The sequence below is a fragment of the Gopherus flavomarginatus genome, chromosome 8 (assembly GCF_025201925.1).
Source record: "Gopherus flavomarginatus isolate rGopFla2 chromosome 8, rGopFla2.mat.asm, whole genome shotgun sequence".
Classification (NCBI taxonomy): Eukaryota; Metazoa; Chordata; order Testudines; family Testudinidae; genus Gopherus; species Gopherus flavomarginatus.
The window spans coordinates 74,740,360-74,884,538 of NC_066624.1; the positions used below are offsets into that span (position 1 = coordinate 74,740,360).

The window sequence follows — 144,179 nt, forward strand, 5'->3', positions numbered from 1 at the left end:
CATTCATGACTTTCATGACTAGGGTTTAACAGTTTTGCATCATTTATTGTCCAATTGACAGTTGAGAATGGATTTATATTTGGTACACGACCATAATTTTGCTACCTGGATGACTAGATTAGATTAGATATACAAGCCGGGAAAGCTTGACTGAATGGCTACGGGTTTAATCAAACGGACAGCATAGAAATAAAAACAGCTGACATTTTACAACGAAGCTTAAAAAAAAAAATCTTGCTATCCTGAAATCATTCTGTTGGTTTAAATAAAACTTAGGTCCTGGTTCAGGGGTGCTGAGTTCACCTACCATTCCCATTGACTACAGCTGGGGTTCTGAGTGTTGAGTGATTCTCAAACTCATACTCTTCTTGCATTTTCATGGCAGAAACAGGGCGGGTTATTTCCCATTCTTCCCTTTTATTTGTGAAATTACTATGGATACTGGAATGGATGAACTTCCTTTCCTATATTTTAAACCCACTTGGACACTGGAGTGCTCAAATGGATTGGCTTGAACTCTAGCATAATTGACTTTGCATTCAGGAGAGCATGAGGCAAAACCTAATGATGAAATGTGAGGATGAGAAATGAGGCAGCAGGCAGAGGGAATCTGCACTGTGCAAATACAGAGAAGTAAGCCTGTGAAAATGGGCACAGATATGGGAAGGTGAGAAATCCTAACAGAAAAATAAATACTATATGTTTGTATATGTACAGATAGGGCACCCCTTTGTGTTGGCTTCCTGTTGTACAAAACTAATTTTTGCGTGATTTGATGTGAAAAACAGCCCATGGAAATTTTAATTTTTCCATGTGAAATTGCATAACTTACATATCTAACTTACATATCTTTTGCATAATGGCTTGGGGGAAAAAAAGTCCTTCCTTTTGCACAGCTCTAGCGTTAGTCCCTATGACTAGGAGATATTGCTCAAAATACATTGGGATGTGTAGGGCAGACACCGAATGGCAGATTCATGATGGTGTCCAATCTTCTGCATCTATTTCTCAGCTATTGCTTTGTGGTGATGGATTAAATGCAGAGGTTGTGTTAGCAGGAGATATGGTGGCAGTGTAATAAATGGAAAGGGATGGTTATTTGCCTGTCTTGCAAACCAACTTATTTTTTAGCACACTGTTTGTCTCTCAAACTGAACTACTAATTAACAAACTGGCAGTAACGTACCAATTTCTGTACCGTCAAGAGGATTACAGAACACGAGTAATTGAATTTCACACAAGACATGTTCTATCAATACACTCTGTGAAAGAACTGCTGAGGCTGGTGACATCACCAAAGGGGGCAGAGCTTCAGCAGAGGATTGACCAAGGTGATAGCAGGAGAGTGACTCTCGAGAGAGGGAGATCTGGGAATGGTAAGGGAGTTGGAGGGCAGCCAGAAGACCTGGATAGACTTGCCTGGAGTGGGGGGCTAACTGAAAATGGGTTAGTAGAGCTCTGAGGAGGGAACTAGAGGAGGCTGAAGAGAGCTCAGCTTGATGTCTCTAGCCGCAGCTGCTTGCCCACATAGGTCATGGTGGACTCTGTAGGAGGAAGAGTTCTCAGGAAAAGTGAGGGACTGCCAAGGCTGTTCCAGTAACCCAGCATCAAGGGCTGGTGCTACATAATAACTACTACAGGCAGCAAAGGTACCAGTTAAAGAATCACCAAGTGTGTATATGTGTCAGCTGTTTGGGGCGGGGAAGAAAGCAGATTGTCACACTATACTATTAAAAACTAAGACACAGAGTAGGAAGTGAAGGGCTCAAGGCATTGGTAACAGGAAGTAGTGCATTTAGTTTCCATACTGAACCAAGCCCAGGTTGTTGGTATCATACGGCAGTTACCAGCTGGTGGCTCTTGGTAGCTATGTGAGGTGAATCAGCAGTATCAACAGAGCAGCCAAGAACTGAATGAAGTGAGTGTGTGAACCCTCTCTCAGCCAAAAAAGTTGTTCTTTCAGAACAAGATTAAAGCTGCCAGGGCGGTGTGAGGAAGCTTGGATTGCCATATTGTCTGTGGGCTGTGAGTAAAGAGAGGGCTTTGTTTTTCCATGTGCTCAATCCCACTCTTTAACAAGTAGTAAATTACAAAATAATTTAAGTTTTGTGGTATGTGCTAGAACACAAACACTGTCACTCTTGGGGTGGGGGTGTGCTATTTTTCAGTTGTGATTTGATCTCTTCTCCTTTTCCCCTTCATGCCCATAAAAGGAGCCATCCCACTTTGTGTTTGCTGGGATCACTTTTAAAGTGGCTAAGATATGACACACTGTTGTGTGTTGCATAGCCTGTGTCGGGACACTTCAGCCATTGCCTTGGAAATGGGCCCTTGCCTTGACACTGCTTGGCCTCTCCTATAGTTAACATCCAGAGCTGCACACTCAAAGGTTGTGAGCAATTGCTTAGACTGTCTTTTAAGGCAATGGAAACCTAATAATACTTTATCCTTAGGGGTCATTCATGTGTTGCTTCTGAGTGCCTTCAACCCCCATTAAAGACAATGAAGATAGAAGGTAACTTAGTATCATGCTTGACTGGAACCTGCCAAAGCAATTCATGATCCCCCCCTCCCTGACCCTGAGGTAGGTGTGCAGTATTGTACCTATTTGACAGTGAGTAAATTGAGACACAGATGTTAAGAGACTTTCCCAATGTAAATGACGTGGCCAGATGTTGAACCAAGAATCCAGCTCCTGGTGACCTGCTCTAACCATTGCATCACTCATTGAAATGCCACCTGGACCTTTTAGATTTTATAGCTTCTAGAACACTTCCAACAAATCAAAAAGAAATGGCCACCTCTTCTCTATAGTCAGCCTTGACAATAGATTTTGGAGTAGTGCAATTAAATACAATCTGTTAGGCACGTCCACAGTGAATTAATGCTGTCATTTTAGGGATTGTCTGTTCTGTTAGTGCAGATGCTGTCAGTTTTCTGCAGTTAATTCCAGTCACTACATTAATATCTCCAGTACATCATTCTTCTGAATCAATGATTATTTCATGTGGTGTTAATAAGCATGTGTAGCGCCGGCAGCATCCTGCAAACTTCTGCTGAGCATTTTCAGTTTTGTTTACATTTCATAGAGATGATAATTAGAAATTATGGATAAATAGCATCTTTCATCCTGATGGATCCCTCTAGGCTTTTACACTCTACGGTGTCCTGTCTTAAGGGACCAACCAAGGAGCTAGCAAAAATCAGTTGTCAAGTAGAAAGCTGGTCTGGATGAAATTATACAGTACTGGAAACCCCAGGGATATTTTGAAGTGCAAGGCAGGGGCTTGCATCTTAAAAGTGGCCCTTATTGTAGGTTTTGAAGGTATATACAGGGAGCATTTTACTTGCCACTCATATTCATCTATGCTGGAAATTATTGTTCACTTTATAATTACATAAGAACTAGCTATTTACATCCTGAAGACCAACTGCCACTGACAATTACTAGAGCTTCACCCAGAAACCCAAACACTGTATGTTGTTCATAGATGTCTGTGCAGTAAGTTTCACTTTATTTGGAGACGAATATAGAGACATAGGGTAACATTTTCAAAAGGGCCTGTAAGACCCATTTTCAGAAGTGACTTAGAATCCTATGTCATTTAGACAATTTGAAAAGTCTACCCATAATAACTATCCTATCTCCCTGGCCCTAGACATTCACATGGTCATAGTTTTTGAAATTAGAAAGAGCCTCTAAGCATTTAGTAGTATCTGCGCAGCTTTTCTCAGCGAGCAGAATACACCCATGGCTATTTGTGCTTTTAAAATGAAGTTCTACTGCTAATTTTTGTTATTGGTTTCCATTTCATTTTCTTATTTCCCACTCTTGCATGGAGAGTTATGGTAGTGTGAGGTGGGGGACTCTGCTGATTGAACACCAGTTTGCCTCTGTGTCTGACTTAGGGGTCTTCTGCTACCTGAGCAGGGATAACTTGTCAAAGGGGTCAGATGCTCTGCCACATGGTACTTCTCTGTAATGGAAATGGGGCGGACATAATACTATTGGCAACTACCCTGCAAATTGGGTTAGAGTATAAAAGCTTAATTCAAGCAACAAATTGGTTACCAAATCCAATTTTTGCTTCTCAAGCTTCTGTCGTGGAGATGGGAAAGAGTGTGTGTGCCAGATTGGCAATCAATCCAGTGTCCAGAATCTGCAGATTTCTTGAGGTTGTCTAGAGCTCAGGGTCATCCATGCCAAGGTCTGCCTATTGCACTACTCTGCATTTGACTTCTACAGTGTCCCCTCTCCCTCTCCCCCAGCTACTAGCAGACAGTCCTGACTGCTGCTACCCCTTCAGGCCTTTTCAAGGAGCGGAACAGATAGTGCAGCAGGGGAAACTGCACAATTCAGTGCTGAATTGGAGATCTCCTCGAAGAGCATCCAAGGACTGAGGAAAAAGAGGGTATGTTGTGCCCATTGGGCCTCAATATCTACAGAGGCAGGTTTCACTGTGTGCAGGAGGGGTGTGACGGAGCATTTAGCTTGACTTTTCATGTCAGAAAAGACAATTATCTTCTGTCTCTTGGTGGTGGAAGTAATTATTACATCAGATACAGTTGCATGTATAAAATTCATACTCTCACTGCATTTATGTTTCTAGTATTATTAGACCCATCATGTAACGCTCAGGTGTGTGAGTTCAGCTCTCATTTTTAAATGTCCTTCTCCCCTTTTATACATGCAGGTCTCATAGAAGCAAAATGGCCAGGGCAGGTTCCATACTGCACTAACTGCACTTTGCACCACGAAAGCAGCAGTGCAAGGTGGATTTATAGCTGCTGGAGATGGCCAGTTCAGTAATAACCCTGTCCTGGGGAGTTCTCAGTTGGCAAAAAGCTGGCAGAGATGGTTGCACTACCTCTGGCACCAACTGCCCCTACCTCCACTCTGAGTGACATGGTGGGAAAAGAGCTCTACTCCACTGGTCTAAGTTAGAGCTATAGAGAAGTAGCTAACTTGCACCTGGGTGGGGCAGCTCAGGATCAGGGAGTACAACTAGATTCCTACGCAACCCCCTCCACTTTGCCCCAGCTCCAGTCGGGCAGGCTGGAGAATCTCAGTGTACATGTGTATGCACACATCATACGGCTGTACTTTGTGCAACCTGAAAAAATTGCTGTCTGCAGTACAGGATGTTTTATGTCATTTTGTCAACTTGGGGAAAGATTCCTTTTTTTAAAGAAGAAGGAGTTAATATATTACATGCTTCCTCCTCAGACTTCCAAACCTACTTTCTTGTGGAGTGGAGAAAGGTGTAGAGCTCCCTCTTGTGGTCAAGACCAACCACAGTGACTGTAAAATAGCCACTGCTAACGCAACATAAGTCAAGTTGCACAAGGTACACCAGAAAACAAAGAAATCATGAAGCTTTAATGCCTCATGGTAGAGAATTGCAAAAGTTACACACTCATCAGTACCTGAGATTAAAAATATTTTGTCCACTGCCAGCAAAGATGTCTATTTCGTGGTCAGAATGTCAGCCTCTGTCATCAGAGTGAGAGGAAGCAAGAATTTCAATCTAAACAGACAAGGTATTCTCAAACATCTTCTGACAACTACACTGTGTATCCATCCTTATGAGAGCATATAACAAGATCCCTTGTCCTGAGCTATAGTGAATTGGTCTAATTTGGGGATATATATGTGGGGAGGGAATGTACCCTTGTAGGAAACATGGAAGGGTTATAAAAGGTGTGCTTTGCTACATGGAGTACTGGGTACAAAGTCCAGGTTGGGGCAGGATTTGGAAGGTTCACCGGAGGTAGACAGATCCTGGGGAAGTTTGAAGTAAACCTTGAAACATGGGAAACATCTTCCAGTATAATGTAATTTAAGAGAACTGAATGATTGTTTGTATGATTTTTTTTCCAAAGATAATATAGGTCAGAGTCAGAGCAGGATTGAGTCTATCCAAAATGGGAAGCAGCAAGGGTAGCTGTAAACAAAGCCCTGCTGTGTCAGAGGGCCCAGAGCTGGCAAGTTCAACCCCAAACCTGAGTAGTGCTTGCTGGGAGATGGATGAGATAGCCAAGCCACCTGAGTCATGTACCTGATTCAGTGCACTCCCCTGGTAGGCTCCACCAGTGGGATTCTAAACTGAATATTAAAGCTGGTTTACCTTGGCAAAACCCTCAAAGAAGTGCAATAGTGTGAATATCACCTGCTCTTCCCTCTTGGTCCAAAGATGACTCCACTGAGATGACTCTCAGTGCATGAGTTCTGTTGAGTAGAGATTTGTGAGCAGGTCATCATTGGAAAATATCTGTCTTAACCTTAAGATCAGACTAGCCATGATTATTATTAGGTATGAACATATTAGTACAGGGGTGGCCAACCTGAGCCTGAGGAGGAGCCAGAATTTACCAATGTACATTGCCGAAGAGCCACAGTAATACGTTAGCAGCCCCCCGTCAGCTCCGCCCCCTCCAGTCCCCAGCGCCTCCCTCTCCCCTCCCCCATACCTCCCACTTGCCGTGATCAGCTATTTTGCATGCATAGGAGGCTCGGGGGGCAGGGAGGGAGAGGGAGGGCACATCACTTTTGGGGGAAGAGGCGGGGGCTTTGGAGGAAGAGGTGGAGTGGGGGCAGGGCCTGAGGCAGAGCAGGGGGTTGAGCAGTGAGCACCCCCGAGCGCGTTGGAAAGTTGGTGTCTGTACCTCCAGCCCTGGAGACAGCACCTATGCAAGGAGCAGCATATTAACCTCTGAAGAGCCACGTGTGGCTCTGGAGCCACAGGTTGGACTCCCCTGTGTTAGTAAAACATTTTAGAGTTCAATTAAAAGATTCTGTCAACATTGAACATTGAACAGATGCCTCTAGTGAAAACTGCAAAAACTATTTGTGACTATTTGTTTGATTAAAAACTGCAAATTTGGGACATCTAAGGGTGGTGCAGATGAGGTGGATTCAGGTTTCTTGAGTCCTAAAGCATCCTATGGAGAATCCCCAAACATCATCCAACGCTAAGAAATATTCCACCCAACTACTGAAGCTCCCAAGGTGACTTGTAGCTCTGCAACTTCCTCTCTAAGTCAGATAGCACCAAAAACCAAAGGAGATCTGCCTTCCTCTCTTCTACAAACAGAATGGTGCCTGAGCCTGATAGAATGCAGCTGATGTCTGTGCTGAAACAGGTGGCTGCAGCTACTGTTGAAATTATACCTATGGTTTCCAGCTTTACATGCCACCACGACAGAGCTTGTAGTGCCCTCTGACTCCCCGTGCAGATGGATGGGTGAAGCAGAACATAGAATTTCTGAAGTGGAAGAGGCTTTCAAAGAGAACAACTTACAGTTTGTGAAGAACTATAATAATATCAAGACTATTAAGACCAAGCTAATAGATCTGAAAGCCTCTCAAGACAATGTAACATTCTGAGGGAAAAGAAGAAAGATAAACCCTCTGAATTTGTTTTGAAACTGAGAACTAAGTTGTCTGATATGACAATAGGTTTTTGGTTTGATACTAAACAGGTGCACACTGTGTCCATAACTCCATGCCCATTGGCCTAGAGCATTGATTGTGAAGTTCCTGAAGTTTACCGCTAAGGATCTTATATTGCAGAAATCCCAAGGAAACAAGCTATTATGGGGAGAATGAGTCATTAAAATACTGCTCTTCAAGATTATGTCTGTGGTGTGGTTTCAATGAGCTCAGCTTTTGACAAAGCGAAACAATTTGCCAGGAAGAGGAATTTGAAGTATTTTTTAATAAATACCCGGCAACACTCCATATTAAGAATAGTGAGACAATAATATCATTCAGTTGCCCTCAGGAAGCAGAAAAATACCTCAAAAATCTGCAAACTCCTCCCAGGCAAGAGGAGATAGCTATGGAATGATCTGCCTGTATGGAATTTATAGATGGTCGCTCTAAACAAGTTGATGGGTGCTGATTGATACTGATATATTAATTCCCTTTTTTCTCTCTCATTGGGATTGGAGGGTTATAACCAATTTACTTCCTATTGCCTTAACTCAGTGGTTCTCAAACTTTCCAGAGTACTTTACCTCTTGCAGGAGTCTGATTTGTCTTGTGTAGCACCTCACTTTAAAATTACTTTCTTACAAAATCAGACATAAAAATACAGATGTCACAACACATTATTACTGAAAAATTGCTTATGTTCTCATTTTTACCATATAATTATAAAATAAATCAATTGGAATATAAATATTGTACTTACATGTCTGTGTATAGTATATAGAGCAGTATAAACAAGTCATTGTCTGTGTGAAATTTTGGTTTGCACTGACTTTGGTAGTGCTTTTTATGTAGCCTGTTGTAAAACTAGGCAAATATCTAGAGTTGATGTAACCCCTGGAAGATCACCAAGTACCCCCAGGGTACTCCTGGTTGAGAACCACTGCCTTAACTCATGGGGAAGAAGCATCAGTGTAAAATCTATCATTTGATTAGTAATTATATGTTATCATTGCTGTATTAGGTGGTGCTTTCTTATGAACTAATATATGAAGGTTCTGTTGGTAAAAGGTGATTACTGTAATTGTATTGTTTGGGGCCTCAGATGCTATGAAGATATTTAAGTTTCACTTGATTCGGCTGCCCCCTCTAGGTGTCAAATGTGTGTTTTGGACTGTTTTAAACAGGTTCTTCCTTTAGATAATATGGTACTAATAAGTATTTCTCTCTTTTCTGTTTTGTATTTTCAGTTATTTAATTCCTCTTTCTCCCCTCCTCCTGTTACCCTCCCATGCTGGGAATTTCCTTCCCATTCCTGCCGCATATGTACTGGGAAGCATGGATTATATAACTTTGCTGCATAGTTATGCACGAACTGTATGCTGCTCTGGAAAATTTGCAACTTCTCATTTATTCACAAATTGACTTTATATTTTATCCAGTATATTTTAACAATGATGGCTCTGAAATTAAATGTGTCTCCTGGAATATAAAGGGTTTTAATAACCCTATTTAAAGAAAAAAATATTCAATGCTTAAAAAAAAAAAAGGGTGTGGATATTGCCATATCCCGGAAGATATCTCTGACAGAACTTGAAGCTTGTAAACTGAATAGGCGTTGGGTAGGCCTCTTAGTTTCTAGTTGCTTTAATTCTAAAGTGAGGGTCATTGCTATACTAATATATAAAAAGTTAAATACTAATATTCTGAGCACAAGGTCTGACAGTGAGAGTGGATTTACTGTCCTCAAGGCTGTAATTGGCAGTTCTATAATCATCTTTTCCAATTGCACTGGGCAAACTAGGATGATCCCATGATTTATGACATGGGCAATCATCCTGTTGTTATCACTGGAGACTTGAATGAAACTCCAGACCCAGTCCTTGATAAATCATCTCCATCTCAAAACATGAATACTCATCAGGTACTTCATACATACATGGGTGATTTAGGTTTATGAAATGTGTGGTAACTACAAAATATGTGGTGACTACAGCCAGAGACTATAGATTATATATTTTTTTTCTGCAGTTCATTCAACATATTCAGGATCGGACTATTTTTTTGTGTCACAAGGATTGATCAGTTCTATCACTGATTGTGACATTAGTACTATTGCTGTATTTGACCATGCTCCTATACAGATGTCTTTTAGACCCCCAAAGCATGCACCCGCCCACTAAAATGTAGAGATTAAATACCTCTCTGATGTTTGAAACATAATTGGTTAACTCTGTCCAGCAGGAGTTAGAACTTTTATTAAAGAACAAAAGACCTCACTACTTCACCAGCTGCCACACTTCGGGAAGCTTTTAAAGCCTTTCCCATAGGCCATATCATCTCTTATGGCACCTTTAAAAAAGAAATGGAGAGACCATAGAATTGATACTTTTATGAAGGAAATTAAGGCCTTGAATGTAGACTATGGGTATGGCTACACTTGGAGGTGTGCAGTGCTGGGAGTTACAGCTGTGTTCGTACAGCTGTGTAGGGACAGCGCTGCAGTGTGGCCACACTGCCAGCTGCCAGCGCTGCAATGTAGCCACATTTGCAGCATTTGCAGCGCTGTTGGGAGTGGTGCATTGTGGGCAGCTATCCCACAGAGCACCTCGTCCCATTTTGGCGCCGTGGGTTGTGGGAAGGGGACTGAAGGATGCGAGTCATTCTGCTTCCTGTCCCAATGCCCTGTGGTGCATCGCTTCACATTCCAGCAGTTTGGCGCCATTGTGAGTCTCTGTGCAGCGCGATTTATGTGGGAAATGGAACCTGAGCTGCTGAGGACTTTGCTGATGAATGTCGCCAGCACATCACGTTTGGCAGTTGAGCTATTCCTTCAGCTCCAAAGTGACAGTGAGGATTCCAACGATGATATCGAGTCGCCTGACACGTGTGAGACTAAATTGCTTGTGGCAGTAACAGACATGCTCAGCACAGAGGAACGCCACCTTTGGGCTCGGGAAACAACCACTGAGTGGTGGGATCGCATCGTCCTGCAAGTCTGGGATGACAAGCAGTGGCTGCAGAACTTTCGGATGAGAAAAGCCTCTTTCATGGGACTGTGTGATGAGCTCGCCCCCACCCTGCGGCGCAAGGACACAAGATTGAGAGCTGCTCTGTCAGTGGAGAAGCGGGTGGCTATTGCAATCTGGAAGCTGGCAACTCCAGACAGCTACCGATCGGTGGCGAACCAGTTTGGAGTGCGAAAGTCGACCGTTGGACTAGTATTGATGCAAGTTTGCAGGGCCATTAATCGCATCCTGCTAAGAAGAACCGTGACTCTGGGGAACGTGCAGCACATTCTGGATGGCTTTGCACAAATGGGTTTCCCTAACTGTGGAGGGGCGATAGATGGGACGCATATTCCTATTCTGGCACCACACCACCTGGCATCCGAGTATATTAATCGGAAGGGGTATTTCTCTATGGTTCTCCAGGTGCTTGTGGATCACCGTGGGCGTTTCATTGACATTTACACAGGTTGGCCTGGAAAGGTGCATGATGCACGCATCTTTCGGAACAGTGGCCTGTTCAGGAAGCTGCAGGCTGGGACTTTTTTCCCAGACCGGAACATCACAGTAGGGGACATCGAAATGCCCATTGTGATCCTTGGAGACCCCGCTTACCCGTTAATGCCTTGGCTCATGAAACCGTATACAGAGAAGCTTGACAGGAGCAAGGACCGGTTCAACTACAGGCTGAGCAGGTGCAGAATGACTGTGGAGTGTGCTTTCGGCCGTTTAAAGGGACGCTGGAGATCTCTTTATGGGAAGCTAGACTTGGGGGAAAGCAGCATCCCTGCGGTTATATCCGCATGCTGTACCCTCCATAATATTTGTGAAGGGAAGGGTGAAACATTCAGTCAGGAATGGACCTCTGAGGTTCAACGCCTGGATGCTGAATTTGCACAGCCAGAGGGCAGGGCTACTAGAGAGGCCCAGCATAGGGCTACAAGGACTAGGGATGCCTTAAGGGAGCAATTTGAGGCTGAAAGGCAACAGTAATGTTTAGTGCCTTGCACGGGAGTGAAGTGCAGTGGTTACAATGATTTGCAGTGCCTGTTTTTTCTTTGGGGTATGGTATCTCACTTTCTGCAATAATAAAAACTGTTTTAAAAGCAAAGAAATCATTTATTGAAAAGAAAGTAAGTAAAAGAGCAGGGGGGTAGGGTGGTGAACTGTAGAGTCAGAGGTTTGAATATGTCCTGCCTGGAGTGCTGTGCAATGACTGCTGCACTTCAGGATGAAAATGCTGCATGGTGATGGGGGTTGAGTGCAGAGGGTAAGGGTCATAGTTCTCAGGGCTGGTAGGTGAACGTACAGGTGTTGGGGGCAGCTGGTGGTGGTAAGAACCTGGATGCCGGAGAAGGGGGTTTTGAGCTGACATTGGGGCACAAGGGAGAGAGCTTTGGGACAGGGATGGGGCTGGGGGGCAGCATGGTAGTGCTCTGCCTGCATGGCTACCAGTGACTGCATACAGTCTGTTTGGCGCACCAGGAGGCTTATCAGCTGCTTAGTGCTTTTCTTCTAGGCCAATTCCTTTCTCCTGCTTTGTATTTCCCTCCACTGCTGAATCTTTTCTCTCCAGTCCTGAAGCCTCTTGCTCTCTCTGGCAGACTGATTCATAACTGCTTTCACCAAATCTTCTTTGCTTTTCTTGGTTTCCTCCTCAGGTTTTGTAGCTTTTCAGCAGTCTGTAATAGGGCCGGTATGTTACTAGTACTAGTCAAGGACACTGTCATTAGAAAAAAAACAAAAATGGAAACATTTATTACAGAGGCTGCATGGTGTATAATCACAGTGAAGGAGTTTTTAGTCTCATTGTAGCATACTTTACACATAGCAAGCACAGCACAGAGAGGCCACAGCAGCGAAGTCATGGTGAGTAATGGAAAATGAGTGCAGGAGTTAAGTAATCGTGGAAGCCATCTCGCTGCCGCGGCTCACCTGGGAAGGGGGACTTCTTGGTTCAGGGCTGCATTGGGGTTTCTGTGCATTGGGGAAGGCAGAGAGCAGCATGGGGGGAACTGCACTGAACACTATCCCTACATTTTACACAGGAGTTAATCCTGCAAGATATCTGACTGCTGCGGGTTACCTGGGAAGAGCGGCAGGGTCTTCTACAGCAATGTGGATTCCGCCCTGGCCCCTATGCAGCTTGCCTGTGTGCAGCAATGGTCCCCCCACCCCTCGCTGCACAGTGACGCGGACGCGTTAACCTGACTGGGACAAGGACCACAGTGGCTCTCCCCATAAACTTGCGCAAGCACAGTGCCCACGCTCTGGCAGAAACTTTTGAAGAGATTACAGACGCCAATTACCGAGACGTGATACACCACATCAATGGGCTATTCCACATCTAGGCATGCAGCCATAACCCCCTCTCCTCTCCCAAAACATTTCCACCTTGAAAATAAAAGCTGCTTACCGGGAACCCGCTCCTCTGCTTCTTCTTCACCAACAAGTTCCAGCTGCTGAGACTGGCTAGCTTCCTCCTGGCTTGAGAAGAGCTCCTGGCTGCATGCCTCCTGGGACTCTGGGCTGTCTCCCCCGCCCTCAGTACCCTCACTCTCGGTTTCCTCCCCCCCCACCTCCCTCTCCTCTCCTCGCTCTGAACTGTCCATCTTGGTCCTTGGATTGGCAGTGGGGTCACCCTCAAGTATCGCGTCCAGCTCCTTGTAAAAACGGCAGGTCGTGGGGGCAGCTCCTGAGCGGCGGTTTCCTTCACGGGCTTTGCAATAGGCACTCCGCAGCTCCTTTACTTTAACCCTGCACTGCACCACGTCCCGCTCATGGCCTCTTTCCAGCATGGACTTTGATATCTGCCCATCGGTATCGTAATTCCTATGGCTGGAGCGCAGCTGTGACTGCACAGCTTCCTCCCCCTAAACACTGATGAGGTCCAGCAACTCGCCCGTGCTCCATGCTGGGGCTCGTTCGGGGCATGGAGCATGGTTACTGATTGATTGATTGATTGCACTCCACACCTGGCTGAGCAAACAGGAAGGGGATTTTTAAAATTCCCGGGGCATTTAAAGGGCGGGTCACCTGAGCCCAGGGCAGTAGAGTGCGAACTGATGAGCAGACTGGCTGAAAAGGTATTCTGGGATACCTCCTAATACCTTGGAGGCCAATAAAAGTGCTTTTGGTGGCCACACTTGACGAGCAGTGCTGCATCACCAGCGCTGCAATCGTTACACCCCAAGCAGACCAGGTGTACAGCCAGCGCTGCAGCCAGGGAGTTGCAGCGCTGGCTGTGCCTTGCAAGAGTGGACTGTGAGTAAGTTGCAGCACTGTAAACCCACCATCAGCGCTGTAACTCTCCAATGTAGCCATGGCCTATGCTTCTGGCCCCTTCCCCAGAGAAACTCTGAACCCTCATCAATATAAGGTCTGACATCAACAATCTTCTGTCCCAAAAGGCTGTTAGATATGACACCGCAGTCTCTACCTTGGATTCAGATTCAATGAGAATTGGTACAGCCTCTCCTCCTTTCAGGCACTGAAGGATCAAATTATTATAGAGTTGATAGCTCCAGAGCTCTTCTCCCACAATAATGGCTGTGAGGCAAGCTTGATCAAACTTGGCTAAAAAGTTCTGCTTCCCTCTATTCTTCCATGTGGAGGTGGTCTCGTGGAGCTATACTACCCTTAAAATCAGTGGCAAAAGTTGATGTTGAGGGATTGGATGGACAGAGGAATTGGGACTGTGTCGTAGCTTATTGACCATAATATATTTAAACTTCAGCAACAATTTGGCTAGCCCTGCTCCGGAGCATGGAAATAGCTCCAGTTTAAGCATTTACTTATGAATGCATTTGTACCCTATGCATTGGGAGCTCCAGAACCTCCAGAATTTTTATTATTTTGGAGGAAATATCCTGGATTTTCTTGGCCAGTGGTATCCTTTTATGGTTCTCTGGCCCAAAGAAATCTGCCAAAGATTGATAATTTGATAGTTGCTTGGAATCTCTGACCTAATGGAATACAACTGTGTCTAATGTTTAAAAAGCACCTACTGACCTGAGACTAAAGACACTTTTTCAAGTATACTGGTCCCCATATTGGCTAAGGCTAGTTGGCCTCATAAATGCTGACCACTGTTGGAAATGTAACACTCTTGGTGCTACATTAGCTCATATGTTTTGGGAGTATCCCTGTATCAAGCATTTCTGGTATGAAGTATGTCAAAGGACTAATTTGGTACTGAATCCTAAGGTGGACCCCTCCTCCTTAAGTTTCATTGTTGGATATATTCCTGATACTTGGATACTACCTGGTAACAAAGTGGCATGGCTCCAACATGCAGCTTTGGTTGCTAAAAAATTAATCCTGCAAAAATGGCAAAGTCGATCCCCACCAAATATTGATGTCTTGCTCGGTGATATGAGTGACCTAACAGCTAACGAATGCCTGGCATTCCACGGAAAGGGAAGGCCCAAAAAATGCAAAGAAATTTGGGATGACCTTTTTAGAGGTCTATGATTAACGTAGGCCCTGAAGATAGATATGTTGCTTCTCCTCCCCTCACTTTATCCTACCCCTATCTATTTACTTGTGTATTCTGATTAATCTTGCAGTTTGGTATATTGGTTGCATTTGGAAAAATTAATAACAAATTATAAATATCTCCCCTTCATACAAATTCACTTCAGCAGGATTTGTAATCCTGTTTATTTGCTTTGTCACAAATATTGGATGAGCAAACTTTGGTTGACTGAAATTGACAATTTCACAAGTACTTTTACAGTATATGTGTGTTTGTCTGCAAATGTTCATATGCATACACATTTGCACAACTTTGTCTACTGAAAGTATTCATGTGGCCTTTGGTTTTGAAAGTGTCACAAATCAGGGCCTGTGGCGGAGCTAGTCTCCAGGCTGCCTTATCAGTACAGCTGGCCTGCAGTACATGCTGGCTTCTCAATGCACCTGCCCACCACTGTGCCTGCTTCTGCGTTACTTGGTTCTTGCTGCTCCTGCCTTGCCTCTGTGCTCCTGCCTTAAACCCTTCCTTGCCTGATACCGTGCTTGCTCTGGTTCCTGACCTCTGGCTTGAGCCTTGGCCTGGTGTCAAGTTCCTGCCCTCCGGTCTAACCCTGGCTCCAGTTTCTGACTTACTGCCTCTGGTTTTGACCATAGTCCTTGGGTCTTGATGTCCATGCTGCCCACTAAGCTAGACTGACCTCATCCTGGTTGGCTAACAGGAAGTCATCCAGTCAGGGAGCAGAAAGAATGTCAGTACCGTGTAACTTAGGTGACCCGATACTAAGTTAGGGATAGGGAAGACTCTGAGCAAGAGGCACAAGGAGGGAATAGGCTGCATGGAACCCATAGGTAAAATATATCACACAATCTATTAATTGAATACTTTCAGATACTTCCTTTGTGAACAGGAAGGGAGCGCTAGATTCATTGGATAAATGGTTCATTGTGAATAGTTCACCCGGCTCTAAAAATGTTGATAAATGACTGCCCTAGGATATTTTTAAGGAAAATACAGTGTAGCTGTGGTGGCAGCAGCCCTTTAAAAATCACATTACTAATCCTACTCTATCAGCCTAGAATCCAAGTCATATTTTCTTAGCCCTGAATGCTTTTAACTAATATAGATATCTATAGAGAGAGAGAGAGAGATGGATCCTTTTCTTAAAATCTCTCATTCACTTTTATGCTTTTCATTTACCACTGAAACGCTCGCTGCTACTTCTTCACTCTTCAAACTCCTGAAGACATTTAAATATATTGTTTTAATAGTACAGCATTGTAAGAGGAAATCAATATAATTTATGGAGCCTTTGAGGCTTCCCTTCTCCTGCCTCTTTGTATTTAGTGAAATTAATTGTAAGGATAATATAAATGAGTTTAATGCAAATGAACCAATTAATGCAAAATGCCTTGATTTACGAAATAAATTTGCTTTCTGTTTACATCAGCATTAATTCAGAATAACTCCACTGAAGTCTGCGAGCCAGATCCTCAGCTGGTGCAAATAATCCTAGCTCCTTTTGCCAATATACATGCTGGCGATCCGGTCCAGTGAATTTATTCTAAATTTAAAATAAACCAGGGTAGCTGAGAGCAGAATGTGGCCCAATATCTTATTTTAAATCAACAGTTTAGTTCATTCTCTTCTTCCTGAAGTTGAGTAACTGCCAGAAATATAATTATTCCATGGATCCACTAGCACTGAATGATGAAGTTAGGAAAGACCTCTAGGGAGATCCAGTCCAACATGGCCATCAAACAAGGTTTTCCTCTACCAATGAAAAGTGTGCAAGAGTGTAACAATACTTGTCTTATAAAATGCAGACCAGATTTGCCAAAATGTTCTTCAAAGTTGACACAAGTCTGGGTAGAAGGGCAAGCAAGACTAGGCAAGCAAATTTGAGTTGATTTATTGGGCTAGATCATAGGGGCGGGGGAAGGGAAATTTTGTAGTTCCATTTATTTCAGATATTTTAAGGCCAGCAAGCAGCAATATGGTCATCTAGTCTAAGCTCTTGCATAGTAAAGACCAAAGGAATTAAATATCAGTGGAACTAGGTTGATTCATACCATCTGAGGAGTTGGCCTGTACCTTTGAGCAGCAAACATTGCTAGTTTTGTTTGTTTTACTTGGAATATTTGAATTTGTTTAAACCCAAAATCTTAAAGTGGAGCTCTGTTAACATAAACCCACACAAACCAGGAACTTGTTTGCATGAACGCCAACTGCTTCTTTCACACAGGGTTGATACAAATACCATGAACATGTAAGCAGAGGCTGGATGAGCTCTCCCCTGACATCAAGTGGTGAGCTGTGGAAAAAGACTTCAGAAGCTGATCTCGTTTGCATGAACATACCCACGGTGCTTGCCCAAGTGATCACTTGTGGCTGATGTTGGATCCCCAGTCACCTGGACAGGAGTAATAAAGGGTTGTTATCCTTGTTGTGTGAACCGAGGGAGGCGGAACTGTACCTGGCATACCTCAAATGGAGGGATTCATCCTCAACTGAACAGCACTCTCTAGACAGGGAACATGGGTTCCAAAGCCCAATAAGTTGAGAGAGGGTGGGCACGGGCACCTGTTCTTGTGGGTGTGGCCCATGTTTAAGGGTCCTAGACACCATTTGACCCTTCCTCTATCCATGGTATAATAAAAGAGGTAATTTAGACTCAATAGAGTGTCTTGTTACATGCTACAGAGCTGAAATCACTGATACCTCGGCCTAAAGATTAGATCTACTTTGGGACAGTGTATTTACTGCAAGAGACTGCCCAGTGTGCACCAGCACTGAGGCATCCCCACTAACACCTAAAATCACTGAGAGCTGTGTTAAGTGTGTGTGTGTGGGGGAGGCCCTGAAGACACCTTGGCAAGTGGGCAGCTGGTGGAGAGGCATGACAAGTGACCAAGAGGGTGGCTGATGGAGAGGCATGGCAAGCAGCCAGCAGGGTGACTGACAGAGAGGCGTGGCAAGCGGCCAGCAGAGCAGCTAGGCGGAAAGACACGGCAAGCGGCCAGCAGAGAACCTGGTGGAGAAGGCCAGAGCAGAGCCCCACAGAGACGTGGCAATTGGCCGTTGGGACGACAAGCGAGCGACCGAGCAGTACAGCATGTAAGGTACCTCCTTACGCCCCCGCCTTCCACACAGAGTGGAAGGTGAATTCTGCAGATGCACGGGCTTGGGGTGGCACCTCGGGACAGGGCAGCATTCGGGGTTTGTTTTTGTTTGTTTTTGGTTCGGCTGGGCGGCGCTGGGGGGGCGGGACTTGGGAGGCGGGGCGCCATGCTGGGGGGATGGGGACTTGGGCAGCGCGGCACTCGGCAGGGGCAGGCTTCAGCAGCACGGCACTCGGGGGGGCGGGGACTTGGGTGGCGCGACGCGACACTTGAGGGTCAGGGACTTGGGCGGTGTGACACTCGGGGGCGGGGACTTGGGCGGCACGACACGACACGGGGGGCGGGGACTTGGGAGGCGCAGTGCGGTTCTTGGGAGGGGCGGGGACTTGGGCGATGTGACATTCGGGGGCAGGGACTTGGGCGGTGCAACACTCAGAGGGGGCGGGGACTTGGGCGGCACGACGCTCTGCGGGGGGCAGCTCTCTTTGTTTTCGCTTGGGGAGGCAAAAATGTTAGAGCCGGCCCTGTCTTTTGCTCATGGTTTATCTTTATGAACCCTAGTTGTGGTGTTTTCCCAAATTAATGCTGTAATTCTATCAATGTACTGCTTGTGTCACTTGTGTTTTCATATGGAGCCAGAGGTGAAAGTAAGCTGGCACAGTCTGGTACAGCATACTGGCAAGAGCCAGTACACTGTGCTGGACTGCACCAGCTTCCGCGGCGGGGATTTAAAGGGCTCTGGGTTGCGGGCCCCAGCTCAGACGCGGCTCCGTCAGCCAAGCTGGGACTGGGATTTAAAGGGCTCAGGGCTCCCGCAGCTGCGGGCAGCCCAGAGCCCTTTGAGTCCCTCCCACGGCTGGGGCGGCTGGGCTGGGGCTGGGATTTAAAGGGCTCAGAGCTCCCTGCTGCTGCAGGCAGCCCAGAGCCCTTTAAATCCTGCCCGCGGCTCCAGTGGCCTGGCTGGGGCTGGGATTTAAAGGGCCCGGGGTTCCCCACAGCGGCAGGAGCTCCGGGTGCTTTAAATCCTGGCCCCAGCCAGGCAAAGCTCAGGTTTCCCCGCGGCGGCTGGAGTCCTGGGGCCTTTAATTTGCCCCTGAGCTCCGGGGGGCTCCCAGCCACCTCTGCAGCTGGGAGCCCTTGGATGATTTAAAGGCTCTGGGGCTCCCAGCCACAGCTGGAGCCCCAGGGCCTTTCAATCTTGAGGTGTCCCGCCTCTTCCGGATGAGGCCGCGCCCCCCTCAGGACTCCGGCAGTACCGGTAAGTCCTGTAAGTTACTTTCACCTCTGTATGGAGCTCTACATCTCCCTTCTGCAAGTCCCCTCCCAATGGAGCTATCCTCCAGACCTAGATTCCCTAGGGCTGGGTTCCTCCAGCCCCAGAACCAGATGAACACCCACCCACCCACACATACATTAACAGAGCAAATCTGAGCGGACCGGGTCAATCAGCACTGTCAAGCTGACCCCTTTTATGTCTTTGGACTCACTGGGCTGGAGGAAGCAGCACATTCAGCTGCCTCTCCTTATGTGCCTCTGAGCTCCATGGACTGAGTCAAGCAGCACATTCAAGCTGTTACCCTTATGTGTCCTAGATTCAGCATGTCCCCATCTCCACTCTCACATCACAATTGTACTGGCAGTAACCTACTTGATGACCCTATTTTGGGTGCTGCAGGGATCTTTAGCTTCGGTAAAAGAAGCGTTGCTGTAGAGCACATGGGGAAAGCTAAAAACACAAGAGTAAAGTTCAGCAAGAGAGAGAGAAGCAACCAAGTTAACCATAAAAGTTATTTATTCAATATAGCCCTCCTTGTGTAGTTATTGCTACACCAACATAACATACATTATTAAAGGTTAATACCTAAGATAGAAAGGAAAACAGAGAAAGAGAGAGACAGAAGGGGATCTCACCGCTTCCTGAAGCTTGAACTGGTCGGGGTTCCCAGGATTCTGAGGGCAGGAGACAGGCAGAGCCCCCAGCACGATCAGTCAGGAGAAGATGGAGTCCCAGCGGAACTGATGCATAGGTTGGATCTAAGCATCAGAACCCTGACTAGAGGGTGAGTAGGGATTTTTGTAGAGAAAATATAATGATTCAAGGGAGAACACTAGATTTGTTTATAGGTAAGCTGATGACTCAAGGGTTTTCTTTAGGCTAGACAATAGGAGCTGATCACTCTTGGCTATGGGTGGTGTTTTCTTCCAGGGGGCACACCATGCAACAAGGCTGCTTTCAGTATTTTGGATATCAATCAAGGATTCATTACTAGAATTGGACTGATAATTGCTGAGCTGGGTGTGTGCAGGCATAGGTTCATTAGCATCAGGAGCAGAAATTCCCATGATGCAGTACTTCCCTACTTTTTCTGGTCCCAGAGTTCAGCGCAGTTCTCTGTTCTCCATTCTGTATGCAAATTGAGATGTCTCCCTGTCCCATCTCTCATGCAGATGAGGCTAGGGGAGTTGTCTCTGCTTTCCATTTTGTATGCTAATGAGATGTCTTAATCTTGTCACCGTTGTCAGGAGGGGTCTAGGTGTGTCTCCCACCGCCCTTCATGGCTCTCTGCAAGTTTTTTCTCTGATGGGTTTTGGTTTAAGCAGAGGCTTGTGGGTGTGGTGGTGTCTTTCATGAGTCAGAGAGACTGGATCCTGTGCCCTGGTTCTCCAAGAACACAGAGCTGACTGGTATCAACATGCACACACGCACCCTCTCTCTCTCTCTCTCTCTTTCTCTCTCTCACTATCTCCAATTTTCTTTTGGAAATAGAATTTGGACCAAAAATTTTCAAGCAGCCCTCTTATCTATCCATAGCTAAGGGTAAAAAAATGTGTATGTAAATACGGATGGTTGTGGCAATTCTGCCAAATTCTTTTGGTTTTCATTCACTTAAAGGACATTCTAAACAAAGTTTCTAGATCTCAATGCTAGTTGTATGTCTATATCATGAGATACTGTGTGCAGTTTAATCTGACCTAAAATAAAGAGAAGGCTACATTTCCTGGTACTAGTTTTACAAACTGAGATATTTTTGCAGTGCAATAAGGGATTCAGGTCCTACATTTCTAATATCTGTTGTGTAAAACACTGCTGGATTATTTTCATAAAAGTCTCCTGGCAAAGCACTTAAGCATTTCAAAAGTGTACAGCTTCTTCTTCAAAGTTTCCGACATGGAGATGTGTGAGTCAGGTACAACTATATGATTACTTTTCATCTGTCAAAACTGAGCCACAGAACTTGGCAGGGCTGTGGTTTCTCTGCAACCTCAATACTCTGAGGAGTTTGCAAAGGTAGGTTTCTTTCCTGGGTTCCTGCCAAAAAATCTCCATAGGGAAAAATATATACTGTCTGGATCTGCTACTTTTCATTTCTTTCTTTCTTTCCCTCCAAAGAGATTGAAATATTTCCTGTTAAGTCAGTGACAGCTCAGGTTGCTTTAGTAAAATGCATACAAGAGGTGATCTCCAGACATAGAATGCAGGTGTGCTTGATGCATACTTGAGCAAACCTTACCCCTTTCATGACTGATCTATTTAAAAGTGCAGAATGTATACTAAGAACATAAATGTATGCTGAAGAGGTGAGGGTTTTTTTAGGAGGTGTAACCATTCCGAGGTCTGGCATTCTCACAAATCCAAACACTGTCTCTTGTCTTAGTGTGTGCTTGTGTGAATGCGCACACACAATCACATATTTTGTAACAGGATGCACATAGTTAGAGATGGAGAAACCAAACTATTAAATCATCAGCTCTGTTCAGTGGGTAAGCACTGAGAGAGTATCAAGAGAGTGCAACGCTCGGCTGTTAATCCTTCCTTTATATATGCTGTTCTGTCTCATCAAGCACCTTCTGCAAGCAGACTTTGTGAAGTTTCTACACATAATTCAACTGCAGTTGCCCCTATCAGGAAGCTATTTATTGTAACAAAGTCCATTTCTCTTGAAAGGTAGGCTATAGTCTCCCCCAAAAAGGATCCACAGATACTAGATAAGGTTTTGGGGTGCGGTCTTAAAAAAAGTTCAAGTTCAGGAAATACTGGTAGGCTTCAATTTATAAAAGTTTAAACTTTAGGGCCAGCATTTTCAAATTTGGCTGCTTAAAGTTATGCCCCTTAATCCATATTTAGGCACCTTAATAAGTGTCCTGAATTTCAGAACAAGTCAATAGGAACTTGTGGTATTCAGCATCTCTGGCAAACATGCCATTTATTTAGGTGCCTCATATGGATTTAAATGTCTAACTGTAGCCACTGATATTTTTAAAATGTTGGTCTAATTTTCCAAGGTTGCATGGGATTTATCAATACAGTTCACATAAAGATTAATGGTGGTCATGTGACAGTATTACATGCAAGTTTTTGAGAAGTTAAGGCTCTTTGTCTTCTTGTGTCTCAGATTTTGGCTTTTTTCAGGCTTTGCTATGATACTGAGTATGTCTACCCTGCAAAAATAAATAATCGCAGCAAGTCTCAGGGTACATTGTCTACACTGCAGTTAGACACCCATGGCTGGCCTGTGCCAGTTGACTCGGTCTCACGGGGCTCAGGTTAAGGGGCTCTTTTATTGCAGCATAGGGATTTGGGCTTGGGCTGCAACCTCATCCCTGGCATCCTCCCACCTCACAGGGTCCTAAAGCCCAGGCTACATCCCAAGCCTGAACGTCTACACCGCAATCAAACAGCCCTTTAGCCCAAGCCACGTAAACCCGAGTCAGCTGGCATGGACTAGCTGCGGGTTTTTAATTGCATCAAAGACACATCCTCAGAGCCCAGAACAACGGACTCAGGTTTGCACTACAGGGCTAAGAATAGCAGTTTAGACCTTCAGGTTCAGGCTGGATTCCAGGCTCTGAGATACACCTGCCTCATCAGGTTCCAGAACCTGGGGTCCAGCCTGAGCCCAAATGCCTACACTGCTATTTTTAGCCCTATAGCATGAGCCTGAGTCAGTTGACCTGGTCCTTGAGACTTGCTGCCATATGGCTTCTTTTGCAGTGTAGACATGCTGCCTGTCACTTACACCAACAGTCCCTGCTCCCCACGGATGATGTCATTGGGACTACGTGTGAAGTAAAGTGCTATTCAGTATAAGGGTATCAGAATCCGGCACACAGTTACCATTTTCAGTTCTTACCTTCTGCCATCACTGTGATTAACTTTGCCCAGGAATATGGTGCAGTTAAGTGTTTCCACAATTATACTCATTGCTATTCTAGTCAATGATTTAAAGGGAAGCAGACTGTTTAGTCCCAAGTCATTCCAACAACTGGGGCAATGCAACTTGAGGGAAGAATAGTACACATAAAGAATCAGCTCTAAAAGAGTCAGGATATTTTCTGGAAACTTTAGTACTGTATCTACACTAGCAAAAATGGGACCCACAATCCATCATTAGTGAGAGCACTGGTGGAAGTGTAGACAGAGCTCAGGCATCGTCACCAGTGTGTTGTGTAGCCCCGCTCAGTACAGGGTTAGATTCCATATAGATAGAAGCACCTGGACTCCGTCTACACTATAGTTCTTATCAGTGGAACCATACTGGTGGTGAATTATAGCTCCCATATTTGCCACTGCAGACACTACCTAGATGTCACTTCAAAATACAAGCCACCCAAGACAAAGTGGTATATTAACTAAAGTTTTTCAGATTTTAGACAAAGCAGTGAAAGGGATGGTAAGCCCAGTGTTCTGGCTACATTCCATACTGAATAATTACATTTGTTCTGTCTCAAGTCCCCCTGCAGTTTCAGTATAACAAGCTGTTCTCTACTTCCTGCCCTACTGCTGTGTAGTATTGCTGAGCACTGTTAAACAGATGTTAGGGTTCTCCTCAGACATAAATGATGACATAACATGTATAGTTTGTATAGCATTTTGGTGCCTTTGCAAAGCTCTTTTGAGATCCTTCAGAATGAAATGCACACCAAAAATCTAAGATGATCCTTCTCCCTGTACAGCCAGCATGGCAACATTAACTGATGTACTGATATATGAATTACTTTGGAATTTTTGTTTTTTGTATTCAATCATACTTACTTTATTTAATAATGAAACTTAGGTCACAAGTACACTGTTATATACTATACATTGATCCAGAGTTGATCGCAAAGATAGCCCAATTAATTGCTTGAATGCAAAACCCTAATGCTATTCATTTAGGGATAAAAGGTAAGCTCCAGTAGCTGGGACTGGCAAGATGCACAGGAATTGGGAAGGAATCGCCTCCCTTCATCATCATCTTTATGGTGAACTAAGAAACAAATCCTCTTTGCTGGAGCCCCAGTAAGAGGAAGTACTCGTCAGACTGTTGATCCTCCATTTTGAGAGAAAACACTCCTCTGTAGATGGCTTATATCAGAGGGGTGCAAAGTATTTCAGTGAAATTGGATATGATCAAAAATGCAATAAATTTCACATTTGAAAATCAGTCCCATTTTTGTGACCCCAAGCAGGTCAGGCACTAATCAATATCAGCAAGCTACAGAGTAGGAGAGCTGGCTGATGCAGGGCTGGAGTCTTACAAACTCTTCTGCTTTTGAAGAACTCCTCCTTTAAGGATTCATTTTGTAACTGATGGCACATCTGAACTAGGAGACATGAATTATTTGATTTTTAGGCACGTGTTCACCATAATATTTACAGCAATTTACAAATATTCTGCTCCTGCTGTGTTAATGTAATACAGCACAGAACTGTCAAGGCCTAGGCTATAGGTTTATGCTCTGTATTAGGCACATGGCATTACAGATTGCTTTAAAAATTCCCCCAAATGATTCTTATTTTCTTATCCAAGTATCCTAGACTGACTATTTCTTACATAGGTACAGCGAACATAATGGCAAAGTCCATGATTGTAGATACATTTCTTTTCATATTGTCTTTTTTTTTAAAATTTGATTGTTGTATTTCATTATCGCCTAGAGGCTTCAAGTGAAATGGGGCACATTTGTGCTTGACAGGGTACGTGTGCACAGTGGGAAGAATCCTTGCCCCATAGGCAAGACCGACAAGGGCAGGGTGGAAACAGGCATGGAATGACTTGCCCCAGGTCATGACCAGAGCCAAGACTAGACCCCCGGTCACCTGAATCCCAGTCCAACACCCTGTCCATGGAACACAGGAACAGCTTTAAAGTGATCAGCCAAAATTTGCATTCTGCTGGACTGAAAAGGTGAAAGATGTGAGATTTTTGGTGGGGAGGGATGTCGGTAATCTCCATCCTTAACACGATTGACCAAATGGCTCGTTAATTTACTAGATTAGCACTTAGGGAAATGGTCATAACCTCCCATTTACATCATTATAAAAATATACTGAAACTACAAAAAGTGTGGCACACTCCCCTGTTCATTCAATTTCTGTTGTCGTCTTCCTCCTCCCTCCATTTGTATGGTGTATCTACCTCCAGGGTAAGTTCCTCAGGGCAGGAACCACCTGACCCATTGCGGGATGCTATAACACATAACTATGCTGCTATAAAACTTGTATATTTTCACATAGAGCCTGATTCAAAGCTCTTTGAAGTCCATGGAAAGCCTCCCCTTGATTTCCATGGACATTGCATCAGCCCTTTAATGTATATGACACTCCATTGTAAATCTCATTCTGCTCTGAGGTCGTTCAACATTGTGTGTGTCACATCTCTGTAAGAAACCATCACCAAGCCAGGCTGATTGAATAAGAACGTGGAAATGTTGATTTCAGTGGAGCTACCGGCAGTGTAAGGTACTACTCAATGTGAGGTGGTGCTCTGTCCCAGGTGACTAGTTAATGAGCGAGTGATGTGGAGCTGGGAATGTGTTCCAATTTGCCTCAGGCAATGAACACCACTGTGTGACACAGCTGTTGAAATTCTCCCAGCAGACTTCCTTAGGGCTAGAATACCTGTCCGCACTATTTTCTTTCCTTCCCTGAAGGGAACAGTGACTGAATGCTCCTTAAATAGAGAGGAATAAAACCATTTTTGATCAAAGATAGGACTGATCTGTACACTGCTGCTCTAAACCTTTGCTGACTGTTTCTAAATTAAGTTGCATGCTGAGAGAGTCTCCTTAGGTTTAATCATTTGTATTGTATTAGAGACATGTCATAGAACATGAAGGCTGCGGTTAGAATAGAAGTTACCAAATAGCTGAAATATATTAGCCGTGTCAAATGAAATTTACATCAGTGAGCTGGGACTCTCCCCCACTTCTGCTGTAGCAGCATTAAATTAAAATATTGGTCAGCAATGTCCTAGTGAGAAATTCAGCAGTGAGATTCTCCTGTCATTCTTCATGTATGGAAGTAGCAGCCAATTACCTCAGGGTATAGGAAGAATTCCCCAGGTGTTTCCTCAAGACATAGTTGCCAATGGAAACAAAGCTTATTCTAGGTCATCCTATTCATCAGGGATCCCCGTGCTGGACAGTTCCTTCAGTTTCATATGCTATAACCTTTCAGGTATTTACTGTTCTGTCACAGACTGCCCTGGTCATTGACACCAGGTAATACATATGCCCTGCTCTTCTTTTCCCTTGAAGGTTTGTCCACTCACAATGTGATATTGATTTTTTCACATCACCTTTTATAGTCATCCCATAAAGAGTTTTCACCGCCGTGAACTGATGAATTTGCACAAATGCAAATGTGATTCATTCATTACAAATGGTCAGGAGACGATAGCCCAAGAAGATACAAAATTTAATTTGCTGAAAGCCCTGGGGAAGAAGCACCACAGGTTTTTAAACAAAGAAATCAGCTGTACATTGTAATCTGGGCTATTTTAATGTTTATTGATGACAAGTCCTGCCTAATAAACAGAGGGGTTGTGCAGACAAGCAAAAAACTCCTGTTTCACTCAGAAATGATTCAAAATAACATTTGTTTCCAAATTTAAGAGGGCATTCAAATAATGGGATCAGACACCCTCTTTTGTAAGATTTTATTTAGAACTGAGAAAATAATTCACAATTTATTTAATGAATTAAACCTCTTTTGCTCCTGGAATGTCTGTTAGCAAGGCATGATTCCCTTAATTTTTTGTTATTTATTTATTGAACAGCTCTTTGAATATTTTTGCATTAGAACCTGATCACGAATACTTGATATTTGAGCTGCGTTAATTGTGATGGGTCTGATAAATCACATGATTTTTTTCCTGTTCACTAATTGAGTGAGCATGGAAACACTTGTAGCGCAAATAAATTTAAAATTTCATTTCCATGAATACTTACACATAAGAGGCCTGATTTTTTTTCTCTCACGGTCACCCTCGTACAGCAGTTGTAACTCCACTGGCATCAATCGATATCAACAAAGTGACCCTAGATTTGTACTGGTGTAAGATCCAAATCAAGCAATCTTTAGAAATTTGCTATCTATCAATATTCTTGCCAGTAAAATTTGATTGATTAAAATATTTGAATGAAAATTCACAGGGGTTAGGAGTGAGGGGTATTTTGTTTAGTTGTTTTTTTGAAGTGGTTTTTCATGAAGTGGTTGCATGATTTGCCCAGCTGTCCTTTTAACTGGGCTCAGTTATTAAGTTAGAATGAATACTGCATACAACTGTTTATTATGCTCACTAAGGGCTCTGTTCTGATACCCCTCCTTATGCTGATTCATACCTTACTCCTTAAGCAGTTCTATTGAAATCAATCTAGATATTGCATGAGTAAGAGACTATTCACGAACAGTAAAATATATTGAATCTGACCCTAAAGTATAGCCTAGTGACTAGTGCTTCTGAGTGCTTTGTTTTTGGATGCTTAACTGGAGACATCGCAAAATGGGCTGATTTTCTGAAAGGGCTGAACCCACTCCCCTCTGAAAATCAGAGCTCTCTAAGGGGTCTCAAATTGGCTCTCAAAAAATGGACACATCCAAAATCTCTAGTTACTTTTGATAAACTTGGCCTTATGTGCTGTAGTAAACACATTGCAATTCTAACTTCTCCATGGATGGTCTTGTTTGTACGCAAAGAAAACACACATTCAATTTTCATATCTGTTGCTAGTGTTCTAAAGCTGCTGACATTTACGTTCAGCTCAGAGTACATAAAACCACCAGCTGCCCTGGCTAAAAGCTGTCCTATGAAGTGATGGGTTAACGAGTTATTTATGCAGCGGGAAGAGCTGTGGTGGTGAGGTAAGGATGCAGTGACATGCAGATGGGAGTATAAACAGCTGACTGTAACCTTGGATAAAATCTTATATCGTTTATATATACTTCTTATTTTTATCACCTTAAGTCATCTTGAAGTGACTGATGACTATTCATAATATTGATCACCCAGGAGGCAGCTACAGTAGGTAGACATTGGCAATACAGATTGGTAGGCATCATGACATTTCTCCATTGTACTTCGTGGCATTTCTTCAATAACTTGGATGACTTGGAAGTTACCCTGTGTTATCTGGGCCACCAAAAATGGCACATTTCATAATATAGAATCAAAAAACTCAGAAGGCTCTTCAGACAGATATTATGACTTCACCACTGTGATATGAATTGCTGCTACCTCCAAATCCTACAATAGATTGGCTTTTCACTTCAGATAACTATATATTCGCTTTACGAATTTGTAGAATTTTGATCCTACATCTATATCTTACATCGTACATCTGTATTCACTTGTCTCTTTGCCAGTAGTACCGGAGATGGGCCTGTGCGGCATCATTCTAGATCTACAAATCCCAACTCACCTTCATGCCTGTTTGGCTTCAACTTTCCCCTTCTCAGAGTCAACCCCGATTTCTGTCACTTTCTCCACTTTCTCCACTTTCTCTGATTTCTCCAGCGGATAGCCCAGTGTTGCTGTCCATTTATGAAAAGGGGAAGAAGTGCTAGATACACACCTTAACATGCTACTCTCTTCCTGGGTCTCAGAAGAAATAGGCAGCTAGATAAACTGTTTGAAGCACTTTTGGAATGTGTGCATGTCCGTATAAGAGAACATGTTTGGAAGGCTTACTGAATGACTGTTCATATGGCAGTCTCAGCCAACTCATGGGAAAAATCCATATTTATGGGGCATACTAATAGGGGTAGAATCTAGCCTGAATGGATTAAGGGCAGTTGTTGTACCCATCACTGTTCTTTTTTTAAACAATAAGCTATCCAATGCCATTTAACTCTGATATACCCTATCAATTCATTCCTGAAATCCAAGACCTAATTTCTTGGCCATATTTGTGTGCTGACATTTTGTTTTCAGAAGTTGTGTGCTTTGCTTAGCAACTGCTATTGTGTATATACACCTCCTGGCTGAATAGCTGTATTCAGTTTCAGTTACACTGTAGCATGACAGCAAGAGGCCTTTATTTATTTATTTTAAACAAAGACTCGTAATTCAAATGCATTGCTGCATTAATGGTAATTTGCATCAAGTTGTTTTATGTCATTCTAAGGCACATCTTGAAGTTGATGGTGATGGAAATGAATACCATGCAAAATGTATTCAGTGGCTCGAGTCGTTTGTTATATTTCAGTTTTTATTATTCTTCCAAAATCCTGAGGAAGTGAAGAATGGGGAAAGCATAAGCAAAAGAGAATCAAGAGCAGGCAAATTCACTTCTAATATAAAATGACAGTTTGACAGCAAATGCATTTAGCATGAATTGCAAATACAGTATGGAGTGGGGACCTTAATCCGGTCATTTAGATCTCAAATCATCCTATTACATAGTATCTTATATATGCTAATAAACCTGTGCATCCATAATAGCACTGACATTATAGAATAGAGAAATTCTTAGGATGGTTACTGGAGTATCTTACACTGTCCTGGGGTTTCAAATGTTATCCTGTTTTGAGTCCAGAGTGGATCTAAATCTTGCAGCTCTTCTCTTCTGAATCTGGGTCAGATGCAAAACAAGAGATCAGAAAGCTGATGAAAACAGCTAATCTTATAAGATTTCCATCATTTGGTGTTGAAATATTAAAGAAATAGTTTGAGAGAATAAAGAGTTTGGTGTCATTGAATCTGACATTAGCCCTTGTTTGGATACTCAAGGCGAAACATTAGCTCTGGTTTGACTCATAAACTCTGGCCTAAATCAAATCTGGATCCAAATCCCTGATTTATCTAATTTAGAGGGAGGGCTGAAGTTGCTAGGGCAAAAAAAAATAAAAATAAAAGTAGCATCTCCTACTCTGCTGTTACCTTGAGAGTTGTCTGTGTTTCAGTTTTTATGCAAAGCATTGCAACTATTTCTTAATTTTTCAAAAACAGTCCTAACTGCAGTGGGTAAGAAATCTCTCAAATGTCCAACATACCTTGCATCAATTAGTGAATAAACCGGTGCACTATAGAAGATGATGCAATAGTAGATTGGATGCTTCACTGCCATACAACATGTGCACTCATTAATATATATGTTAAAAGGTTGCCACTGGTTGAAAATGAGGGGAAAATTCATATTTGATACTTTGCCTTGGCATTGATGGAATAGGAATTATTTTGGGGAAGTTCTATGGCCTGTGTCGATATAGGAAGTCAGACTAGGTGATCAGAATGGCCCTTTCTGGACTTCTATTCTATGAAAGGCAGTGGAGAATCAGGCTCAGTTTGAGTGCACTAGTACAACTGTCCTTTTCATCCTTTTCAAGTGGCCTGAACACAGAACTAGGAACTAGGAGAATCTGAATTTTAATCTGGACACTTACATTGACACCATGTCTTGGGCAAGTATCTTGGACTCCTGCATCTATAATAATAGTTACAAGACCTATGGGGATGCTGTGAAGATGTTTGCCACATTCTTTGATAATTTAATGACCTAAATAAGTGCTTGATATTTTCTGTAAAGTACCAGCTCCATTACAGAATCACTGAAGTCTGGAATATGGAACAACTGAAAGAATTTGACAGGGGTAAGGGCTAACAACTGTGATGGTGCCTCTTTAAGGGCTTGAATCATAGAGTTAGAAGGGACTGAAAGGGTCATTCTAGTCTAACCCCATTGGATCTGAAATCTGGTGAATAGGTGTTAGATCTTAGGAACAATCACTGAAAATGCCCTGCCTTTGCATGGTTAAAGCTGAGGCTGTTTGCTTGAGTGCCTTACCTGATCGCAACTGTAAAGTATGACCTAAGGAGAGACATGGTTCCTCAAATAGTCAGGACCACTATAGAGCTGGGCAGGAAACAGTTTTCCCATCCCTTGAGAGTTTTCAAGATTTTGAAATTTCTTCCTCTCTAGAATTGGGATGAAAAGTTGAAATTGCAATATACTTCAAAATATGCTCTTTTAAAAGAATAAATTAACTCCATTTCTAAATGGAAACTCATTTTGAACCAAAAATTGAAAATTTTAAAACCTTTTAATTTTTTTTTTCAAATTGGGAGATTTGTTAAAACCAGTCCTTATCTGTGAGCAGTTTTCGTTTTGACAAATCAGCATTTTCCAATGGAAAAACATTTCATCAGAAAATTCCTGACCAGCTCTAAAATCCAAAGTCTTCAACTTTGCCTTCACCAAGAAACCAGTACATAAACACAGCTAACTAGGATGTATGGTTGGTGTAAATGTTCTGTCTGCTACTCTTGGGGGAATTCTGCACAACTGCACATGTGCATACTTAATGAGTCTCACATATTTTTAATTTTTTGTGCAGAAAAAAGCTTCTGCTGAAATGTTGCTGTGGAGATGGGGGGAGGAGGTGCAGGGGCACATAGTGATGGGGGAGAGGGTGCAGAGCTACATAGGGACAGGGGAGTGGCTGGGGTGGCACAGAAACACATAGGGACAGGGAAGGTGGGACATATAGGGACAGGGGAGTGGCTGGATGGGGGCACAGAGACATGGGGATGGGGAGGGGGATGGGAGTGGCTGAGTGGGGGCACAGACACACATGGGGAGGGAGGATAGGGGAGTGACTGAGTGGGGGCATGGAGACGTGGGGACAGAGACACATAGGGATGGGGAGTGGATAGATGGGGGGAGTGGGTGTCTGAGTGGGGGTAGAGGGACACATAGGGGTTCAGGAACAGATGGGGACAGGGGCAGATGTGCCTGACCGAATGGGACAGGCTAGAGGTCAGCCAGGGTCAGAATGGGGGAAGCTCCCTAACAATCTCTCTCTGCCCCCCCAAAAACCTGTTTCATACTTTTCCCACCCACACCCAACAACCCTCCAAGTTCACATCCAGGCTCTTGCCCAGCAACTTACTTCCCTCTCCCTCTGTTAGCCCTGACTCCGCCAAGCCTTTGCACTGCTTCTGAGGAGTGCTGGAAATCCATTTCTTATTGCAGTTTAAATGAATTATTACTCATAGTTCTGTGTTAATATGCCTAGTAAAGAATCTATTTGTCAAAAAACATTTCCTGAATCTTTTTTGTTGTCTGTATTGCTACAGACCTACTTGCTAACAGATATCTTGAAATAAATGACCAAAAATAATTGAAACTGGTGTGATTATATTGTGTTTTGACAAATAAAATATGCAGAATTTTAAAATATTTTATGTAGAATTTTTAATTTTTCTTACTCCAGAGTAAGAGTCTGCATAAACATCTACTTAATAAGTAGGCAGCCCCATTCTGCACTAGCTGAAGTTTCTATGAGCCCTTCAATACGTGGCTCAGATAGAAGGCATTGCTGTCATTTAAAATGGAGGACAAAGGCATGGAGAGTTGTGGCAAGATTTCCAAAAGAAAAGGTCTCAATCTACTTGCAAGGCAGATGTGCATAAGTGCTCTTGGCCACAGCTGCTGCCCAGATAGCCTGAAACAGGCGACATGAACATGATTGCAAACTTGAGTTAGAAAAAAAAAGTGTATTCTATCCATGGACGGAGTAGAAACCCTGCTCCGCTTTTATCCCTGCTTGCTTTCCCCAGCGTTTGGATGTTTTATCTCTGTGCTGAGGAAGGATGGTGTGGTTTGTCTAGAATATTTATTATGATTGCATTGTCTTTTTGATACATTTATGCTTTGTGGTCTTTTCTTGATTTCAGTGGCTCCAAGTGATGTCTAATAGATAACAAAGAAAAGTGGAATATATATAAATATTACAAAAACAAAACAAAAAAAACTCAGCCTGCTAAATGAATATTATTGAGGTTGCAAAGTCTAGCACTCAGAAGTTAGGAAATTCCAAAATAATGTTGCTTATGCAACTTTAATTTAACCCTTTTATACATGTGCATTATGATAGTCTTTAATTAAATGAATGCATACTGTTTTTTCACAGGACCCCTGCCTCATTCAGGTTACAGGATGGATTTTGCTCACTTAAATAGCAGCTATTCAATATTTTATCTTCATTGGTCAGTGTGTGGACCCAGGCCTTGGCTACTGCACACTATTTAAACACTGCTTTGAAGATAGAATTATTAATTTCCTCATGGGATTTTCTATCATTCTCATCACTACTGTATCTGAATGCTCCACAACTTTAATTCATTTTTCTCCGCAACAACTCTGTGGGATGAAGGGGTCCTATTATCCCCAATTTACAGATGTGGAGTTGTCACAGAGATTAAGATCAAAAGTTTCCAATAATTTTGGATGCCCAATCTGAGATACCTAGGAACTGATTTTTCAGAACACAAAACATTATATAGCATGTTCTATGTTCAGCGTACAATCCCATTGACTTCAGGTGCAGGACTCAGCACTTTTAATCAGACCCTGGGTGCTGGAACAGGGGAACCAGGGGACCATGACCCTCCCATGTTTTGAAAGTGGACAGGCCTGGCCCCTCCACTTTTCACCACGGGCCCTGCCCTTGCTCTTCTCCTCAAAGCCCCCACCCCCCAGCCAGGCTGGCAGCTGGAGCCCGGGAAGCTGTGGGGTGGGGGTTCCTGAAAGCAACTCCTGGCCCATGTCCCTACCATGGCCAGGCTGCAGCTCCAAGTCTCCATCCCCTGGCTGGAGTCGGGTCAGGATAAGAGCTGCACAGGGAGATGAGAGGAACTGCAGACCTTCCATCTGCTGTGGGCCAGAGGGCTTGGGGGGTGGTGACGTGGGTTGGTGGCTACTCTCGGGCAGTTGCGGGGGCCTGGGCTCCTCGGCGTGCTCTGGCTGGGCTGGGAGCAGGGCCTTGGGGGGAAGAGGAGGGGTGAGATGGGGCCATGGATAGGGTGGGGAGTCCCTGGTCCCTCACTTTTGGGAAGGCTCCACTGCCCCTGCCGTGGAGTATCAAGTTGGGCACCCAGGAAATGCCTGCCCAGTCCAAATCCCTGTTCCTCAGGCTTCTCATCCTAGGCCCAGTCTCCTTGCCCAGCAAGTGCTAGTCTCTTCCTCTGGGCTCTCTGTCTAAATCAGGGGTAGGCAACCTATGGCACATGTGCCTAAGGCGGCACGCCAGCTTATTGTCAATGGCACTCACACTGCCCAGGTCCTGGCCACTGGTCCAGGGGGCTCTGCATTTTAATTTAATTTTAAATAAAGCTTCTTAAACATTTTAAAAACCTTATTTACTTTACATACAACAATAGTTAAGTTATATAGTACAGATTTGTAGAAAGAGACCTTCTAAAAACGTTAAAATGTATTATTGGAATGCAAAACCTTAAAGTAGGTGAATAAATGAAGACTCAGCACACCACTTCTGAAAGGTTGCCAGCCCCTGGTCTAAATCCTAAACTCCCACCTACTCTGTCATTCATCCTGCCCACACCCAGTTCTGGTCTTCTTGCCTAGCACTCCCACTCCCCTCCTCTTGCCCCAATTCCTTGTCCCCAGTCCTTCCCCCAAGATCCTTGTTCCAGTCTTTGTCCAGTCAATTCCAGTTCTCCCCCCGCATCTCAGCCCCTTGTCCAATCTGTCTCTCCCCTGCCCTCACATTCTTCTTGTCCAGCAAGTTCCAGTCTCACCACTGCTCTCTAGCTCCTCATCTGATCTCAGTATCCTACTCCATACCCCCTTCTTCCCCCCCGAGGTCAACTGGCTCCCAGTCATTGTTTCCCTCACCAGCTCTCAGTCCCAGGCACTCTCCACACAGCTCCCAGTCCCAGCATTTCTTCACTCTTCCATTCCCAGTTTCCATACACAGGGTTCCAGTCCCAGTCCCTGTGCCCAGCCAATCCCAGTTTCTCCGCCCCCGCCACAAATGCCATAGACTAATTGTTCCAATATCCTCCTTTCCATCCCACCTCACCCAGATTTTTTCCCCTCTGTATGCACATCAGATGGGTTCCGCTTCCATACCGCCTGCTAGCAGGGCGATAATTGAGAGCACAGGAGACATAGGCTTCCAACTCTTATTTTGGATTCCTGGCCCCATCCTAGCCAGAGTAACTGGGAGCAGCCATGATAGAGAAAGTCCATGTTCTCAGCTGCAGCCCTGTGGTGGAGCTTGCTCAGTTGCTCTGTGGGGATGGTTCATATGCCTCCCGGTTAGCACTAGGACCTGTGTGGGGATGGTGCATGCACAAACCAGTCAGTGCTAGAAGCTGTGACAGGCTCAAACATGCTTAGTGAGGGTGGAATCCTTGGAAATGAAGAAGACTTTACAGAGCATGTGGGAACTACTATTTGTTGAAGGATTGTAATATGGCCAGATCTGGGCAGATTTTCACAGGGGTGACCAAAGGCCAGACACAAGGCCACTCTCCTGCTAAATTCCAAATCCTTGCTCCAAAGCATGAAGGCACTAGAATAGTTCAAAGAAAGGATTGCCAGAGTTTTTTAACATGTGCCAAACAACATATTTCCCCCCAGCCTCATACTCAGAAATGACTGAACCATTTTGGCTGAGATGTTGCAGAAAAAGTGAGCCTGAAGCATACACCTTGCATAGATAATTTCAGTTTGAATGGTTAACGTTTGGCGAAGTGTTAAGCAACTTAGAACAGGATCTTATAATACTGGTTTACAATTTTTGAGAAGTCGTCTGCTTCAGAGATAAAATGTGACATTTATTATGTATTTTGATGTGCTGAATTCAAATATGACAATTAAAACAACTGATTGGCTACTGTTTCTAAGATATTTAAGTTTTTACATTTTATGTCTATGTATATTGTGTAGATAGTAGAGTTTTAATCATAAATTGTAAACCTAGGTCTTTTCATGTGTTTATGGTTGCTTTACATGATAATATTTCACCTGTCCTGTTTATGTAACACTTTAAAAATCAGCAAAAGGGTTATATAAATAAAATTGATTATGAAATAAAAGGCAAAAAACTATTATGTACATAGTTTAGTCCTATTCAGTGTCTACTCGGCGCTTTTTGTCTTGTCTCTTGTATTAATTAAATGGAGCATCTCTTGTCGCTGTCCAGCAATATTCTGCAAGCATTGATGGGCTCCATTTGCCCTGATAGCCTGCCAGGAGATTCCACTGCTGTAGTCTGGAGCCCAACAGCTCTGCCTTACTCTTGGGTAGTTCCAAATCCCTGACAAGGTCATTCAGTTCACCTTGTGTTATGAGGTGTGGTTCAGAGGAGGAGGATGGGAGAAAATGTGGGTCCTGTGACATTGATGGTTCAGGACCAGAAGTTTCGTCTTCTTCCTCTTCCTTATCTGACTCAAATGAGAATGATTCTATTGCATCAGGAACCGGCAGTCCTTCTCCGTGGGGTACTGGGCGTATAGCTGATGGAATGTTTGAATAATGCACAGTCCACTTTTTCTTCTTTGACACACCTTTCCCAACTGGAGGCACCATGCAGAAGTAACAATTGCTGGTATGATCTGTTGGCTCTCTCCAAATTATTGGCACTGCAAAAGGCATCGATTTCCTTTTCCTGTTCAACCACTGGCGAAGATTTGTTGCACAAGTGTTGCAGCATATGTGTGGGGCCCACCACTTGTCCTGATCTCCAATTTTGCAACCAAAAGAAAGGTGATAGGCTTTCTTAACCATAGTGGTTAGACTGTGCTTTTGTGATGCAAAAGTCACTTCACCACAAACATAACAGAAGTTATCTGCACTGTTCACACAAGTACGAGGCATCTCTGCTCACTTTGACTAAACAGAAATGTGTCCCTTTGCAAAATCAAACACTGACAAAGAAGAGAGCATGACACTGTATGATTTCTAGAGCTGATATAGGGCAATTTGTTCAGCAGAGTGATGTAAGCTTCGTTATGATTGCATCATCCATGACTTCTAGGAATAACATGATGCAATTCATAGCATGTATGACGCAATACCAGCTTCAGATTGCATCATTCATTGTTTTGCCTAAAAAGCAAGTACTGTCCAAACCTAGTCATAGATTTATTCATAGATCCAGTCAAAGATGTATTTTAATCATTTCTGGTTTAAATTGAGATCCCTTCCCTTTATAACTCACTTATCCTCCGCCATTCCCAAGTCAAGGGTCGTATATACTGACCCAATAGCATGTCTTGAAAACTAGAGCCAATCAACAATTTTAAGCATCATTTTCATTCTCAGTGACCCAGAATTAGTAAAGTTGGACTATATTTATTTCAGAAGCATTTTGGCTGTAGAACAGTGTAATGAGAGTTGTTGGGCTATCTTAATAGGTGGTGCTATAAGGCCTGCCTGTAATATGTACCTACACACAGAGGCCAGTTACTCATATCCAGTACAACTGAAAAGATGGGAGAACAAGGTGGCTGTAACCTCCTTCTTGCTCCCCTGGTCCTGGGGAATAACAAAGTGCTTCCCCTTGCAGTCCTATCACCTCAACATGCTCCCCAGGCCAGAGGTGAGGGAATAGATGGTACAAAGCCAGTTTTATGCTTGGGGAATCTTCAGTGGCCCCTTTCAAACCGATATAAGGTTCCTTTACTTTGACTGCCCCCAAAAGACCCTACTAGAGTTTGAGAACTGGGATCATAATCTTGGGGAGATCTTTCTAGCAAACACGTATTCATTCTGCAGAGTATCCCATTTGAGCGAACTGAGTTTGTTTTAAAATGGGAGCAGAGCTTAGTTTAGTGGTAATAAAAAGGCAATATGTCGAACCTCAAATGAGAATAAGAATTAGGTACATTTTTGTGGTATAAGCCTGTTTTAAACCTGAAGCGTAATGTGTAGTAGAATGCAGAGCTGAGACTAACACTCACCTTGTGTTGGTATCAAACACTAGCATTACACTTATGTTCTCTCCAATGGAAAAACTGACATCAAGGAAACCAGCTCTTGGCTTCAGTTCACTGGAATGCTCTAATGATGCTTGCTACCAATTTTCTTTGAAATCCTACCTATTACAATGATTCAGAAATTCATTCCCAGTTAAGAGACCCATAAATTATGATTCTTGATCTTATGAAAACTGTCCATTCCCACTGTGCCTGCCTGACTCCTTGGATATAGATCACAGCTCTGGTACTTGGAAAAGCTTTAGTTTCTCTGGTTGATAGAACTGAAAAATCATCAGCCAACTCATTATCAGAGCTGTGATGCTGTCTTTTCCAGAGGGTATTAGCACTCACTCAGCAAGGTCCCCACCATGCCTGTGGTTGCTAGAAGAATCAGTGGTATTGTGTATATAGTAATGTGTCTGTCAGTGGCATGAATCAACCTTCAACAATAGCGACTCAACTGTATACAAATTCCGTGAGATTCCTTTGCTGTTTTATGTCATGAACACTTTATAGCACTAATAACATTTGCTCTACAGGAAGAGTGTACTTAGACTCTCCTCCCTATTTAGACTGTCTAAAGTGAGATAATGTTACTATGCTCATTCACTTCCAAAATTATGCTAGTTATTGTGCCAAGTTAGAGATGCATGCTGCCAGCCATTCCACTAAGCTAGAAAGGATAATAAAAATGTTTATGGATATTGTGGATTTCAACTGTTTAACATTTTTAAAGACCTCTAGTGCCCAAGCCAATTTACAGCTGTTTTAACTCTTAAAAAATATCTAAACACATTACATAGAAAAGAAATTAAGGAAACCATAAGCTATGTACTCAAAGAGCTTTTGGCTGTCTAAAAGTAAAAGAGGTATAGCTATACAATGTAATATCCCACCAAGTGAGGGAGAAGGTTATTCTTGTCTGGCTAAGGAAATGTGTTGCAATAATGCTGAAATATAGCTCTTGTTTTAACTCAGTACAGTCCATGGCATTGGCTCCATTTTTATTTTAAAGGTGGGTTTTTAATTTCCTTATTTATATTTTGATTCTCAGCATAAAGGATTTATTAGAATTATTCTAAGTATATTCTGGATGTTAAGAGGGCTCTAAATTCTAAACTCAGACAAGTATCTAATTTATGTAACAGACATGGGGTTGAGCAATGGCATCTGGAAGTTTAGCATAAACAACATCAAGTTTGGGAAGGAAGTGGCAAGTGGTTCATGAAGATATAAACTTCATGAAAACAGCAAAATAAAAATGTTAACGATCAAGCACTTGGCATCCCCCCTGTATCACAAGGGTGATTGTGTCCTGCCAATACCTATGTTTTAAAATATTGGTTCAATATCCCCAGCTTTGGGACAATCTCCTCTTGTAGGAGTTGATGTTTGTTGAGAAGGAAGGGTAAGAAGTGAGAGACATGTTTAAACACTGTAGTGCAGGGCAGGCAGCTTAGTGCTCTGATTTGGAAATAAAAAGCAGTTTGAGAAAGGTTCATAGAGTGAAGTGACATAGATCAGTCTCTTAGCATAAGGTAGGAAAATCCTAATATGGCTGATAACAAGGTAAAGACAAGTGAAAGAGAGAATTTGTGTCTGTTTCACTAAAATAGTATGCATTTCTGCCCAGATGTGACCATCTCTCCCAGAATAATCACTGTCTTACAGAGAAATGGCTTTGAAATTCTACCTGTTACAATGGGTAAATTGGGGAAGAATTGTGGAATGTATTTTTTTGGCAAGTGTATTTTATCTTGGCTATTCCCAGTGTTTTATTCACTGTGCTATGGCTTTTCTTATATGTAAGTGGACAGTGTCTCTTGAGAAGAATATTCAATGGCTCAGCAAAGAATAACATTAGGTGTAGATTTTCAAGAATGACCAAGGATTTTGGCTGCCCAAATTCTTGGGCTCCCAACTCTTGTCACTTTAAAGGGGTCTGGTGTCAGAAAGTGTTGTGTGCCTGCCCTCTAAAATATCAGTTCCTTTTGAAGTGTCTCGGGCTGGGGCACCCAAAACTCACTTTTGAAAATTTAGGCCTATTAAAAATACAGGGACTCATGTACTGCTTCTGGTGTAAAACTAATGTACTTCAATCTCACGATAATGTCTGCTAATATAGACTGTTATGCTTCCACAGAGTGAAATTCTGGCCTCATAGAAATCAGTGGCAAATCTTCTACTGACTTGAATGGGGCCAGAATTTCACTCCAGGAAGTTCTGTTTGCACTCCATTGGGACTCCATGCAGGTGTCAGTGTCCTCATTTGTGGGCCCCATGGCAGGACAGCAGCCTAAAAGTGTTATAAAATAAATGTAAGATCACAATCAATGGAAATTACATTGACTTCCAAAGAGTTGTGCTGAATTTGACACTCTGCTTCACAGTAATGTTTGGAGAGAAGAGGTATCTTTCTCACTAGACACTGTAGAAATCTTGCAGCGGGGTTAAAAAATCTTTTCTTCCAACCTTTTCTGTAAAAAGTAAACTCTTAGCAATTTCTAAGATATGTAATATTTGGTGACTGTTGTAGGAAATGGCATATTAATAAGAAACATTTTTCTGAATTGTTTAGAGTTCCACACTTTTCATATAGTATTTGTGTAGTTGGAAGCTTTGCCCCATTTGAACTGGCTCCCTGAAGCTGATCTTGGAAAGAGTTTTTTCCTTCAAAGTCTAGTTGTCTATAAACCTAGTACAAGCTTAATGGGTGAATTAAATGAATTCAGAACTTACGAAAAAATGCTGGACTGGCAGCTTAGTAGACTGAATTCCTCTATACAGACACAGAACATGCAGAACCGAGGAAGCATCAGTGCACTTTCTTCCACATACTTCTCCACCAAGGTGCTTTGACAATGCCCTGGAAGAAGGCAGGTTAGACTCCATGCTGTTCTTCCAGTCCTTGGTGTGTGCTAACACTGCCAGCAAAGGTGCTTATCAATGCAATATAATAAAAATTGCATTGGTAGTTTTGTGCATAATGGATTGCTGTCTCCTTAGCGCAGCTTGGAGACTACCAGCTCTTTTGCTTATGACTGGACTCAGAATTTTCAAGAGAGCTGACTGGGGCTTGCTGAAGTAATGGCCACAAGTTCAGAAGAAAGATGGTCTTGTGGTTACACCAGCAGCATGTGACTGAAGTGATTTGGGTTTTGTTCCTGGCTGGGCTATGGACTTTCTGTGTGACCATGGGCAAGTCATTTCTTCTCTATGAGGGGGATTTTCAAAAGTGCTCAGCACTGGCCTAATTCTGTTCCCACTGAAGTCAATGGGAATTTCACTGTTGATTTCACTGAGAGCAGAGTTAGGCCAATGCTGAGTGTTTTGAAACTCTGCTTTCTGTGCCTCAGTTCCCCATGTGTAAAATTGAGGCTGCCACTCTTCCTGAACTAGATGCTGTGAGGATTAAATCATTAATATCTTTGAGGTGCTCAGACACTGTAGTGCTGAGTCCCATAGAAAGTCATATACGCAAATGAAGAAAGACCATGGAAAAGTGGGAGAACTGGTCCTTTAAGGTTTCTGCCAGAAACTCACAGGATTTCATTCTCTTTTTCATTAATCAACATTTCAACAGCCTCATTTAATCTTTGTTATTTCATGTGTGACATAGAGTTATAGAACTCTGAAACTGAGACTGGCTTTTAACTATAATTCTGGGAAAGGAACAGCAGCCCTGATGAAAAACTGCACAAAAGAACATTACTAATGACACGCCACTTATGAAATTGATGCAATAAGGTGGAACACTACTAGATTTTGCAGAGAAGGCTCACAATAAAATGATCTCTCTGGCTATAATTTTGAAAGAAACATAAGAAAAGCCATATCAGAGCCTACCATTGGACCTTCTAGTCCATTGTCCTCTCTCTGACAGTGGCCTGGACCAGATGCTTCATAGGAAGGTGTAAGATACCTCAGAATAGACAATTTTAGAACAGTCTGCTTATAGAGGTAGTTTCTTCCTGATCCCATCAGTTAATGGTTGGCTTCTGGCCTGAAGCCTGAGAGTTTATTAATTAATTAATTAATTAAAAAATAAATCTGGGGTAGCTGTGGAAGTTAATTTATATCAATGGCCAATCCTTTCTTTGGATCCTACTAAGCTCTTGCACTTAGTATAATCTTGTGGCAGTGAGTTCTATGGTTAATTATGCATTGAGGAAAATAGGATTTTCTTTTAATGGCTTTTAACTTTGTCTCTGTCACTGGCAGTACCTTTTTTGCATGTTTTGAAAGGGTGAATAGGAGCACTCCGTTTACAAAATAATGAATGGTAAAGATAAGACATACTGCTCTCATGCTTGTCCCTCTCTTTTCTGAGTGGAACGGGACTAGAATCCTCTGCTACAGCCAAGAACTGCACTGTGAAACTTCATAGGAATCTGGATGCAAAGATGGTCTTTCCTCTCCCTTGATTCTAGGCCAGCTATGTTCCAGGCAGCTCTAAGTTACACCAGCTACCAACAGCCCAAAGGGCCAGTTGCAGGGGAGTAAGCCCTGTACACCAGCAGCAAAAAAGGTTAGTATAGTGGCCACCATGCTGCTTTAGTGTCTTGGGAGGATCCCATGTTTGGATAGCCCAGAGGAGACTTCCAAAGGCACAAAGGGCAAATGGGCACCCAATTCCCACTGAAAATCAATGGGAGTTGGGCACCTAACTCCCATTTGTGCCTTTGAAAATCTTTCCTGCTGGCTCTAACTGCTTTCCCCTAGCAGTGTGGGGCAACTGGAATAAAGGATCTGGGCAGGCCCAATCATTTCAGCCTTTCTTTATATGGAGATCTTTCTATATCTCTAACTCAGGGGTAGACAACTTATGGCACACGTGCCGAAGGTGGCATGCGAGCTGATTTTCAGTGGCACTCACCCTGCCTGGGTCCCGCATTTTAATTTAATTTTAAATGAAGCTTCTTAAACATTTTAAAAACCTTATTTACTTTACATACAGCAATAGTTTAGTTATATATATTAGACTTATAGAAAGAGACCTTCTAAAAACGTTAAAATGTATTGCTGGCATGCGAAACCTTAAATTAGAGTGAATACATGAAGACTCAGCACACCACTTCTGAAAGGTTGCCGACTCCTGCTTTAACTAGTTCATCAACCATCTGTGGGTACTCTTTTAATTTCTGCTATATCTATTTTGAGATAGGGTGACCAGAACCGAACAAAGTATTCCAGGTGAGAGGTGATGGTATATAATGGCATTATAATATTTTCAGTATTAGTCTCTATCCTACTCCTTATGTAACCTAATATTTTGCTAGCTTTTTTTGACCATGAGTACACAGTGAACAGATGTATATCCATTATCATGCAGGTTTCTTTCCATAGTGGTCACAGTTCCTTTAGAACCCAGTCATATTGGTTGTAGTTTAAAGGAAATAAAAGCTTCCAAAATGTTAAATTCAAAAAACTATCCCCTAGAAATGTAAATGAAAATAAAACCCACAGCTATCAGTAATCTCCTCTGGTCAAGGTAGCTAGCAATGACATCAAAACCACATGAATGCTCTGGAGAGTGTAAAGGAACTCAACCACTGAAAATTGACTCTGAAGGATTATTACAGGGTCATTCATCTGCTGATTATCAATGAAATCTGAACCTTGTACCAACTTGCCAAAGGTACTTTTGACCATTAGCACATCATCATAATTCTGCAATAGCCTGAAAAAGGGGAGGAAAAGCCCACAAAAATATTTTCCTTTGACTGTAACTTGATTTGGTAAGCGACAATCTATTCTGAATGCAATCTATTTATGTCTTATTGTGACAGTGGCCTTAGATGATAAATCATTAATTAACATGTTTACAGCAAAGTTTGTGTCAGTGCTTTCATCATAAACCCCAAGTATTCTAGGGGTCAGGAATGAATGGCAGAGTAAGTAAGGCCTTTGTCTCTTTGAACTCCTATGCCTCTCACCTCTTCCATGCTCTGTAAATCTACCTGCCATTACCTCCAAAACATTTCCCCACTGACAGGGCCAGCTCCAGGACTTTTTGCTGCCCCAAGCAGAAAAAAAAAAAAAAGCTGCAATCGCAATCTGCAGCTCTACCGCCGCTGTTTCTGTCTTCGGCGGCAATTCGGCTGCTGGTCCTTCTCTCTGAAAGGGAGTGAGGGACCCGCCACCGAATTGCCACCAAAGACCCGGACCTGCTGCCCCTCACCTTTTGGCTGCTCCAAGCACCTGCTTGCTGGGCTGGTGCCTGGAGCCGGCCCTGCCCACTGAAAATGTCTATGACCATTTCTCAATTCCTCTTCTGATGCATGGGTTCATAAAATCTTCACTGTCCTCCCTCCCACCCTAAATGGTCCCCACTAGAGCCAGTTCAACCAGCTTCAGTCCATCCTGGAAGCAGGAATCTCATCCTCTGTGATAATAACTGGCTCCTTGGACATTTCAGAACCCAGTATAAAACATTATTATTTCAGGTCTTCAGGACCCTCTCTGGGCTTGACTTTCCTCACCACTCTGATCTCATTCATCTCTCTTCCTATTTTTGAGGACTTTTCCTCCACTATTCGTGACATAATTGGTTCAGTTCCCCCATGCTTCCCTCTCATTCATTTCAGTTTATGGAGACTTTATTGCCATGACAAGCTATACAAGCATTGCCAAAGTGCAGGAAAAAGACCTACCTCTCAGGGGTCTAACAGAGGCTTGGTATGACCCATTCAAGATAGGGTTACATGCTGTGTTTGGGTTTGATCCCCTGTGTCTGTTTGTCATTATTGCCTATACCTGATCCAGTGACAAATTGACACATAGTGTGGTGCCAATTCTGTTGTCTATTTCCTTTCTCTCTGGGTCAGGAACAGTTTATCCTCAGTGCTTTTTGATTAGATGTGTTTTATAATTCTTGATAGTTTGAGGAAATATCATTCTTTCACTTCATATTTTTGACATTGGAGCAAAATTTATATTTCTGTTTCAATCTCTGCTCAGCCACAGTGGCTGCATAGTTGGTCTTCTGTGGTTGGGGATTGCATCTCCCAACTTCTATCTCTACACGGTGGTTACTGAGGCCTTGTAGATGCACAAAAGTTATACCACTTGAAATGTCAAGATATAGGTAAAGCAGGATACAAGCACCATAGCTTGGATGCAGTTACTTCATCTGCTTCCTCCTTGACCTTGCAGCCACCTTCAACATTGTTGACCAGCTTCTTCTTCCTGAAATCTTCTCCTCCTTTGGCTTCCAGGATCCTGACTCTGTCCTCTCCAGCTTCTCCCCCTACTTTTCTAATTGTTCCTTCAGTCGATCTTGCACAAGACCCTCCTCATCCTCCCTCTAACTTTCTGTGAGGGTTCCATGGGGCTCTGTCTTTGGTCCCCTTCTCTTCTCCCACTACACTTTGTCTCTGGATAATTTCATCCGGAAACACAAGTTCATCTACCATCTCGATGCTGATGACTTACAGATCTACCTCTGTACCTGTTTCCTTCTGACGAAACTAAAATCTCACTTTGTGTCTCTGACATCTTGTGGATGTCTAGCTGTCAGCACAAGCCCAACAAGGCTAAAAACAGAGCTCTTCATCTTTCCCTTCCCCAAGACCTGCCCACTACTTCCTTTTTTGGTCATTGTGGACAACCCCACCATCCTGCCTGTCACTCAGGCCCATCACCTGGGCCATCATTTTGATTCATACTACTGTCTAGGTCCCCCATCCAGGCCATATCTGTGTCTTGCAATTCTTTCTGCTTAACAGGTTTGAGGTATGGCCTTCCTATCCATCCACACAGCTAAAGTTCTCATCCGGGTGCTCATCTTCTGTCTAAATTACGGCAACATCTTTTTCTTTGCCCTTGACAAATGCAATCTTGCCCCATTCATATCCATTCAGAATGCTGCTGCATTGTGACCATGTCATTCCTCTCTTTGAATTCCTCCACTGGCTTCCTCTTCTCTATCGGCCAAGAATAAGTCACTTGTCTTCACTTTCAAGCTTATCCCTTCCTTAACTATCATATATTCTTCACTATCAAGACATTGACTCCCACCTCTGACATGAGGCCAGCTTCCAATCGCCACAATCACCTTTCTGCTTTTTCCCACTTGGGAGAAGCTCCTCATAAATATCTGAAAAGCTATCAATTTTCTGCCTTCGCAACTCTCCTTAAACCTTACCTTTGTCATGATCCCTACAGAAAACCTGATAACAATGTGATGTGTTAGGGATCACCCAGACCCATAAGGAGTTCTGTCACTGCCAGTCCTGTAACCTTAATGCTATGCTGCTATGGCTCAGATCTCTGACATCAGTAGCTTGCCTACAAGTGCAAGTTCTCACCCTGGCTTCCACCAGCCTATTTACTCCTTGCAGGGTGACACCAATAGCCCTTTAAATCCTGAGTGTCTCTAAATCCACTCTCCATGCGTTTTTAAGTACCAGACACTCAGATAATTTCCCCCTGCACAAGTGAAACCAGCCCGCCAGTTATCAGCTCAGTTTTGCACCCACACTCCACACAGTTTGCACAACACACTGTTAGAGGGTATGCTAACAGTTTGTACAACAAAGACCTGCCCTTCAGTTTCCTGTTGCCAAACCTCAGACACAAACCTTCCTTTAGAAGGCTTTATTCTCTTTTCCCTTAGCCCATGGTGACTCACTTTTATTCAGAGTGTGGAAACCCCTCTTGACTTGGGAGCGGGTATGTCTCAAATGTCATTCCATTAACTTCAGTTGTCCACCATTGTCCTTTCCTGGGCTGATGGGTACTTGAAGTTGGTTTCATATAAACAACTGGCTTGGGAGGTGCTTCTTGCTGTCTGATCACTTCTTAGCTTGCTGTGTGGTGGTGTCTGAGCAGTACACAGGTGGTGTGACCTACTAGTCAGAGCTCAGAGTAGAGTCAGGGTCATGGGTAGTCACACCAGAGGTCCAGCCAGAGTCAGATTTAGAAGCCATGCCAAAGGTTAAACTGAAGTCAAAGTCAGAGTTGCACTAATGGTCAAGCCAGAGTCAATAACTGGAGTTAGGGCTTGGGAGCAGGAACAAGGTGAGGTAACTGGCCCAATGAATTTATATAGTTCACTTGTATTTGAAAGTATGTACTGTGATTAGCTGTGAAGTGTTTCATGGTACTTTTGAGTGGAAGATGGTATACAATAATACTTTGTGTTGTACTCTGAAAGCCGGCACTGTGGAGCCCACAAGAGACAGGCTGTAGCAAATGGAAGTGATGTAAAAATGACAGGGGTGGTGGTGGTAAGGGAATACGCAAGTGAATGAAAAAGAGTGAGAGAGAATGTGTGAATGGATAGGAGAATGTCTAAATGGTCTGATGAATGATGAGAGAATGTGTGAGTGAATTAAAGAACTGTGAGCTGATAGATGGGAGAGTGGGTGGGTAAACCCTTGAACCAACTACACTGAGTATTGATAGACTAGCCATGTAGTGCTGCAGTGGAACTTAGCAGAGAGTGGAGACAAAGAATAGAGGTATTGGTGGCAACATTACGGAGGCACTCAGCACTACAGTGGCAGACAGAACAGCTGAAGGAAGGGCTCAGATTTCCGAGGTCCACACCAAAAGAATAGTGCTGGGCAATTAGTTAAAGGAGAAAGGCCATAGTGGGGCATATAAAGAAGACTTGGAGCACCTTTTAACCCTTGAATAAAAGACACTGTGACATACAGAGAGAAGACAAACAATAGCAAAACATCTAGCAGAACATTCAGCTATTTTTACAAGCTTCTGTCCAGGAAAATATAGGGGCAGAAAGAGGAGAAAAGCTGTTCACCCTAGGGCACTAATGACAATGAAAAAAAATATATACAATAATTGTACTGAAAAACATGACTGTCCCCACGAACCCTTTGGGGAACATTATTAATTGCAAGTCACCAGTTGCTTAGGCCAGAGGCTATTACCTGTTATCAGATTAGATAGATTTTCTTCTGGCATTTTATTGAGGTCCAATTGCAGCCTCTAATTTTGCACACACTAATTTGCATGCTTAGTAAATTACACACACAGTATTCTCTGTGCTAATAGATCAGAACAGGGAGATGTAATAGTCTTTGACTTTGGCCAGATGGGTACCAGGATGATATTGGCAACTGAGAGAGAGTACAACAAAGTTATCAGAGCAGGGGGAAAGGATTGACTCATGAGAAATGATTGAAACAGCTAAGTGTGAGAGTGATGGCTAAGAGAAGATTAAGAATCTCCTCACTTACACCAGTTTTACCCCCTTGTAGCTCCATTTACACCAGCGGAGTAACACCTGATTTACACCATTGTGAGCAAGAGGTTAGTAGTCTTTGCCACCATGCAGAATATCCTGTGTACATGGATTCCTAGAGCTGTAAAAACACAGCAAGGGCAATGGATGCATGCCGGCAACTGACTGCTTTATCAGTCTCCTTACGATTTTCTAAATGTTAGGCACAAGTTATAACTCATTCTCATTATTCAAGCCAAAGAGAGAGCTCCTGTAATAACTCACCACTGACTGAACTCAGTGAAAGTAACACAATAAATCCACAACACAATAAGATTTACAACCAACGCTTGTTTATTTTCTTTATAATTTATGGGTGATGTATTTTGTTGGAGTAAATGACAAATCCTGAAGCCATCCTATTTGATTGCTATAACCAATCAATATTATTAAAAACATGAACACTTCAATGCGTGAGTGACAATTCATAACACTGCATGCAGCAGGCTTTTTCCAGATATGACCCCTAGTAGATAGTCGGGCGGTAATGGAGGTGACTATTTAAGTGGCACTAAATGTTGACCCTGCTGTGATAGTTGTCTTCGAAGAAAAGGAAAGGGTAGAATTTTTTGTAATATATTCTTGAAAAATACTATTCGTTTCCATTTCCTGAGCTAAGTACAATCTGCCGTGAGCTATGTGAAACAGCTAACAAAAGGAGAATACTCTTTGTCAGTTGCACACACACAGATACATACAGGGAGGATAAAGGCTAATAATTGAGAACAGGGGAGGGAGGGCTCAAACTGGGACTGCATTTATCTTACTAGTTTTGTTCTTCTACAGGGTGAAATTAACTTTTTTGGTCTATTTTGATTCTCAGGGGTTTGTACCACTTGAGTTTTCTTTAAAAGTTTAGGTTTATTCCAACTCAAAATTGTGTGAATGAAGCTCGTTACTAAACCAGCGGTATTTTGTTGAGCATTACTCATTGTCTGTACGTTAATGAGATTTTGATCAGTGTGGCTGGAAATTGAAAGTGGAAGTAGCTAAATGGATGATCCTAGTTCTCCTCTCTGTGCATCACAAACCCACCACACAGTTAAAGATGCCTGGCAATCTATGCTTCAGGGAGATCCAAGACTGAATAATAGGACTGTTGCACAAGTCAGATATAGAATGCATTAGCAGAGCTTTGTAGCCAAGTTTGTACCGTACAACTATAGCTACTGCTGTCTAGTGTGCACAGTTGCTCATTTAAATGAGTTCTAAAATTATTCTCAATTAAAAAAATTGTTATTGTCACACCTAACTTGGCCTCTGAAAAGTGTCCATAAAGCAGATGAGGTAGATTATCAATATCAAGTAGTCATCACCACTAATCTGATGAGAGAGAAACTTTGATTATAAGCAATAAATCACTAATCACACACAACTCCAAGGACTTGAAGGATTAAAGTTTCTGGCGAGTTTAAAAACACTCCCAATTGCCTAGGTCACTTTTTAGCCAAATCAGTTGACTGAGAATGATTTGTAAGAGCTACACTGACTCTATTACAAGTCAATACAGCACTGAACTTTAGAGTTAAGTGATTAGAAAAAATACATGGACCCAAACACTTCAAGCCTTTGTGATTGATTTTTGTTTCAAAGAGAGGAAGTTAGCACTGTACTGTATCTTTTCTAGCAGTGTCATAATACATCTTATACAAAATAATTGTGATATAGCAGTAATGCACGGAGGCATCAATCTTTGTGGCTGCTTAGCATCTGCCAGCTCTCTTCAGTGAATAGTTGACCTCTTATATTGACATTTTTCCAGCATGCATTTTTGGGTCTGTCCCTTCATATTTAGTACTGTCAAGTAGCATCAGCTTTCAGGTGGCCAGGTGAGATCCTCTTTCCTGCTCTGATCCCTGCTCTGTAAAAAAGCTGGAGTGGTGTAAAGGTTGCAGAAAAAGGGGGAGGAGTCCTGCAATACTGGAACTGTGGAAGACAGCTTTAAGGCTGCCCTCCAGCTTTGCAGCCCATACGGTAGCTTGGGGAGGTTACGGTAACTAAGGCAAGCCCCCAGGGCTAGGGTGGTGCAAAGATGGTTCTTAGAAATTCAGCACAGAATCTTACCCACCATTTTGCAAAGGTCTGTTTCTTGCTGCATTTCCTTCATTGCTCTCCTCTTTCTTCTTGAGCTGGTTCTTAACTCTTGTTGTTTCCCTTCTCTTATCCCTGAAGAGCTGGCACTTTCTCACAAAGATAGAAGCTGAGGAAAAAATACATGTAGGTTCAGTCAAGCCTGAATTGTGTTCATTTTCTGACCTCTTTGGGGGTTCTTTGCTTTGATTTAAAAAACCTTCCATTAGGCTGAGTGAAATGATTGTGTCACAGTATTGCCAACCCCAGTGCTCAGGAAGCATGAGTCTGGACCAAAGAAATCATGACAATGGCAGAAAAATCATGAGATTTTTAAAATATATATTAAATTTTTTGGGGGGGCGGTATTCTTTGCCTTCTAGTTTCTGAGACTTCAGGAGGCACACACTTCACATTTTCAAGCTTTTATCCGCAACCTCAAGGGCTAGAAACGTACTTAGTCTTTCGAATGAAAAGTGAAATTCTCTTGATTTCAGCAGCTCTGGCCTCAGGAAAAAAAACACCAAAATATTGTGAAACTTGCAATACAATCATGAAAGTTGGAAAATGCAGAGTAATCTATTTATTATGGTTATTATATACATTGGAGTAGTCACTTGTTTTCGAGTGCACTTTTCACGTGGCTCAGACTAAAGCACACAAATTCATGTGTGAATTTTCACCCAACAGCTAAAGCATCTTAGTCCTGGCTGTGCATGTTTAAGCTGAAGCTTGCACCAAAAGAGCCTATTATGCTACACACTTGCATACAGTTTATCACACTGTCTTAGGCCTCCTCTTTTCCATGTAAAAATCAGACTTTTAGGTTAAACAAAAGAAAATGTCTGAAACATTTCTAAGGAATCTTCCCCCTGATTAAATCAGTTTTCAGGAAAATGGCAGAATTGCTTGTCAGGAGCTGCATGCTACTCTTCTGGATGCAATGCAATATTCATATTCAGTACCTTGTTTACACTGGATTTTTCCAATAAGGGTCCCTTTAAGCTAATGTTAAATGACTAGCTGAACCTCTCACCACTGAGACAGATGCAAAACTAGCTCAGCTTGCTGGGCCTGGGTTTCATCTACACACCTGCAAAACTCTTTGAAAAAAAACGCAAGGGCAGTAGTCAGTAGCTAAAAAAAATATGATGGATCGCAGCAATTATAAACCAATAATATATGGGAAACAGAAAAGATTGCTAAGAATTTCCTGCCACATGCATGTAGAAGGCATCTGGACTACATCTGGGAAAGTACACACTTAAGGAACTGCAGCCAGTTGGAGATCCACGTCTGTGCTATCAAAACTAATGATAAAAAGGTGCAATTTATGCTTGCTACCTGGTACAATAAAGGGATGGTGGGGGGAGACTCAAGCCAAAGCATTTCTCTGAACAGACGGAATATAATACAACGTTAATTGGCTGAAAAACAGTGATCACCTTTTGAGCAGTTCTCTCACTTTATTGTTTAATTATGTTCAAGATGTTTGATAACTTTCCTTTAAGAATGTGGTGCTGGGATTGCTAGTAGCATAAGTGGTGACATGCAAATATGACCGACCTTAGCATTTGGATTTTGGCTCACTAGAGGAGGGTGGCATCTAAAGTTAAGCCTGGTAAGAATGCATTTTGCTAATGAGTCATTAAAAGGAAGAGGAATGGAATCCATCTGAAAGGTTTCTCTGCTGATATTCCAGAGCAAAATAATTGCTAAGAAAAATTTGATTGACTGCACAAAAATTATTTTTTCTAAAAAGCATTTTCTATTGTGTGAAAAAAATTTTCTGCTGAAATGAGAGCTTCTCAATGATTCAGCACTTAAATGAGCTGGTTTCCCTAAAGGCTACATAAAGGCCACGTCTATACTATAAACTTACAATGGTATAACTACATCACTTAGGGGTGTGAAAAATCCACACCCCTGAGCAATGCAGTTATACCCACCTAACCCACAGTGTAGACAGCACTTCTCCTGCCAACATAGCTACTGCCTTACTGCCTCTTGCAGAAGTGGATTAACTACTCCGACATGAGAGCCTCTCCCATCGGCATAGTAGCATCTTTGGCAGCTGTGCCACTGCAAGGTTTTAAATATAGACCTGCTCAAATAATTGAGTAAACTACCCTCTCTGTTTTGTCTGTGCACTCCTCTGCATGTAGATAAAGTTTAAGACCTAAACTACTTCATTTTGACCTAGAACATAAATTAAACTGAGAGGGTTAAAAAAGAAAGTCTCAGATCTTAGGTCCAGATTTTAAAGATGCAGATGGTGCCTGGTGAGACACCTAACTCCTACTGATTTCAATGTAAAATCCCAGTAGATGCTTAGCAAATTTGCTCTTCATGATTCTGGTAGGGTCAAAAATCGGGGCATAGGGCTATAATATATAGAAAGAGGTGAATCTTTCTCTCACCTTTGACACAGGCCCCGGGCTGATTCATCAGTCCATTAATGCCACGTTGTGTTGCATAAGTCACTCAGATCAACTGGAGATGGCCAAAGGAGAATTTCCCTTGTACCCCACTGGTGAAAATCTGGCAGACACAGCTCTTCTGGCTCCTCCCCAGTCACCCTTTTCCTCTCCCCAGCTAAAACTGAAAGAGGGGGCCTGTTGGAACATTTCAGGAGCAGGATACAGGCAGGGCACAGATAGGAGGGGGTGTGACAGAGCAGAGCTTTGCTACTCCTGATTCTCCACTGGTGTAAGTCAGCACTTTCCTTGTGCATCCCTAACTTGCACTGGGTCCAGGCAGCTCTGAATTAGGAACCTGCAACCTGCTGCCTACTGGCCCTCTCTGCTTCATCCAAGTTGTGTTTGGATGGAGTGGAGAATCAAGGCCAATGGTTTTGTTTGTGTAAAATTTAACTAATTTACAAGTTTCCTTTATCTCCCTTAATGCACTGAAATTCTCAGCCACTGCTATGTAGACAACATGGAAATATTTGATTACAAGTTAAATTCTTTTATTGGGCATGTGTTTCTGACAGTAATGTTAGATCGAGCACAAACCAGATCTTCAGACATACAGTGCACATGTGTTATACGCCTGCATGAGACTCTGGAAAAATGCTGTGTTTCAGTGTAACTAATACATACATATCGAGAATTAACACTGTGCAGGCTGATTGCTGGATCCATTAATAATTGACTGTTATATCAACACTAACTAGATCCAATCCTTTCTACCATAAGTATCTAGCAGCAGAAGGGATGCAGAACTTTGCTCTAAAGTTACAGGGGAAACGTAGTTTCTAATACAGGATCAAATTTTTTGACTACATCTCTCTCAGGGGAAAAATCTTCCTTAGTCTGAAATCTTTCTTTCATTGTTATAAAAGAATGCGTTACCCGCCCCTTTCATTGCAAAGCTAGTCCTCTAAACACAGCTAAATCACAGTGACTGCTAGCGTTGTTTGCGCAGGAAGTTTGCTCCATTAGCAGGGTTATTCACAATGGGCTCAGCTGTGCCTTTAAGACATAGCCTATGTTGGAGATGGTGGCACAGTGTTGCAGTTCCGTGGCAAGTACATCTACTACTGCATACCTCTATGAGGTGCATCATAATCTCCCCTGCCCACAGTGGGGTCGGCTTTGGAAAGGGAAAGTATTGATGATCTTGCCTCTCCCACAACCTTGTTCCTTTCTAACTAGTGTGCCCTAGGGGATTACGGAGGCAGCACTGTTCAGCACAGGGACAGCAAATGAGCATGGCCCTTACGTGGGCCGTGGACATCAGAGAAGGCTTCATTGTGCCTGGCTCCGACACAGATGAACAATCTCCCTTTTGAGGAAAAATGTGTCCCTTTTCCCCCACTGGTGCCCTCTGGAGAGTTTCTGTAGGGAGAGAGAGTTTTAAAATCCAGTCATCGCAACACAGCCAGTGGGAGGGTCCCTGGGAGATGGGCTGCATCAGTGCATGGCCCAGCTTTCCTAAGCCTACTCTCTTCTGGGCCAGCTCTGCTCATTTTTGGAACTAGACGTTCAGGCCTTGGGATCCCAGTGCAGCAGGAGTTGTGGGTGGCTTGGCTGGTGTGCCCACGTGTCTAGTGGACTTGCTGTTGCTGATAAGCTGTGAGTAAGAAAAGGGTACCAATGCATTCATTCTGAAAGACAAAACAAAACTCTGTAACTGTTGGTTCAGATACTGGGCACTTGATACCTACATTGCTCCTGTCTGGCGTTGGTTAGGCAATGGCAATCTCTGGCTTCTGATTTTCTGCTAAACTGTTTTATTGATGTCTCATCCTCCCAACCCACCTCCACCTCCAGCTCATTTGTTTCTTGCACCCTGTGACGGAACAGCACTGCCCCGCATCAGTCCCAGCAGTATCAGGCCAGTAGCACTGACAGCGGAAGTCCTGCCCCGTCCGTACTAGGCATGCTCCAAGTGCTCTGAGGGTATAAAAAGAAGGAGACCAGCTCAGTCTGGGTTGGCAGCTGCAGGGGAAGGACTTGACCGGGAAGCTCCTCCGGAGGACCAGCCACCGCCCACAGAGGCGCTGTGGCCTGAAGCCTCTCCAGGCCAGCTCAAAGCCCTACTACAGGAGGAACCCGGGGAGGTGACTGACCTGGAGGCCCACAGGGAACCTAGGGACTTGTAGGAGACCTCAACACTCAAGCCAGTAGGAAGCGAGTAGGGGAGGAGGGGGTGACGGACTGGTACCTTGCCCCTGGCAACCCTCAGTGTGTTTTGGAAAGACCCCCTGCTGAGCCAGGGGCAAGGTCCTATGCTGTGCTTAGGGCTGGAGGCCAGGACCCGGTGGACGGGGAGAGCCTCTGGCCACCAGGCTGTACTGCCCTGCAACCCTGGGGCGACCCTAGAGACTCTGGCCACTAGGCTGTATTGCCTGGGAACCAGAGGCGCAAACCCTCACACAGCATCTCTGCAATGCTGCCTCAGTGCCCCAGAGGAACTGCCCACCTCTGCCCTCTAGAGGGAGAATCTGATCATTGGTACTGATGCTAATAGAGCTCTTGATTTTCCCGTTCCCATTTTTAATAACATAGGACAGTGTTAATAGCAAAAGTTCTCACCCTTACAGCAAAAACTGTATTTTGTCTTGGCAGAGTTTCCTCTTAAGCACTTCTTCCTCCTGTTTGTTCTGTAATGTCTACTTTTAAAGCCTTTAACTAGAGAATACTTCCTGGCTAATTACACTTTGTTAATTCTCTCCCCCCTCACACACAATTAAAATAAAAGCATAATTCTTCCTCCTCAAAGTAGACACTAACAAAGAACCTCTTTCCTCACCTGTTTGTGCCATAGTTTCAGCATTATTATTCCTGTGACAATTCCATGCCTGATGGGGAGTTTTGTATTCTGTGATGTATGTATTTGCCGCATTAAATTTAAACTGGATAAAGTAGACAAATGAACTGTACTGTATCCTGAGACGTTGTTGCCGTTTATGACAGCAATAAGTCAGCTTGCTCTGTAGATGCTCTGTGCACAGCCTATTTGTTTTGATTGTTATTGTGATGAGTTAGATCACAGAACCCAACTTGGGAGCTGCCTCGTGATGTGCCAAGACTACGAGTATGGCTACACTTGCAGCTGTACAGCGCTGGGAGTTAAACCTGTCTTCGTACAGCTGAGTAGGAAAAGCACTGCAGTCTGGCCACACTGACAGCTACCAGTGTACTGTCGTGGCCACATTTGCAGCATCTGTAGTGGCATTGGGAGCGGTGCATTATGGGCAGCTATCCCAGCGTTCAAGTGGCTGCAATGTGCTTTTCAAAAGAGGGGGGTGGGGTGGAGTGTGACAGGGAGCGTGGGGGAGACAGAAAGTGGATTTTTAGAGCCGACACTCTGTCAGCAGCTGCCTTGCAAGTTCCGACCCATTCACTGAAAGCAAATAGCCCTCTTTGTTTTTTTTCCTCACAGACCAGATAAGCAGCCTCCCCGAAACGGACCTCCCCCCCTCCTTCCCGCACGCTGCGCTGCTTCTCTCCTCAAGCCCCTTCCTTCCCCTCTCTTCAAGCAAACACTAGCTGTGGGTGTTCAAAGGGAGCTCATTTACAGCAAACAGTAGCTGTGTTTGTTTTTTTGATAAGCAGCTCCGGGAGCCCCCGGTTCACAACAAAACAAACAGAGGCATCACAACAAAATAAAGAGAGTAATCTTTACTTAAAAGCATTATGGGAAGGTTCTAGAGATCAGTTACAGCATAGTAAGATTATTCCCTGTTTACACTGGCATCCCAGTGCTGCAGCAGCAGCGCTATTCTCTTTATTCCTCTTGTGGAGGTGGAGTACAATCAGCGCTGTAGCCAGGGAGATACAGCGCTGTATGTGCCTTGCCAGTGTGGACGGGGAGTGAGTTACAGCGCTGTAAAGCCACCACCAGCTCTGTAACTCTCAAGTGTAGCCAAGGCCTACTTCTACTCCTGCCTTCCCTGCCAGCTTGGGGCCCCAGCACCCTGTCTTGCTGAGCCAGACACACCCATCTGCTCCAACAAAGACCCAGGGTCTGAATTACTTGCCCCAAAGCTGCAGGTTTACCTGAAAGCAGCTAACAGAAGTGTTCCTATCTTTAACACTCAGATGCCCAACTTCCAATGGGGTCTAAACCCAAATAAATCCATTTTACCCTGTATAAAGCTTATAAGTAATAAGTAAATAGTGATTTTATTAAATACAGAAAATAAGATTTAAGTGGGCCAAGTAGTAACAGACAGAACAAAGTAAGTCGCCAAACAAAATAAAATTATATGCGCAAATCTATGTCTAATCAAACTGAATACAGATAATTTCACCCTCAGAGACGCTTCGGTAAGTTTCTTCCTCAGACTGGACACTTTCCAGCCTGGGCACAATTCTTTCCCCTAGTACAGCTCTTGTTCCAGCTCAGGTGGTAGCTAGGGGATTCTTCATGATGGCTCCTCTCTCCCCTTTGTTCTGTTACACCCCTTTATATATCTTTTGTATAAGGCGGGAATCTTTTGTCCCTCTCTGGGTTCCCGCCCCCCACCTTCGCAATGGAAAGACACTACGTTAGAGATGGATTCCAGTTCAGGTGACATGATCACATGTCACTGCAAGACTTCATTGCCCACTTGTCAGCACACAGATATACAGGAAGACTTACATTAATACACACCCATCTGCAGACAATTGTCCTGGTTAATGGGATTAATCAAGATTCCAAACCACCATTAATGGCCCACACTTTGCATAATTACAATAGGCCCTCAGAGTTATATTTCATATTTCTTGTTTCAGATACAAGAGTGGTACATTTATACAAAGAGGATGATCACACTCAGTAGATTATAAGCTTTGTAATGATACCTTACAAGAGACCTTTTGCATGAAGCATAGTCCAGTTACATTATATTCACTCATTAGCATATTTTTATAAAATTATATAGACTGCAGCGTCACAGTTATAACTGGAGAGTTTTATTTTTTTTTAAAGTTTCAATGTATTTTTAGCTATGTCTTTCTTATGTTGTACAGCAGTCTGAGCACATTGAGAGTACTTCAGAAGTAAGTACGATAGGCCATGATTTCACCCCTGAGATCCATGCCTAGGTGGGTTCCTCTGCATGCACATCTCCCTTCTTGTGGGCAAAAGAGACTCAGCTGTCTCCATGGGAGAATCCTCCTACTTCTGTATTCTGTATGACTCACCAGAGGGCCATGGGTGCAGACTCATGTATAAGGGGAGAAGGTTGATCAAATGCACATGGATGAGGGCAGGAGCAGGGCAAAGAAAATGCACATTATCTCCTCCCAGCCACCACAATCTTGCAAAGATTCTCTGGGAAATTATATGACAGTCTGCAACATAGCCCCATTGGACCCCAGTGCAACACTCCTGTGCTGCCAGGGAGTGGAGGTCGAGTGGGTGGGGATATAGACATAGTATGTGGCACACTCTTGTTACCGAAATATTGGGTTTGCCTAGCTGAGAGCCAATTAACAGCCTGACAGGGATAAGGAAAAATGCTTTATTTTGCAGAAAAAGGAGAGCCTGTACCTTGGTACAAAAGACGGTCTTACACAAATTTTACAAACCTTTTATACACATTTAGACAAAGACCCTTGCGTGTTAATACTTGATTGGTAAGTGTAAAATCTCATGTTCCCCTTATCTAAGTAGAACTAACTGGTTTGGAGCAGGATCTTCTTGCCTTGAGGCAGAGGAAAAGAGATAGTGCAAAAATGCAAGCTACTGTGTCCATGAGCAGTACTTACTCCCTCCCCCCCCACCTACTGGCAGCTTGTAATCTGTTAAGGGGGGATAGCCAGCTTTCACACTCTGTTCCCTTAACAGGGTCAATTGGCAGGAATCTCTGAACAGGGAATGTTGTAGTCCTGTCCCATGAGTATTGCTGCAGTATGGAACTATAGGGACCCATTAGCTGTTGAGACACACAGGGGGACTATAATGGAACTGGGCATAGGCGGTCTGGCCTAGTGGTCACAGCTGGGCAGAGGTCTGCCCACGAGGGATGGTAATCGCCAGGCAGCAGCTGGAGGAATTGCAAGAGCCAGGTTCTGTAAGCAAGAGCCAGGGTCAGGATCAGGCTGGAGTTGGAGACCAGAATTCAGGAGATCAAGCAAGTCTGGTGGTGCAGCAGGCCAAAGTCTATGTGGTTGCCCAGACAATTTCCTGGGGCAACTGCTGGGGTTAAACAGGGGGCTTGACCAATCAGAGGGTTGCAAGGTACCATCACTCTCAGTGTTGCCAACTCTGATGATTTTGGCATGGGTCTCATGATAATTATTGTTTTCCTTACAGCCCCAGCTCCTGGAGTCAAGGGGATATGTGATGATTTCAACCTTCATTCTTAAAGAAAAAGTAAGGTTCAAAATGTGACCCCCAGTGTGCCCTAAAGGCTCAAAAAACAGAAGGCAATTAAAAAGAACACCAAATCAATTATTTTTACATATCCTCATAATTTTAAAGCCAATCTCATGACTTTTGAACATGGGGGGTTGGCACTATTGACTCTGGTCCTCTTCAGGGCACTTCCTGCAGTACCTACTCTCCATAGTGCTCCCTGGCTGTACCTCTGTATGACCTTGCAGTGGCACTATGGGAGTATCAGCTATCACAGGCTCCGCAGACCTGGGTCCTCACAGGCACTGTTTAATGATGATTGGTACTGTATCTGGATCTGTCACTAGGGTGGTATGTCCATTTCCATAAATGGGTGGGCATATTTCTCAGGGGTCTGTCTGGATAGCTGAACCAGTCTACACTCAAAGAAAGAGAAGACCATTTATAGGTCATTACAAGAAAATGCCAGAGGAAATAGCTTCAGTGACTCTTACCTGCTTTCCCCCAAACCAGTCTAAATAAGAGGGAATCAGACTGAGAGGTCCAGAGACACACAGTAAGATCTGGTCTGGTTAGGAGAACATGAGTTGGGTTCAGTTTGGTTCCTGCAATTTAAGAAGAAAGCCTATCTAATTTAGCTTGCAGGAAAGCTTAAGACTAAATATATGAGTAGACTGTTGTTTTAAAATCCTTTTATTTTAATGCTTTGATCCAAGTGCTAAATAAATATACTTTGTTTGGGGAAGGCAGCTGACCAATCTTACTGGTCACAAGGTCTCATAGGGAGGTAATGCAGGTGCCTGAAACCCAGTTGGACATATAGGATGATAGATAAGGGTAAGAACACACGATGTAAATGCACTCAGAAAGACCAGAAAAGGGCTAGCCCTGTACCTGTGACACTTGTATAATTTTTTTCTAAGGCTTGGAGCCAATGGGTCGAATTGTACTCTCACTTACTGATGTAAATGCATAATATCTTCTCTGAAAGCAATGGGGTTACTCCAGATTTACACCAGTGTAACCAAAAAGAAAAATTTGACCCAATAGTTCTACTGAAAATGGAAAGTCACTTAATATCAATCATATGGTATTGGAAACCTCGGATTTGGAAGGTCTTCAAAGCAGAGGGGAAATCCTGTAGATCTCCCTTCCCTCCTCCCACCACTGCATATAAAGTCGATGTTTTACTAGGATCAGTAAATATCTTGCATCAATCAAATTCAAAGAGACTAGGCCAAATTCTACTCTCAGTTGTGAAATCAGTTGACTTTAATGGGGTTGCATAGATATAGTGGAGGGCAGAATTTGTCCTAGCTTCTTCCATATGCTACTGCATCAAATACCTTTGAAATTACTTTTTGAAGTACACTTTTAGAAGGAAATCTGCAGAACGTGGCGTTAGCCACAAGTACTCAAATCTTCCAGCTGGCTGTGCTTGTGATTGTGTGACAGATCTATGGACAACCTTTCCCACTGCCAGCTTTCAGACCTTTATTGAGAAAATATTTGATTTTAGTTGCCAATTCTTCCGTAAGATAATGAAGTTGGATGCCTGTTTATAACCAGGAGGAAGTTCTGAACAGAACAAACTCAGACTGTTGAGAGGTGGCTCAGAATGACAGCAACTATGCACTAGCTTTCTTCACTGGGGTGTGTGCTGTGCTCACAAACCTTTATGAACACTTGGGAAAAAAAGAAGTATGATGATTCTTGCGTATTTTGTATTTAGGCTTTGTCTTGGCTTGTTTACAGGTGAGGTAAAAAAAAAACAACCAGGATCTCCAAATGTTTCATTATTTTCTTTTGAGGCTTTTTCAACATTTTTCCCCCTAGGTGTCTTCTTGTGACGTCATTGTGTTGCCTGCCAGCTGTTGGTAGACACCAGAGCAGATTGAATCAATTACTGAACTCCTCTCCCAGTGCCTGAGCTTGCTCATGTGTGTGTCCTACACATTGTGGTAGCTAAGGCCTGACCTAAGACAATGCTGCTTAGTAGTTGGCAGTGTTGTTGGAAATCAAGCTAAAAAGGAGGCTTCCTTTGTCCAAAAAGGGTTTGTCCCATTTGGTAGCTGTAGCTCAGTGTATCATTTACAAGTTTGTCATATCCCATAACTGCATTTAACTTTCATTTTTTGACCAAAGAAATTATTGCTTATTAATTTCCTAACAATTTTCAATTAAAAAGTTGTTTGACAAAGTAACAGGGAAGTAGTAATTTTTTTCACACTCATTCACACATATACTATACCCCTCACACACGTACCACAAAATGTGTGTGATTCTCATCTCCCTTGCACTGGGTAGATATAGATCAGGAGCAACTCCATGAAAGTCAGTGGAGTTATACTGCTCTAAAACTGGTGTGAATCCCATCTGTGTTTATTGACCAGCCTGAAAAGAGCCTCCATCCCAAATGTGTCCATACGAATACAATGGGAAATCTTTTCATTAACTAATTCCCAGCAAGGATCAGGCAATTAATAACCAGTGAGAAACTTAATTTGCCAGATTTTGTTAAGTTTCCCAATATTATTGTCCATTTTAACTATCAAAGGTCTATCTGTTTAAAAATCCTAAAGCTCAAGACAGTTTTACATTAACACATATCTTTAATCCAAAAAATGGATCAGAGTTTCCCTCTAAAAATCCTTGCCTTCCCTTTAAGATTATAAACCACAAAAGTATATCATACTTTGGAAGTATGCACTGCCTGTCCTTGTAGAATTATTTCATTCCAATTGCTCTTAGATAAAGGTCCCATAATATGGGCACATTGAAAGAGTTCATTCTGGTTACAGAGATATTAGTGGGTACCAGTCATACACTCCATTGGTAAAGTGGGGAATACTGCTCAAACCAGTATTAGGTCTAGACTTAGAATGAACTTTTTAAGTGAACCCCTTCTAAGTCACTTCAAAGACACTCAATTTGGCTCCCATCCCATGACAATGTTCAATAGCTGCAAAGAGGCATGCAATAGAGGCAAGGAACGGCATGGACATATTACCCAGCCCTCTGGCCCTGAGAAATTCTCCATCTCAAAACAATGCAAGAATTACAATAAACTGACCTTCACATTTCTACCATTTATAGTAGTTTTTATGATCTGACAAGAAATGTGTCTGAACAGTATCAGTCATTTCAGACAGGAAATTCAAATAACTTGTCAAGAAAATCCAGACGCTATAATCTGTCCAGACCCTGTTGGACTTTCCATCACAATCATCCTCCCATAGTTAGTTCATTCTTTTCTATTAGCACAAGCTTTCTTATTCCATATCTATTAGCAAAAGAACACAAGACATGTTGGCTCATCTTCAGCCCACCTCTAATACTATCTGGCTTCTGGGCTTTTGTCCATCAGAGTTCTTTTCTGGTCCTGCTGCCATTAGTCTTTTATAGACCAATCCCAAACCCCTATTCCTTTAATAGTCTACCAAGGTCAAATGCACTGCACATTTGAGTCACATTTTAAGGGGTCATGCTGGGATGATGAGAAAAGTGAGATAGGGCGATAACTGACAACTCAGTAAAACAAGTAAGTGAAGTATCTGAGCACTAGCTACGTGTCGGTGTTCAGGCTGCCTATCAAAGGCTTTTCCACAGATTTTCTTTTTGCAGGGGAACACTTGAAATAACTGTGTTAATAAAGGAGATGTGACACGTGTGTGTGTGTGTAAGAGAGAGAGAAAAGGTTTGTGTTTGTGTTGTGGTGAGAGACAGAATGGGCTGAGGCAACATTGGTCTGGTTTGGAAGAATTCCATCTCTGATTCATTCATTTGATTAATTAATGTTTGTGAAAAGCTTTGGCTCATATCTTGTTAATATTGTAATGTAGCCCTTGGAATCTTTGTGAAAATATTGCATAAGAAAGGGAGACTATTACGGGAAATATGCAGAGGATGAATACAGTCAAACAGTCTCTGTGAAGGCATTAGGTGGTATTATTTTTATGATATTGTACCTAAGCACACATGTCACTATTTGCTTTTCTTATTTTAAATAGAAATATATTAAATCTCAGATGCACAAGTAATTTCTTCATATTTTAAAAATAGCCATATTTCTTGGGGGGAAGTATCTGAAAGACATACTCTGAGGGCTAGATTGAGCCTTCAAGCTCAGCTCTGAGAAGGGGATTGCACATACCTGCTCCACCCCAGGAGCAGCTCTGGAAAGGAAATGTGACTCAGTTTCACAACTTGTTCCGTACACCTGTCTTGCTTGGGCTGGGGATGCCCTTGAAAGTGTACAGCTTACTTTTCCCATGTGCTTGGCCAAGGTCTCTGGCCAGCCAAGGCCGTAACAAGGAGTGACCAGAGAATAGGATAGCTCAGTGGTTTGCGCATTGGCCTGCTAAACCCAGGGTTGTAAATTCAATCCTTGAGGGGGCCACTTAAGGATCTGGGGCAGAAATGAATACTTGGTCCTGCTAGTGAAGGCAGGGTGCTGGACTCAATGACCTTTCAGGGTCCCTTCCAGTTCTATGAGATAGGTATATCTCCATTTATTATTATTATAGGAGCCACTGTCCAGGTAGAAAAAGCAAGGTTATGACAGGACTCTTACTCTCCCTTATTCCCTCCCTTGGCCAATAAGAGGGGCCCAATCTAGCCCATAATGTCCTGACATTCTGTGTGCTACTTTTGCTGAGCAAAGAGCAATAGATTCACTTTATCTTCAGACTACAAACCCTGCAGGGCAGGGATTGCCAACTTTCTATATTTTTAACAGCACCTAGCACAGTGGGCTCCCAATCCTGTTTGGGGCCAGAGGGTGCTACCATAATATATTTCATTATATTTAAAAAACTCTGTGACAAGGACAATAACTTGCAAAGTCAAGCATGCCAAAGTTAGGAAATGCCAGCGTACTGGCCTAAGTAATCTTAATTCATCCCCCTTGTATGCATGCACGACTTATGATACAGTCTTTAATTACATGATCATGGACTATTTTTTCCACAGGACCCCGCCTCATATAGTGAATGGGTAGTTATTCACTATTTCTCTTTTATCCGTCACATTCAGTGTGTGGCCCTAGGCCTTATTTCCCACAATCTTCCCTACTGCACCAAATGAAACAGTATTAATTTCCACTCGGGTGTTCCTGTGGTGTTCTCACCAGAGTAACTGAGTGCTTCACAAACATCAGTTGATTTATTTTCATAATATACTTGTGATAGGTGATGGTATTCTTATCACCATTTTACAGCTGTGAAGTTGAGGCACAGAAAAATCAAGTCCTTAAAGTACAGAGGAAAGAGGAGTTCAACATTGATCTTGCTACATGTAGAAGTTACAACACGAGATTGCTTGTAGCATTCAGGGAAGTGCTAATCACTGTGGAATGTGGCTTTTGGGCTTGGGAAACAAGCACTGAGTGTTGGGATTGCATTGTCATACACATCTGGATGATAAGCAGTGGCTGCAGAACTTTTGGATGAGGAAAGCCACATTCATGGGACTGTGTGGTGAGCCCGCCCCAGCACTGCGGCACAGGGACATGAGAATGAGAGCTGCCCTGTGTCATAAACAGATAGCTAAGGGTTAATGTCTCTTTCACCTGTAAAGGGTTAACAGACAGTGACCTGCAACACCTGACCAGAGGACCAATCAGGAGACAAGATACTTTCAAATCTCAGTGGAGGGAAGCCTTTGTTTGCGGTTTTTGGTTTTGGCTTTGTTCTCTCTGGGTCCTGGAAGGGACTAGACATGCAACCAGTTTTCTTGCCAATCTCCCTGCTACAGTCTCTTATATATTCAGAAAAGTGAATATTTTTAGTAAGAAAGGCGGTTATAGTCTTTTTATTGTTTCTGTATTTGCAAATGTGTAGTTTGCTGAAAGTATTTTAAATTTTATTTTGCTGGGGAGGGGGAGGCTTCTTTCTAGTTTCTATAAGCGGACAGATCCTGTAACTTTTTACCATCTAAATTGCAGAGATAACCTTTTACTTTTTTTTCTTTCTTTTTATTAAAAGTTTTGCTTTTAAGACCTGTCTGATTTTTTTCCCTTGTTAAGGCTCAAGGGAATTGAGTCTGTACTTAACAGGGAAGGAGAAGGGTGGAATCCCTTTGTTTTAGATTCACGGAGTTTGAATCTGTATTGCCTCTGGGTGAGGGGAAAAGAGGAGGGGGAGGAAGGTAACATTCCTCGCTGTATGGTGATTCAAGAAGTTTGAATCACGGTGATCTCCTAGTGTACCCAGGGTGGGAAAGAGTTGGGAGGAAGAAAGGAGGGGGAAGGGAAATGGTTTATTCCCCTTTGTTGTGAGACTCAAGGAATCTGGGTCTTGGGGTCCCCAGGAAAGATTTTTTGGGGGACCAGAGTGCCCCAAAACACTATATATTTTTGGGTGGTGGCAGCTTAACAGATCTAAGCTGGTAATTAAGCTTAGAGAAATTCATGCTGGTGCCCCATATTTTTGGACTCTAAGGTTCAGATTTGGGAATTATACCATGACACCCTGCCATTAGAGAAGCATGTGAAAATTGCACTGTAGAAGTTGGCTATTCCAGACTGCTACTGATCAGTCGCTAATCAGTTTAGAGTGGGAAATTTAACCATTGGACTCATGTTGACAGAAGTGTGCAGGGCCATTAATCTCATCCTGCTCCAAAAGACCGTGACTCTGGGCAAGGTGTGTGACATTGTGGGTGGCTTTGCACAAATGGGCATCCCTAACTGCGGAGGGGTGATAGATGGCAGGCATATTCCAATTCTGGCACCAGACCACCTAGCCACCCAGTACATTAATCAGAAGGGGTATTTCTCTGTGGTTCTCCAGATGCTTGTGGATCACTGTGGGCGTTTCACGGACATTAGTGCAGGCTGGTCCAGAAAGATGCATGATGCACACATCTTTTGGAACATTGGCCTGTTCAGGAAGCTGCAAGCAGGGACCAGATCACCCTAGGGGAAGTTGAAACGCCCATTATCCTGGGAGATCCTGCCTACCCCTTAATGCCATGGCTTATGAAGCCATACACTGGGCAACTTGACAGCTACAAGGAGCGGTTCAACAACAGGCTGAGCAAGTGCAGAATGACTTTTGAGTTTGCTTTTGGCCTTTTAAAGGCTCGCTGGCACTGTCTATATGGGAGGCTGGACCAGGCTGATGACAATATTCCTATGCTTATAGCCGCATGCTGTATGCTCCATAATATATGTGAAGGGAAGGGTGAAAGCTTCACTCAGGGCTGGACTGCAGAGGCTTAGCGCCTGGAGGCTGAGTTTGAACAGCCAGAGACCAAGGCTATTAGAGGAGTGCAGCACAGGGCCATAAGGATCAGGGATGCCTTGAGGCAGTAATTTGAAGCTGAAAGCCACTAATATTCGTTGCTATGCTTGGGAGTGCAGTGCTTGTAATGCTAGGAGGTGATTGTGGTTGGTGCAGACTATACACTATGAAGGTTTAAGAAAATTGCCTGTTGCTGTGTAGGGTTCTGTTTGCTTTCAGTTAATGGAATAAAGACTGCTTTCAAACCAAAATAATTATTTTATTAAAAAACAACAACCAGAGGAGAGAGAAACAAAAATACACATCAGCACTGTGGGAGATGCAGGAAGGGAGGGTCCCACGAGAAGGTGGGGTCCCAGGATGGTTAAAGATTTGTGTATGTCTAGGTATCATATGCAGTTTTGTTCTTTGAAGTGCAGTGCAGCGGGTACTGTACTTCAGCAAGGCCAAACTGCAGAGGGATGGGTATTGAGTGCAGTGAGTACTGGGAGTCTGTAGGGCTGGACTGTGATGGGGAGGAGTGGAATGCCCTGGGTACAGACTGGAGCCAGGAGATTGATAACAGTGTGTTGGCAGTGTCAGGGGGAGGAGGGGTGCACGGGAAAGAATTTTGTGACAGTGACTGGAGAGGAGGGAGGGCACAGAACTGCTCAGTTTATGGTCCTAGTAGCGCCTGGAGCGTGTCTGCTTGGCGCTCTATAACATTTCAAAGCCACTCCATGACTTCCTTCTACTGTGTCGCATTCTCCTTTCAGTCCCTCTTCTCGCTGTCCCACCACTCCTTCAATTCTTGTTTTAGGGCTGCCGAGTGCATCATGACATCATGCAGAAAGTCCTCTTTAGTTCTTCATGGCCATTTTCTAATTCTGCGCAGCCGTTCAGCTGGCAATAACAAAGAGGGAGGCTGGGATCCCACGGTCATCTCTGTGAAGCCGAAACGCAACATTTTATAGAAGCAGTGTTGTTTGCAACACACAGAACACTGATTCAGTGATTTAAATCAGAGCCCCTGTTCACATACCTGGCACTAACTGGCTGACTGCAGGCAAGCACATGAGCCACAAGACCCCCAAAATCATGAGAAACTGCAGGGGCAGGGGAAATCAGTGTTCTCAGACTATACTGTACACTGGGCATGTGGCTCTTGGGGAGAGCCAGAACTATGGGGTGTATGTGTGTGTGTTAGTTCATTCTTGTCCCCACATTTTCCACAGGCTGTGTTCATTATGGAAGATATCTCGCTGCTGCGAGTGAGCAGGAAATCAAGGGAGGGTCTTTTCCAAGACTGTGGCTTCTGCTCTGGCCCTTACGCGGCTCACCTGTGTGCAGCAATGGTCCTCCCTGTCCCTCTAGTGATGGCAGAGTGGAGCAGGAAAGTTACCCTTAATGGGCAAGAAACAAAGCAGCTCTGCCGAGGTACCTGCAGGAGTGGATTGCCCAGTATCTCCACGAGAGTTTCCTGGAGATCTCCTAGGGAGATTCCCATGAAGTGAGGGAGTCAATCAACACCCTGTTCTACTGCTCAGACTAGGCATGTGGTGGTACATGCATCATACAGACATAACCCTGCTTTCTGCAACCCTCCTGCCCCCAACAACTCTTTTCAGTGATTCCCAAAATCAAAGCCACTTACCAGGGGCCTCCTCTCCTGTTTGTGCTTTGCCAGGCTCTGAGAGCTGTGACTGGCTAACTTCCTCTGGAATAGAGAAGAGCTCCTGTCTGAATGCATCTCTGACCTCTGAGTTGTCCTCTGCCTCTGGGTCCCCCTCCACATCCTCATGCAAGATTTCCTCCTCCTGGCTCAGTCCACTCTCATCTGGCATGTGAGCCACTGAAGTATCCACAGTTGCCTTTGCAATGAAGGTGGAGTCACCTCCAAATATCATGTCAAGCTTGTCATAGAACCGGCAGTTCGTGGGCACAGCACCAGAGCAGCGGTTTGCCTCCTGTGCCTTGTGGTTGGCGTTCCGCAGCGCCTTCACTTTGACCTTGCCTGCATTGTGTCTCGGTCATGGCCCCTCTCTGTCATGCATCGTTAAATCTGTCTGTAGGTATCATAATTCCTATGGCTGGAGCACAGCTGAGACTGGACAGCCTCCTCTCCCCAAATGCTGATGAGGTCTAGCAGCTCGGCATTGCTCCAAGAAGAGGATAGCCTGGTGCGTGGAGCAGGTAGGATCACCTAGAAAGATGCGCTGAGATCACTGCACACGTCATCGAGCAAACCAGAAGGGGACTTTCAAAATTTAAAGGGTGGAGCTCATGGTTGGTCACCTGACGGCAGGGCAGTAGAGTTAAAATCGATGACCAGAGAGGCCAGAAAAGGCATTGTGGGACACCTCCCGGAAGCCAATCACAGCACTGTAATTGACCAGGGTGTCTACATTGGCACTGCGGTGCTATAGCCCTGGTGCAGAAAGCTGTACCCCTCTCATTGGGGTGCTTTTTTTGCAGCACTGCAACTGCACAGTTTCTGCGCACTAAGGGTATGTCTTCATTACTAACATTAAAGCATTGCCGCAGCAGTGCTTTAACATGTCTGTGTAGTCGCAGCACCAGTGCAGGGAGAGAGCTCTCTCAGTGCTGTAAAAAAACCACTCCCTTCCAGTGCTGGTGCGCTGTCTGCACTGCCACTTTACAGTGCCGAAACTTGCATCGCTTAGGGAGGTGTTTTTTATATACCCCTGGCTTGGCAGTGTGTACACCTTGGGAGTTCCACCACAGAAAGCTGCTCTACTGCGCAGAATCTTGCCAGTGTGGACAAAGCCTAAGTAAAATTAAACCTCACTTTTAGAACTCTCAAATGTCATGATTTTTTTTTTCAGTTCATTCAATTACTTATTTGAGGGTTGACCTCATCTTCTTTATATCTCAGATGAAGTTTCTCTTCCCTGCTGGGGTGTAGCCCCCCTGTCTCTTGTTAACTTGATAGCTTTGTTCGTCTGATATGTAAACAAATTCTGATTGTCTTTCAAAGTACTTTGGAATGAACTGCCAGGTAGAGAAACCACATTCCTTTGTTTAGGGTGGGTGGGGTAACTCCTGTTTGAAAGTGGAAACACATTTGTGGTGGCTGAAAAAAAAAGAATCCTGACATTTGAGAGTTCTCTCCTGAGATCATGAGTGAGGCTTAATTTTACTCAGAAATCGCGATTCTGATAATCAGTTCATGAGAGCTGGCAGGTCTAATTGTGGGTCACTAATTACCTCTCCCTGCCCCACCCTGAGAATCACCTTTCATGCATATCACTATCTGAGGTGCATATGGAACCATGAGTTTAGGAGACATACATTTTCCCAGTGTGCACTTCTGTGCCTTGTTTTGAAAATATGTCTCTTTAATATGAATTATGTATGACCTTTTAACTGCCTTACCCATCATGCAGAAGTGTTGTCTTTTGCTTCACTTTAGAAGCCTGGGTCACTGGGTAGTGATGATAGGTTGCAGCTTCTGAATTCCTGACCTCTTGCCTCTATCATCTTCTTCCTAAATGGCCTAGTCTCAGATTTCTGAAACATCAGCTGCAATAATAGCAAAGAACGCAGCCGAAATCCAGCTACTTAATTGTTGGGGAAACCAGGTCCATGTGTGCAGAGGAGAAGTGCATAAATGATTGCAGTGGATGAGAGATCTAAGGCTGCATTGCTGTCATCTTTGAACCACTTTGATGAAAACTATATGGAGGGAAAGCTGCCTAAAATGAGCTACAAAGAGTGGGGAAAGTGTCATGTGAAGAAAAGCAAAGACTACGAACGGACACATCACCTAGCAACACTCTAGTCTCTCTCCCTCCTTTTATTCTTAACTGCTTTCTTGATATTTTTTTCTCATGTGCTGGTTTATAGCTATAGTAAAAGTTAACATCCACTTTTGCAAAAGCTTAATTGGAATTACAGCTCTGAACACACAGATCTGATGAGATTCCAAATTCAGATGATTCACTGAAAGGAGGAGGTAACAGCATAAAACAGAAAAAGAACATTCGGAAATTGGCAAGACAAAAAACCCCAAATTCACTTCAAGAGCATAAAGAAAGGCAATAAAATGGAAATCTTCCATTTTATTCAGTCATTAACTTAAAGTGGCCCCCCAGAGGAAGCTGGGAGAGTTTAAACAATCTAAGTGACATTACACATTTTAAATCATGTTGTTATGATGTTTTTTGGGGATGGGGTGAGGAACTGTCTGAGGAAGATTTGCTACGGTGTCATTTTTTGTGTTTGCTAAGGGGTCAAAGCTGGATAAAATGGCAGTGACACTTCATCAGCATTTTAACGTTCATTCCATTTATTTTCAGCCTTTGGCGGCCAATCCTACATGCCAACATTATGCTTTTTTTCTAGGAGAAGAAATGTCGTCCAGTAGATAGGGTGCTAGTCTATGAAGCTAGAGATCAGGGTTCTATTTCCATTGTCACTGACTTATTTTATTACTTTGGACAAATCGCTTCACCTCTCTTGCCGCTCCCACCCTTTGTCTGTCTTATCTATTTAGGTGTTAAGCTCTTTGCAGCAAGGACATTTTCTTACTATATGTAAGTTGTATGTACAGCGCCTAACACAATGGGGTCCTGGTCTCATTTGGAACCTCTAGATCAGTGGCCCAGTGATTGTGGGCCGTGGGACATTTTGCTGATGTTAAATGTCCACAGCCATGGCCCCCCGCAGCTCCCAGTGGCCGTGGTTCACCATTCCCAGCCAGCTGGAAGTGCAGGAAGCAGTGGCCTGCGGCCTGTGCTGCTTCCTGCAGTTTCTGTTGGCCGGGAATGGTGAACCGCAGCCACTGGGAACTGCAGGGGCCAGGCCTGTGGATGGTCAATGTAAACAAAATGTTGTGGCCCGCAATCAGATTACCTTGATGTGCTGCATGCAGCCCGAGGGCTGCAGGTTGCCCACCATTGCTCTAGCTGTTGCTGTAATATAAATAAAATAATAATAATAATAATATCATAATAGCATCAGTTGAGTGAGTTTTTCCTTAAAATAACATCAGGACAAGATGGCTCCTAGAACCTTTAATGTCTAGATTTTGGCTTCAAATACTGCCCATTTCAGTAATAACACTTTTTAAAAATTTATTTTTGCTATTTTCCAAATGAATTTTTTATACTAACCTAATGGTTACTTAGTGATACAATATAAAATAACCCCAAAGCAGCTCCTTCTTTAGGACCTTCTTCTTTGGTGATTCCCTGGTATCTACCAGCGCTCTACATTGCAGGCTTGCCCTTGTATACAGATCTTTTCCCCAGCTGCCCTTGCTTGGGCTGACCTTTTAAATTTGGCAGAGCCAAGCAGCTGCTGCCTGTAAGTGGCCATTTTGGAACTGGTCTCTGTTTGCTGCATTCTTCTCTTTCTTAGCTGGTAAGTAGCTGTTATCTTTTCTGCTAGTTTTCTTTTTCTTATTTGATCAAGAGTGTCTCAGTACAGGATATGTGTCTGCATCACAGAAGCACTACCAGAATTGGCCCTGACTAGCAGCCTTTTTAATTGCATAAGCAGAAAGATTAGGGTCTGAATGGTAATGGAGATCATTGCCTCACCCTACCAGGGAAGAACCACTTTTAAGGATGAGAGGGAGAGGCAATGGGGAAAACTTCTTCTAATGATTTGCTTACAGGACTACTAATGTATTATCTCAGGAGCATTCTTCTAAAGATGAAACGTGCATACCTTACAGCCAGTGAGCACTTACTCCAGTTGTCCTCTTCAGTTTAAATTTTCTGAATATTGTATTTGTTATTAAAAAATTCAGTGATTTAGCAATATTTTTCTACCTTGGTGTTTCTCTGGCTTTTCATTGTTTCCTTGGTGCTAACATAGGGCCATTGTCTGCCACTATTAATCATGCTGAGTAGTATTTTAATCAGCAAGCAGTCCCATTGGATGAAAGCTACTACTTGCAGAATAAAATGCTATTCCTTGTGAATAAGGTTAACGTAGGCCCATAGTAGGCTACCTTACAAATAAGATGTTTAAATACAAAGTGAATTCACTAAGGTACTGTTGCACTGTATTTTCCACTTTCAGCTGCCACACTGGCTTTCCTATTGCATCACTGACTTTGTATAGTACTTTTAGTTTTTTAGTTAATGAACTAAAAAAATGCTGTGGATGAAATCTTGGCCCCTTGAAGTCAATGGCAAAACACCAGTTGACTTTAGTGAAGCCAAGACGTCATCCTGTGTTTTTATTATAATATATTCTTAATAAAGCACATGCTTCATAATCCTGCAAAGAAATATAATACTATTTGTATTGCTAGTGTACCGTGTTTGACAAGAATTCACTAAGAGAAGGTATCATATTGGAGAGAACTAAGTTAGGTTTCATGCCCTTTGGTGATAAAAAAGAAAAAAAAATAGCCAACAGAGGGCTGAACCTGAGCTGTTTCGCATTTTTACAAGAATGCATAAACAAAGTCAGTGGGTAGCTAAGTGATATCTTTTGTGGTCTGTCATGAAATACTGAAGATGTCTGTTGCTCTGCCTTGACCCTTCAAAACTCAGAGCGTGGGCCAAGAAAATATCAAGGGGTTTAAAAGCAAAACAGGGTAGAGATCAATGAGAGAGTGTAGCACAGGGGTAGTAGCCTGTGGGCTGAGTGAGACCTGAAAGGTCTGAAATCCTTTTTCAAAAAACTCCAAAACATTAATGTTTACTTTCTGCAAATAAAATCTCCTTTCTTTCAGCCAGATTGCTATGAGTCAGAAATACAATGAGAAGTGTCATGGCTTTTCTCCATTCTTAGAAATCACTCTTATGTTGTTAAAGCTGAGTTGAGTTCCATCCTGAAAACTTACACCTGAAATGATATGATAAATCAGAATCGGGGACAGCGAGGAATGTGTTGTTCTGTTTTTGTTAGGGACGCTGGTCGTGATTGTTTCCCCTAAAGCTTGAAAGTTTATTGCAGAAATTGCCAATCTGATATGCTGCCTGGATTGGACAAAATTCTGTCAATTTCTTCACATCAAGAGGCATTACTCCGCAGAGCTCTGTGTTTATAGAATTCAACTTCTTGGAAATTGCTGAACGAATTGCTCCCTGAACTGGCTTAAACTTGTGAATATCACTTCAGGAGGCATTGTCCTGAGTTAGTAGGTTCAGGCTCACAATGTTTTTCAAAATCCATTTAAATACAAACATGGTTTCAGAAAATCACCCATCTGATTGCTTTCTAAGCCAGCAGAACCCTGTAGATTGCCCCTTAGCAGAAGCCTACATGTCACATTGGTCAGTTTCAGTATATGTCAAAGCCTCTTTCTCACCGGTTCGTTTCTGCTGCAATATTCTTGTCTTTGGGGTAAAGTTAAAGGTGTATTTTTATAAAAAAGAGTTGTGAGCATCTCAGTATTCCATCTGACTGGATATGTGGAAGCATCCTGAACCAGCCAGACTCCTTCATCAGAGAGAGCTGGACTTCTGCAAAAGAATTCCCAATCCATAATATCCTGGAAATCCCCTATGTGCTTTCCAAGAACACAACTCAGGATGGGAATGTCTATATCTACAGCACTACAGCTGCGCAGCTGTACCGATACAGCTGCAGCACATCTGGTGAAGACGCTCTAAGCTGACGGGAGAGAGCCTTCCTGTCAGCATTAAAAAAAACACCTCCACAAGCAGCATATGCAGCAGGGTTGCCCAGAGTGGGGGGCAAGAGGGGCAATTTGCCCTGGGCCCCTCAGGGGCCCCCACGAGAGTTTTTCAGGGCCCCTGGAGCGGGGTCTTTCACTCGCTCCGGGGCCCCAGAAAACTCTCACAGGGCCTGGGCCCCCAGAGCTTCTTCTGCTCCGGGTCGTCGTCGGCAATTCGGTGGCGGGGGGTCCTTCCGCTCCGGGACCCGCCGCCAAAGTGCCCCGAAGAACCGTGGCAGGGGGGCCTTCCAGCACTTTGGCGGTGGGTCCTGGGGTGGGTTTTCAGTGGCAATTTGGCAGCTGGGGGTCCTTCTGCCCCAGGACCTGCCCCCAAAGACCCCAGGCCCCCTGAATCCTCTGGGCGGCCCTAGTGGCATGAGAAGCTTTCTCGCCAACATAGTGCTGTGCACACGAATGTTTGTGTCGGTGTAACTTATGTCACTCAGGGGTGTGAATATTCCACCTCCCTGAGCGACATAAGTTTTGCTGAAATAGGCTGTAGTGCAAACATAGCCCATGTCTATTTCTTTTCCCCTTTTATGATCATTCCAGCACAGAAGATCATTTGCCTAATACCTTGCAAGCGTGTAATAAATTCATAGGGTACACCACAGTCGTCAGCTATGCCATATGCTTATGACATTATTAAGAACCACATTCTGTTTCCTGCTACTAACTTTTAGGTCTCTATCACAATCAAACTTACATGAGTAGGTCTGCAGTAGAGAGTAGTGGTACAGCATTTTGTTCTTTTGCAACAGCATTCCCCTTTCCTAAGACTACAGGGAAGGCATTCTGCATGGTTGAGATCTACCAGGAAGGAAGGGGTGCAGGCTAAGAGGGTGGGAGGGAGTGGGTGGACACATACTGGGGGAAGGCTGGCAGGATGCATCTCTTCCCTCAGCCTGGCCCTGCATAAATTACCTAAATTCTGCCTTAGGTACTTCTGCAAGAAGCCTCTTCTATTTTCAGTGTCCTGGCCAGGAAATGAAGTGACAGGGGACACTAGAGCTATAGAGCTGGTGTGGGGACTCCGGGCTTCTGCACACATATTCTTTATCTCCTATGAATGTCCTGGAATCTGCATGGGCCTTGGGTTTAGTAGACCCGGCAGGTAATTCCGTGGGAGACAGGAAATCTGGCACCCAATGGAAGGAAGTGGGATAAACTCCATAAGGAAATCCTCACAGGTGTTCCACCTTGGAACTGTGTTTCTTTCCTGTGTGGAAGTTCTGATCAAAGGGAAATGAACCATTTTCATTTAACTTCAAACACAAAGTAGAAGTGTAGAAATGTGACTGACAAACAGGGATCGAGCTGGGACACACACAACAACCTGGAAGGCAGGGCCGGCGCTTCCATTTAGGTGACCTAGGTGGTCGCCTAGGGCGCCAGGATTTGGGAAGGTGGCAATTCGGCGGTGGGGGGTCCTTCCGCGCTCCAGGTCTTCGGCAGAAATTCTGCAGCGGGTCCTTCACTCACTCCGGGACCCGCCACCGAAGTGTCCTGAAGACCGGGAGCGCGGAAGGACCCCCACCTAGGGAGCCAAAAACCCTGGCGCACTCCTGCTGGAAGGGAAGGGTTAGATATGTGTAATCCCAGGGCAGTCAAGCGTATTCTGAGGGGAGAATTATATGTGGGTTGAAAATGAGGCTAGGAACTCTTGTTCTCTAATCCAGATCTGCAACTGCTGTGGGCCAGTCATGGATAACTTGTGTCTCATCTTTCCCTTTTGTAAAATGGAAACAGGGGCATTAATAATTGCATATGTAGAAATGTACTAAATGTTATTACTATTTATCTTTATTATCTTTTATTTCTGAAACCAGGGAGCCCTGCAACAGTCTATTCCCTAATTAAAGCTATATTTATCTTGTGTAACCTGATTTCAGTTAGAACAAACATTTCCTAAACAGTTAGTAGAATGGTCATCTGCTCATTGTACTCTTTTTTTCCATTGTCTATGTTGTATAATAAAACTTGTACACTATTATTACATAACAGTAAAATAGAAGTGCCATATGTAGATACATATGCTGACTGTTTTTATAGTAATCATAAGAGTCCATTTCATTGAAACACATAGTCTGACTCAAGAGAAAGCAAAAGGAAATTTCTTTGCTACCTATAGTGGTAAGCCCCTTAGCTTGCTGGGTTTGAACAGTCTGACCACTGAAGGAGAAAGTGGAAGGAGTTTATGCAGTGTGTTCATTTTGAGCATCCCCAAAGTGGGCCCAGGATGGTCAGCGTGAGGGCCAAATTCACCGCAGATGCAATTACATTGACTTCAGTGGAATTGTCTGCTTCTGCCAGAGGTTATACAGCAGAACAGTGATAGGGGAAGGAAAAGAGGGGACTATCTGATCGACTTTGTTGGGGTTGGTAGTGGTGTGTGTGTGTGTGTGTTGTGTTATAAAACATCTCTCCAAGCCACAAAATGTGATATAAATATGCAGGGGTAGTGCTGACTCAATACTTTTTAAAGGTGTGCCCATAAAGCACATTGGTGTCTTGACCCATCACTGTATTTCTTTCTTTCTGCTTTTTATTTAACATGATTTTAGCAAATGTTACTAATAAACCATAAGAATCTATACATGAAAAAATGTAAAGGTGGAGAAGAGAAGGAACTTTGCCTGAGAAAATCCTTTTACAAGACAAGTTGCAGGCGTATGTGTCATCTTTTTATTATATCTGGATGAAGCGGCGAATAGTCATAGGCATGCACCATATGGGCTTGGGGAAAACGTGCTGATGAGAGGTATGATGATGTCTCGTCTATGTTTAGAATTAATATTTATCTTCAATATCAGAATGAAAAGCTCCTTGTCAGAGCCGGCTCCAGGCACCAGCGCAGGACCTGCCACCGAGTTGCCGCCAAAGAATGAAGCGATGGCGGTAGAGCTGCCGCTGATCGTGGCTTTTTTTTTTTTTTTTTTGCCCCACTTGGGGCGGCAAAAACACTGGAGCTGGCCCTGCTCCTTGTTGTGCTTTGCTGTATATTCTAGTTTCACCAAGTTTGAGTAGATGAGATTTATTTCTCTAAAGCAGCTAGATGATGGGGGCTGGGTGGTGGTGGAAATCTTTCCCGACTAGCAAGATGTTTGTAGAGCTGCTGCATAGAACAGTGGAAGAAACAGTTTCACGGCTGGTTCATGGCCTTCTCCTTTTCAAGGGGAAGAGACAGGAGGATTATGCCGGTCTGGAACCTCCTGTTCTTTTTCTGACCCACTAATGCCTTTGTCTCCACCTGTTGCCTGCATACTACCATGTGTGGGGTCCCTCCAGGTGCTGAGGTCTATGTTGCGCAGGGGTACATATAATCTCTGTGAACCTGCTGGAACTCTTCTGCATGTTGCAAAATGGAACAGCTCTGGTTCTCCTGCCTGAGGAGGAGCCTCTGCACCCATCAAAGCTGGAACTGGGTTTGGGACCAATAAAGCAAATTTTCTTCCTACTGAATTCCCATTCTTACTCTGCTGTGATTACACACTGAAATATAGGCAGCTATGGAGAACTAAAACAATTCCACTGGAGTGGTGGTCCCAGTTTTATGAAGTATCTTATTGGATATAACATAAAATTACTGCTTTAAATGGGGAGTTGGACTAGGTGACCTCCTGAGATCTCTTCTAAACCTATTCTTCTCTGATTCTACTCTTTAATTTCCTTGGTAGAATTTACATAGCTTTATATCACGGATTGACTGGAAGGAAGTGTAGCTAGGAGATAGAATGGCAATTGAAAATTAGGAAATGTCTCACAGCAAAGAATGAGGAAGAAATAGTGATATTGCATTTGATTTCTTGCTCTGGTTTTATACTGGTGTAACTTCACTGACTGCAACTGAAATACTACTGATTTATGCCTGGGTAAATGTGACCAGAGTCCAGATGTAGTGGGGTGGTTACCCCACTCCTGCCCTGAAGGGCTTAAAACAGCCCTGGGAGTGGGCTGTGGCAGGGGAAAGGCTAGGCTGATTGGAAAGCAACCATAGCTGTGGCTGGCTTAATGAGGGCCCAGCTGGCCCTTATAAGAGGGAAATGGACCAGAAGCATGGAGAGACTCTCTAGCTTTGAGAGGGAGGGACCTGGCTACAGGGAGCTAGATAAGGTACCTGGAGTGGAGCAGGACTGGGGAAAGGCCAAGGGAGCTGGGGGAGCTCCGGTCTGGAAACCCCCCAGGCTGCGGCCTAGTGTAAGGCCAATTAGGTACTGGGGTTGCAGGGGGCAGCCCACGGGTAGGCAGAGGCAGCAGGTCCAAACCCCCCTTGCCTATGATGAGTGGCTTTTACACTGCAGTCTGCCCCAGTGAGCGGGGCCTAGATGATGACTTGCAGTAGCCCATGACTGAGGCAAGGTGGGGATAGAGGGTTGGTGGTTCCCCTGGGTGGGGAGACTCAGAGAGGGGGTATTGCCGGGGGCAGCACCCCAAAGACAAGGGGCATTGTGTCCTGGGAGAGACACGGGGGCCAGCGGCAGCAGGACACCGGCCTGCACAGGATGCTCCAGAAGCTGGAAATGCTAATTCCCTGAGACGACCGGCAGGAGGTGCCGCAGCGGTGAGTCCCGCACCGCGACACCAGACTGTAGGTCTGAATCTACCAGCCATGATAATCTCAGTTGGGCATAACTCCATATTCGTTCATCAACTCAACAGTTCTTTATAATCCTTACACATTTTTCACTCCTCAGTGACCTGTGCGTTCTTGAGTGTGGACTGTAAGTTATCAGATAAAGAAGGGTCTTCAGTTGATTTGTCCCCTCTCCCTTGTTACCAGAAAATGTATGTTCAGGCACCTGTTTGTTTGTGACCCCTCCTTTCAAGAAAAATGTTCCATATAAATGAAGTTGTTCTAAAATAATAGTCTCTGACTCCTCTGGACATTGTGAATGACCTAGGATGAAATAATTCAGTGTAGAACAAGTTTGTGGCAGGGACAGTAATCCACCGTATCTCTGCCAGGTTCCTGCAGCCAATCTTGGTGTGACTGCAATTAGATTAGATTAATGCTAGTGACCCGCTGTCAGGGCTCCACTGCTCCCCACTCTAGTGAAGAGAGTAAAAGTGCTCTGGTGACTCATCTGAAAAACTGGAGGTAATGAAATGTTACATTAGCTCTGCTGACACAGTTGGTTGCTCTACCAGCAACTTGGCAGAGTCGGCATTGCTTGTCTAACAATCCCATTACTTACAATCTGACTCTTATGCAGGGCCCCCGAGAGCGGGTTTGGGCCCCAGTGAAAACAATTTTTCGGGCCCACCCCCAGCAAGGGTGGACTGGCTGCACAGGCCCATTGAAGCTGGGCCCCGGGCCCCCTCCCGGACTGCTGGGCCCCGGTAATTTGTACCGGCTCTCTTTCCCCCCACCCCCCATTGGCCCTGCTCTTGGTTGGATCGGTCAGTGCAGCATCTGGATCTAGCCTTCATAAATGGTGACATTTAATTTAATGGGATTTTTTTGACCCTTTAGATTTGAAAATACCATGGTCCATATGCAGTCTGATGCCTAGTTGTGCTACACTTGGGCCACGTCCAGACTAGGGGAGGAAAATCGATCTTAGATACGCAACTTCAGCTATGTGAATAACGTAGCTGAAGTCGAATTTCTAAGATCGAGTTACTCACCCGTCCAGACGGCGCGGGATCGATATCCGCGGCTCTCCGTGTCGATTCCGGAACTCCGTTTGGGTTGATGGAGTTCCGGAATCGATGTAAGTGCGCTCGGGGATCGATTCATCGCGTCTAGACTAGACGTGATATATCGATCCCCGAGCAATCGATTTTAACCCGCCGATACAGCAGGTTAGTCTGGACGTGGGCTTGGAATTAAAGAGCCAGATTCTGCCTTCAGTTATATTGGTGCAATAAAGGGCCAAATTCATCACTGGGTAATTCAGTGGATTTACCTCAGTGAGGATACACCAGTGTAAATGAAGGCAGAATTTGTCCAACGGTTGTTAAATAGAAAAAGCTAAATGAGCCATCGAGCTTGACCCTAGAATTTTCCGGGGGCTATACGACTGTGTCCCTACTAATTTCCCATTGGTATGGCCGATAGCTACTTCATTTCTTCCAAAGCCAGAATTACTCTAAATATTAAGAACATTTTCCTAACATATTTTCCTAATATTTACTCCAAATGTTTGAGCAATCTGCTGGTTTGAATCTGAGCCTTGAAATGCAAGTAGTTGAATGCAGTTACTGTCTCATACTATTCCATTCCCTTATAAACCCACAACCTAGATGAACACAAGCCCATTTCAGTTGTGAAATGGTAAGAATCATATGTCCTTTGACCTAGGCTATGCTAGTGCTTCTATTCTGCTTTCCAGACTTTGGAATATTTGCAGAGCAACCAGGTCTGCATAAGAATTACACAAAAGGCTCTCTCTACTGGAGTCACTGTAAAGAGGCGTGGAGGGAGGAGGGTGGGGGAAAAAAAGGAAGCTGGCTGTGCATCAGCCAATCACATGAGGCTTTTAATCCTTAAACCTAAGCAAGGTGGGGATGAGAGTAGTCATGCAAAAAATTGTTGCTCTACTGACCAGGAGAGGGAGATGTTGGTTTCATTTCTGAAGCATCCGGAGTATCTGAATGAAGAAAGCAACACCACACTTCTTTTAAAACCTGTTCTCTGTGCAGTCAGCACACTGACTGCAGGAGTTCTGTATCCCCTCCAGCTGGCTACCACTATCTCTCTCTCTTTACTTTGTCTCAACTCCTTTCTAGTCCCACCCATGTTCAAATTAGCAGGAAGGAAAGGAGATACATCCTTGTATCGTTCATATACCACTCTTTCTCTAAATTCACCTCCACATATATAAAAATCCACCCTTGTTGTTTCTATTTAATATTTATACTGAAGTAGTACCTGGAGGCTAGCCAGGTTAAGATTCCTTTATGCTAGGTGCTGTACAAATAGATAGTAAATAATAATACCTAGCTCTGATATAAAGCTTTTCATTAGTAAGTCTCAAAGTGCTTTACAAAGGAAGTCAACTTCTTTATCCCCGTATCACAGATGGGGAAACCAAGGCACACAGACAGGAAGTGACTTGCCCAAGATTACCCAGAAAATCAATGGCCGAGCTGGGAATAAAACACAGATCTCTGGTGTTGCAATTCAGTGCATTATCCACTCGGTCATGCATGCCTCTGGTGTAGCACTGAAATTACTGTCCTTTGTTTCAACCTCCAAAGAGAGGCATCTCTAGCTTTCATGTTGCTGTTAATGACATTTAATACTGTAGTGCCTAAGGCCAACCAAGAAAGGGGCTCTGTTGTGCTAGACACTGGACAAATATGGTGTAGTAGAGATGCCCTATAATCTGAGCAGACAGGACAGACACAGGGTTGGGGAAGGGGCAGGATGCACAGACAGAGTGAACAATGTGATGGCAGCAAGCAGCAGGTTAGTGCCATGATCTTTATGGAGTGGAAGTGGGTTTCTTTAGGAGGGGAAAAGCTAAATGCAAGAAGAAGGGAAGGAGATAAGGTGAGAAAAGGCAGAGGTGTAGAGAGCAAGAAGAGTAGGTGTGGAATGATGTTTAGCTGAGGTGCAGAGACTATAAAGGAGGGGGAGGGAGCAAACGGCCAATCAGCACAGGGCAGAGAAAGTCCAGTCTGAACTATGGAAAGTGTCCTGAATGGCTGAAAGCCCCTGCTTTGGATGCTTCTGAGGCTGCTTCTGCCTACCAAAGTCTGGCTGGCTCCTCTCTTCAGTTTTCCTCCAGAGCCACATGGTGTATGGTGACTGTGTTTCCCAAAGGGAAAATGGGACACCATCAGTCATTTGCTCACGGACCTCCCCGCCCATGAGGCTGCTGTTCAGTTGCTGGAACCCTGTCAGCCCCCGCATGCTGGAAGGCTGTCTCCCTCTGCCCCTTCTCGCCTCCCCCCTGCACGAGGCTGGCATCTCTGCCTCCATCCCTACACGTTCCTGTGCATCTCACTCTACTTTTCTGACAAAAATGGGCGCATGGCCCATTTTCTCTTGCCAACTGATCACGTCAGCAAGATCAAATGGGACAAGTGCCCACTTTTGCGCCAAAAAAAAAAAGTCAGGATGGCCGGGTCAGGGCTTAAAAAAGAGACTGTCCCAGCCAAAACAGGACATATGGTCACCGTAATGTGGTAGGAGGGAGAAGAGGGGAGGAACCTCCTGGGTCCTAGTGCCCTCACACTGTATTTGTTGGGGTTAAGTCTCCTCTCTGCCTTTCTGGGTCCAGGTGGATCCTTGAGAATAGGGTGGCTCTGTTTTGCCCCCTCCTTCCAGTGCAGCAGTCCCTGTTTTGGCTGCTTCTGGTCTTTCAAAGTAAAACACCTTTTGTGGTTTTTTGCTTTTCGTATATAGCTGTGTTTGTGATGCTGGTTTGTGTCATAATAAGGACACTGCCAGTCATATCATTGTACAAGTGAATCAAAATACTGGAAATGCTGATTTGTTTTCTGTACTTTTTTGATAATCCAGAATGTTTTTTTCATTTGGACTATGAGAACATCATTTACTCATCCCTTAAAAATAACAGACACTGGCTGAATTCTAATGTAAGATGTGTCTGTGTGCTGCGTAACATCCACATAAAGTAAATTCAGTGCACTCTGTCCTCAGAATACTGTCCTTAGCATCCAAAGCATCTGAATGGCCTGAAAATGTGGGATTCCTTGGAATCCAATGAGCTGCCTCCTTATCCGAGAATATGTTGTGTTTTGTAGTGAGGGTAGAGGATTGGGCCAGATTAGATGATTGGGCCAAAAGAAACCTGATGAGGTTCAACAAAGACAAGTGCAGAGTCCTGCACTTAGGACAGAAGAATCCCATGGACTGCTACAGACTAGGGACCGAATGGCTAGGCAGCAGTTCTGCAGAAAAGGACCTAGGGGTTACAGTGGACGAGAAGCTGGATATCAGTCGACAGTGTGCCCTTGTTGCCAAGAAGGCTAACAGCATTTTGGGCTGTATAAGTAGGGGCATTGCCAGCAGATCGAGGGATGTGATCATTCCCCTCTATGTGACATTGATGAGGCCTCATCTGGAGTACTGTGTCCAGTTTTGGGCCCCACACTACAAGAAGGATATGGAAAAATTGGAAAGAGTCCAGCGGAGAGCAACAAAAATGATTAGGGGACTGGAGCACATGATTTATGAGGAAAGGCTGAGGGAACTGGGATTGTTTAGTCTGTAGAAAAGAAGAATGAGGGGGGATTTGATAGCTGCTTTCAACTACCTGAAAGGGAGTTCCAAAGAGGATGGATCTAGACTGTTCTCAGTGGTACCAGGTGATAGAACAAGGAGTAATGGTCTCAAGTTGCAGTGGGGGAGGTTTAGGTTGAATATTAGGAAAAACTTTTTCACTAGGAGGGTGGTGAATGGGTTACCTAGAGAGGTGGTGGAATCTCCTTCCTTAGAGGCTTTTAAGGTCAGGCTTGACAAAGCCCTGGCTGGGATGATTTAGTTGGAAACTGGTCCTGCTTTGAGCAGGGGGTTGGACTAGATGACATCCTGAGGTCCCTTCCAACCCTGATATGCTATGATTCTAGAGTATCATACATATTTGTTACACCAGAAATGACATTTTAAGAACAAAAGCCCAGATCCGCAAAGGATCTTCCTTTGTAGCAGTGGATACATCAAATCTATTGTTTCTTTACTCACACTGAGTAGTGCCTTACTCCATTGAAAACAATCTAGGATAGTCAGAGTAATGATTAGTAATGATATTAGAATCTGACCATACAGCATTTTATTTGCAATGCTACTAGAGAGAAGCTACTGTATGTCAGACATTTCCACAGGACTGTCTTGTGGATGCTAGAACCCAAGCTCAGAAGGTAACAAAACTGAGACCAAAGAACTAGACTGGTTTGTGTTTCATTTGAAAGAATGTGTCTATGTAATCTCAGTATTCTGCTACTGATCATAAAAGAATAAATTTAGTAAAATTGATTAGTTTTCATTGAATTTTCAAGCGTCTTAGAAAGAATAATAAACTAGGGACAGTAAAGGAAAATATAAGGTACAGAACATATGACAGTGCCCCTTTGAACATATACTGCAGCATAATTTGGCTTTCCAGCGTGAATACAAAAACAGAGATAATTTATTGTGGGTTTAGAAGATGTCTGACATGTCACACTGTTCATGGCAAACTTCAGCTTGGCATGGTGCTGACATTATGTGTTGTTATACTTTGTAGAACACAGAAGGAAAACATTTTGCTCCTTTTTTTTAAATTCCAGGTTCAGGGTTTGGTGGATTGGAGTCTTACCAGAAAAAGGGAATGAGTACAAATGATTAAACTTAAACCTAAATTAAAATTCCTTAACTTTTACCATAAGGCTATTTTTATTCTTAAAAGCTGAGAAGAATGTTTTTTGTATCAAAATATGTGAAGAAAAATTCAACAATGCTAAATTTCTCTATGGCCAAATGAAAGCATTTATCTGATGAGAGAATTCTAGCAAATGGTAGGTTCTAAATTTGGTGGTTTTACAATATGTAAATATATATACTATGTATACCAACTTGCAACAAAATCTATGTCCCAAATCTTTTTCAAACTAATTTTGAATTATGAGCTGTAGTTTCATTTTGAAGTTCTAGTAATTACATACCTGATGTCACTCTTTTATGTTCTATTCCCAAAAATCCTTGATGTGATTATAGTTTGTATGTCACAGCTGTTTAGAGTCTGAACATCAAGCTAATCTGTTCTGTTATATGCAAAGTTTGTCTGCTGCATATTAAAGACCTGAGTTTACAGGTATGGCTGATCATTTGCAGAATTTCCTGATTTATATGTATTATCCTGTAGGCATGCAGTTGCTTATACTATTCATGTAGGTATGCAATTGTTAGTCCTGCAGTTGCACAGGCATGGCTTAGACAACCAAATCGTAAGTGTCAGCATGGAATGACTTGTAAACCTGAGTAGAGGCTTGCAACTATACTCAGTACAAACCCAGTGGGACCTGACTACAACTGTCAGGTTTGGATTAGATTGGGTGTGACTTGTCTAGCATGCATTCCGGTTTTTATCACTGAGGGCAGTTTGTGGCAAGCTGTGATGTGAAACTACCCTGCACCAGCCCTCTGTGGACTAACTGTGTTTGCATACCCTGCTGATGTGTGAATGAACAGTTTGTTAATGCACTTTGATCTAATCCTATTTCAAAGGGACTAGATCAAAGCATGTTAATAAACTGCTTGTGCGCTTGTCAGTAGGGTGTACAGTCAGTCCGCAACAAGCTAAACTGGGTAGATTCATACCCCAGTTTGCTGCAAACTGTAATCAAACCCTTAGTTCGAAATGCATATTTCTGGGATTACTATACTTGGGGAGGTTGTCAGGTTGGGTATGAAACAACTCCACACTCTTGGGCTTGGTGTGGGTTCAGGATTGGCTGTGGTCTAGTTGGGTTTGGGTTGAGCTTTAAAATTAGGCCCAAGCAGATCTTTAAACCTGATGATATTAATGTTCCACTAAAAATATTATATTAAGGGTGAGGGAGGCGTGGAACACTTTGGGATGAATAGGAATAACCATGTCTGACTCTTTGCTGAAGGAAAGTTTGCAGTGGGATCTAGCCTGGATGTCACTATGAATGAATGGAAGTGAAAATGTGCAAACATCCAAGTGTAAAGGGACAGGAGAAATATTGCATTACAGATTGTGGAACTGCCAGCTTTTAGAATTACAAAGCAAGTAATTTTGACTCAGAATTATATATTGTGATATTATAAAGAGCACAACTATGACAAACGGTGATTTTGAGACTATTGAACCTGTGTATGTAAATTACTTGTAAGTAAGGCATAATTATAGTACACTCTTCTTGAAGATAGAGGATGCTTGCTTCTGTTCTTGGTGTGTATTTTTGCATGGCGCACTACTAACCTTTGGCAATCAGATGCTGTATTTGTTCTATGACTAATTTGGGTGTACATTTCAAGTGAACAGGTAAACTGAATTTCTTTCTGTTTTTCACCACATCTCTAATTCTGGAGAAAAATGCTTTCATATCTAAAATTCTTTGTGCCAGGTGCATGTTTAATTGTCTTTACCAACTCCAAGCCACAGCAGAAAACAACTTCAGTTACTATAGTGGCGGGGAGAAATCCACAGCTTGTTGCTGAAGATTCGGTGCATATACTAGCACAGTGGTCCCTAAAGCAGTGCCTGCTGGGGTTTCTATGTGTGCCAGTGTACTGGCTGGCGGACAAGCGTCCTCCAAAATGCTGCCAAAAAGTGGCATCACCAAGAGGCGTCGCTGCTGAAATGCCGCTGATTTTCTGCAGCATTTCGGCGGCAACACCTCTTGACATTGCCGCTTCTCGGCAGATGCTTGTCCACCAGCCACAGTCCTCGGGGGCTCGTCGTCCAGTGCCTGCCACCAGAAAAATGTTGGGGACCACTGCACTAGCGGCTAGTCTTTCAATCCTGGAGATATGGTTCGAAATCCTAATTATAGAATAAGAAACTTTCTTGTTTAACTTGGGAACTTTTTTCATTCTTTCTATCACCCAAACAAATGAAAATGGTGAAGGATTAAAAATGGTCTGTTCTGTTGCAATTGGCTGGGTTATTCTAGTTTTTCTTAACACTTGGTGGTATACATATATGTTAAATGCACACACAGCGGAGAAGTAGAATTGCTAATAATGGCTGGTGCTATGCTGCTTCTGAGCAAATGTATCCAATTCCAAAAGCTACAAAGTGTGAGGTACCTGTGGTGCAGTTTGGCGGTTCCTGTGGTGGTTTCCAGGTTATTTTGCTTGATTTTTTTTTAAATGGGTTTCCATGGAAGTTACAGATTATTTGCAGAACTCACTGCATTACTATCTGCAGATAGCACCCATTGGCCACGCTCTTCAACAAATGGCACCATTCACAGGGGTTTTTTCTTATACTCTAATGCTAACACACTCCTGAAGTGCATTTCTCAGACATTCTCCAAACAATTTCTGCCATTTCTGCACAAACCTATATGAGATTTTATTAATGTGAACAAATATATAAACGTAAAAGCTCATCTTCACCTCCCGCCTAAGAGAGATTCAAACCTCCTATTCCACTGCGTATTCTGTTGTACCAGTTCCTTATGGTTTAGAGAGAGCTCATTAGTGTGATCTACCAGTACATTCACTTCCATCATGCTGAAGCAGGCAATCTAGACCAGGTGAAACTATAAGGATTTGATATAGAATGGTGTGCTTTTTGTTGCTTCTCTTAATTTTCAAGTCTTTAGAGAGTAAAGGCCTTGGTCAAAGCCCCTTTGAAGTCAAGTGAAAGTGTTTTCATTTACTACAAGGGGGTTTTGGATATGGCCATTAATATATTATGAAATGTTTATTAGTAGCATATATTTATAGAGCAAAGTTGTTCAAAAAAAACCAAACGTCTTGCTAGTCCAGCGAGACATTTTATCAACTGTTTGGTTGAAATACTGCTGCTTTTGCACCATATTCACTTCTGCAGTGAAAATTGTTCTTGATAATATCAATATATCAAATTACTTATTTACTGAATTACTAAAACTTCATGTTGGTAGTATCATTAACTTGGCACAATAGAACGTATATCCACAAATACCCATCGAAGGAATGTACCCATTGAAAAAATAAATTTTCCCTACATGAAACTATTAGATACATCAGTGGATAACACTTAAATTACTACCAATCAAAGAATGAAACCTGTTAAACTTCTTGTAACTCAAACAGTAAATTACAACGATACGTTTAGTTGTTAGGTAAAAGATGCATTAATCTACAAAGTGACATGATGGAAACTTTTATTTATAGATGTCTTGAAGGAATAAACCTATGAAAAATAAACATATTTTATCTTTTTTTAAAGAAAAGTATTAGTCACTTTTAGAATATCTTGTCATTCATTAAGATTCATGTTGTTATTTCCTCATTTCTTCACTAGATGGCAGGACAAGATCAGTATGCTCAGACAGTAGAGGCCAGTAATGGTAATTTCAACTGACCAAAAGGAAAATCACTGGCTGTACTGAAATCGACCAGTTTGGATGAATGGGAATGGAAAGTGAAAAAGGGAAACAAAGTTTGTTTCACATAGGCAGAAAAATTAATAAATTTGGACTTTCAAGCTGCCATTCTCTGAAGCACAGTACAATAACGGTTAAAATGAAGACACTAGAGAGTGGCAAAGTGGAGTCTTTATTTAAAAAAGACAGTAGAGCATATAATAATGAAAGTAACTTAACTTGCCAGTAATTTTCTCCTTGTCTTTTATTACTGAAGACTTTCTTGTATTTGGATAAGTCTCTCAGCTTCTCTTTCCGATAATTCAGTGTATTCACAGCCTTACAGTTCTGTTGCTGTAAAAATGAATTGTAAAAGTTAGAGATGGAAATGACACATTTTCATTTAAGCTACTCCAACGTAAATTCACAGTAAGCAAGAGCACAGAATCTACCTCATTGTGGAACATAGTGCATCAGCTTGCCCATGTACTATTGTTTCTTGTCATACATTTTCTGGTGCTTTGTCCAGCATAAGTGGAGATTCTAACTGCTTCTTCTGGGAGAGCATACCATAGACAAAGAATTCTCACTCTGTGTCTGCACTCCAGGATCAAAAAATATGATCTCCCCCCCCAGCAATCTATATGTTTATCTCTGCATTTATACTGTGATTATCATCTTATTATCAGAACTTCTATGAAGAAAGCAGCTACTGTTTAAAGACAAATATCTTAATTTAAGTAGCAGCAGTAAACCTATCAAGATGCATATAAGTTAATTGACTTTTATATGAGGGATTTTTAAAGTTGCCTTAACTTCTTAATGCCAAAATCAATACCACTTCAGTGTCTCTCACAAATCTCTAATAAATAGTATAATGACAGAACTGCTTTTTACTGTGTAAATATAGGCAGAGTATTCTTTTTTTTTCCCAGTAGGAAAACTTAAACCAGTTCAGGTCAGATGTGAGTCGATCAGAGCACCAGCAGCGTAGACAGCAGGTTACCGAGCTATTGTTCTCGTGAAACCCCTTTTTATGTGCTCTGAGGTACTTAGATCAATAGCCTCGACTTAGTGGCTTTCATGATCCAAGGACAGCTGGCTCCAAGATGGGATTTTCAAAGCTGCCTAGGGGATTTGGATGCTTGAGTCCCATTGACATGAAAGGGAAATTGGGCATCACAATCCTGTATGAAGCTTTGAAAAACTCAGCCATCGTGTTTAGCTTTGCCCCTTCAATAGATCTTGCTGTAGCTACTGGAACTCAAGTGCAATATTTATTGTTAGGATTGATTATTTGATAGGTAAATAATGCAGGAAGCAATGAGAAAAAATGTCATAATTTCTGAGTGCGGTTTATCTGCACTTAACTTTAGAATAGAGTCTTCTTTATGAAAATCTTCTTTGCCTTCATACACTAATACTGTCACATGGAGGAAAAAAAAACAGGATGCAACATAGATTTGCATATAAAGTGCTATTTTCCCATGATTAATTCAATTCTTTTGGTCATATACTGACTGAGACTTTAGACACTAGGCAGCAAAGCGGGCACCTTAAAAGGAAAGAGATTTTGCTTAAAAATAAGGCAAACTGAATATTAAAACATTAGAAATAAATATTCCTGGAGACCTCCTCCAAACGTACTCATTCTTCATCTTCTGCACCAGCAAATTGAAATCCTCCTCTCTGGTGTTGAGTCCCTTCAATTCTTGTGAGTTCAGTAGGGGTAGGAATGGCTAAGCAACTAACAGGATTCGGCCTCAGGGTAAGAGCGGGGAAAGAATGTACATATATTGTCCCAACGCTGTAAAGTAGCATCTTCTATGATGACAATTCCTTGACATCCTCATCCTTCCAAAGGGAACTGAATATGCTCAGCAGCTTGCAGACCCTGTTGGTTAACGATTGTGTATGCCTAAAGATGTACACAAATCTGCATAATGTATGCTATCTGTTGCACAAGGAACTTGATTAGGTCATATGAATGTTAGAAGATCCAGGTGAGAATTATTTGTTATCCTAAGAACGTACAAGTGGATGAATTTGAATGAGATCATTACGAGAAGACACACTGGTATTACATCGATTCCAATGAGAGTTGGGGGACTAGTTGCTATCTATGCCTATTATAATCTCCCCCATGAGATCTGACTGGTAAAGTGGTTTGAGCTCATACACATAGATGGCTGGTATCCGAGGAAAGCCCAGGACACCTGAAGCTACTACTGACTGCAGTTTTCATTCTATTGCACTGTGTGTGCAAGGAGTGCTATGGAAATCATATAGTTCCCATAATCAATTTAGCTATGCTTGATAATAGGACTACAGTAATTTGGTTTAGTAATCTGAGAGAATTTGATTGTGCAAGGGAAATCCATCCCTTGGTTTGGGCAGATAGCAGATTAGGGGATGCCAAATACTTTTTTTAGAAAAAAAGAAAAAAAAAGATGGTTGATCCTCAGGATGTTGAAAGGGTAGAAGAAATGCTGTAGTACTATGTGAATTAACTTGGTACTTCTGATTCAAATTTCAACACCAAAGATTTTGTGACTTAAAGATTGTTGCAGAAAAAGGTAGAATGGCCTTAAAGAGAGAGGGTGACAATGGTTAAAAAGTTAAAATTTGAGGTAAACTTTATTGTATATGGAGAAATAGCTAGAATTCTGGATAGCTTTATCATCTGCTTTATTTCTCTTATATATGTAGGTCGGAGGTTTCTATTTCCTTTCTGCCTTTTACTATCCTTCAGTGGAGTGTATGAACCATAGCATGAAACCCAGGCTTTGATATAACCAATGGAAAATAGCATTATCCACACACCCCAGCTTAATCTGACATTAAATAAAGGATCACTGCATTATATCCTCTTGTTATTAGTTCTTTCATGGATTTCATGCTATTCCTGTTTATGAATAAATCCAAATGTCAGACCAACAAATAGAATGTCAGGATCTATGCACATCTCTGCAACCTATTGTATTTATTTAGATTTATAACAACAAGGAAAAAAGTTCCTGTACTGGATTTGAGGCACCTTTGGCACAATTATTTAAAAAAACCAAACACATGTCCCAGATGTCAAAAATAGTTCCATTGCCCTGGTGGGAAAAATCTTACTGGGTGGTAATTGATTATTGCTGTAGTAGGAACTGTGTGAAATATAATGAAACTCAGAGCCACATGAGATATAATAGGTTTCAGGTTACACTACAGGTTAAAAACAATACATTTTTGTCCCAGAGTCCACGAATCTTTCATGGAGCTAGTTTTCAGTGAAACAGGGCAAGTTCTGATCTTATCTTACAAATATAGCAGTGGTGTTTCCATTCTGCTCTCCATTGGTTCTGAACTGTTTGCAAAACAGAAAAATTGTCACTTTAAAAGCAGACTTATTTTGTGGGCCTGTACACCAGGAACCCCTGGGCCAAATGATGCCAAATTTCCATCACACACTCTAGCCCTGTCCCCTGAAATGTACAGCAGCTTGAAAGGTAACTTACCTGATAGAGCTAGTTAAGAAATTGTTTTTCTCTGAAAACTGAAAATAATTACAGCTAGACTGGAGCTGAAATATTTTATCTACTATCCAACATTTTTCACCTTTCTGCTTTTCGACTAAATCCTGAAAAAAAAATTAATTGAAAATGGATGTTTCCTGTGGAAACTTTCATTTTGATAAAATAGCCATTTTCCATCCAAAAATTGATGGGATTTTTTTGACCTACTCTGCTGTTTTGTGGATTTTAGAGGCTCTGAAGAGCCTCAGCTATCCCGTTGGTGCTGGTCCTCCATAATTTTTAGATTTATATAATGCTTATATCAACTTACTCCATGTGCATGCATTTAAACTTAACACATATATTAAATACTGAAACAATAATTGGCAGGTTGACCCAATGACAATTTAAGAACTCAACAAAATCCAAGTTTAAAGGCCTGTACAGATTTTAAACCCTTAATCCTCTCCAACCCACTCCATCAGAAAATATCTCGGTAAAAAGAAATTATATGATTCTATTAAAATAGATAAAATAGTTGTTTTGTTACTGGCAGAAATGGCTACCATATTCCATCCAGCGGTGGCTGCCATTTGAGGCTGAGAGGCACTGTTAAAAACCCAAACAGGTTATTTTATATATATAATGTGCCTTATTCTGCTGTTGCAGTAGAAAGCAGGAGTAACTCCACTGAAGACAATGGAATTGCAACAGTGTAAGTGAGAGGTGAACTGGGCCTCGTGTGTGGAAATAGCGTAACTCTGATTTGCATGTAGTGCCTTCATTGTTTGGGTGGACCAAGAGCCAAATTTGCTTGTCTTTTTCCCTCCCCAAAGCTCCCATGAGCTACAATTAGTCACCAGTTTCCCAATCTTCTATTCTGGCAGTCATATAAAAGGACATGAATTGTGCAAACTCCCTTCTTCATCCTACACTTTATTCTACTTGCTCACAGTATGACCAGAGGTCTCTGCCTATCTGAAACCCTAGTGATCCCCCATGGAAATCCCTGACCCAGTGGGCCTTGGTGGCCCCTATTGTCCATGCGGCTCTCCAGTGGAGTGGAAATGGATGGTTTTCATCATTGCATCCCTCCAACAGTTTCTGGTTCCCTTTTTCCATGGGGTCATATGGTTTGAGTGAGAGAAAAAAGTGTGTTTGCCTCACAGCTATATTTATACCTAAGCCTGGTTAGTAGAAATAGCATTCCTCACTGCTGCAGGATAATGTAACACCATAAATAGAGCTATCAAGATTGTCAAGCAGCCTTTGTGGTTGTCAGAGCAGTGATGTTAAAAGAAAGTGTTTTTTCCTCCCCCAAATAGTTTTTTTTTTTTTTCAAACTGTCAGGAGAGCAACTGGTGAAGTGAAACTTTGCTTTTGCTTTGTAGCTTTCATTCTATGAGACGGTTTAAGCAGTGAATATGATGAAATAATTATATAGAAAATAACTTAATTTCCATCAGAATGTTAAAACGGGTGGCTGTGATTCTTCAAAATGTCTTGAGCACTCGAGGAAATAATTACAGCTAAGCTAGAGCTGAAATATTTTATTCACTATCCAAATGCCTGCAGATAGTCCAACTTGCATGGTACCTGGGAAGGCAGGGGGTGTGAATGTTTGATGCTCAGACTAATTACCTGGCAATGGTTGAACTGGGAAGAATCACATCTCAACTCATTGGCATTCAGCAGCACTACTGCTGGATGAAAGAGAAACAAATATGCAGAAGTGCAAGAAGAGAGGAGACAAAGGGCCAGATCCTCAGCAGATGTTGATCAGCATGACTCCACATTGACTTCACTGGAGTTAAACTGATTTATACCAGCTGAGGATCTGGCCTGAAACGAGCAGCTAGAATAAAGCCGTTTCTTAAGCATGCCATGAGCTCTCCTTGGAATCTATGCAAACCCAAGCAATTAAGTTTCTAAGCCTACAGGAGCCCAAACACATCAGTGTCTATGTATTGTGGCAATTAGATCACTAGCTAGAAAATAGCAGCCAACTGACTATGGATCCCCATGGACACGAGGGAGGAATGAGTGTGCCATCGATGTCCCAAAAGCTCAATACCATAGACTCCACTATCATTCCCTGCCCTAAATTCTGAGCTGCTCTCTGTTCCACTACTTTTTTCCACAATGAGACAGGAGGTAGGAGTGTGTGTGTGTTTAAAAAAAAAAAAAAATGTCAAGACTGGAACCATAGTGCTTAATATCTGTATATAATACTGGGTGCAGCTACTTTATTCCTTACTGTCTCTACCATAGATTTTAGATTTCATGATCCTGATCATCAGCCCCATGCTCTACTATCTCCTTTGTAGAGCTCTCATGATACAAAAGGGATAGAAAGCTGGGAATCCGAGGCTGGTGTTTGGCTGTTGTAGTCAGTTATATTGGCACCCCAATAAGGGGTGTCTCAGGGGCTGGAGGGGCCATGGCTTATCTTGTTCGCAGGACTGGATAAAGGCAAGAGTTTAGGGGCTGCAGCCTGGGGCACTGGCTCAAGGGAGGCCCCGCAAAAATAAATAAGAGGCAGTGATCTCCAGGCCGCTAAAAGGGGCATTCAGGCTGCCTGGCTGCCCTGGTCCCACACTGCTCCCGGAAGTGGCTGGCTGCTGGCATGTCTCTGGCGCCCCTGGCATAGGGGAAGGCGGCTCAGCACGCTGCCCCCACCCCCAGCATTGTTCCCGCAGCTCCCATCAGCCGGTTCCCAGGGAGTTGTGGGGGCAGTGCTTGAGGATGTAGGCAGTGCACAGAGACACACTGTCCCCCTACTCCCAGAGGCGTGCAAAGATGTGCCAGCAACCGGCCACTTCTGGGGGTGCTATGGGGGCAGGGCAGGCAGTCAGGCAGCCTGCCTGAGCCCTGTAGCACTGCCGGCTGGGAGCCACCTGTGGTAAGCACCTCCCAAATGGAGCCTGCACCTCGCACCCCCCCTGCCCCTCTGCCCCAAATCAGAATCCCCCTCCTGCACCTCAACATGCTGCACAAGCCCAGTGCTCCCTCCTGAACCCCAACCCCCTGCCCTAGTCCCTTTCTGCACCAAACTCCTTCTCAGGAAAAAAACTTGTATACAAAGGCCCCTCAGAATCAGAACCCTCCTCCTGCACCCCAACCCTCTGCCCTAGTCCCCTCCTGCACCAAACTCGCTCCCAGGAAAAAGATTTGTATACAGGGGCCCCACAAAATCTAATAGCCCCGGGGTCACAGGAGAGTTAATCCGGCCCTGGTGGAACTGGTCCCATAGACTGTAAACTCTTTGGGATAGGGACTGTCTTTTTGTTCTGTGTTCAGCACCTACCAAGATGGGGCCCTGGGCCATGACTGAGGCTTCTAGCTGTTACCACATAGTAATTATTTAATTATAAATAAAATAATCCCCAAAATCAGGGGAAGCAAAGGTCGCTTTTAAACCCACATTTGCTCAACCCCCTCAGTCCTGTGGCAATCATAGTTTGGAGGAATTGGCTCCATGTTTGAGCCAAGCAAAAACCTTTTGGTTCTTTAATGGTGTTCAGTAGGATCTTTGTGTTTCCCAGGCTGGAATTTAGCCCCAATACTAGGCTGGCCTGCAGAAGTTGCTGTTTGGGGCAGCTGTCTAGTTCTTTAATAATTTTTGTTTCCCAACAAACTGCAGAGTTGAGACTTCAGCGAGATACAGAAAATCTGTGGTTATTGTACAGTATATTGGTGGGGTGGTGGAGTTAGCTTGTGATATTGCAGTGGAATTAATCTTGTTTGCAACATACCTGGACAGTATGAGTAGGGCTACAGTTTTGTCATGGAGGTCACAGAAGTAATAGAATCCGTGACTTTCAGAGACCTCCATGACTTGAGCCCACGGGAGCTGCAGGGTCCCCCTGTCGCCTGTGGTGGCTGGTAATTGCAGGGGCCCCAGCTCCTGGCCGCCACAGGTGGTGGGGCCCCTGGGAGCTCCCAGCCGCAAGCAGTGGACCCAGGGCCTGTGCAAGGATGTTTTGCACCCTAGGCGAAACTTCCACCTTGTGCACTTCTCCGTACCCGAGCTTCTGCCCTGAGGTGCCGCCCCCACCCCCGCGGCAGCTTCCCCCTTCCGCTCTGAGGTGCCACCCTGCGGCAGCTCCTCACCCCCCACTCTCTGCCCTGAGGCACCCCCCCACCCCAGCTCACTCCTGCTCCGCCTCCACCCCGAGCACGCCATCGCTGCTTCACTTCTCCTGCCTCCCAGGCTTGCGGCGCCTAAGCTGATTGGCCTAAGCTGAGGATCTGGCCTGAAACAAGCAGCTAGAATAAAGCCGTTTCTTAAGCATGCCATGAGCTCTCCTTGGAATCTATGCAAACCCAAGCAATTAAGTTTCTAAGCCTACAGGAGCCCAAACACATCAGTGTCTATGTATTGTGGCAATTAGATCACTAGCTAGAAAATAGCAGCCAACTGACTATGGATCCCCATGGACACGAGGGAGGAATGAGTGTGCCATCGATGTCCCAAAAGCTCAATACCATAGACTCCACTATCATTCCCTGCCCTAAATTCTGAGCTGCTCTCTGTTCCACTACTTTTTTCCACAATGAGACAGGAGGTAGGAGTGTGTGTGTGTTTAAAAAAAAAAAAAAATGTCAAGACTGGAACCATAGTGCTTAATATCTGTATATAATACTGGGTGCAGCTACTTTATTCCTTACTGTCTCTACCATAGATTTTAGATTTCATGATCCTGATCATCAGCCCCATGCTCTACTATCTCCTTTGTAGAGCTCTCATGATACAAAAGGGATAGAAAGCTGGGAATCCGAGGCTGGTGTTTGGCTGTTGTAGTCAGTTATATTGGCACCCCAATAAGGGGTGTCTCAGGGGCTGGAGGGGCCATGGCTTATCTTGTTCGCAGGACTGGATAAAGGCAAGAGTTTAGGGGCTGCAGCCTGGGGCACTGGCTCAAGGGAGGCCCCGCAAAAATAAATAAGAGGCAGTGATCTCCAGGCCGCTAAAAGGGGCATTCAGGCTGCCTGGCTGCCCTGGTCCCACACTGCTCCCGGAAGTGGCTGGCTGCTGGCATGTCTCTGGCGCCCCTGGCATAGGGGAAGGCGGCTCAGCACGCTGCCCCCACCCCCAGCATTGTTCCCGCAGCTCCCATCAGCCGGTTCCCAGGGAGTTGTGGGGGCAGTGCTTGAGGATGTAGGCAGTGCACAGAGACACACTGTCCCCCTACTCCCAGAGGCGTGCAAAGATGTGCCAGCAACCGGCCACTTCTGGGGGTGCTATGGGGGCAGGGCAGGCAGTCAGGCAGCCTGCCTGAGCCCTGTAGCACTGCCGGCTGGGAGCCACCTGTGGTAAGCACCTCCCAAATGGAGCCTGCACCTCGCACCCCCCCTGCCCCTCTGCCCCAAATCAGAATCCCCCTCCTGCACCTCAACATGCTGCACAAGCCCAGTGCTCCCTCCTGAACCCCAACCCCCTGCCCTAGTCCCTTTCTGCACCAAACTCCTTCTCAGGAAAAAAACTTGTATACAAAGGCCCCTCAGAATCAGAACCCTCCTCCTGCACCCCAACCCTCTGCCCTAGTCCCCTCCTGCACCAAACTCGCTCCCAGGAAAAAGATTTGTATACAGGGGCCCCACAAAATCTAATAGCCCCGGGGTCACAGGAGAGTTAATCCGGCCCTGGTGGAACTGGTCCCATAGACTGTAAACTCTTTGGGATAGGGACTGTCTTTTTGTTCTGTGTTCAGCACCTACCAAGATGGGGCCCTGGGCCATGACTGAGGCTTCTAGCTGTTACCACATAGTAATTATTTAATTATAAATAAAATAATCCCCAAAATCAGGGGAAGCAAAGGTCGCTTTTAAACCCACATTTGCTCAACCCCCTCAGTCCTGTGGCAATCATAGTTTGGAGGAATTGGCTCCATGTTTGAGCCAAGCAAAAACCTTTTGGTTCTTTAATGGTGTTCAGTAGGATCTTTGTGTTTCCCAGGCTGGAATTTAGCCCCAATACTAGGCTGGCCTGCAGAAGTTGCTGTTTGGGGCAGCTGTCTAGTTCTTTAATAATTTTTGTTTCCCAACAAACTGCAGAGTTGAGACTTCAGCGAGATACAGAAAATCTGTGGTTATTGTACAGTATATTGGTGGGGTGGTGGAGTTAGCTTGTGATATTGCAGTGGAATTAATCTTGTTTGCAACATACCTGGACAGTATGAGTAGGGCTACAGTTTTGTCATGGAGGTCACAGAAGTAATAGAATCCGTGACTTTCAGAGACCTCCATGACTTGAGCCCACGGGAGCTGCAGGGTCCCCCTGTCGCCTGTGGTGGCTGGTAATTGCAGGGGCCCCAGCTCCTGGCCGCCACAGGTGGTGGGGCCCCTGGGAGCTCCCAGCCGCAAGCAGTGGACCCAGGGCCTGTGCAAGGATGTTTTGCACCCTAGGCGAAACTTCCACCTTGTGCACTTCTCCGTACCCGAGCTTCTGCCCTGAGGTGCCGCCCCCACCCCCGCGGCAGCTTCCCCCTTCCGCTCTGAGGTGCCACCCTGCGGCAGCTCCTCACCCCCCACTCTCTGCCCTGAGGCACCCCCCCACCCCAGCTCACTCCTGCTCCGCCTCCACCCCGAGCACGCCATCGCTGCTTCACTTCTCCTGCCTCCCAGGCTTGCGGCGCCTAAGCTGATTGGCGCCGCAAGCCTGGGAGGCGGGAGAAGTGAAGCAGCTCACCCCTGCTCCGCCTCCTCCCTGAGCACACTGTCGCTGCTTCACTGGGGCGGGGAGTTCCCCTGCGTGCCGCCCTCTGCCCCTTGCTTGCTGCAGGCGGCCCTCCCCATGCTCCCCTGCCCCAGCTCCCTCCGCCTATATGTTAGCGGCGACCGAGGTGGCCGAAGATCTGGCTGCCGCAGTTGCTACCGAAGAAAATGCCGCCTCCCAAATCCTAGCGCCCTAGGTGACTGCCTAGGTCACCTAAATGGTTGCACCAGCCCTGAGTGGACCCCACAGCTCCCCATTTTGTCATGCATATTTTTAATAAAAGTCACAGATAGGTCACGAGCTTCCATGATTTTTTCTTTGTTGCCCATGACCTGTCTGTGACTTTTACTAAAAATATGCATGACAAAATCTTAGGCTAAGTATGAGTGATGTTAAAAGTGTTGCAGGCGCCATTATTGGCCCACAGAAAGATTCAGCCAGAAAAAGTCTATCTTTGCAGCTGCAGCTGTTTTCGATAACAGCCACAGAAATTTTTTCTTAGTAATAGGTATTCTATCTTGTCTAATAGGGCAAAGCCTTGGATTGTTGTAGATTCTTGTGGTGGGTAGTGAGGTATGAAATCAGAAGTCCATGCCCATCTATGCATACACATATTCCATGATTGCCAGCTCAACTGCACATGGTAACATGAGAAATACCATTCCTCTTTCAAAACTTAACCTCTTCCTCATGAACTAAGGAAAAATCATGTTTAGCTCATACTTTTGGGGCTTATATACACTTTAGAGACCAGTTGCATACTATTCAGTAGTGGATAGCAATACACAAACCAGTATATTACAAGTCAAATTAGAATGCAGGCAGTGCTTGTGCCAGGGACATCCAGGGTTGAACCCAGATGAATTTATTATTTTCACCACATTTAAAAAATAGACTTTCATTTGCTGCTCCCTCCAAGTCTGTCAATTACACCTTTCTCTGAATACTAGGTATAGTGCAGCCAACCATAGGGCATTTATAAGTCTAGTAACATTACTGGAGACTAAAATGAAAATGTTGGTGACTTAACAGAAGGTTCTGAGTAATAGCATACGTAGGACAGAGATTAAGGCCATTGAAATACCCAATAATGTTCTAAATAGAAATAATTTCATTAGGGTAAAAGTGTATTAAATAGATTCAAGCATCAACTGATATTTCTCACTTCTGCTATTAAGCTTTTACCTAGAGTAGCTAGCCATAATTTAGTATAATGTACTGGGGTGGAAGTAATAAAGTATAAAGGCTTCCTTCCCTTTCTTGCAACTTCCTTCACGCCAAGGTCAATAAAGCTTAGTGGGTCTGTAGTGATGGCAGGGAGAGGTAAGAGTGAAAAACTCTCTATGTGTTGGTGTTTTGTTACCAAAATAATAGAAATTTTCCTGTATAGCACAAAATGGTTCCACACCCCTAATCATGCTGGGATACTTGAGCTCTTTCCCCTCTTTTTTAGCCATGATGACTTGCTGAAATCTACCCTCTCCTCATTGTGTAACAGCAATTCCTCCTTAGTTTAAAATAATTTTTTGGGGGTTGAATCTTTGATGGCAACTTACTCTTAGCCCCATCCTTTTTCTTTCTTTCTTTTTTTTTTTTTAACAAGAAAAAGAGCCCATTAGAATAAGGGAAGAATTGTAATAAGAGGAACAAAAATTCCATTTTAAACATACTCAAAAGCGGTTGAACTGGGCCACAATAGAAACATGTGACGTGCTCTTAAGGTCCTTAATGGCAAAAAAGGAAAGATATTAGGAAAGATGTTACCTGATCACTTACCTCTTTCTGTCCAGTTGCTTGTAGATGCTATGGATACAGCCCTGGATCTGCACAGTCCTATGCCTCTATGCCAATTAGTTAGGTTTGGCAGAATTCAATTTTAATTTTTTCTTAATATAATTTTTATGGATAATATCAAGATTTTTTTCAATTTTCATCAATTTAAATGTTCACTCTTGCACGAAATTGTGTGTGAGAGAGAGACAGTAATTTCATAGCTGTAGATACTGGGATTCAAAAAGTTAAAGCTTTATACATGTTAAAACACAAGCTGTCAACATCACATGTCGAAATATACAAAGATATATAAATATCCTTAAATCAACAAATTGTACCTGTATTTACTATTCATTCACTAGTCCATTTGTAACAAGCCTAATTCAAAATATATACATCACTAGATTTTGACTTGAAGAAGTTCTCAAGCTGCTTTTTTTTTACTTTGCTTACCTGTACATTTCAATTATGCTCTATGGAAACATTTTTCTATTGTCTTGTGAGTCTATGGTGAAATCAACGTTTACCGACATTTACCAACAAATATCTAATCCTCCAATTAGTGTTGCCAAAATCTCTAGAGTATTCGTAATGCCCACTATTAGCAGCCAACTTATGACTATGTCTACATGAGTGCACTGGAGGAAAGTTTCCTTGTGTTACTGAAATATCGGGTCTGCCTAGCTGAGAGCCAATAACAGCCTGACAGGGATAACGAAAAGATGCTTTATTCTGTAGAAGAAAGGGAGCCTTGCACCTTGGTACAAAGACTCTGCCTTACACAAATTTCACAAACCTTTTATACAGATTCAGACAAAGACCCTTGCGTGTTAACACTTGATTGGTAGGTGTCAAACTCTGGGCTTCTGTTATACTGGTCTACAATTTTTGAGAAGTCGTCTGCTTCAGAGATAAAATGTGCTTTTTATTATGTATTTTGATGTGCTGAATTCAAATATGACAATTAAAACAACTGATTGGCTACTGTTTCTAAGATATTTAAGTTTTTACATTTTATGTCTATGTATATTGTGTAGATAGTAGAGTTTTAATCATAAATTGTAAACCTAGGTCTTTTCATGTGTTTATGGTTGCTTTACATGATAATATTTCACCTGTCCTGTTTATGTAACACTTTTTAAAAATCAGCAAAAGGGTTATATAAATAAAATGTATTATGAAACAAAAGGCAAAAAACTATTCTGTACATAGTTTAGTCCTATTCAGTGTCTACTCGGCGCTTCTTGTCTTGTCTCTTTTATTCATTAAATGGAGCATCTCTTGTCACTGTCCAGCAATAGTCTGCAAGCATTGATGGGCTCCATTTGCCCTGATAGCCTGCCAGGAGATTCCACTGCTGTAGTCTGGAGCCCAACAGCTCTGCCTTACTCTTGGGTAGTTCCAAATCCCTGACAAGGTCATTCAGTTCACCTTGTATTATGAGGTGTGGTTCAGAGGAGGAGGATGGGAGAAAATGTGGGTCCTGTGACATTGATGGTTCAGGACCAGAAGTTTCATCCTCTTCCTCTTCCTCATCTGACTCAAGTGAGAATGATTCTGGTGCATCAGGACCCGGCAGTCCTTCTCCATGAGGTACTGGGCGTATAGCTGATGAAATGTTTGAATAATGCACAGTCCACTTTTTCTTCTTTGACACACCTTTCCCAACTGGAGGCACCATGCAGAAGTAACAATTGCTGGTATGATCTGTTGGCTCTCTGCAAATCATTGGCACTGCAAAAGGCATCGATTTCCTTTTCCTGTTCAACCACTGGCGAAGATTTGTTGCACAAGTGTTGCAGCATATGTGTGGGGCCCATCTCTTGTCCTGATCTCCAATTTTGCAGCCAAAAGAAAGGTGATAGGCTTTCTTAACCAGAGTGGTTAGACTGCGCTTTTGTGATGCAAAAGTCACTTCACCACAAACATAGCAGAAGTTATCTGCACTGTTCACACAAGTACGAGGCATCTCCGCTCACTTTGGCTAAACAGAAATGTGTCCCTTTGCAAAATCAAACACTGACAAATAAGAGAGCATGACACTGTATGATTTCTAGAGCTGATATAGGGCAATTTGTTCAGCAGAGTGATGTAAGCTTCGTTATGATTGCATCATCCATGACTTCTAGGAATAACATGATGCAATTCATATCATGTATGATGCAATACCAGCTTCAGATTGCATCATTCATTGTTTTGCCTAAAAAGCAAGTACTGTCCAAACCTAGTCATAGATTTATTCATAGATCCAATCAAAGATGTATTTTAATCATTTCTGGTTTAAATTGAGATCCTTTCCCTTTATAACTCACTTATCCTCCGCCATTCCCAAGTCAAGGGTCATATATACTGACCCTATAGCATGTCTTGAAAACTAGAGCCAATCAACCATTTTAAGCATCATTTTCGTTCTCAGTGACCCAGAATTAGTAAAGTTGGACTACATTTATTTCAGAAGCATTTTGGCTGTAGAGCAGTGATCTGTTCAGTAAAAACTGGTTTGAAGCAAGTTTTCTCTGCTTTGAGGCAGAAGAGAAAAAAAAAAGTTCAAAAGTTCAGAGTACTGCTTCCCCCTACTGGCTACTTGTAAACTATTAAGCGGGGCTACCTTAACTTTCACACTTGCATCAACTCCCCAGGTGGCCAGCCATAATTTGGCCCATAGTTTCTCAACAGGTGGGCAAATACTATTTAAAAAATTCTTTGTAAAGATTAATTTGAATAAAAACTACTATTGATACCCTTTTCTTTCCTGGCTGTGCATATTCATATGTGAAAATGTTTGAAGAGAATCAGGGCATCACGGATACTTATAAAGTTTGTATTTGCAGGGACATTCTTGCTGTAAGTATTCACATGGACATCATGAAAGCTCTGGGAGTCATTTAGTCAGGGAGCAGAAAAATTGCCATGTGACTTAGGTAACCAGTCACAGTTTGTGTACAAATTGCAAATATTTCTGCCAAAGCACTCATGAGAATCCATTGCTGAAATATGTTCATCTAAACCATTTGTCTAAAAATGAACAAATTAGTGAAACTTGAAGTCTGTTCATTGATAGGTTGGAAGCACAGAAGTGGATAAATGTGTCAAGTAAATTGTTCCCTGCAAATGGCTTGCCCTGCTCTAGTCTCCTCTCCTTGAGTATGTAACTCCCATTAATGAATATTTATGAACAGTTAATGCACATTTAGAAGAGAATATACTCCTTGAACTCTGTGATTTTATCCTTCAGCAGAATGCAGTTTCATGCTGAAGGACTGTCAGTTCTGTTTCTCTGGCCATTCCACTCCATCATAAAATAAAACTCTTCTCTTCCCTTTATTTGATAAACTGTACATTACACACTGATATAATACTGTCAGTCACTCAACAATGGAGACTACAAAAAGAAGCTGACTGCAAATGATGTTACTTTATTGGAAGGGAAGTAGCATTTTGGAAGCCTAACTAACATTCCCTGTAAATTGTACACATGTGCAGCAATCATGTCTAATCTGCACAGGTCAGAAACTATGTCATTCACATCTCCTCTGTGTGGCCCCAGCTGAGATGTAGAGTGGACCTTTCAGAACCTGCCCTTCTGCTTTCCCCTGTCCCCCTCGACAGGGTGCCATGCAGCCCTGCGTCCTTGCTGCGGGGGAGTGGAAGCACTTCCGGTTTTGGGGATGAGCTTGCAGGGTAGGGGGCAGGGGGAAGAGAGAAGGCAGCAGCTCAGGGACAGCCCTTGGGCAGGAGTTCAGAGAAGGAACCCAACTCAGCTTTGCAGTGCTGGCCTAGGACAGTGGAGGCTCCAGAGCAGAGGCCTGATGGAGCCAAATCACTAACCACCTAGGGTGACCAGACAGCTAATGTGAAAAATCAGGACAGGGGATGGGGGGTAATAGGCACCTATATAAGAAAAAGACCCAAAAATCGGGACGGTCCCTATAAAATTGGGACATCTGGTCACCCTATAACCACCTCATCTGGCCATTGGTTTCCAGAGATGTGGTGATTGCCACTGGTGAGAGGTTGCAGGGGAGGGAGCTGTGACCAGGGCCTCTTTTGGGGAGAGCCCAGTTTGGGGGTCTGAATCCCCTGGCCAGGAGAGATGTGCGCCGACCACCACTGGGCTCCTAAGGCTTCTACAGGGGAGAAAATTGTTTTCCCCTTGGACCATGCGAATAATAGGGACAAGAATACTGGAGAGGAATCTGCCTGGGGCAGCGCTCCCTACATATCCCTCACCAGACACTGCAATCTCTCCTTACACACCCTCAACCCTGTGCCTTCCCCCTCCCCCCAACAATGTAAGAAGACTTTTTTTTAAAGTGTAAGCTTGTCCAAGGACAAAAATGTACTGCTCAGTGCAGTTTGTCCCCACTTAGTACAAAGGAAATCTAGAGGGAAGGTGGATTCTAACATGGTGGTTTTTTGTTTGTTTGTTCTTGCAGTTATATGCAATACAAACTGTAACTCTTAGAACATTAGGCAAGGGAAATTGTCAACCATTAATCTTCCTATTCATCATTGCAACTGTTGTGGGAAGGGGACAAAGAATTGGCACTGAAGACTTTCTGCATATCCGAAGAGTAGGAGGTTATGTAGGCTAGTAAATAGAGTATTGGAATGGGAGTTGGACTCAGGAGACTTGAGTTCTAATGCCAGGTCTGTCACTGATGTGCTGTGTGACTTTAGGATTTACCTCTGTTTCCTCTCCTTTTGCCTGCTTGCCTGGGTTAGACTGTAATATTTTGGGTGGCAGGGACTGTTAATGAGCGTACATGTAGCCCAGGGGGGACTGGATATAAGCTAGGGCCTGGAATACAGATAGCAAATAATAGTATTTAGCTTTGTTATGCAAACTCAGATATGTAGATGTTCACAGCCACATCCTGGCCTACCTTTTTCAAAAAGTTAAGAATTTGTGCTACAAAGCTGTTTTTGTTGAGTCACTCAAATCATTTTTCACTGTAAAATAAAATAAGTTTTCCTGAGCAGAATTTCATATAATAAAGTAAAATGTAGATATGAATTGAAAGGCAGATAATATATGGCAAATAGTGGCAGCTGATTAATAAGTAAATGAACAAGCTAAAGGTCTGATCCAGAGTCTAATCAAGTCATTCCATTAACTTCAGTGGGCTTTGGATCAAGCCCCAATTTAGGAACACAACATAATATATTATTTTTTGTTCTGTGTTCAGACAATGCCTAGTGCAATGAGGTCCTGCTCCATGCTCTTCAGTGCTACCCAAATGCAAATAATAATAATGTATTTGGCTTTTTTTTTAGTAGAGCAAGAGCAGTTTCACGTCCTGAATAAAACCAAAATGAAAACAGTGCAATATAAAATTTTAAACCCTAAAACATTTAATAATTTATTTAGATCATTGTGAACCATCTCAGTGTTTGTTGCTCGTGGATTAGCCAGGTCTGTCCGAGATAAGAAACAACATTTGAAACTGTTGAGAAAGCTAGGAGGAAGTTGCTAAGCAGTGTAGTAGTTTTGTACATGCAGTGCCTCATCATTTTAATGTCTTCCTTATCTGATATCTTTCTTGACCATTCATCAGCCAAATCACAAAACGCCAAACATAATGTGAAGTAGGGCAGGGTCTGTTTATGTTTGTGTAATTCCATCTGTTTCCTTTGATTTTAAACTAGTAGTCAATATTATTATGGAATCTGTTGTAGGGAAAGATCCTCTTATTTTTTCACTATAATGGGCGACATGTAACTGTCCCTTGGTCAGTTTTTAATGTCTGGGTTTGAGGAAAAATTGATACAACATTGTAATCCCTAACTTTGCTAGGAGAAAATAAAAGGGAACAATTGATGCCACGAATGTTATGCTGCACTTATATTTAACAACTCTTGAGACTTATGTGAGCTAGAGTATGATCTGGTAGTTAACGCAGAGAACTGAGTCAGGACTTCTTGGCCTCTATTTCAGTCTGTGAATGACTTTCTCTGTGACCTTTGGCCAGTTGCCTGGCTGCATAAAATTAGGTACTGAAGCCCTTGAACTTGCAAGCTCAAGTGTACCGGCAGACTCCTCCAACCACACGTGCTCCCACTGAAATCAGTCATGCTGTGGGGCTCGGGGCACCTCCCATGCACAAGGCTATATGTATTTAGCAATGGTTCTTGGTTCAGGACACTAAGAGCTCCTGCCAAATCTGGGGCTGGGATACTGTCAGAAATGATAACTCAGAGAAGCAAATGATATCACTCAGTATGTAGATGGGAGAGACTGGTAAGACATTGCTACCAATTCATCAGCGTTTAAATATCCTCACATTAGAACATTTGTTTACAAATAGGTTATTAAAGTAGCTTCTGCATTTCCTAAGATAGACTCATCATCACTGGACTAAATATGAGGAGAAAATGCTACCAAAGTGCTTTTATCAGCTTTGGTTGGTGTCACTATGACTTTCTTCTTCCTGCACACTCCAGTGTTCCCTTTCTCTACATATCCTCTCCTCGTGCCTAGGATCTGTGCAGCATGTGCATAACGAAACCAGTGGGAATCTTTGTACTGTCTTAAATGAGCTTTGGATCAAGCATTGTATGCAAGCAGAAGTGGCTCCTAGTACAAGTAAAGCAGTGAGCGAGTGCAGCTTAAATTCAAGGGATGCTGGCTCCCTGTCCTGTTTCCATATCACAAGCTCACACCCCACAGACTCCTCTCTCAATGCGATGATGATATTTCCAGGAAGGGAATGAAGTCACAAAAGCAACCAATCAGTACTTCTGGAGCTATGAGTTATCACAAGTCCCACATTCTAGAGCAGGTATTGTATTTTCAGGAAATAGAAGAACACTGTGGCACCCATGTGGCTGGGCAGCAGGCATTAGCATAGGGACATACCTGCCAATCTCTGTTGGTTCTTTATCAGCAGTATGTTCAGTAGTAACTCAACGACACCTTGGAGCAAGAACTCTCTGCACCATAATAAACGGTGTACGCAGTTTATGGTGTTGACTTGAACAATTTCATCACTACATTTCTTTCGGAATCATAACAAACTGCAAAATGAAAGGACAACATTTTAACACATTCAAATGGCGCTTCAGTTACTGGCATCTGCTACCAGCTATGGCAATAGTGAATAAGATACAGCTACTGAAGTACTTAACACAAAAATTTGATAGTCCCATTTGCTAAAGCATAAAAGATTTCTAAATGAGTGTCTGCATCTCAAATCTACACATCTGAAAACTTTTATCCTACACTCCAAACATTTGTCATAAGCTCCCCCAGTAAGAACTGTGATTAAACTTTGTGTCCTGGAGTAAAACATGAGGTTTTATCATCTTCTCTCTAAAAGGTTTCACTAATCTTGACACTTCAGCACACAGTTTAATTTAGGAAGCTTGGATACCACTGAAGGCAGTTCAAGTTTTCTACAGACAATGAAATACAGCATATCCTCACTCACTGCCTTAGGTCAGAGATCATCTTTCACCCTTGCCTCTGGTCAGGGACTGAATGACATCCTGAACAACTGGCACTTTGTGTTTTATGATGCCAAGTGACAGTGAAGTAGTTTATAATATGATCTACAGCCTTAAACTGTCTAGAGGGATGTGGAGATGACAATCTTTGATAACTCATTCATGATGAAAGAATAATTGCCACAGAGAAATGAAGCTGAAGAGGCAGGAGCATAGGCTACAAATAGCTGGTATGTGTACTTTAAGTACTCTAAGTGTTTTTTAACTCTGAACTGCACGCTCTTGTGAAAAGGAGTGAGAAGGGAAAGGTATTTACTTGGTGTCCATAATTGGTATTGTTACAGGTTTAACAGAGTATCCACCAAAACAAACCCAGCTTTTCAGAGGCTTTATAACCTGAAAATGCATCAGGCAGAAACTGAATATACGAGTAATTATTTTATCTTGTCTCTCTCCAGAATACACATACACAAAATAATAATATTTAGGACATGCATAATGCCTTACTAATGTGAATGAATTAAATGTCACAATGTCTCTAAAAGGGAAAGTAAGGCATAGGTTAATGGCTCGATTCTAAGGGTATGTCTACACTATGGGATTATTCCGATTTTACATAAACTGGTTTTGTAAAACAGATTGTATAAAGTCGAGTGCATGCGGCCACACTAAGCACATTAATTCTGTGGTGCGCATCCATGTACCGAGGCTAGCGTCGATTTCCAGAGCGTTGCACTGTGGGTGGCTATTCCATAGCTATCCCATAGTTCCCGCAGTCTCCTCCACCCCTTGGAATTCTGGGTTGAGATCCCAGTGCCTGATGGGGCAAAAAACATTGTCGCGGGTGGTTCTGGGTACAGCCTCACCCCTCCCTCCATGAAAGCAGCAGACAACCGTTTCGTGCCTTTTTTCCTGGGTGAACTGTGCAAACACCGTAGCACAGCAAGTATGGACCCTGCTCAGATCAAGACCGCAATCGTGGACGTTGTAAACACCTCGCGCATTCTTGTGCAGTCTATGCTGAACCAGGACCTGCAAAGCCAGGTGAGGAGGAGGCGGCTACGGCAGCGCGGCGACGAAAGTGATAAGGACATGGACACAGAATTCTCTCAAACCGTGGGCCCCTGCACTTTGGAGATCCTGCTGGTAATGGGGCAGGTTCTAGCCATTGAATGCCTATTTTGGGCCCGGGAAACAAGCACAGACTGGTGGGACCGCATTGTTTTGCAGGTTTGGGACGATTCACAGTGGCTGCGAAACTTTCGCATGCATAAGGGCAGTTTCATGGAACTGTGTAATTTGCTTTCCTCTGCCCTGAAACGCCATAATACCAAGATGAGAGCAGCCCTCACAGTTGAGAAGCGAGTGGCAATAGCCCTCTTGAAGCTTGCAACGCCAGACAGCTACCAGTCAGTCGGGAATCAATTTGGAGTGGGAAAATCTACTGTGGGGGCTGCTGTGATGCAAGTAGCCAAAGCAATCATTAAGCTGCTGCTACTAAAGGTTGTGACTCTGGGAAATGTGCAGATCATAGCGGATGGCTTTGCTGCAATGGGATTCTCTAACTGTGGGGGGGCGATAGATGGAACCCAGATCCCTATCTTGGCACCGGAGCACCAGGGCACCCAGTACGTAAACCGCAAGGGGTACTTTTCAATGGTGCTGCAAGCACTGGTGGATCACAAGGGACGTTTCACCAACATCCACGTTGGATGGCCAGGCAGGATTCATGACGCTTGCATCTTCAGGAACACTACTCTGTTTAAACGGCTGCAGCAAGGGAATTACTTCCCAGACCAGAAAATAACAGTTGGGGATGTTGAAATGCCTGTAGTTATCCTGGATGACCCAGCCTACCCCTTGATGCCATGGCTCATGAAGCCATACACAGGCAGCCTGGACAGTAGTCAGGAGCTGTTCAACTACAGGCTGAGCAAGCGCAGAATGATAGTAGAATGTGCATTTGGCCGTTTAAAGGCGCGCTGGCGCACATTACTGACTTGCTCAGACCTCAGCCAAACCAATGTCCCCTTTGTTATTGCTGCTTGCTTTGTGCTCCACAATCTGTGTGAGAGTAAGGGGGAGACCTTTATGGCGGGGTGGGAGGCTGAGGCAAATCACCTGGCTGCTGATTACACGCAGCCAGACACCAGGGCGATTAGAAGAGCACACCACGAAGCGATGTGCATCAGAGAAGCTTTGAAAACGAGTTTCATCACGGGCCAGGGTACGGTGTGACTGTTGTGTTTGTTTCCCCTTGATGAGCCCCCCACCCCTTGATTGACTCATTTCCTGTAAGCAACCTACCCTCCCCCTTCGATTACAGCTTGCTTAAGGAAATAAAGTCACTATCGTTTAAAAATCATGTATTCTTTATTAAAAAGTCATTATAAAAAGAGGTAGAGAACTGACAAGGTATCCCGGGTGTGGTTTTGGAGGAGGATAGGAGGGAAGGAAAAGTCCACTAAAAATATTTCAAAGTAATGACAGCCTTTTGGTTGGGCTGTCCACAGGGATGGAGTGGGCAGGTGTCCGAAGCCTTCCCCCACGCGTTCTTACACGTCTGGGTGAGGAAGATATGGAACATGGTGAGTGGTGAGGGTGGTTACACAGGGGCTGCAGCGACACTCTATGACCTTGCTGCTGTTCCTGAAGCTCCACCAGACCTCGGAGGATGTCAGTTTGATCACGCAGCAGCCCCAGCGTTGCATTTCGCCACCGCTGATCTTCCTGTCACCACCTCTCATCTCGAGCATCTCTCCTCTCCTCACGTTGGTCCCTCCTGTCCTCATGTTCACTGGCATCTTTCCTGTAATTTGATACCACGTCCTTCCACTCATTCAGATAAGCTCTTTCATTGCGGGTTACTTCCATTATTTCCGAGAACATTTCGTCTGGCATTTTTTTTTTCCTCTGCCTTATCTGAGATAGGCTTCTGGATCGAGTAGGAAGGCTTGAAAAATTTGCAACTACATGAGGGAGGTAAAAAAGGGAGAGAAGTATTTAAAAAGATACATTTTAGAGAACAATGGTTATACTCTTTCACAGTGAACAACACTATTCACCTTACATAGCACATGTAATTTCACTACAAAGTCGCATTTTGCATCTTAATATTGAGATTGCGGCTCTGGTGTTAGAGATCTCACAGACGCAGGTCCGGGCAGCAGAATTCAGCTTGCGTGCGGCTATGGTAAGCCATTGTCTTTCGGCTTCTGCAGCCTTCATATACACAGTGCCCTCCTTTCCCAAATACCAAGCAAAGCCCTTTCAGTGCTGCTTCTTTCCTGTTAGCATGCAGCAGCAGAAACCACCCCCCTATCCAATTCTCTGGGATGATTGCTTTACCCCTCCCCCCACCGCATGGTTGGTATCATGGAAAATCACTGCTAATTACCCCTCTTCCCCCCCCCCCACACTGCGTGGGTAGTAGCAGGGAAGATCTCTGCTAGCCAAACGTGAAAAAGCTCAGCTCCATTCCCCCTTTCCCTCTCCCCGCTTGGCTGCCTGCAAGGAAGGATTTCTTTTAAGCAACGGGCAAACAGCCCAGTAGGAATGGCCATCTCTGTCCCCTTAATTAAATTCCTGAATTTCAACCAGATTACCATGAACGATATCACTCTTCTGAGGATAACATAGCAAGATAAAGAGCGGATGTTGCTGGAATGCCAGCAATCACCAGGACCGTATGCAGCTAGGCTTTGTCATGCAGTGATACCAGATTACTTGCTACATGCATGGCGTGGTCAAGTGTCCTACCATGGTGGACGGAATAAGGCTGCCTTGCCCAGAAACCTTCTGCAAAGGCTTTTGGAGTACCTCCAGGAGAGCTTCATGCAGATGTCCCTGGAGGATTTCCGCTCCATCCCCAGACACGTTAACAAACTTTTCCAATAACTGTACTGGCCGCGAATGCATCCCAAGTCCTCATGGCAAATCAATCATTAAAAAACGCTTGCTTTTAAACCATGTTTTATATTTACAAAGGTACACTCACCACAGGTCACTTCCATGGCTTCACTGTCTGGGCTAGTGGCTTGGGAGGACTGGGAGGGTAATTCTGTCTGAGTGAGAAAAAGCTCCTGGCTGTTGGGGAGAACGGAGTGCTGTGTGCTCTCTGCAAGCTCGTCCTCCTCTTCCTCTTCCTCATCTTCCCCGTCTGCAGAATCCTCAGCCATGGCTGAGATTACCACCCCCACCTCGGAATCCACAGACAGGGGTGGGGTAGTGGTGGCGGACCCCCCTAGAATTGCGTGCAGCTCAGCGTAGAAGCGGCATGTTTTCGGCCCTGCCCCGGGTCTTCTGTTTGCTTCTTTGGTTTTCTGGTAGGCTTGTCTGACCTCCTTAACTTTCACTCTGCACTGCACTGAGTCCCTGGTGTGGCCTTTCTCCATCATAGCCTTGGAAATTTTTTCAAATGTGTTTTCATTTTGTCTTTTGGAACGGAGTTCTGTTAGCACAGAATCCTCTTCCCATATAGCGATCAGATCCAGTAATTCCCGTGCGGTCCATGCTAGAACTCTTTTTCTATGCTCAGGAGACTGCATTGTTACCTGTGCTGATGAGCTCTGCGTGGTCACCTATATTGGTGAGCTCTCCACACTGGACAAACAGGAAATGAAATTCAAAAGTTTGCGGGGCTTTTCCTGTCTACCTGGCCAGTGCATCCAAGTTCAGATTGCTGTCCAGAGTGGTCACAGTGGTGCACTGTGGGATATCGCCCTGAGGCCAATACCGTCGATTTGCGGCCACACTAACCCTAATCCGATAGGGTAATACCGATTTCAGCGCCACTCCTCTCATCGGGGAGAAGTACAGAAACCGGTTAAAGAGCCCTTTATATCGATATAAAGGGCCTCGTTGTGTGGATGGGTGCAGCGTTAAATCAGTTTAACTCTGCTAAAATCGGTATAAACGCGTAGTGTAAACCAGGCCTAAGGCTGCTTTACCCTGCTCTGGCACTGTAAAGGGATCTTAAAATGGATATAAATTACATTTATGCTTGCATAAAGGCCCCTTTATGCACGATAGGCAGGGCTACCCAGAGGCGGGGGCAAGTGGGGCAATTTACACCAGGCCCCGCAGGGACCCCGCGAGCCCTGGCACGGGGGCGGTCTGGGTCTTCAGCCGGCATTTTGGCAGAGGGGGGCCCTTCAGTGCTGCCGAAGGAGCGGAGCGCCTGAAGGGCCCCCCGCTGCTGAAATGCTGCCGCAGACCTGGACTGTCACTGCTTCCCCACTTTGCCCCAGGCCCGCTAAATCCTCTGGGTGGCCCTGGCGACAGGAGTGTATACTGGCCTAAGTGTAACTGAGAATCAGACCCCAAAGCCTTGTATGCTAGTGAGTTTACAGTGGCACAGCTGTACCAATGCAGCTGCTCCGCTCTTGTAGCCACTCTGTGCCGACGGAAGAGGGCTCTCCCATGGACAAAATAAAACCACTTCAACGAGTGGCGGTACCTATGTTGGTGGGAGAAGCTCTCCTGCCAACATAGCGCTGTGCACACTACCGCTTATGCCAGCGAAACTCATGTCACTCAGGGAGGTGTTTTTTTCCACACCCCTGATTGTTGTAAGTTTTGCCAACATAAGTGGTAGTATAGACATGGCCTAAGGTTCTTGACAAAGGCCATGGTGGAAGTCATTGTCAGACATGGAACTAGAATGCAAGAATACTTTCGCTCTGAGTCCTGCTTTCAGTCTTTTTGACTGTTGCCTTTTCTGCTCCTCCTTATGGCCAGAGGCTATATTGATGGCTTAGCAGAGGAGTCACCTCATCTGAATGCAGCCAGCCAGAGACCTGAGGGGTGCTTGCCTGGTCATATCACCACCAGCAGCAGTCCCTGAGGCACCTCCACGGCACAGACACAAATGAGGCCAAGGTCACACCAAAACTGAGACACCCACCATGAGCTTCACAGGCTCAAAAGGTCAGTGCTGATGCACTGGGAGTGGGGAGGAGGAAGATTATCAAGAATAACTTGTACTGTCAAAAAAAAAAAAAAAAAGTCAGCGTGACCAACCTTCTGGTCTAGTGTTTGCCTGCAATTTTCAAGGCTAACCCTGCAATGTATAACTCTGTGCAAGATTACTATTAAAAAATGGAAGCTCATATTAACTGACATTTTAATAGCCTGTAAAATCAACCGTGGGGCTGAAGATGGAGATTCCAGTCAGCACTGCAGCCGACAAGGTAGACCATAATTTAGGCCCTTAGTTTAATGGCGCTGTTTTCAAACATGAGCGCTCAGCAGGCACCTAAGTCTTCAATGGGAGTTATGGGTGCTCAGTACCTTTTCACACCAGGTCACCTGGCATTTGATCCAAAGTGAGCATCAGATCATTGCCTAAATTTAGTTGCTTAAATACGGAAATGCGAATATTTTGGTCAAACTACCCTAATTCTAATACAAAGGACTTATTCACTGGCACACACGGCTTCCCAGTAATTTCAAAGTAGTGAGGCTATTGCACCAAACAGCCTCCAGATCCCACCAGACTTAGAAAATCAGTAAAGAAGATGTGTACATTACTGAAAATCACCTGGTAGCAATTAAAACAATACCTTCTAAGAAGAGAAGATGAACATGTTGTTGATTTAAAGCTTGGCAGTGACTGTTTTGTTGGATATATAGGAAGCTTCCCATGACATTTCATTAATATCACAGTGAATTAACTTTATAGTGGTGTAATGCTTAATCCAATTTAGGTTTAGTGTTATTAATGATACTGCTTGGGAAATAGTTTTAAGGCAATTAAACAGTAGTATATAACATTGCGAAGCATCACTGCTGGTAGGCTGATGGCATCACAAAATAACACATTTTAAAAGGGAATTGAAAATGGAAGGATAGCACTTTCTAATGATTGAATCCTTTGTGTTTGGAAGGGTACCAAGCCACATGAAAATCTATTTTAGAAGACTGAGTGAGTGAGTGAGTGAGTACTGTGTATTTACAAAAGTAAATATGCTGTTCCTTCTGCCTGCAAACAGCTTGATCCACATGGAGTGCATATATTGGCTTTACCATGAATGTTGCTTTTGCTTAAAAAAAATGTGCATTGTTGGCTCTGGACTCAAATATAACACCCGATTAGGAATAATAAAGGTTGTACAAGCAGAGTACATTTGACATTCAGAACATGCAGGCTAATGTCTGAGCTGAGACATATACACCACAGAACAGACGTCAGCAGAGTATCATCAGAGTAATGACCATATATTTGTAAATATATGGAACTCCGAGGTGGTACAGTGTAGAGAAAAGCAAAAGCCTTGTGAATAGAGCATATTGGGTAGCTTAGTTCAATAAGTTTTTTACTATTTTCTTCAACTCTCTCTTTCCTTCTGCCAACTATGTTTCTAGTATTTTATTGCCTTAATTCAGCACATCAGACAACCCGAAGGCTGAACCACCATCCTCCCCGTGTAAAAGTCTTAGAATTCTCCCCATAGCTCTTTCTGGCACCCCTCCTCATTTTTATTGTTCCATCAAGACTCTTCTAATCCTTCCCGCTCTCCTTTCTTCTTAATCCCCTTCAATTTATGGCCACAGCCCACAATGGTTCTTTCCTGTCCCCATTTTATCTTTGTCCCCTTCAGACTACACATTTTGCTGCACACTTGTTTTCTTCTCAAAATTTTTCCATAGCCCCTGAACCAGGCACTTCCTTATTCCAGACCCTTCCTGTTAAATTTACTCTGTTGAATATCTGTTCCTTCAGTACAAAATATCTCGTCAGTAACCTTATGAAAGATGAGGTGTAATGTGACTTGCAGTTGGAACAAGTCAATCAGAAAGGCCACCTTTTCCAGAGTCCTCAGCCCAGCTTCAACTAGTGCTCAGGGAACGCTGAGATCACAAACACATGCACAGATGACAAAATTTGCAGCCAGAAAGAAAAAAAAAAAAAAGCCCCACAGTTATTTCATCTGTTTGGTTTTGCACATTTAAATCCTAGAAACTTGTACATGGAAGGGATAGTAATAAAGAATTGCACATCCAATCATGAACAAATGAAAGCCAGAATTTGAAAACTAGACCCTGGACTGTGGTTGCAATGCTCCATATACACTTCTCAGTACCCTCCACTCACCACTTTTTGCAGGCTCAGTCCTAGCTCTGGGTGAGGAATTTGTTGTTTCTTTCACTCTAAGATCGCTGTAATTTGTGGTAATATAGCCTCTGCCTCTAGTACCCATCTCTCCTATACGTCATACTGTCCTTCCTCAATATTTTCCTTCCCCTTCTTTGTTCCCAGGGTTCTTTGTGAAATCATCGGCTGCCTTTTAAGAAAATAATTTTGTTTCTTGACACTCACCCCCTTTTCTCTTTCAGGGCCAGATTCTGATCTCAGTTAAGTCACTGAAAGAGTGAATAGCATCTTGTTTGGTTCATTTCCCCCTGCCCCCGCCCCATACACCTTTGTTCCCCTACATTTTAGTCATTGTTTAGTCACTCTATTTCCTTTGTCTCTTCTCTAAGATCTGCCACTGCATGAATCTTTCTTAAATCTAGCTTCCTGTTACCCTAACACACACTCTACCACCTTGTCTTACCATTCCCTGCCTCAACCAAGTGCCCCAGAGTACCCTCCAATACGTCTGTTAGTCTATAAGGTGCCACAGGACTCTTTGTTGCTTTTTACAGATCCAGACTGACACAACTACCCCTCTGATAAAGAATACCCTGGATTGTCATCAGCCTGGCCAGAAATAGAGAACAAGACTGGTCCTTGTAACAGGCAGCCTTCCCCTTTAAGGGCCAAGAGCCCTGGGTTCTGCTAGCCCTGTTCAGTTAGCCCCACACTGCTACACCTAGATGGGATGTTGGACTTAAAAGGAGGAAACCCAGTAGTTGAGGCAGGATGGAGAAGAGAGCAGCAGGGAAACTGCTCCTGTGTGGGGCAAGAAGCTAGCCTTGGGCTAGGAATTGCCTGAAGGCTGCAGCCTTCCAGAAGCCTTTGGTAGGACGGTAGACTTGGCTTGGACTCTTGGGGGTGACTGGAGCCCAGAAGCTGGTGGGCAGTAGGACAAGCTATTGCTACTGATGCCTGTCTGCAGAAGAGGAAGGAAGGTTGAGCCCAGCATGTTCAAAGATTCTTTTTGTATTGTCCTGGTGCTGTTTTGGGGCTTGGACTAAGGGGCTCTGATCTCTGGAAGGGTTAAGAACATAAATGTGACCTGAGGAGGGCCAAGTCACTGTACCCAAAGGAAGAGGCAGGGAGAAGAGGTTGCAATGAAGGGGCACTCTGGGATGGTAAGTCTTGTACCAGCACCGTTGCCCTTCTTTATGGAAGGGCCCCATAAATAGACTCTACATCTCAAATGTTCAGATAATCCACTACCCTTTACTGGTTCTAGATTCTGCTAATGGCTGTAGGAGCTGTGCTCGTGGATTTGTGGGGGAGGGGTATCTGCTTAGTGCCTGACCAAAAGAGGCATTTTTGGAATAAGAATTTGATTTCTTTACCTTGCAAGTAGAATCTGGGGCTTCTGTATTCAATGGGTTCATGTGGGGGCTGATCTGAATCCCATTGAAATCACCGGGAGTCTTGCTGTTGACTTGAGTGGTCTTTGAACCAGGCCCATAATTAATACTGGTGCTATACAAAAGGGCCTAATCCTGCAGTCGTCATACAGTCAAAATGCCCATTGATTTCAGCTGGAGTGCTACCTAATACTGGACTGCATGGCAGTACCCCAAATTATCTAAAGTAATGAGGGACAATGAGCTGGGAAAGGTGAAGTCGCAAGTGAATTTGAAGATGGTAAAACTCACATTTCCAGGCATAGTTGGGCTAATGCCTTACAGCTAATAACCCGTATCACCATATGTTCTTAGTAAACTATAATGTGTTTTATTTTGTGGGCTGTTATACTGTGGTCTGTTGGGGAGCGCTTGTGTTTGTATGTTAGTCTGGTTGTGCTTTTAATCTTGTATGCTGCCTTGGGCTCAGGTGCTTTAAATTCACATAAAGTAAATAAATGTGCAATTGGCATGTCTGTAAGACTCTTTAATGTCACAGTTTTAGGCAACAAGCTATTGTTTCTCTTGAGAGAGTTTCATTTCTGATCTTATTGTTTTTGGTTTGATTCAGAGTCTGTTCTCTGTTGCTGTTTGGCATACACTATGCTACAGATATATTTAAAGAAATGATAGATGTTAGTTCCAAAGATTATTCTTATGCTAGTCCTATCACCAGCTTCTCTCTGTGGTCTCTTTAGTATTGACAAAATAGCTTTTATTTTACTTTAAGGTATCAAAATGCAGTTAAGAAGGGAAATAACATGTCTACATCCTCAACATTGCAGTTTTATTGCCTAAGGTGACATGCCAAAGATATGTAATTAAATGATTTGGGGTAACACAGCACATTTTCCATATCATATGTGGATGAGATCTTCTGATGAAAGTATTTTTGTCTAGACATGCTAATTTGTATAACTGCATTTTTTTTAAATTAAAGGACTTATCTGCCAGATTTGAATCTTTAATTATCTATGTCAACATGCATGTATATGATTAGAACATTTGTTGTGTTATGAGTGTCAGTACACAATTTGGCTCTAACTCAACCAGGCTGAGGGGAAATTGCTGCATGGAACATTTCTGTCTGACATAGGTTTACTTGTTTGTTTCTGTTTAATCTATCCAAAGTTATCACTGGAGAGTAGGTCAAAAACGGAAAGTTTGTAGAATTCAGCTGGCAGTTAAAATCTGCTCTGGGTCTCATTTGCTGTTGTGGAGTTGCTTACACCACAGCGAAGTTAGAGTGAAATGCCATCATTCTGGCTTGGGAGGAGTTTACACTCACTTGTCACTGACGTAAATTACTACACAAGATGCCGGGCAATGGATGGTTAGCCCCTGAATGTACACATTATTTGAATGGATTTCCCCACTTGGAAAGTGCAAAGGGGCTAACCAGCAAAGAATTCCCCCATTGGAGGGAAACTCCCAGGCATGTCAGATATATCATCTCTGGATCTTATCCCAGCATAGGGGGCACATTGAGGAGTAGAAAGTTATTTGGAGGTCTTTGGGGGGTGTTTGCTGAGGCAGGCAGAGGCCTGGCAGAGCACTTACTTAGACTCCTTTAACTATACTAAGTCAATCATACTAAAAGATCTCTGCATGCATCAGAGTTGGAGCTGGCCTTGAGAATCTAGGAGCTGGAACTGGTTCCCTGCTGTTCTTCCTCTGTGATGAGCAAAGCTCTGCACAGAGAGGATCTAACCCTAAGGGTCTGCCTGGTGAACATAATTCCATCGTGCTGTTGTTTCCATTTTTAATTTGTCTGTTTGTCATTTAGTTTTGAGAACAGAATCCTTATCAGCATTCAAGCCATAATACAAGTAAGTCCTTAGCGGAGGCTATGTAAATAGGCCATTAGTAACTGTCAATTAATAAATCAGTGGAGCACAATAACCATAGACCAGTTCTATATCCTGTAAAGAAACACCACTTCCCTTCTTTGTCACAAACTTCCTTTCTTTGAAAGTTAGCACTTTCATGTGGTACAGATTAGTAGATGGGTTATACCCAGTGGACCAAACTTTACTCTGTTATACCCTATGCCATTCCAATCTCTTCAATGGAGTTGCATGGGGCATACAGGACGGTAACATTTGGCCATTAGTTTTGGACTCAGCCCGGTATCCACTTACACGTTCAGTTTTGGGATATGCCTATTCCCCTAAAAATTTCCTAGAGAGGGCCCGTGTTTTGTAGCTGATTTAAGGATGGGATATTGCTGGAGCCTGTTTATGATTTTGGCCTAAGGATTTCTGAAGCTGCAATCCCTGGGAAATTATAAAATCCTAGAAATTAGAAATGAAAAAGGCTTATTACAATGCATCATCCAGCCTATCCAAAGCAGGATTGTTCTGAGCAGTTTATTCTCCAGTGCTTTGTGCAGACTTGTTTTAAAAGGCTTTTACATGCTGTTCACAATTGGTTCTGAGTATTATATTCTTTAACACTTAAGTGAACTCTTCTTGAAGAGCATGTATTCACATTACACATATATTAATCAAATGGACAAGTTAATTTACATGCCTCTTGGAAAGCATAATTCTGTGAAAGACCAGGGAGTAGCCAATCTAGTAATTACTTAAAATGAGGCTATCCAAGCCTCCAATTGCAGGCATAATTTTATGAAAGATGCATACAAAATTCTATTTGGAACTATGTCCACCACTAAAACCCTAAGAATCCACCAAAACTGAAATGATTACTCTCGCCTACTTGTTAAAAAAACATATTTCAGAGCAATACTTTAGGGGCAGTTTCCCTTTTCTGCAGCGCTGCACAGTGCAAAGACAAGAAACAGAAATGGAGTTAGAAATGGTCCAGAAACTGCATATGGAGGGAAGCTGCCACTAGGGTGCCTCTCCCTCCTTAGATTATGGAGATCCTTTTGCCTAAATACCATGTGGTTGGAACTCCATTGGTATTTAAGGACTGAGGATGTAGCTGAGGAGCAGCTGTTTTGCAAAGCATGCTCTCCTAGAATGGGGGCATAGATTCAGTGGGATATTGCAGCAAAAAATTATTCTGGTCAAACTACAAGGTCAGTGGTAAGTTTCTTTTGTGTGTGTGTGTGAGAAGTATGCAAGCTTTAACTCTGTAAGTGGTATTAATAGTTTTGAAGCTCATTAAAAACCAGTCTTCTCACTTCAACTGAAACAAATGATTTTTGTTAATTTCAACTAGTCTTGTTTCAGTGCCACACCCACATATGTATTTTGGTTAATAGAGGAAAACCCCTTTATCGCCCAGCATCCCTCCCGTTGGAGGCACCCATCTTTTCCCAAGAATGCTTGACTTTATTAGGCAATTCATGGAAATGATGAAAGCCTGAGTTTAAGTTTCAGGAGTGAGTTTTCAGGCTTTATGATTGTCTTATCATGGAAGGAAGGTGTTTATAGGACACATCAAGGTAGCAAAATATCTCTTGCTTTTAATACTTCTGCAATTCTGGTATCAAGTGGCATTGGCTGTTTTTCAAATGCTAATAGCTAACATCTTGAAGCCCTTACTTGGGGCCAGATTCTGATACCCTTACTCACATCATTTGCCTTGCTCTTCTCGTTTTCCCATTGGCTTTGCGAGTTCTAGAGGAGAAAGTTACTATACTCAGTTTGAAGAAATGTATGAGGATCCTGTCCTCTATTTAAATTCCCACTGATTTCAGCTGGGGTTCAGCTGAGTAAGGGCTAAGGGAAAACCTCATGATTTGACCCATGTCCATCAGATAATACCAGTAATGCACAATTCACCAAAATAAATGTCAAGTTTTTGCATCAGGCCGTGAAATCCCTGAATTACTGGCTTTTGTGGATTCAGCCAAGAGCTTACAGTATGAAAGCCAGACATTTTTACTGAATCAGGCCCCTTAATGAGGAGCTACTTTAATTTAAGTGTGACCCTTCTAATAAAGCTCCAGTTGGTGAATATCTCAGCTGGTAAGATTTGTAAGAAAAGCACGTCATATTTTAAATGGCTGGGATGAAATATGGTGTACAACTTTGCACTCCATGGGAGTGCATAAAAATAAATCCAGGATGAATAAGACTTGGCAGGCTCTTTCACATATGATCTCCCTGCTTACAGTAAGATTTGCTCACACTACTTTTGACTCTGCTGTAGAGTGTAATAGAGTCCAGTTCCGACCCCAAAATAACTGTGGGGCTACTAACCACTCCGTTCCAAGGGTGGAGAGAGATGTAAGCATGCAATGAATCTATACCCTGTGGAAGGAGCTGCTGTAATCCCCTGTGGTCCTGCCCTACCCTGAAGAGAAGAGCCAATTTGGTGTGTCAGGAGAGCAGGGATGGTACTTGCATACTTCTTTCTGCACACCAGGAAGTTCAGAGAATAATCTGCCTCCTGGAGGGAGGTTCTTTCCTTGGTGCTGCACTGCTCCTGACTTATCGCTGCACCTGAATGGAACAACTAAGCCCACAGTGTAGTACTAAGAGTACGCACACAAATGAGTTGTGTGTTTTAGTGTCCATTAGTCTCCTTGGGATGACCTAACAAGTCCATCGTAACAAGCCCTCAGTTGGAAGGAGATGACCACTTAACAATGACAATAATGTCACCTTCACATCTCTATCTAGTCCCATTTCAGCCCAGGAATGGGACCGGCTTCAGAGCCTGAACTCCAGCCTGAGCAGCAACTTCAAAACATTGTCTACCCAGATATTTTTAGTGCCATCAGGAGCTCTGTTACCCAAGTCTATTTACCCACCCTGGAAGGCTTGCTTCTGGTGGCTGTGTTGACAAACCCTTGGAGGTTATGAGATCCTGAATGAACATACACATTCCATGTGGACTCTGAGATTGTCCAGAACAATAAACATTGATAACTGCAACATCAGGCCTGACAAGCAATACAGAAAAGGGCAAGCTAAGCTAAGTTTCACAGCCAATGTCTGATATGCATTTATCGGCATTCATGATTATTAATGTTGACTCATTATTCATAGACTCATGGACTTTAAGGTCAGAAGGGACCATTATGATCACCTAGTCTGACCTCCTGCACAACGCAGGCTGCAGAATCTCACCCACCCACTCCTGTATCAAACCCCTAACCTATGTCTGAGTTATTGAAGTCCTCAAATTGTGGTTTAAAGACCTCATTAACTGCATTAGACTTTATGAAACTCCCATCTGTATAAGCAGTTTGCTGGAGAAGATAAGAGCATAAATACTCTCTTTTCAGCAGGGAAAGATCACCTGATAACAGGCACCCAATGGCATGACTTAAGAGTGTGGCTGGAGAGTCATTTTAGGAGGGTGGAAGTCCTGTTTCTTGTCCATGCTTGTTGGAGACAAGGACATTTATTCATCCTACTGAATGTGTGTGTGTAGCAGGGGGTGGGGGAGCATTTCAGATGATCTATTGAGTTATCAGGCTCCTTAGAGTCCATGGTAGGCTTTTCCAAATATCTGAAGATACTTTTCCCTATACATGGGAGGAAGTCAAACTGCCGCACTTTTTCCCCTTGTACCTGCAGGACAGGTGTACCCTGAGCTACCAATCTATGACAGATACTTGCTCAGTGACATGACACAATCGTCTGAGCCTTGGTTCAGGTCAGGGATTTTTGCTACTTATTACCTTTATACGTTGTAACATCAAACCCTAATGTTTCTTGCATGTGTCAGTTAGCTGTGCTTTGTACAGTACCGATCAGCCCATGATTATAATTCAGTCCATTTAGATTTCATTCTTTTCTGGACTCTGCCTATCAAACTGGCTTTTATTTAAGATACTTGGAGAGGGAGGCTGTTTTAAGTTGGGGTTGGATGCATTTTTAGTACCTTGGAAAGAAGGAAAGTGAACCTTAGAGGAGGCTGAGTCAGGAGGAGAGGTAGGTCATAGGTGAAAGGAGTTGTGGTTCTCCTCCTCAGTCAGTGCTGAGAAAGGGCTTGTGCTAGGCCACTGTGGGAAGCTGGAGAGCCAAATACCCAAGTGGTGCTAGAAGTAGTTAAGTCTCTTCACTTTTGTGAAATGTAAGTTTCCTCTCCTCTTGGGGCTTGTCATCACACATACTTTGGTGAAGATGCTACTATGCAGATGGGAGAGCTTCTCCCATCAGTGTAGTTAATCCACCTCCCCAAGGAGGCAATAGCTGTGTTGATGGGATAAACTTTCCGTCGACATAGCGCTGTGTACAGGGGAGGTTAGGTCGATATAACTACGTTGCTCAGGAGTGTGGATTTTTCACACCCCTGAGCGACATAGTTATGCTGACATAGGTCTGTAGCATAGACCTGGCCTAAGTAGAGTTGCAGCCACACTACATCTATCAGATATTTACTGAGCCTGTTAGATAGCATAAAGGAAAAGAAATGAAGCAGACTGATTTATTTCATGCTCTGGGGAAGGGTTGTTGAGGTTATAGAAATGGAAAGAAAGAACAGTTAATTGCCATTCTCACGCTAACACACATGTACCCCAGAGAGGCTTCCTAGGGACCGAGACTGAAATCCTGGCCCCACTGAAGTCAATGGCAAAATTCCCATTGACTTCTCTGCGGTCAGGTTTTCACCCAGAGAGACTATGAAACTAAATGGGAACTTGTCCAGGGAAGGAACAGAGCTTCAACACTTCCCATTCATGTGCTCTGATTGCTGGGATCACTGTTTATAAAAAAAAAAAAAAAAAAAAAAAGGGGGGGGGCAAGAAGTCCTAGTCCTTGTCATGCAAGAACCTTTCTGATGAATGCACTGAAGTGCTACCTGGAAAATGAACAATATCTACTCTACTCTCCCTGGTTACAACAACAAACTTTAAAGGAGTAATTGCTAGCAGTAATGGATACACGTTTGGCCCTGTGTGTAGACCTTTCCAAAGTCAGGTACCTAAGTCTGTGAGAGACCACTAGGCATATCACCATAGTTGTTATCTATGTGAAAGGAAATTAATAGGGCTTCAGAAGAGAGGTTAACTACTTCCTTAAGGCCCAGTCTTTTTCTCTCTGAAGTTGATGGCAAAACTCCCACTGACTCAAGTGTGGTACAGGTTCAGGCCCTTAGAGATCATTACTAGTTTAGAGTGAAGTGAAAACCTACTTACCTGCCAAGACCTAAATTCAGGTCCTCATGTTTCCCTGTTTTCCCTGTGAAATAGTTCATGACATAACTAACACCTAAAACAGAGCAGTGTGCTGCATTCCAAACAGTGCATTAGGTGTTAGTGAAGTCAACAATAGTAGAAGGGGATACAAAATCCCAAGGCTTGGTACTCCAGCATTGGCAGATAAGTGAAGGTAAGCAAATGATTGTAAACCATTCAGATTAAGAGTGTCTCTTGCTCTGTGTTTTCTAAAACAAAGCATGTTTTCTGTTACTAATCTGAGATCTTAGGTTTCATATTAATTATATTATGTTACTGTTTACACAGAACTATAAGTCTGCAGAGTGCTATAAAGGCAAATCAAAGGGCGAGATCCCTGTCTCAAGGTGCTTACTATCTAAACTCTAGAGACTATATTGTAGCTGTTAAGCCACAGATCATGTTAGGGACAGATGTGGAACACTAGTCCCTGGCAATGTTCTGGCAGACTCACCCAGGATTCTTTTGGAGACACTAGGGAGCACACCCCAAGGTGGGAGCAACAGCGCTTTTCAACGTGGAGGCTGTGTGTACTCCTCCTACTCCAGTGACAGTATAGCTCCTCTGGCTATGTGGAAGCAGGTGAAACAGTAGCTCTAACTTCACCCTACCTCTATCTTTATGGAGTCTAGCACTGCTGGCTGAATTAGGCTCCTTTGGCCCATGTGTTTAGGAAGCACAAGGCCTGGGAAAACTCTCCTGTATCTATTTAGCTTGTCTACTGCCTCATCATGATATGTTTGTGGTTGGCCTGTGTGCCTGGGCATAAAGGTGCCTTCTAGAGTCATCTCCTACCTCTTCACACAAACTCAGGCTCAGCCATAATGTGATAACCCATGCGCACAATATTGGCAGACTCCAAGCATGGAAAAGACCATGGAAACTGAACTATCCCTTAAATACCCTACGTTTTATATTTATTTTTCATATATATAAAATATTTCAATTCACATTTAAAATTTCACTGGTTGGGTATTGTCATAAACAGATAGTTAAGGGTTAATAGAACAGGAGTACTTCATGTCTCTTGACTGTAAAGGCTTAACAAGTTCAGTGAGCCTGGCTGTCACCTGACCAGAGGACCAATCAGGGGACAGGATACTTTCAAATCTTGAGGGAGGGAAGTTTTTGTGTGTGCTGTTAGTTTTTGGTGGTTGTTCACTCAGGTGGCTCAGAGGGACCAGACGTGCAACCAGGTTTCTCTCCAATCTCTTTGGTACAGTCTCTTATATGTCCAGAATAGTGAGTACTAGGTAGATAAGGCGAGTTAGGCTTATGTTTGTTTTCTTTATTTGCAAATGTGTATTTGGCTGGAAGGAGTTCAAATGTGTATTTTGCTGAAAGGATTTAATTTGTACTTGTATACTTAGGCTGGGAGGATATTCCCAGTGTCTATAGCTGAAAGACCCTGTAACACATTCCATCTTAAATTTACAAAGATAATTTTTACTGTTTTTTCTTTCTTTAATTAAAAGCTTTTCTTGTTTAAGAACCTGATTGTTTTTTTATTCTGGTGAGACCCCAGGGGACTGGGTCTGGATCCACCAGGGAATTGGTGGGGAGAAAGGAGGGAAGGGGGAGAGAGAGGTTAATTTTCTCTGTGTGTTAGGATTACTTTCTCTCTCAGGGAGAGTCTGGGAGGGGGAGAGAGAAGGAGGGGGGAAGGTGAATTTTCCTCTCTGTTTTAAGATTCAAAGAGTTTGAATCACAGTGATCTTCCAGGGTAACCCAGGGAGGGGAAGCCTGGGAGAGGCAACGGTGAGGGAAAGGGTTTACTTTCCTTGTGTTAAGATCCAGAGGGACTGGATCTTGGGGGTCCCCGGGCAAGGTTTTGGGGGGACCAGAGTGTACCAGGCACTGGAATTCCTGGTTGGTGGCAGTGCTACAGGTTCTAAGCTGGTAATTGAGCTTAGAGGTATTCATGCTGGTACCCCATCTTTTGGACGCTAAGGTTCAGAGTGGGGAATTATACCATGACAGGTATAGATAAATTTACAGGACACTTAACATGTATTCTTTTTGGATCTTCATACTAAATTCCCAAGCCACTGTAATATTATAAAAAAGTGCTCATTAGGTGACATATCCCTCTGCAAATAAATATAGGAATATCTGGAAGCTAAATCCTTCTTTCAACATCTAAGCTTGCACATTCCATTGGTCTAACCACAAGGACAGAATGAGACCACATCCAAACAATGACTTATATTGCTGGCAGAGCCCCTGCCCTGTTTGCATATGGGACTAGGAAACGGGAAAGAGTTAGTGTTTTGTCTAACAGAGAGGTTTTTAATAAATGGCCCCTGGAAAATCTAAGCTCTTGTGAGAGTGAGTTCCATTTGGAAGAGAAGTCTGTAATGGAGGCATGGTAATAAAGAAGTGTTAGAGTTACAGTATTTTGCTAACATATTAGATTAAGCCCTACAAGAAGGTCAAGTGCCTGGGTTATCTAATCTGCTTCTATGTCTGGTTGAAGTTCTTTAATTCTCAAGAAATGGCTGATTTTGCAAAATGCTTTCCAGCCAATAATGAAATCATAAAAACAGCTGCATCATTTGTTTTGTTAGGGCTTTATAGTGTAACAATCCAAGTTTTTGCTGTGCTTCAGCTGCACTGGTTTTAGAACCAGTAATATGGGACAGTTTTGGTAGGAAATAAAAGGCACCTCTCTTCCCTTCCTCATAGAGCATCCCTCTTCCCATGGTACATTTTTGCCAATACTCTGATGTTAATTCTGCTGTATTCCTATTGCTCAAGAAAAGACTTTCTGTTCCCGTCAATGCCATATTGAGTTGGCATTTCTAAGACTCAAGTGCACCCCAGGTCCTTTGCACTTCCTGTCACAGGAGTCAGGTCAAGGTGTCAGTAGAATAGTACCAGAATCTCCTGGGCTCAGGTGTCAGCCATGGCATCTGAGCTCTGAAAATGCTGATGCTTTGATGCAGATGTCTCACCCTCCTCCTATATGTTGTTATGCAGATTACCTTCTGAGATGTGGCAACCAATGTAGAGGATTATGGGAGTAAATCTGAGCTTCTGATATGGTTCTATGTGTCTCAGTATGAAAAAAATCAGATCTGCTGCAATGGGAGCCCTGAAGATATAGGGCTGTGAGTGGGAGCCAGGGGACAGCCTTTAAATACAGTGAGGGAAAAGACAGTTGTGAAGTTCCCACATACTTTGACTGACAAACATAATCTAAATGGATAGGAAAGGGTCACAGGACTAGCCTAAAATGACTCATGATTGGCTGGTCAATAGTATTTGAACTCGTTTATTGGAAACTATTTTTGGATACATGATTTTAACAGGTTCCAGCGAACGCCATTCTCCAGGTGGCTTGTAACATCTGGGATAAAATTCCACCAACTGAGGGGTGGAGGTGGCCCAGAGGCAGACCCCCATTACATAGGTTCATCAAGTCTGTTCCGATATTGGACTCTCAGGCCATCAAGCCTTTGCAGTTGTGCAGGAAGGGACCAAATGGTGAACGATTGCGACAGCCAACTGTTTGGCTAAGCATTGGAGAGAGAGAGAGAAGTAGAATGTGTTTGGCAAGCAAAAGGTGTAATACTGTATTTATTCTCTGTGTGTATATATATTTAACTTTAATCTAAACCTCAGTTTGCACCTCTATTCTAGATTATATGCTAAATCAAAACCACGGCCAAGGGCCTGATGAGGGAATGTGCCCTTCTGTTGTGTCTGAAGTGGCAGAGCATATTGACACATTTATGTTTCTTCCATCTGTTGTATGCTATGTGCCTTGTCATCTAATTATTATTCCCCTTTCCTGGAGTCTGTTATCTTTCATGAATGGAACCTCCTGGCTGAACTGCAGCTCTATATTCAGGTCTATCATATCTATGCAACATTCACTTGTTAACAGTTCTGAAATTACTGCTTAGAATACATTTAGTAATAATAATTAATGCTAATACTTTGAATGTATACATCATCTTTTGACTGAGAATTGCACAGCACTTTTACAAACATAGGTAAATATTATGCCCAGTTTAGAAATTGGGGAAACTGAGGCACAAACTGGTTAAGACCTTCATGTTCAAAGCATCCACTAATTTTGGGTGTCTCACTTTCTGAGCAAGTTGGACACCCAAACACCGAGGCACTAATATTTGTGGACACTTTGGAAAATGAGGGTCTAAATGACTGATATCTATCTATCTAGGCTCGTATTCCTCACTCCTGGTCATATAGTGTGTCAGTGGCAGAGCTGGGGCTAGAACGCAGGCATCCTGACATCCAGTCTCCTGCTTTAACCACTAGAAAGGATCTCCAGAAGTGAAAGACAGCTTGGTCTCTCTTAGTTTGTATGGCACATATGCAGCTTCTGGTAAAATATAACCCTTCTTCAGGGACTCAGCTCTTTCCACATCTCCTAAGCTCCCCCACACACCTCCAGGGCTTGTGAAATGTGCTGAACTGATGCCCTGAACAAGTAAAGTCCTCTATCCACAGGCAGCAGTACTTTTTCTTTGTTTCAACCCCCACCTGCAGTGTCCATATCTAGCTGTGAGAAAATAGATGAGGTTCCATGGTCCTGTCAATATTCAGCCTCTTCTGAGATTGTGAGCAAGGGTACAAATTAGTGTGAGTTGTATGGTGGTGTGACATAGACACAGTGCTGGGTAAAATCCTCAGTCAGTGGAGCTACACTGATTTATACCAGCTGAGGATGGATCTGGCTCTACCACAGTGTTTATTAACCTTTTCCGTACTAGGTCACCTTTTCCCATATCTGGACTGGCCAGAATTCCTTCCCCCTTTAGCTGCAACCCTCTCCCCTTTTAGCAATATGGCAAGGGCATGGGTAGTCATGCCCCTTCCCCCCCCGTTAAAGAACACCTTGGGATTGACCACTACAGGCTGAGAATGTGTGTCAGATTCTGCTTCGGGAGGGAAGCATTCACAGTTCTGCACAGGGAGACCCACATTCACCAGGTCACCTTTGTCTTTTTTTGAGCTCAGAGAAGTAATCCAAAACCTTGCCATGTGTAAGCCCATGAGCTTCAGTGTGGAAGAAGAGATGCTCATGCTCCGTGCCCATTTCTTTACCTCAAACAGTGCGCTGGGGACTTAACTATAATAAAGTTTGCAGCTTTTTTAGCCACAGCAACTATCTTTTTCAGTTTCATGGCTATCCCTTTGCTGCCAATTCACCAGTGTGAATTCACCAGTGTGCCAACATTGCTTTGGATGCAATAGACTGGATTGTAGCCACAAACCCACCTGTCATAGTTCAGGCATCATCGATACTAATACCAATTACAGTGATGCCAGTCCAATCCAGTTGCAAGATTGGATTGTTGGAAGCATCAAAGTTTGTTCTCTGCTCTAGTATAATCTGTCAGATGACAAAACAGGAAGTCCTCGTGTATGGCCTCTTCCTGCTTGTGCTGGACTAATGTTAGGTTGGGCAGAAGAAGACATAGTTTCATCCAGTTGTACTGAGAAGAACTAACAGCAGCTCTTCTGAAAATCTGCAGCCATGTCAAATTTATCAGCTGACATAATCATTGAAGAGGGGAATCACTTGGGCTTGATTGGCAGCAGCAGATCTCAAGATAACATTAGTGACATCTGGAACAGGGTACAATAAATGTTTCCTCAAATATGAGGTTTAGTGGCTTTCTCTAATCACAGGAACCCCAAGCATGATGCTCAGAGGGCTTTCATGTTTAAAGTATTGCCATTTAGAAATATCAGTCTTCTAATCTAAGATGAATGATTGGTCTTCAAGTGGCCTAGCACTTTCTCCTTATATGGTTGCATGCATGCTCCAGAATCCTTTTGCCAGCTACTGTGGCAGCTCCTTTGAAGTACTGACATAGCTGGAGAGCCTTCTGGTGCACATTTTGATCTGAGCCCACCAGAGAGGAAAGTCAGGCTCCAAGTAGTTAGTCTTTCTTCCCTCTCTCTAACAAATGGGGATGATGCTTCTGACTGATCTGATGCCCATAACTGCAGGGAACATGCATCGTAACCCAATTAACTTCCCTTTCAGGACAATATTGGAGAAAAGGAGGCAGATTCCAACAGTGCAGTAAGACAGAACACAAATTACTGAGTGCCTGGCTGCAGCAAAATGTTGAATTCCATGGCAAATGCTGAATTCTGTGGCATATTGGCAAAATTGGCCAATTCCATGGCTGCAGAGTCAAAGCCAAACTGAGATGAATGGAGCAGTTCACAGTTCTTAGAGCAATTTTGTCGATCTGTCTGCAGATTCAGGCAGGTACTTCTTCATTGGTTTATAGTTCATATTTCTGAGGTGGAATATATTCACAACTGTAATGGCTAGGAAGATAAATATATTTAAATTTAAGGGTAAGAGAGAGTGGAGGGAAAAATGGAGAGTAATCACAACCCTCCTGAAACTTGTTTGTGACTTCACCCAGGATCTTATGACCCCAAAATAGAGAACCCTACACTACTGGACAACTTTTGGTTACTACCAACCTGGGCTGTATTTAAACTAGTGACGTAGCAGTTAAACCAGAAATGAGGATGACCTTTAGCTAGCCATCATGGCTTCCCCTTCCCGCCCTCAAATTTATTCCATAAGTGAATGGGACTATATTCACAGCTGATTTTCTGCTTTGATTTCACTAGACCCAGAGGTTGGCTGGCTATGGAATTTGTAGCTGAGCTGCTTGAAACATGATTTGGCTTCTAACAGAGAAACTTACGGGGAATGAAGCCATCATCAGGAATTCTGTTTTCACTGTAGTCCCACTTGTGTGATTGATTCAGCCTCCTCTTCCCCTCATGTTACGTAGTCACACAGCTATTTTTTATTTTTAAAAACTTAATCCAGTACAGGACTAGATTCTCCTTCTTACATATCGGCATAGGATGCTAGATGGCAAATTCATTATTCCAGATTAGGACTCGTGCCCTCAGAAAACACATTTAATGCACATACACTGTCTGCACTTATGGCCCATCTGTTTGGATGACATAGTGCCTGATCTTTGGAGCATAGGATCCAACTGATGATGGGTTTAATTTGGCAATACACGTCTATCCCGATATCACGTGGTCCTCAGGAGCCAAAAAATCTTACCGCATTATAGGTGAAACCTCATTATATCAAACTTGCTCTGGCCTCAAGTATCTCTGTTATTAATAGTCAGTAAATAGCCCCGCCCCTATCCAACCCCCACCTACTTCTCGCCCCCTGACTGACCCCTTATAACCCCCGACCCATCCAACCCCACCCCCCCATCCCTAATCACCCCCAGGACTCCCACGCTGAGCCACGTGCCGCACCAGGACGGGCGCTAGGACCTTGGGAGCCAGTGCATGGAAGCGCTCACATCTGCTCAACCACATCAGCTAGGGTGAGGGGGAGCAGGGCAGGCATCCTCACTCGAGGTGCCCATGTGTGCCTGGTCCCCACCCTGTGACCACGTGGTGCCAGGGGAGGGTGAGCCATCAGCTGGCCATGCATGCCCGCGCTCAGCCAGTCTCTCCTCCTCTGCAGAGCCCCACGCAGCCCGTCTCTGGTGAAGATGCTGGGCCAGCTGCCTGCCGAGGTGCACAGAGCCCCTGATTGTGGGCAGGTAGCGTGGTGCACTATGGACTTGGAAAGTCCACCCTGCGCTGCTGCGAGTGGGGCACAGCATGCCAGCCAGGCTCACTGTGTGCTGAGCCCTCCAGCGCCAGGACAGGGGCTCTTGCACGGTGCCATCTCCTTGCCCTGGATCCACAGCTTCCCTGCGTGGACCAGTCTTCCCCAACTTCTTGGCGCCGGCTGGAGCATGTGTGACGTTCCCCTGCACTGCAGCTCCCCTTCTCGAGCTGTGGCTCCCCCGGGCTCCCTGTCCCCTGACTGCCCCCCAAGACCCTCTGCCCCTTATCCAACCCCCCGGGCCGGCACCCTTAACACGCTGCTCAGAGCAGCATGTTGGAGCCAGACATGCTGACACGCTGATCCGCCAGAGCATGCAGCCCCCAGAGCACTCCTTTACCATGTTATATCCTAATTCGTGTTATATTGGGTCATGTTATATCGGGGTAGAGGTGGATGTATGACACTGCGAATACCATCACTTCTTCAGGAGGTACCTTCCTGGAAGCTGTACTGACACATTAGGTCCTCATAGCCTCTTTCAGCAGATATACTAACTTTTACATTTTGTGTATCACAGAAAGAGTAGCTGAGTGGTGGACAAAAGAGAGACATGGAATTGAAGTATGCTTGTTTTGGCTGCTAGTAGTGCAGGTTAGATATGTAGCTGTTGTTATCTATCAGGTAAATGAAGGCCTCATGGAGAATCAAAACACAGAGAGAGGTGATAATGGCCCCAGGTGACAGAACTACAAAGAAGAAAATCCAGCAGAGCCCTCAAAATAAATTAGTCACTTGCCCGCAACAGTAAACCTACAGAGTGAACATGATTCTTTTGAGTAGCCAATACCAGGGAGTGCACTGCACTTTCCTGTATTTTAAAAGGTTTTTTAAAAAGAGATCTTCTACCTGATTGATCTGCTCTAGTATCATCCTTGATGGTTCAGAATAGAGCTGGAGATAAAAGCGCATCAGTTACAGTCAATTATCTTGGTGTCTACATCTATTGCACTGAATCACCCTTCACTGATAGCGATGTATTGCCATTATTTCAAGAGAGATACCATCTTTTTAAATGACTTCAGATAATAACAGTGCCACTATGGGTAGGATGCTGGGGCAGGTAAGAAATCCCACACAACCTAGTTTCTGTAGTTGGGAGTATAAATGTCTCAGTAAAGGAGGGAGAATGGTCCAACACTACCTTTGTACTCAGGAGACCCAGATTCCATTCCTTGCTCTGCCACAGACTTCCTGTGTAATATTGGGCAAGTCAGTTATGCTGAGATTTTTAGAGGTATTTAAGCATTGCTGTGCTCAGTGTTGCAGTGCCTAACTTGTTTAGGAGCCTAAATCACATTTTCAAAAAGGTTTCAGGCATTTAGGATCCAAAATTCCAGTTAGGCATTGCAACACACAGAACAGCAATGCTTAAATACATCTAAAAATCTGGGCTCTGGATCGCTGTTCTCCATCTGTAAAATTGGAATAATAGCACTTCCCTAACCACAGAGGGGTTGTGAGGATAAATACATGAAAGACTGTGAAATATTCAGATACTGTGGTAATGAAGGCTGTATTCAGTACCTTAGGTAGACAGATGTGTGTGCAGATATTGAGCGGAAACGTATTTAGAGTGGGGTTTTCAAATTTCCTTAGAGGATCTTCATGCCCAATTCCAGGACAAATTATTGCAAACCGAGTGCCCAGATTCCCTTCCCATGACTTATTATTAATTTTGCCAACTGATGATACAGGCATTTTAGATTATCACACTTTTTTTTTTAATTTCCATTTTGAGAGATGTTACTGATTTCACTTTTTCTTCAATGTTAAGTAGAAACTGTCATTATGACAGATACATGCACAGGTTGCACTTTTAAAAATTTCTACCTGATTTTATTTGGGGACCTTGTCCCTAGGGGTTGTCACCATATAATATGTAAAATTCTGAACCCACCTATATTTGACAATGTCCCTTTAAGAGAATTCATTGGAAACTTCAGGACAGAAAAAGCAGATATGAAGAAAAGGAAATCATGGGTGACATATAAAAACCCTAAGCAGTATATTGGTTAAATATAAATCAGTGATTTAGCAACAGGCTAGTATTTCCACCTTCTCGCTGCTCCTTAATGAGTCTTTCAAAACTGATAACATTTTAATGTAGTTTTGATTGCCTTATTCTGGAGGTCAGTCTAATAAGTGTGTTGCATGATGCCAAATTACTCTTCTCAGAGGGAGTGAATATAATTAAAGGTGCAAGCACTCTGTTTTTGATAAAGGGAATTGAAAAGAGTTTATTTTGTACTTAGAAAAATTGAGTTTCATGGAAATAACTTCAGGCTTGTTATGCCTCTGTTTAACCCGTTCTTTGCCACGTAGTTGAGTAGATCCATGGCTGTTCACTGTGGAAAAGGATATCAGCAGAACAGATGCACATACTGCCTAATCCATAGAGACTTCTGGTTCTGAATGGCCTTCCTAGAAAGTGTGGCATGTATTCCAATCATGCAGATGGTGGATTTCATAGGGATCAACTCCTTTGTCTCTGTATTGACCAGTAACTCACTAACCATTTTAACTGTTATGTTGCTATCTTCATCAGATATGTTTGCAGTAACTTTGCACAACACAGTTTGAACCAGTGCGGGTGGGGAAGAAATGAACTTCCCCACCCAGTGTGGACACACTTCCCCTGAAGCAATAATATTCTCCAAATATTTTAGCTTTTTAGTCAGCAGCAGTGAATGTTCAGTTACAGCCTATGCAAGACCTCTATGCCCCCAATACATTCATCCTGCCCCACCATTCAAGTCCAGCGTTGCTATTTCTTGTGATTTTATTACAGATGTTTGATATTTTCCTCTCAGCCCCAGCTCTGGGAGTTGAATATTGCCTTTCACTAAAAAAGAAATAATAATAATAATTTCTAGCTGTCATGTAGAAAAGCTTGAAAATGTGACCGTAGTGCACCCCAAACACTCAAATATCAGCGCCCCAAAGAGCTCATTTTATGCTCTGGTTTGAAGTAGGATCATGTTTCACTATTTATTCTCTCTTACTATCACCACATAACCCTTCTGTAATAGAGGATATATTAAATAAACATTGCTTTTTTTGTATCATCACATAATACATCTCTTATGTAAGCAAAGAGGGAGTTGGGCTAGTGGTTAGATCAAGGAACAGGGAGTCAAGATTCCTGGCTTTTGCTTCAGACTCAGTTACTGTCTCACCTTTTACAATCAGGGTTGGTTGAAAAATGAGAATTATTTTCAGCAACAAATTGTGAACAAAATATTTTCATTTCTTTCAAAAAAATTTTGCTGTTTTCTTTTCCTCAGTGAACCGATTTGAAACAAAACATTAATTTAATCACAAAAATTAGGATGTTTTGAATAATTTTAGTTCAAATAGCCATTTTTTGTTGAAAAAATTTGCAATGAAAAACTTCAGCCACCATCACTTGCATCTCTCTAAATGTCTCTGTGCTTCAGTTTTCCACCTGTGAAATATGGATAATTGGGGCCAGATTAAAGCACAAGCACATGCTTTTGGCCCCAGCACCCAGTATGATGTGATGACAGGATCTCGGCTTTCATTTAAAAATAATGTTCCTAGTCCTCAGGATTGTGAAGGAAAGCTTGAAAACATGACTTGAATGTAACCTTTGCAGGGCATCTACTTGACTACAGACAGCCTGCCACAGAGGGAGCAGCTGTAGCTAGGGAGGGGGCTGAATAGTTCCACACCCATCAGCAGAGCTAGGGCCAGTGCTCTCAGGAGAGTCACCTGCTGCTGCTGACCCCAGCCAGGAGGAAGAAGGAATTTGTTTAGATGGGGAGTCCCCATGTGGAGCCCTGGATTATTTCAGGGTGCTGGGTGAAATTTTTCAACCAAAACTTTTTTTGGTGAAAAATGCAGATGTGGCAACACCAATACATTTAACACATTCGTGTTGATTTTGCCAAATTGTTTTGGTCAAGGAAACCCTTGACAGTTCCTTTAAAGAAATTCAATATGTTAACTGCTCGAAGTAGAAACAAAAAGTTTTGTTTCAGGTCGAATGGAATGTTTTGTTTATCTTCAAATGAATTTTTTTTTGCCTTTTCAATGTGGTAAAATATTTCATTTTCAGTTTGACTCAAAACAATTAAAACTTTTTTTTTAACTTGCCAGCAAACCAAATAATCCATTATCGGTCCATCTCCAATAACTATACCCACCTCAAAAAGAGAGCACGAGGCTGTGATTGGGGTGGGGGGGAAGGAGGGGAATAAATTCCACCCAGGTTAATCAGGGGGTTAGCAGGAGCCTGAACCCAATTAGACCACAGGTGGCACCTGTGATTGGCATCAGTGATGATCAAACTCAGCTGTGGAGGAGCTTGGTAAATGGAGGAGTACAGGGCAGTGGGGAGAAAGGCCAGGGGGGTGATGCAGGTGAGAGGCAGCTGAGAGCGTTCTCTTTTGGGCTAAAGGCAGAGAGACGCTTGTGCCTAAAGGGTATTTGAACTGAAGCTTCCCCTCAAACTGTGTGTTAGAGAATGATCATCTCCTGCTCAGGACCGGCGCTAGGGGTTTGAGCGCCCTAGACGGACGGCAATTTCGCCGCCCCGCGCGCTGGTCCCGCTGCTCCGGTGGAGCTGACGCAGTGTTGCCTGCAGGAGGTCCACTGGAGCCACGCGAGCAGCTGACCGTACGCAGGCAGCACTGCGGCAGCTCCACCGGAGCTGCCTGCCGCCCCCTCCGGCAAAACGGTGCCCACCAATTATTCTGGCGCCCTAGGCGATTGGCTAGGCTGCCTAAATGGTAGTGCCAGCCCTGCTCCTGCTGGAACTTCAGGGAGCTGGTTCGGCTCCTGTGGGAGGCCTGAGGTAGCAGGGAGAGTCTGAACCCAAGAACAAGGATGGATCCTGGATGAGCAAAGCAGGCAGGACCAGCCTTGGGGGTAGGCGAGCAGGGCGGTTGCCCTGGGTGCTGCTAAATTCTGGAGGCACCAAATCAACAAGTGGGGGGGGGGAAATGAGGGAGTGCAACGGTGCTCAACCTGCCTTTAATTCCTTTGGGGACAGCCAAAAATGTTTTTTGTGCTGAATGGCAGAACACTTAGAGCCAATCCTGTGAACAAGGGTAGGACTTACAGGTGGAAGGCCTGGGGAGTTGAATGATGCAGGGGAACTCATTCACAATAACTCTAACATCATGAGGGTAACATTGGCAGGAGGAGACCATACCAGGATGGCAGCAGCAAGGAGTCTGGCAGAGGAGATCATACCTGCTCATTATAGGATCCCTGGACTGGAAGCCAGTGCAGGCGTTCCCCAGCAAGCCACTGGGAAGGTGGGGTGAGTTGTCTTTAGAGAAGGACAACTGAGAGCTGCCTGAGGGAGGAAAGGAGGGGCCCATAGGGAAATAGTGCAGCAGAGAAATGAACTCCAACACCACACCAAGCCACAAGGGAGTACCAGTGATGGGTGCATCCTTCCACAGAGACCTGCTGAATCAATATTTGCAAAGCACTTTGGGATCTTCAGATACCAGGGGCCAGATCCAAAGCACATTGGAGTAAATGGAAATAATCTCATTGACTTCAGGTTGGCTTTGGGTCAGGCTCTACATGCTCAGCGTTTCTTCCTCCCATTCTATGGCTGATTTTGAGGTGCAGTTGGGGTATTTTAATACTTTTTTCCCCCTGCTAAGTAGCAGTTGGCCAAACTGATATGGAGAAGTTCAGGAGCTGCTCATCTACTGTCATAAACAGATAGCTAAGGGTTAATGTCTCTTTAACCTGAAGCACCTGACCAGAGGACCAATCAGGAAACCGGATTTTTTCAACTTTGGGTGGAGGGAATTGAGTGTCTGAGTCTTTTGTCTGTCTGCCTGCTTTTCTCTGAGCTTTGGAGAAGCAGTTTCTACTTTCTAGTCTTCTGTTTCTAAGTGTAAGGACAAAGAGATCAGATAGTAAGTTATATGGTTTCTTTTCTTTGGTATTTGCATGAATATAAGTGCTGGAGTGCTTTGATTTGTATTCTTTTTGAATAAGGCTGTTTATTCAATATTCTTTTAAGCAATTGACCCTGTATTGTATCATCTTAATACAGAGAGACCATTTGTATGTATTTTTCTTTCTTTTTATTTAAAGCTTTCTTTTAAGACCTGTTGGAGTTTTTCTTTACTTCAGGGAAATTGAGTCTGTACTCACCAGGGAATTGGTGGGAGGAAGAAATCAGGGGAGATCTGTGTGTTGGATTTGCTAGCCTTATTTTGCATTCCCTCTGGGGGAATAGGAAAGTACTTTTTGTTTCCAGGATTGGGAACAGAGAGGGGGAGTCACTCTGTGGAGTTTCACAGAGCTTGTGTCTGTGTATCTCTCCAGGAGCACCTGGAGGGGGGAAGGGAAAAAGGATTATTTCCCTTTGTTGTAAGACTCAAGGGATTTGGGTCTTGGGGTCCCCAGGGAAGGTTTTTCAGAGGGACCAGAGTGCCCCAAAACACTCTAATTTTTTGGGTGGTGGCAGCAAGTACCAGGTCCAAGCTGGTAACTAAGCTTGGAGGTTTTCAAGCTAACCCCCATATTTTGGATGCTAAGGTCCAAATCTGGGACTAAGGTTATGACATGGTGTAGCAGTGGTGGGATATAGACAGAATCCAGAAGCCAGTAGGAATATTATATTTTTCTTTTCTCTGCTAAGGGCTTTTTAGCAGAGAGAAACAGTTTGGTTTTAAAAGGGAACCAGAGAGAATTTTTTTTTTCTGCTCTCTCTGGCAGTTTGTGGCTTGCATGTTAAGCAAGAAGCCATTACCAGACTGTTAAGGGTCTTTTGTCATGAAATAGCCCTCCCATTAGGAGGCAAGTACCAGCACTATATGCATGCAAATAAAGTGGTTTTTCAGGTTTACTTAACATTGAAGATTAGCTAAAGGCACTGTTGCTAGGCAGACTTCAGGAGGCAACAGAGAACCTGCAGTTCAGAAGATAAACACCGGAGGGCACCCCAACACAAGAAAACAGGAACCATGACTTCTAAGGCAAAAATTGAGGCCGAAGAACAATTCAGAGAAGCTGAACACAGGCGACAACTGGAAATAAAACAAAAAGAGATGGAGATGAAAGAAAGAGAAGAACAGATCAGAGAGGCAGCCTACCAAAGAGAACAGGCAGCCTACCAAAGAGAACAGGCAGCCAAAGAGGCAGCACACAAAAGAAAACTAGAAGAAGAAGAGGTGGCCTACCGAAGGAAACAAGCAGAAGAAGAGTTGGCCCACCGCCGAGAAATGGAAAAACAACAAAAAGAAATGGAAAAAACAACAAAAAGAGAATGAAGAGAAGGAAAAACAGAGAAAACATGAACTGGAGTTGGCAAAAGCTGGGCTGCCTGTGCCAGCCAATCCTAACAACCCGGCGCCAAATATTGCTCCACAGCACAGGAAATTTCCCACCTACAAGGCAGGTGATGACACCGAGGCCTTCTTGGAAAATTTTGAAAGAGCCTGTCTTGGGTACAACATCCCCGAAGACCAGTACATGGTAGAATTGAGGTCACAGCTCAGTGGACCTTTAGCAGAGGTGGCAGCTGAAATGCCTAAGCAGCAAATGAATGACTATAAACTTTTTCAAACCAAGGCCAGATACAGAATGGGGATAACCCCAGATCATGCCCGTCGGCGCTTCAGAACCCAAAAGTGGAAACCAGAGGTGTCATTTCCCAAACACGCCTACTACATTGCAAAAAACTATGAGGCCTGGATAACAGGAAACAACGTTCAAACCTTGGAAGAACTGCACCTCCTCATACAAATGGAGCAGTTCTTGGATGGTGTTCCTGAAGACATCACACGGTACATACAAGATGGAAATCCCAAAGATATCGCTGAGGCGGGGGAGATTGGAGCCAAATGGATGGAACTGGCAGAAAGCAAGAAAGCTACTGTCAAGGGGAACGATTACCCCAGGGGGCACACAGACCATAAACCCTACAACCGAGGACAGCCAAAGACCCCACATACCACCCAAGTGAAGCCACAGATCCCCTACCCTTCAACCTCACCAGTCTCCAGTAACTCACCTCGGCCCAGTGACCCATCAGATGGAAGATGCTTTAAGTGTAATGAACTGGGACATATCAAGGCCAACTGTCCCAAGAACACCATGCGAGTGCAATTCATTACACCACCATCACACCAAAGATCCCCAGGCCCGGATGCCTCTCAAATACCCTTGGAGCGAAGGGAAAATTTGAGAGTGGGCGGAAAGAAGGTTACTGCGTGGAGAGACACGGGGGCACAAGTGTCAGCTATCCACCAATCCTTCGTTGACCCCAAATTCATCAACCCAAAGGCCAAAGTTACAATTTACCCCTTCATGTCACAAGCTGTAGACTTGCCTACAGCTCAACTGCCTGTCCAGTACAAAGGCTGGTCAGGACTGTGGACTTCTGCAGTCTATGACAATTATCCTATCCCCATGCTACTGGGGGAAGACTTGGCCAACCAGGTGAGGCGGGCCAAGAGAGTGGGAATGGTTACACGTAGCCACACCAGGCAAGCTTCCAGACCCATTCCTGTTCCTGAGCTGTCCACAGAGGCCCCGTCTGTGTTACCAGAGACCCAGACAGAGGTAGTGGACCCGGATTCCATGCCTACCACTGAAACAGCCACAGTATCTCCAGTCCCACGCCCGGAACTGGAACAGCAACCAGCACCAGCAAGTGCAACCACATCTTCAAACTCAACGCCAGTGGGCGCCAGCGAGCCACAACTGGCAGAAGCAACAGACAGCCATACCCAAAAGGCTCAGCCAGAGCCTGAAATACCCTCAGGTGCACCAGCGGAGAGCGGTTCACCAGCAACGGAAACAACCCCATCACCTACATCACTTCCAGAGGGACCAAGCCCAAGTCCACAGTCTGAGGAAGAACTGGTGACCCCAGCCTCAAGGGAACAGTTCCAGACTGAGCAGGAAGCAGATGACAGCCTTCAGAAAGCGTGGGCGGCGGCACGGAGCACCCCACCGCCTCTCAGCTCTTCTAATCGATCCCGGTTTGTTATAGACCAAGGACTTTTATACAAGGAAATTCTTTCTGGTGGACACCGGGAAGAATGGCAGCCGCAAAAACAGTTGGTGGTTCCAACTAAGTACCGGGGGAAGCTCTTAAGCTTAGCCCATGATCATCCCAGTGGCCATGCTGGGGTGAACAGAACCAAAGACCGGTTGGGGAAGTCCTTCCACTGGGAGGGGATGGGCAAGGACGTTGCCAAGTATGTCCAGTCTTGTGAGGTATGCCAAAGAGTGGGAAAGCCTCAAGACCAGGTCAAGGCCCCTCTCCAGCCACTCCTCATAATTGAGGTCCCATTTCAGCGAGTAGCTGTGGATATTCTGGGCCCTTTCCCAAAAAAGACGCCCAGAGGAAAGCAGTACATACTGACTTTAGTGGACTTTGCTACCCGATGGCCAGAAGCAGTAGCTCTAGGCAACACCAGGGCTAACACTGTGTGCCTGGCCTTAACAGACATCTTTGCCAGGGTAGGTTGGCCCTGCGACATCCTTACAGATTCAGGGTCTAATTTCCTGGCAGGGACCATGGAAAAACTGTGGGAAACTCATGGGGTGAATCACTTGGTTGCCACCCCATACCACTATCAAACCAATGGCCTGGTGGAAAGGTTCAATGGAACTTTGGGGGCCATGATACGAAAATTCATCAACGAATTCTCCAATAATTGGGACCTAGTGTTGCAGCAGTTGCTGTTTGCCTACAGGGCTGTACCACATCCCAGTTTAGGGTTTTCACCATTTGAACTTGTGTATGGTCACGAGGTTAAGGGGCCATTACAGTTGGTGAAGCAGCAATGGGAGGGGTTTACGCCTTCTCCAGGAACTAACATTCTGGACTTTGTAAGCAACCTACAAAGCACCCTCCGACACTCTTTAGCCCTTGCTAGAGAGAACCTAAAGGATGCTCAAGAAGAGCAAAAGGCCTGGTATGACAGACATGCCAGAGAACGTTCCTTCAAGGTAGGAGACCAGGTTATGGTCTTGAAGGCGCAACAGGCCCATAAGATGGAAGCATCATGGGAAGGGCCATTCACGGTCCAAGAGCGCCTGGGAGCTGTAAACTACCTCATAGCATTTCCCAATTCCTCACTAAAGCCTAAAGTGTACCATGTTAATTCTCTCAAGCCTTTCTATTCCAGAGACTTACAGGTTTGTCAGTTTACAGTCCAGGGAGATGATGCTGAGTGGCCTGACGGTGTCTACTACGACGGGAAAAAAGACGGTGGCGTGGAAGAGGTGACCCTCTCAACCACCCTGGAACGTCTGCAGCGGCGACAAATCAAGGAGCTGTGCACTAGCTTCGCCCCATTGTTCTCAGCCACCCCAGGACGGACTGAACGGGCATACCACTCCATTAATACAGGTAATGCTCACCCAATCAGAACCCCACCCTACCGAGTGTCTCCTCATGCCCAAGCTGCTATAGAACGGGAGATCCAGAACATGCTACAGATGGGTATAATCCGCTCATCTACCAGTGCATGGGCATCTCCAGTGGTTCTGGTACCCAAACCAGATGGGGAAATACGCTTTTGCGTGGACTACCGTAAGCTAAATGCTGTAACTCGTCCGGACAACTATCCAATGCCATGTACCGATGAGCTATTGGAAAAGTTGGGACGTGCCCAGTTCATCTCTACAATAGACTTAACCAAGGGGTACTGGCAAGTACCGCTAGATGAACCTGCCAAGGAGAGGTCAGCATTCGTCACCCATGCGGGGGTGTATGAATTCAATGTCCTTCCTTTCGGCCTTCGAAATGCACCCGCCACCTTCCAGAGGCTGGTAGATGGTCTACTAGCTGGACTGGGAGAATTTGCAGTTGCCTACCTCGATGATGTGGCCATTTTTTCAGACTCCTGGCCCAAACACCTACTACACCTGGAAAAGGTCTTTGAGCGCATCAGGCAGGCAGGACTAACTGTTAAGGCCAAAAAGTGTCAAATAGGCCAAAACAGAGTGACTTACCTGGGGCACCAGGTGGGTCGAGGAACCATAAACCCCCTACAGGCCAAGGTGGATGCTATCCAAAAGTGGCCTGTCCCACGGTCCAAAAAGCAGGTCCAATCCTTCTTAGGCTTGGCCGGATACTACAGGCGATTTGTACCACACTACAGCCAAATCGCTGCCCCATTGACCGACCTGACCAAAAAGACCCAGCCAAATGCAGTTAAGTGGACTGATGAGTGTCAAAAGGCCTTTACCCAACTTAAGGCAACGCTCATGTCTGACCCTGTGCTCAGGGCCCCGGATTTTGACAAACCATTCCTAGTAACCACGGATGCATCTGAGCGTGGTATAGGAGCAGTGCTCATGCAGGAAGCAACAGATCACAACTTCCATCCTGTCGTGTTTCTCAGCAAGAAACTGTCTGAGAGGGAAAGTCACTGGTCAGTCAGTGAAAAGGAATGCTATGCCATTGTGTACGCCCTGGAAAAGCTACGCCCATATGTTTGGGAACGGCGGTTCCAACTACAAACTGACCATGCTGCACTAAAGTGGCTTCATACTGCCAAGGGGAACAACAAGAAACTTCTTCGTTGGAGTTTAGCTCTCCAAGATTTTGATTTTGAAATTCAACACATCACAGGAGCTTCTAATAAAGTTGCTGATGCACTTTCCCGTGAGAGTTTCCCAGAATTCAGTAGTTAAAAAGTGTTCTTAAAATGTAGAAGTCTGTTAGTTATATACTTAGTAGTATATGTAAAGGTGCATGTGTTGTATTAATCTGTTTATTTTAAAGTTCTAGAAGGAAATCGCCGCCAGTGAGCTTCCCCACTGTCTGCAATTTGGGGGGCGTGTCATAAACAGATAGCTAAGGGTTAATGTCTCTTTCACCTGAAGCACCTGACCAGAGGACCAATCAGGAAACCGGATTTTTTCAACTTTGTGTGGAGGGAATTGAGTGTCTGAGTCTTTTGTCTGTCTGCCTGCTTTTCTCTGAGCTTTGGAGAAGCAGTTTCTACTTTCTAGTCTTCTGTTTCTAAGTGTAAGGACAAAGAGATCAGATAGTAAGTTATATGGTTTCTTTTCTTTGGTATTTGCATGAATATAAGTGCTGGAGTGCTTTGATTTGTATTCTTTTTGAATAAGGCTGTTTATTCAATATTCTTTTAAGCAATTGACCCTGTATTGTATCATCTTAATACAGAGAGACCATTTGTATGTATTTTTCTTTCTTTTTATTTAAAGCTTTCTTTTAAGACCTGTTGGAGTTTTTCTTTACTTCAGGGAAATTGAGTCTGTACTCACCAGGGAATTGGTGGGAGGAAGAAATCAGGGGAGATCTGTGTGTTGGATTTGCTAGCCTTATTTTGCATTCCCTCTGGGGGAATAGGAAAGTACTTTTTGTTTCCAGGATTGGGAACAGAGAGGGGGAGTCACTCTGTGGAGTTTCACAGAGCTTGTGTCTGTGTATCTCTCCAGGAGCAC

At 43.6% G+C, this 144,179-nt stretch overlaps 1 long non-coding RNA gene across 1 annotated transcript; it reads left to right on the plus strand.

The window, feature by feature from the left end:
• The first annotated feature begins 19,261 nt into the window (after positions 1–19,261).
• Positions 19,262–117,191, plus strand: LOC127056402 (uncharacterized). The gene is made up of 3 exons (XR_007775802.1): positions 19,262–19,294; positions 59,101–59,160; positions 116,110–117,191. It is a non-coding gene; the product is annotated as an uncharacterized LOC127056402 (long non-coding RNA).
• Positions 117,192–144,179: the final 26,988 nt, after the last annotated feature.